The sequence below is a fragment of the Rana temporaria genome, chromosome 2, assembly GCF_905171775.1.
Source record: "Rana temporaria chromosome 2, aRanTem1.1, whole genome shotgun sequence".
In the NCBI taxonomy this organism is placed as follows: Eukaryota; Metazoa; Chordata; class Amphibia; order Anura; family Ranidae; genus Rana; species Rana temporaria.
In genome coordinates, this window is record NC_053490.1 from 112,782,338 (window position 1) to 112,926,516 (window position 144,179).

Here is a 144,179-nt window from a genome sequence, read left to right on the forward strand (position 1 = left end):
AGCCCAACTTGTTTCCAAACACCCGTCCACAGATTATCCAGACCGCTCTCAATAAAAGCAAAATGCAAACTCCATGGTGTAGTATATACGGATACGGTTTAATAAACAAAAAGTATCACTCACAGTTAAAATCTCTGTAAACAGCAGATGGTTACAGGAAACGAAGCAACAAACAGCAGATCTCCGCTCTCGGCCGCGAGCGGAGATGACGTCACCGACGGCACTTCTCTATCCCCTGACGCGTTGTGTGGCTGATCGACGCCACTTAATCATAGGTATGGAGTGCCGTGGGTGAAAGGTGACTTTTATAAGGGCTGTGATTGGCTCTATACTCGGCAAATACAAGTATTAGAGTTCAAAGCGCCAAACAAATTGAAAAAAACACAAAGCAGGGTCCTATGGCATCTATTTGGAATATAGACCCAGTGTTAAATAATGGTGTATAACTAATAATAATAATCACAGTGGATTTCAGGGGACCCAATTACCAAAAAGAAAGTGGGAGAGGTTTTTTTGGTCCTTTCCTTTCATTTTTGCAGATTTTAGCTTGGGTCGACCCTTTTATTATTATGTGGTTACTTTAGGATTTTGTATTTTCACAAAATAGTGGTTTGAGAATTTTTTATAGCTTAAAACCAAACCAGCTTAATATAAGCTAGAATTTCCCATTCATTTTTTTACCCAGTGAATCACATAATTGCCTAAAGGAGTTTTTTTTTTTTTTTTTTACTTCTATCAGTTCACTCTATTTTATAAGTGGAAAACCTAAAGTCTGACTCTACATAAAACATATATTTTAGGTTTTGCATGGTTGTTGGCAAGACAAATCATATGCTTCTGTATATTCTTACTTCCCGTGGCAACATAACTTGTTACCAGTTTTCACACAACTGCTAAAGCCAATACATAGCCAGATGAGGTCATATTTCCCAGATGCATTTTTCGTCATTTCAAATAATTGAGAAATGCAGTTATAAGTGTCAGATTAATTAGAACCTTATTGTAGGGAAAGGTACAAACTACAGTGAAATCTTACCACTGGAGTGGTAAAAAATGCAGATCCCATTCTTATCTATGTGCTTTCAACATAGGCAGATGCATTAGCCATTGTTTTTGGTGTTAGTTCACATCTATGCAATACTTTGTTTTTTAATGTGTCAATATGTGTTATAGGGCATATTGGTGACAATAGCAACACATATAAATGGTTTGATTGTTGATAGCTCCCATAAAAATGCATGATTTTTTTTTTTAAAAAGGTGTGAATCCAGCCATAAACTACCATGTCCCTATGTTAAATTGTTACTCCGGGCAAAATATGAACCCCCTCCCACCCCTTTCTACCCATTCTGCTAGGGGCTTTTGTTCTCCTTACCTGGTGAAGCCTGTTGTACTCACCTAAGTCCTTGTCAAGGTTCCTCACTGCTTTTTTAGGTAACCCAGTGCCTGGGGATGGACCTTCAAGGTCTCGTACAGTCCACTCAACCAACTGTCACTTATTTTCTGGATTCTGAGACCACCCCCCCCCCCCCCAGGCTGAACAGCCAACAGGAAGTGTCACACAAGCAGCCGGCGTGGGCACGCAAAGTAGGAGGAGTTTATATTATCCTGAAGCTAGGCTTTAATTAAACAGAAAAGTAACCTACCCTATAAAAAAAGACGAACATGTATCTGGTGAGGGGTGTTTAAGGTTTGCTCTTTTGAAGAATACTGCTATCTACTACACGGGGGTTCCTACTATGGCATTTACATCACTACTGTTTTTTGTAGTGATATAGTGGTCAGCGGATGGAATCAAAGTGACTACAGACACCACAGAACAGAGATATTAAAGCAGTAGTAAACTCCGACCCCCCCCCCCCCCCCCCCGCCAAAGCTCCTTTGTAACCCCTTAAAAATCCTAATGCCTAAGCCAAATTTTGCAACTTTGACATATGTTAGTAAACCTGTACATATCATCACAATTACTTTGTGCATCCAGGTGAACCCAATTTTTTTCAGGACAAATTGGGCTTTAATTTGGTGGTATATGGTAATGAATATCTTTTTATTTTTTTATTTTTTATTATTAAAGGATAACTGGCCCAAAATAGTAAAAACTATTTTTTATTTATTTAAAGGGTTGTAAAGGTACAATTTTTTTCCTAAATAGCTTCCTTTACCTTAGTGCAGTCTTCCTTCACTTACCTCATCCTTCGATTTTTGCTTTTAAATGTCCTTTTTCTTCTGAGAAATCCTCACTTCCTGTTCTTCTGTCTGTAACTCCACACAGTAATGCAAGGCTTGATCCTGATGTGGAGTGTCCGTGCTCGCCCCTCACTTGGACTACAGGAGAGTCAGGACGCTCTCTACGTTGAAGATAGAGAAAGGAACTGTGTGTTAGTGAGCGTCCTGACTCTCCTGTATTCCAAGGGAGGGGGCCGAGCACGACACTCCACACCAGGGAGAAAGCCTAAATAGCTTCCTTTACCTTAGTGCAGTCCTTCTTCACAAACCCTAAGGCCTCGTACACACAACCGAACATGTCTGGTCCGCGGACCAGGTTTCCGCGGACATGTTCGGTCGTCTGTACGGCCGACCGGACAATTTTCCGGCGGATTCGGACAGGTTTCCAGCGGACACATGTTTCTTAGCATGCTAAGAAACATGTCCGCTGGAAGCCTGTCCGTTGGACATGTTCGGTCGTACGACTCACCGGACATGTCCGCTCGCCGAAAGCCCTCGCATGCGTCGAAGTGATTCGACGCATGTGGGAAGCATTGACCTTCCAGGGTCGCACACGTCGCCGCGTCATCGTCGCGGCGACGGCGCAGCCACGTCACCACGTTCTCTGTCCGCAGGAAATTTGGTCTGATGGTGTGTACAGCCATCAGACCAAAATCCGCCAGCGACCATGTCCGATGAAAACGGTCCGCGGACCGTTTTCATCGGACATGTCCCGTCGTGTGTACGAGGCCTTATTGTTAATGCAAGGTATGCCTGCCAGCCACAGCTCCCAATAATTAAACAAAAGTCCAAGAGTCTCATCCATTCAGCAGCAGAGGCCGGGATAGAGAGGGGACAATTTGCTAATTTTCAGGATCAGGCAAAGCAATCCTCCATGGCTTCAGCTCTTGACTGCCCCAGGGATTGGCATGGAAGACAGGGCCGGACATTGAGGCATATATTTATAAACATTCATTGGACAAACGTCATACACATTCATACAGGCTTCATTCATTTTTGCCACAATTTCTGTAATATGTTTGTCATCGCCATCCTAGAGGCCAAAGTACAGTATAGCTTTCTGAATAGCTTGGTGAGAAAATACACCACATTTAGGCCCACTCACAATGGGTTCTACATGTATCTGCATGGAAATCAGATTTATTGCAAGCAAAGTTAGCAGACGGTTTCTGTGTTAAATATGCACCTAAGCTACCTGCGTACAGTTTTTACATGTGAATGAGTATTCGCATTTACTCACCTTTACATGCATAAAATCTGCAGATATGCACGGCACCGACGCTGTATAATACGTACGCTGCTAAACACGGCGTGCATTTTTATTTGTAGACAAGGCTGTATGTATGGCCCCATTGATTCCTATAGTGCTGTGTTTAGATACGTACAAAATTATACGCTGTAAGCATCTAAGCATTGTGTTGCACTTTTTCTTCTTCTTTGCGCTGCAGGTGGATGCATTGCGGACTACTGTAGTTTTGTAGTGAATGCCACTACAGTGTTGTGCGTTAAAGTATAACTAAGGCAAAACGTCGCCCGACCGCGCAATTGTCAGTTAAAGCTACGCAGTGCCGAATCACAAAAAGTGCTCTGGTCAGGAAGGGGGGTAAATTCTTCCGGGGCTGAAGTGGTTAATAAATGCCATGTAAAAGAGGAAAATCACAATTACGAACAATTAAAATCAAACTATTTGTACCCAGTATTATTAAGTCCCCTAACCTGCTATCTAAGAAAATTGGTCAGTCTGTTGTCATCTAGTGTTGCTGTTCAATTTAACCATCCCATCAAAAATGCATATAGAATCTAATGCCATCTAGTGGCAAATTATGATATATCCCCATCCTGTTCCTACTGGGATAAAAGTTTCTTAGAACCTGATTTATGAAACAAATGTTAAAATATAACAAGTCAAATGAGAAATATCCCTAAGTTGCACTCACTAATTTTATTTGCATATTATTAAAGGCTCATGTGTATTTAACTTTAATTGCTCTTTATTTTTAAGTTCTGATTCATATACATGGTTTGCTCTTTATTCTAGAAAACTGTATTCTAAAGATGAGCAATATTTTGCGCATTCACACACTTATAGGTAGAGCTGCTTTTTTTCCCTAAGAATATTCTTGTCTTGTTGCAGGGGTTACATTTAGAAGCAGCTGCTGGCTTCTGCATCTGCCCCAAGCTGCATGCAAGCAGCCAATAGAAGTGGATGTAGACGCAGGGGCTGCACAGACACAGCCGAAAAATCTGTCAAAATCTGACAGCCATGCAGGAGCATCTGCACAGCCCTGTATGCACACCATCAGCATTCGGGGCTGTGTAGCCGGTCCTTCAAAGTTGCCGCTGCATCCACAGTCGGAAAGTCAGAATGAAATATGCAGGAGCTGTATACATATTTACACATCCCAGCGATAACTGCATACATGGACAAGGGCCTACAGCAATACATTCCCTGAATGTAAACTGTGTTCAGAACATGTCCCTATATACACATAAGTCACCAAAAACAAGTACCACCGTGGAGGTGCAATACTATATTGATACTGCTGACGTGTATTTCAGCTTGCTATTGATTTCTACTAGCTGCATGCAAGACCTATGATTTGCTATCATAGAAACACACTCAGTTTTTATGCTGTACAGCTTTAAGCGCCCCTGTGAATGTTATCGCACATCCACAACTTGAAGGTGGAAAGCCACTGTTCTCACTCATTTACAGTGTTGGGTCATCCAAGCCCCCCCCCCCCCGGTGGGTCGGTTACCAGTGCTTTGCGCCCCCCCCCTGTTTTTGAAGCCTTTTAGAGCACCTGGCTCTAATCACGTGCTTTAAAAAAAAAAAAACACTGGAATCCATGTGTCCGCATGTAGAATAGGGGGTCAGGCGCATGGATAGGGGGGCAGTGCCCCTGCGTCCTGCATTACGAGCCGCCACTGCTTATCTTGTTCTTTTTGTAATGTAAAATATTCTGATACTGGAGATATTGTATTTATGTATTGGCCCTAAATAAGGACAGAATATATTGGGGACCACTGTACATTCAGTTTAACCCCGGAAGGATTTACCCACTTCCTGACCAGGCCATTTTTTGCGATATTGCACTGCGTCGCTTTACCGGCAATTGCGCTGTCATGCAACACTGTACCCAAACAAAATGGACATCCTTTTTTCCCCACAAATAGAGCTGTCTTTTGGTGGTATTTGCGCTATAAACAAAAAAAAGTGACAATTTTGCGACAATTTTGAAAGAAAAAATATGTTACTATTTTTTCTATAATAAATAAAAAACAAAATAATAATTCAGTTTAGGCCAATATGTATTCTTCTACATATTTTTTGGTAAAAAAAATTGCAATAAGTGTTTATTGTTTGGTTTGTGCAAAAGTTATAGCGTCTACAAAATAGGGGATATATTTATGGCATTTGTATTATTCATTTTTTCTTTACTAGTAATGGTGGTAATCCTGATTTTTAGTGGGACTGTGACATTGCGGCTAACAGATCAGACACTTTTTTGGGACCATTGACATTTATACAGCATCAGAGCTAAAAAATAGCCACTGATTACTGTAATAAAATGTCACTGGCAGGGAAGGTGTTAACACTAGGGGGCGATCAAGGGGTTTGGTGTTTCCTAGGAGGTGTTTCCAACTGTGGGGGGGAGTGGACTGCCTGGGAGTAGAGAGAGATCGCTGTTCCTAATCTCTAGGGGGATCTGTCAATGTAAACAGACAGATCCCTGTTCTGGCTCCTCAAAAGTGATCACGGGTCACAGGTAGACATCACGGCCGCCGGCCACACGCATCAGCTCAAGCGAAATGCGTGACCCCCTATAGCCGTTAAAATGGCCGCCATACAGCTACGGCGATTTGCGCAGGGGAGCCAACCTGCCACTGTATAATGACTTTACATTGTATAGATTACTATAGGCTCAATTATCACATAAGGATCTTTGTTTTCAGCCATGTGACTGCAACTTTCAAATGTCTCAGCTAAAAACAGGTTGTCTTTTTTTTTTTTTTTTTCAAAATAAGGAACCTTATCCTGGTGAGTTTCTTATTTTTGTATTTTTATTTTATTTTTATTTTTTAAGTGGTTTAAAACTTCTGACATGAAAAATTAGCAAACCATATTCTGCTGTAGTGTGCACTTGTCTGTCTCCAAACCACCTAATGTGATTTCTGTCTCCTCTCTCATTCCTTTGCTATCTGCATGAGTCCCTTCTGACAGTCTATGCCAACACCAGACAATCCCAAGGGACAAGCTTCCAGTCTCAGTTGTGCATGTTTCCCTATGAGACTGTGGAGAGGTGGTGTGTTCCATTGTCCCACCGCTAAGGTCTAGAGCTGAGAAATACTGTGTAAAACGTGTGTTTTCGGAGGCTGTAAAGGAGAGAGGGCTGAAGATAAACAGATACTGTAACGGAATGACCCGTTGACACCCAGAGACTTTTGAAGGATGGTGGGTATTTCCTGTGCCAGCGTCACTAATGACTCTTGGGTCTAGGGGTCATCCTGTGCCCCTTTTGGGCATAGGGTGACTGAGAAATATTAATATAAATTACATGAGATGGGATATTACTGATAATTCATGTTTTGCAGGATATCTTGGAATATTACAAGTTGTAAAAGTCTGACTCCTAATGGAGTGTTTTCATTCAATGGGGGGACACATGCTTTTGAGGTGTTAATCGTGTCTGCTCCTAGACATTCATTGTGCGATGCTAATGACACTGGTTGTGAGAAGCCTATTGATGATCAGGTGTGAATAGCTTATTATGGCGGAGACGGACGTCTGGGGGATGACTAAATAATCAACTCAACTGAATGTCATTGTCTAAGAGAGTGTGTATTGAAGTGCCGTGTGGGTGGAGTGATTCATTGTTCATTTTGTTTCTTAAACTGTATATAAGAAAGCTAAGTTACCATTAAAAGTGTTCATTCAAACATTTTGAAACCAGTAACAGAGCTTGTCGGTCTCGTTATTCTGGGGGATGGAATGGATCGGGTCGTGTCTGATGTCTGTCGAACTGTCGGATAAGCTGTCATGGGGTGATGGAATGGGAAATCGTAAACGGTGGTGACCGTTAAAGATACAATTTATTTAGAAGGATTTTTTTTTAAAATCTCTGTGTATCTCCTCAGCTCATCACTTCAGTGGTTATATTTGTAAGAGTTTACAACCACTTCAAACTGTATTGTGTCCCTTATTTTGTAAAGTGCCTGTCAAACTATGACACTATATAAAACGTTTAATAATAAACGTATGGAGCTCTTCTTCATACTGAAACATTTAACTTTATTAATTTTATCCACACCATCTTCCAGGAAGCAATTATTAAGCTGATCAGAATTTGTACATAGCTTAACCACTGGCTTACTGGGCACATTTACACCCTTCCTGGCCAGGCGAAATCTCAGCTTTTTAGCACTGTCAGGCTTTGAATGACAATTGCGCGGTCGTGCGACGTGGCTCCCAAACAAAATTGACGTCCTTTTTTCCCACAAATAGAGCTTTCTTTTGGTGGTATTTGATCATCTCTGCGTTGTTTTTATTTTTTGCGCTATAAACAAAAAAAAACAAACAATTTTGAAAAAAAAACACATATCTTTTACTTTTTGGCTATATAATATCCCTATTTAAAGAATTTTTTTTTTTCTCAGTTTAGGCCGATACGTATTCTTCTCCATATTTTTGGTAAAAAAAATCGCAATAAGCATATAGTGCAGGGGTCTCAAGTACCGGCCCGCGGGCCATTGGCGGCCCGCGGACCAGTTTTAAATGGCCTTCAGGCAGTGCGGGGGGTGCCGCGGAAGTGTAAGATGCAGAGTAGCGCAGGAAGCGTCTGTCATAAGTGCGGGGGTGCCGCGGAAGTGTAGATGCAGAGTAGCGCAGGAAGCGTCTGTCATAAGTTCACTTGTCTCTCATGTCACGCTTGCGCTGCTACTCCCCGGCGGACCCCCCCTCTCTTCTTGTCCATCCCCAGTTGCTTGTGACATCATCTGAGATGGACGAGAAGAGAGGGGGGAGGGGCCTGCCGGGGAGTAGCAGCGTGACATGAGAGACAAGTGAACTTATGACAGACGCTTCCTGCGCTATTCTGCCTTTGAAGAAAACAACAGGTAAATGCTGAACTGTGCCCTGATGTGCTCTCATGTGCCCTGATGTGCTACCATGTGCCCTCATGTGCCCTGATTGTGTCCTGATGTGCTCCCATGTGCCCTGATGTGCTCTCATGTGCCCTGATTGTGCCCTCATGTGCCCTGATTGTGCCCTCATGTGCCCTGATTGTGTCCTGATGTGCTCCTATGTGCCCTGATGTGCTCTCATGTGCCCTGATTGTGCCCTGATGTGCTCTCATGTGCCCTGGTGTGCCCTGATTGTGCCCTCATGTGCCCTGATTGTGCCCTCATGTGCTCCCATGTGCCCTGATGTGCTCTCATGTGCCCCGGTGTGCCCTGATGTGCCCTGATTGTGCCCTGATGGGCTCTGATTGTGCCCCATGTACCCTGATGTGCCCCATGTACCCTCATGTGCCCCAATGTGCCATGTGCCCTATGTACCCTGATGTGCCCCATGTACCCTCATGTGCCCCATGTACCCTCATGTGCCTCATGTACCCTGATGTGCTGGGCTCTGTACATCAGGGTACCCTGATGTGCCATGTGCCCTGTCCTGATGTGCTGTGCCCTGATGTGCTCTCATGTGCCCCATGTTCCCTGATTGTGCCCTGATGTGCTCTCATGTGCCCTGATGTGCCCCATGTGCCCTGATTGCGCCCTGATGTGCTCTCATGTGCCCTAATTGTGCCCTGGTGTGCTCGTATGTGCCCTGATATGCCCCATGTGCCCCATGTGCCCTGATGTGCTCGGATTGTGCCCCATGTGCCCTGATGTGGCCCATGTACCCTGATGTGCCATGGGGCACATGAGAGCACATCAGGGCACAATCAGGGAACATGGGGCACATGAGAGCACATCAGGGCACATGGGGCACAGCACATCAGGACAGAGCACATGGCACATCAGGGTACAGGACATGGCACATCAGGGCACAGCACATCTGGACAGAGCACATGGCACATCAGGGTACAGGGCACATGAAACAGCACATCAGGGTACAAAGCCCAGCACATCAGGGTACATGGCACATGAAACAGCACATCTGGGTACAAAGCCCAGCACATTAGGGTACATGGGGGTACCCTGATGTGCTGGGCTTTGTACCCTGATGTGCTGTTTTATGTGCCCTGTCCTGTACCCTGATGTGCCATGTGCCCTGTCCTGATGTGCTGTGCCCTGATGTGCTCTCATGTGCCCCATGTGCCCTGGTGTGCTCGTATGTGCCCTGATATGCCCCATGTGCCCTGGTGTGCTCGTGTGTGCCCTGATGTGCTCTGATTGTGCCCCATGTACCCTGATGTGGCCCATGTACCCTGATGTGCCATGTGCCCCATGTACCCTGATGTGCCATGTGCCCTGTCCTGATGTGCTGTGCCCTGATGTGCGATGTACTGTACCCTGATGTGCCATGTGCTGTACCCTGATGGTGAGTTGTCAGTGTGTAGTGTAGGGGTCAGTGTGCAGTGTAGTGGTCAGTGTGTAGTGTAGTGGTCAGTGTGCAGTGTAGTGGTCAGGGTTAATAATGCGTCCGCTCACACCAGTGCTGGGGGGTCAATAATGTGTTCGCTGACACCAGTACTGTTTTTAAAGTTGGAAAGTTGTGCATGAGGCCCCCATGGGATATGGAAAACTTGTCTTTTGGCCCTCAGGTAATTTGAGTTTGAGACCCCTGATATAGTGATTGCTTTGCGCAAACGTTATAGCGCCTACAAAATACAAATTTTTTTTTTTACTAGTAATGACGGCAATCTGCGTTTTTTGTCAGGACTGCGATATTACGGCGGACACATTGGACACTTTTGACACATATTTGGGACCAGTCACATTTATACAGCGAACAGTGTTATAAATATGCACTAATTACTGTATAAATGTGACTGGCAGGGAAGGGGTTAACACTAGGGGGGGATCAAGGTGTTAAATGTGTTCCCTGCTAGGTGATTTTAACTGTGGGGGGAGGTGACCGATGGTTGTCCCTATGTACAAGGGACACACCATCGTTCTCCTTTCCCTGACAGGACGTGGATCTCTGTGTTTAAACACAGAGATCCACGTCCCTGGCTCTGTGACTGCCAATCGCGGGTGCTTGGAGTGCATCGCGGCCGCCAGGCACGCACATCGGCACCTGAGTGATGCGGGGGACACGTGCGCGCCCCCCAGCGGCGGGAGGCCAGAGGCCGTATATTGACGGCCTCCCGGCATTGTAAAGCCACCTTGTGGCTGTCAATAATCGATGGCCGGATAGCAAGTGGTTAAAGGGTAACTCCACTTTTGTGGGGGAAAAAAATAGTAAATAAAGAAAAAAATATTATAGCGTATACATCTGCGACACTAATCATATTGTTATTGAATGCTATTAAAAATTACTTTTCCTTTTCAATCTGCAGCTGTTGTAATTTTTTGTTAGTGCAGACCAATATGGCTACCTGGAGTTGTTCTGTACACAGAGTGTGTACTGACTACTCCCCAGAAACATAATTTCCTGCTTGTGTGATTGGCTCACCAATTTTTCCAGAAGTCTGCCTAAGATACAAGTCAGATTTCAGGCATCCCCTGCAAAAAAAAATCATTTTTGGTGAGATACTCCCTGTAGGAACATGTCTAAAGGGATGCAGGCCCAGCAGGTTTCCTCATTCATTAGAGCCCTGCAGGTGCACAGCTGAGAGATAATCATGAAACCACTGTCATTAGGCTGGGTTCACACTACTACACTACTTTCATCCTACTTTGCTCTGCTACATTGGTCCTACATTTATCCTACATTGGTCCTACATCCATCCTACTTTCATGAACAGGATACTACTTTGGTCCGACTTCAATGATATTCAATGGACCTGAAGTAGGATCAATGTAGGACCAAAAGTAGTACAGGAGCATTTTCAAAGTCGGACCGACTTGTGTAGGACGCTACAAGACGCTCTCATAGGGAAACATTGAACACAGAGCAAAGTAGGATGAAAGTAGTGTAGTAGTGTGAACCCAGCCTAAGACTCACTTAGCCCAGATAAACAGAGGAACATACAAGGATTTCTTCAGAATAACAAAAGGTAGGAATCTGCAACAAAGGTTGTTATAATCCTTGCGTGTATATAGATCACCCAGAGGGCAATGTTTTTTTTCTCAACAAAAGTTGAGTTATGCTTTAACAAGTGTCAGAAACAGCCTAATAATTGTATGTGATGCATGAAAATAGAAGCATCACTAGTAAAAAGTCATCACGACACTATCTGCCTGGAGTTTGCATGTTCTCCCTGTGCCTGTGGGGGTTTCCTCCGGATACTCCGGTTTCCTCCCACACTCCAAAAACATACTGGTAGGTTAATTGGCTTCTGTCTAAATGGGCCCTAGTATATGAATGTGAGTTAGGGACCTTAGATTGTACCTCCTTGAGAGTAGGGACTGATGTGAATGTACAATGTATATGTAAAGCGCTGCGTAAATTGACGGTGCTATATAAGTACCTTAAATAATAATAATAATCTATGTCCACCTGTAGACTGATCACACACTACATGATTGACACCAGCTGTAGCACTGTACGTAAAAATGTTCTGTCTTGCTGGAAAATCTGTGCCAACTGTCAGGAAGAACGGTCTGTGTAAGGATTATCATTGATGTTGGGGAGCAACCATAGCAATTGCAAGAATGTCTAATTCTTAGATCTTTCATCATTCTTCAAACTCATATACAGCCAGCTTTACTGCCTAGTGGGGGTGGAAACTAACTGCGGCAATACCCTAGAAGTATAAACAGCGCTACACTAAAATCCATCTTGAAACTTTTAAGGAAGGAAGCACTGATTACAGAGCAGCTAATTAGGAAATGAATGAACACGGGGAAGCTGTTCTATGTTTACTTCTATTACCATTAGACGGTGTTAACTCCTGCACTGCTGCTGAATGTGTGTGTGTGTGTATATATATATTTATATATAGTGTATTTCTGCCTAAAGATGCCTATGGACATTAGGAAAAAATCGGCCTAAGCTAACTATTTAATGCACTTCTTTTAAAAAGTTTTAAGAAAAGGGTCCTTTCACAATTAGTCATTTTATTTTGATATCAATTGGACTATTGATCTACTTAATAGATTTTTTTTTTTAAAGCGGGGTTCCGGGCATAATTTTTTATTTTATTTTTTGCAAGCTAAAATTAATCACATTAACCACTTAAGGACCCCTTCACGCCGATATACGTCGGCAGAATGGGCACGGCTGGCAGAATCATGTACCTGTACCTGTCTCTTTAAGGCCCAGCCGTGGGGTCGTGAGCGCGCCTCCACCGGCACACCTAGCGACCCGGTCCGAAGCTCTGTGACTGCGCCCGCGGGACCCGATCGCCGCCGGTGTCCTGCGATCGGTCACCGGAGCTGAAGAACAGGGAGAGGTGTGTGTAAACACACCTTCCCTGTTCTTCATTGTGGCAATGTCAATGTGATGGTCTGTTCCAGGATATTGGGAAAGATGATCACTGACGTCACAGGTCCAGCCCCACCCCGCCCCCCTATAGTTAGAAACACAGATGAGGTCACACTTAACCCCTTCAGCGCCCCCTAGTGGCTAACTCCTGTCAAAATTGTCCGATGTGTCCGCCATAATGTCGCAGTCACAAAAAAAATCGCTGATCGCCGCCATTAGTAGTAAAAAAAAAAAATGCCATAAAACTATCACCTATTTTGTAAACGCTATACATTTTGCGCAAACCAATCGATAAACGCTTATTGCGATTTTTGTCTACCAAAAATAGGTAGAAGAATACGTATCGGCCTAAACTGATGAAAAATAAAAAATTATATCTTTTTTGGGGATATTTATTATAGCAAAATTTAAAAAATATAGATTTTTTTTCAAAATTGTCGCTCTATTTTTGTTTATAGCGCAAAAAATAAAAACCGCACAGGTGATCAAATACCACCAAAAGAAAGCTCTATTTGTGGGAAAAAAGGACGCCAATTTTGTTTGGGAGCCACGTCGCACGACCGTGCAATTGTCAGTTAAAGCGACGCAGTGCCGAATCGCAAAAAAGGGGCAAGGTCCTTAACCTGCATAATGGTCTGGGTCTTAAGTGGTTAAATAGTCCCTAAAACATATTAATAGCTCCCCAATCATTCCAGAAATCATTGCAAACACTTGCCTTATATCCTCCAGCTCATGTTGTGGCCGTACCCATCATATGTGTGGGCATGTGAAGCCCAGTTCCTTTTTCTTCCTGGTTTTCGTGGAGAGGTGCATGCTGGGTGATTTTTAGGCACAGTAATGCCCAGAGACTCCTGGGAAATGAGTGTCATCATTTTCCAGGAGTCAATGGGGTCTTAGGACAGGAAGTTGAACCACCTAGGATCAGGAACTAGACAGATTACGAAATCTGCCCAGTAACAGCCATTAGAGGCAAGCTGTTAATAGAAAGTTCATTTTCAGGGTGCAACTCCGCTTTAAGTTCCTTTCTATATAAAGTGGAATTTTGCAGAATTTGCATTGAGTTTTCGGGGAGGCTGGCCTTACATGAGTCAGTTGATTTTGTTCGACTAGCAGGTTGAATGAAAAAACTAACCTGATTCTTCCATCCCCACATTCCTCCTGAACCAGCCAAATTTCGATCTATTGTATGGCCAACTTAGCCTGTTTGCAACACTGCACATCACTGCACATCACCGTGAACACACCATCCCCCACTGTGAAACATGGTGGTGGCAGCATCATATTGTGTGGAGCTTTTCTTTAGCAGGGACAGGGAGGCTGGTCAGAGTTGATGGGAAGATAGATGAAGCCAAATCCAGGGCAATAGTAGAAGAAAACCTGTTAGAATCTGTAAAAGATTTGAGACTGAGGCAGAGGTTCATCTTCCAGCAGGACAACGACCCTAAACATGCAACCAGAGCTACAATGGAATGATTTAGGTCAAAGAATATTTATGTGTTAGAATGGCCCAGTCAAAGTCCAGACCTAAATCCAATTGAGAATCTGTGGCAAGACTTGAAAATTGCTGTTCACAGACATTCTGCATCCAATCTGTTAGAGCTTGAGCTATTTTGCAAAGAAGAATGGGCAAAAATGTCACTCTCTAGATGTGCAAAGCTGGTAGAGAAATTCCCAAAAAAGACTTAAGCCCCATACACACCATCAGATTATCTGCAGATTTTTGTCTTCAGATTTACCAAAACCATATAATATGAGGTCAAACCTTCAGAGTTTCAATTTGTATGCAATCAGGCAGGCCCTTGTACTACATGGTTTTGGTAAATCTGAGACAAAAATCTGCAGATAATCTGATGGTGTGTATGGGCTTTACAGTTGTAATTGCAGAGAAAGGTGGTTCTACAAAAGTTTTAACTGAATATAAATGCACGCCACACTTTTCACATATTTATTTGTAAAAAATAAAAATTTAAAATCATTTATCATTTTCCTTCCACCTCACAATTATGTGCCACTTTGTGTTGGTCTATCACATAAAATACCAATAAAACACAATTAAAGCGGAGTTCACCCATTTCTAAAATTTTTTTTTTTCTTCCCCTAGATTCCTGCTCGTTCGGTCTAGGGGAATCGGCTATTTGTATTAAAATAGGTGCAGTACTTACCCGTTTTCGAGCTGCATCTTCTTCCGTCGCTTCCGGGTATGGTCTTCGGGAGCGGGCGTTCCTTCTTGATTGACATTCTTCCGAGAGGCTTCCGACGGTCGCATCCATCGCGTCACTCGTAGCCGAAAGAAGCCGAACGTCGGTGCGGCTCTATACTGCGCCTGCGCACCGACGTTCGGCTTCTTTCGGAAAATCGTGACGCGATGGATGCGACCGTCGGAAGCCTCTCGGAAACCTGTCAATCAAGAAGGAACGCCCATTCCCGAAGCCCATACCCGGAAGCGACGGAGAGGATGCGTCTCGTAAACGGGTAAGTACTGCACATATTTTAAAATAAATTGCCGATTCCCCTAGTAAAAACGAGCAGGAATCTAAGGGGGAAAAGTGCCCTCTAAGGGTGAACCCCCGCTTTAAGTTTTTGGTTGTAACATGACAAAATGTGGAAAAATTCAAGGGGTATGAATACTTTTTCAAGGCACTGTGTGTGTGTGTGTGTGTATATATATATATATATATATATATATATATATATACACAATATATATTTTATATATAGTATATATCTTATGTATACCGTATATACTTGAGTATAAGCCACGTTTTTCAGCCCTTTTTTAGGGCTGAAAATACCCCCCTCAGATTATACTCGAGTCAGTACCTCAATTCTTGACAGGCGTCCATTTTTTAAAAGTCACGGCTTCCTTCTGGTGTTCCGTTCCGTGATAGGCATTTGACACTGTGTTCCGCCTATCACGGAGGTCCTCTCATCCTCGGATAGTTTCCCAGCAGACACTGGGCTGGATTCAGATACAATGGTGTATCTATCCGCCCGGCGTAACGTATCTCAGATACGTTACGCAGCCGTAATTTAGGGCGCAAGTTCTGTATTCAGAAACAACTTGCGCCCTTAGTTACGGCGGTGTAACGTATGTGTGTCAGCGTAAGCCCGCCTAATTCAAATGTGGATGATGTGGGGCGTGTTTTATGTATATTAACTGTGACCCCGCGTATTTGATGTTTTTTACGAACGGCGCATGGTCGAAATTCCGCCGCAAATCGTCATTGCTTTCGACGTGAACGTAAATTACGTCCAGCCCCATTCGCGAACGACTTACGCAAACGACGTAAAATTTTCAAAACTCGACACGGGAACGACGGCCATACTTAACATAGGATACGCCTCATATAGCAGGGGTAACTATACGCCGAAAAAAGCCTAACGTAAACGACGTAAAAAAAATGCGCTGGCCGGACGTATGTTTCTGAATCGGCGTATCTAGCTCATTTGCATATTCCTTGTGTAAATATACGGAAGCGCCACCTAGCGGCCAGCGTAAATATGCAGCCTAAGATACGACGGTGTAACACACTTACATCGGTCGGATCTTAGGGAAATCTATGCGTAACTGATTCTATGAATTAGGCGCATAGATACGACCCCGCACACTCAGAGATACGACGGCGTATCTCCTTACTGAATCTGGCCCACTGTGTTCAGTGTTCCGCCAATCGCGAACATCCTCTTGTTCGAGGATGAAAGAATGTCCGTGATTGGCGGAACACTGAACACAGTGTCTGCTGGGAACTGAGTCTGAGGATGAGCGGACTTCCGTAATAGGCGGAACACAGTGTCAAATACCTATCACGGAACGCCAGGAGGAAGCAGTGAATTTTAAAAATTGTATGCCTGTCAAGAATGCAGGTACTCCGTGATAGATGGAACACAGTGTCAAATGCCTATCACAGAATGGAACGCCAGGAGGAAGCCGCGACTTTTAAAAAATGGACGCCAAGAATGCATAGTGAGACTGTAATCGGCACAGTGAGGTATGGCACAGTGGGACTGCAATGGGCACAGTGAGGTACGGAACAGTGAGACTGCAAAGGGCACAGTGAGGTATGGCACAGTGAGGTTGCAATGGGCACATGGGCGTCCGCTCCATAGGGCAAAGGGGGGCAATTGACCCCCCCCCCCCTGGAAAATCGAGAAGGTGTTGAAGAGTCTCATGGCTGTGGGCTGTCTGAGCAGTCCCGAATGTCACACAGACACAGCGAGCAGAGTGAAGCCGCCTCCCCCACCAGTGTTTATGTGTACACAGGGGGAGGGAACCTGCTGTGCCCATGCCGTGCTGATCTGAATGGGATGGGGGAGGGGGGTCCGTCTGTGCTGAAGGGGGGGGTTGTGCTGAATGGGGGTCCATCTGTGCTGAAGGGGGAGTCTGTGCTGAATGGGGGGATGTGCTGAAGGGGGGCCATCTGTGCTGAATGGAGGGCTTTGTGCAGAATGGGGGGGGGGGTCTGTGCTGAAGGGGGGTCCATCTGTGCTGAAGGGGGGTCTGTACATTCTCTAGGCTATATTTATATGGGCATGGTGTGAAGCTGAATTATCTCAAGAGCAATTTCACACTGCCAGCTGGCCGCGTTATCGGTAAAGCGCCGCTTTACCATTGTTTTAGCTGCGCTATTTGGCCGTTAGCAGGGTGCTTTTAACCCCTGCAAGCGTGTATCGCCACTGCGGAAGCGCCCCCCCTGAAAAAATTTCAGCGGACGCCCATGAATGGGCACAGTGAGGTATGGCACAGTGAGGTTGCAATGGGCACAATGAGGTATGGCACAGTGAGACTGCAATGGGCACAGTAAAGGTATGGCACAGTGAGGTTGCAATGCATTGTTGAACCTCTTTTCCGCTTACAGTAAGTGAGTCAATACATTTTCCCAGTTTTTTTGTGGTACAATTAGGTCCTCAGCTTATACTCGAGTGTATACGGTACCTCTTCTTATTTGTAAAGAGCTTGTATGTGGAGGGTGCAGTGATCATGGTGGTGGTGCACAACTGAAAAGTTTGGTTGAGATCCTTGGTTAGCTGCATGCACGCAGTTATTTCACATTGCCAGTTGTTATGAGGCATTTAGGAGCAATTTTACATCTTTATGTGGGCCATGTAAGCTTTGACCTTTGGTGAGAATGGGGTAGATTCACGTACCTTTGAAATCCGTGCCCGCGTATCGTTACGCCGATTCTCAAAGCCATATACGCTAAAAAAATAGGCTTCCTCCGCCGACGTAACTTGAATGTGGCACCGTAGAATTGTGTGCAATATTATGTTGGCCGCTAGGTGCGCTTCCGTTGTTTTCGCCGTAGAATATGCAAATTACCTAGATACGCCGATTCACAAACGTACGTGCGCCCGGAGGTAGTTTTTTACGTTGTTTGCGTAAAGGCTTTTTCTGCGTAAGGTTGCTCCTGCTATTAGGAGGCGCAGCCAATGTTAAGTATGGACGTCTTTCCACCCTTCGAAATTTGAATTATTTACGTTGTTTGCGTGAGTCGTTCGCGAATAGGGCTGGATGTAATTTACGTTCACGTCAAAACCAATACGTCAATCACGTCAGGTCATCATACATTTACATAAAACACGCCCCCCTTCCACATTTGAATTACGCGTGCTTACGACGGCCCCATTTACGCTACTCCGCCGCAACTTACGGAGCAAGTGCTTTGTGAATACTGCACTTGCTCCTGTAAGTTACGGCGGCGTAGCGTAAATAATATACGCTGCGCTGCCGTAAGAAGAAGCGCACGTACCTGAATCTACCCCAACGTTTGTGGGGTGGCTATCTGTTGTCTGTGGTTTCGTTATTTGATCATTTATTTCCCTACTTATGACTGCAGGGATGATTTAATTACATCTTATGTTATTCTTGTTCCATATCACGTAAATGAAACTTATTGATGACAAAGTAATGCGCTGAATTTGTAGAACAATGGTCTTAGCGTTGTGTATGAGAAGAATGGAGGGAATCTGTTGAACTGTCACTTACAGATACTTTGCAGGCTTTGCATGTTCTTCTTCATTTGCCAAATGAGGTTTCTGTACAGGTTACTCTTCTCTGATGTTGGATATTATGCAAAGATGTGTGGGTTAACAGCCTGGCATGTTAAGGCCCAAATGCCGGTCTGTCTTCCCTTTCACAAGTCATTCTGTACAGGAGAGGCCTGCAAATTGTGCAACTAAAGTAACTGCAAACCGCCGGCAATTGCTTCCTTCCTGAGATGAAACACAGAGCAGCCCCTATTATTAACGTTTTCTCCATCCAGACCTGGTTGTGTTTATTTAAAGTGGTTTGAAAAGCCTCCAGCAAATCAGAAGAGGGCGGGGGACAAGTATGAATACGTACCAGTGGGGTTATTCATAAAGCTGCCACGGTCATGGCACAAATGTGTCCCAATTTATTCTTTTCCAGTGTTGTGAGTAACCCCTTATGTCCTTCACCTCACACAAAATGTCCTTCACCTCACACACATCCAAATCATACAGGCTATGGAATACTTTCATGGTTATGCTCAAGGGATGGATTTAACTTAGATGTGAACTTTCACAGAAAGCTTACACTAGTGATGTGTGAGAATGTTTATCTAAACTCATGTTTTATGTAATTGGCAGATTTTTTTAAAGGGCACTTCTGCCAACTGTAAATCTTTATAGTGCATAGGGTGTGTTGGGAAAGATGCAATTAATGATCATTAAAGAGGAACTCCAGTAAATTCAAAGGAAAAAATGATTAACCAGAATATATATATATATATATATATATATATATATATATATATATATATGGCTTTTTTTCAGCAGGAACGCGGGGGAACTGAATGCATGTAATGGAAAGAAGTTCTGGGTTGTGCTTGAGAGTCTATTGATGCTGGCTGCTGGGAGGGGGGATCTATTTTGCGAAGGAAGGGAGTCTATTGTTGCTGAGAGTTCTTCTGTTGCTCATGCAGGATCTATTGTTGCTGGGGGGGTCAGTCATTGCTAGGAGGGATGTACTGTTGAGGGGTCTATTGATGCTGGCTACTGGGGAATCTATTGTTGCTGGAGGGGATCTATTTTTGAAGGGGGGTCTATTGTTGCTGGTGGGGAATCTATTGTTGCTGGGGGGGGGTCAGTCTTATGTTGCAGGAGGTCAATCGTTGCTGGGAGGGATCTGCTGGCTGCTGGAGGGTCTATTGATGCTGGCTGTTGGGAGTCCATTGTTGCTGGGGTTGATCTTTTGTCATTGGGGTGTCCAATGTTGCTAGATCTATTTTACTGCTTTTCTTGTCATCATTAACAAATTCCATACAAATCACTTAGCACCACAAAATCATACTTGTTTCTGTATTCTCTAAAAGGGGTGGTACTGGGAGGTGGGTAAGGGGTAGAACCAAGGAATGGTGCTCGGAGGTGGGTAGGGGTGGAGCCAAGGGTGACTTGAAAGAGAAGAGTTCCTGCACCTATTCTCTGAGACACACATGAACTTTAATGGCATCCCAGTCTTATTCCGTAGGGTTCAATATTGAGTTGGCCCACCCTTTGCAGCTATAACAGCTTCAACTCTTTTGGGAAGGCTGTCCACAAGGTTTAGGAGTGTGTCTATGGGAATGTTTGACCATTCTTCCAGAAGCATATTTGTGAGGTCAGGCATTGATGTTGGATGAGAAGGCCTGGCTCGTAGACTCCGCTCAAATTCATCCCAAAGGTGTTCTGTCAGGTTGAGGTCAAATTCCTCCACCCCAAACTCGCTTATCCATGTCTTTATGGACCTGTTTGTGCACTGGTGCGCAGTCATGTTGGAACATCTCCAAACTGTTCCCACAAAGTTGAGTGCATGAAATTGTCCAACGTGCCTTGGTATGCTGACGCCTTAAGAGTTCCTTTCACTGGAACTAAGGGACCAAGCCCAATCCCCAATCCCCAAAAGACAACCCCACACCATAATCCCCCCTCCACCAAATGATTTGGACCAGTGCACAAAGCAAGGTCCATAAAGACATGGGTGAGTGAGTTTGGGGTGGTGGAACTTGACTGGCCTGCACAGAGTCCTGACCTCAACCCATTAGAATACCTTTGGGATGAATTAAAGTGGAGACTGCAAAAGGCTGCAAAGGGAGGGCCAACTCAATATTGAACCCTGCGGACTAAGACTGGGATGCCATTAAAGTTCATGTGCATGTAAAGGCAGGCGTTCCAATACTTTTGGTAATATAGTGTGTGTGTGTGTGTGTATATATATATATATATACACACAAAAAAGTTTTTATACATTGAAAATTATGTAACCAAAATGCAATTTGCTTATTCAACTTATCCAAGTTACTGCTTTCCAAGAGGACGCCTGCACTCCAAAGCATTCTATGAGGAAACTCTGGGCATTACTTTTCCTTTTCACTGGTTTTAAGACATTTTTTATATTTTGTATATGATGATCACCACGTTACTTATTTACACATGCTGCATATTCTTTCGATGTATTTTTTTGATGGGGAGGGGGATTATGATTTAATAAAACTCCATAAAATTTGAGTATTTATTTGTATTTCCCTGCTGCATATGTCTGATCAAAGATTAATTGACTTAATTGCTGTTTTTAATTATTCCACCTTCTCTATACGTTTTAGTTGTATTTCCACTCTGCTTTCTATCTGATAATTTATTAACATGTTGACATTATGGAAGATGAAGAAACATCTAGAGCTACACATACTGGTAATTAATTGGAGTTGTACATAAATGCACCAATATACTTCCCTCTGATTATTAAATTGTATACATTTTATTAGACGTGTTCATTACATTTTAGAAAACCGTAGTGAGGTTTTGGTAGGACAGGGACTTTTATACTGAGACCGTTTATCAAACTGGTATTGTTGTGGACAATGACCAGAAAATCATCTTCCAGTAAGTGTAGTTGTAGGTTTTCCAACCCTTTATGTTATTATTTACCCATTCAATGTCTTTATTTTTCTTTGTATTACTGTCTTTTTGCAATCTAATTAATTTTCTGTATGTTCTTTCTTTTACCTAGGTGTTTTTCTCTAGTAAACTCAGAGGCCCCGTACACACGACCAGTTTCCTCGGCAGAATTCAGCTTCCGACCGAGTTTCTGGCTGAATTCTGCCGAGAAACCCGGCCGTGTGTACACTTTCGGCCGAGGAAGCCGACGAGGAGCTCGGCGAGGAAATAGAGAACATGTTCTCTATTTCCTCGTTGTTCTATGGGAGCTCTCGCCCCGCCGAGCTCCTCGGCGGCTTCAGTGCTGAACTGGCCGAGGAACTCGATGTGTTTGGCACGTCGAGTTCCTCGGCCGTGTGTACGAGGCCTAAGGCCTCGTACACACGACCGAGGAACTCCTCGGAAAAGACACATCGTTTTCCTGGACGAGTTCCTTGTTAGGCTTGTCGAGGAACGTTAGAAGCTTGCTTTGCGTACACACGATCAAGACAAAATCTCCTCGTTCTCAAACGCGGTGATGTACAACACATACAACGGCAGGGGAAGTTCGTTTCCACTGGCACAACCCTTGGTGCTGCTTTTGCTAATCTCATGTTACTGCGTGTTTAGTAAAAGTTTGATAAGAGACGATTTGCACTTTTCAGTCTGTTACAGCGTGAAAAATGTGTTATCTCCATTACAAATGCTACTTTTACTCCCGTCTCATACTTTATTCTGAGCAAGCACGGGTTTCTTAGCATACACACGCTCGAGTTTCTCGTCGAAAACCAGCCCGACAAGGAACACGGCGAGGAAATTGAGACTCCCGTCGAGGAAAAAGAAAACTTTTTTTCTCGCCGAGTTCCTCGACAGTTTCCTCGATGAAAAACGTACACACGACCGTTTTCCTCGGCAAAAAAGCTCTGCCACCAAGTTTCTTGATGGATTGTGTCGAGTTTCTCGGTCGTGTGTACGAGGCCTAAAAGCAGCTTCCTCATTCTAACAAAAAACAAGAGCCACGTAAAGACACTTTATATGTAAAATTGGTCGTTTAACCAAGCTTAGCTGTATAACTGTCTGTTGCAGTGGCGGTGCGTTCATAAAGGGCGCAGGGCTCCGCCCACTCTCTCCTGTCACCTCTCTCTCACCATAGATAGGTTCATACATTGCCATGCTCTATTCAGGTGTCTGGCCCCTTGTCGGGTGCCAGACACCTGAATTACAGCGGCAATTTTTTTTTTGGAAGCACCTGGCTTCCAAAATGGTAAACAGCAGGCGCCATGCTGGGCGCTCGCTGTTCACTCAGCATTGTGTTAGGAAATCAGGTCTGTTACCTGTCACCTGATTGGCTGAAACTACAGGCGATGTGATTGGACGCCTGATAGTGAGGATGAGAGAAGACATTGAGGGGCGTGGACGTGGAGGACGCCACCGTGACCCGGTGCGAGACAGGTAAGTCCTGGGCGATGCACACTGGCAGCATTTGATGGCACAGTGGCTGCGTTTGATGGGCACAGTGGCTGCGGTTTATGGGCACAGTGGCTGCATTTGATGGGCACAGTGGCGGCAATTGATGGGCACAGTAGTTGCATTTGATGGGCACAGTGTCTGCAAATGTTTTGTTTTTTTTTCATTTTTTTTTGCACCCCCCAAAACATTTTGAGCACCAGCCACCACTGGTCTGTTGTATTCATTTATCTTCTATTTAGACTTTGCAAGCAAGAAAGGTATTCTCTTGTATTATACAAAACAAATGCCACTATAGCTCCACCAGCATTAGGTTGAGCTGTGCCTTTCCTGTGGTTCTACTGACCCCTATAAGTAGCAGTCCTATTGAGAACATATCCTAGTGGGATGTTTTTTACTACACGTAGCAAACGCACATTATGACTGATGCTCGAAAAGTTCAGATGTGGCTCTGGTGGCATCTCAAATGCTGGTCTGCACAAAACGGTAGAATATGTGCAGAATATATCTGTTTGGTATACGCCGTCTTCATTTTGCTAGAGAATAGAAGATGTTTAAATCTAGGAAATACAGAAACTACCCGGCATTTTTATAATAAATACCTGAAAATGTTGAAATGCAATATTTTTATATGTATATACTGTGTATATGTATTTCTAGCACAGTCTTTGTTGAAATGCCCCCTTCTAGAGAGCTTGTCAGCAGTACATCCAAGCAAAACAAACAAGAGAGATACAAGTATTAAACTTTGGAAGGGTGTTTTTCTTTATAGACAATGGGGGTTATTTACTAAAGGCAAATCCACTTTGCACTACAAGTGCAAATTGCACTGAAAGTACACTTGGAAGTGCAGTCGCTGTAGATCTGAGGGGTAGATCTGAAATGAGGGGAAGCTCTGCTGATTTTATCATCCAATCATGTGCAAGCCAAAATGCTGTTTTTTATTTTCCTTGCATGTCCCCCTCAGATCTACAGCGACTGCACTTCCAAGTGCACTTTTAGTGCAATTTCAAGTGCACTTTGCACTTGTAGTTTGCACTTGTAGTGCAAAGTGGACTTGCCTTTCGTAAATAACCCCCAATGTGCTATCACTCTATCAGGTGTCCTGTCACTGCAACACCATGAGCTTTCTAATCACTTATAATGCGAAAGCAGGCAAGTCTTCTAAGTCAGTGGTCATTAACCCTGTCCTCAGGTCCCACTAACAGGTTTGCAAGATAACTGAAATACGTCACAGGTGATATCATTTGCTGCTCAGTGATTGCAGTATTCTAGTCTGCATTTCTCTAAGGTAATACATAAAATCTGGCCTGTTAGTGGGCCCAGAGGACAGGGTTGATGACCACTGCTCTAAGTGATAAGAAAAGCTGTCGGTTGCTTAGAAAAGTTTAGAATTCTTGAATTCAGTCAATAAAATCGTTTTTATTTAGTTATACTGCATTCAATTGTATGTAATGTAACAATTTTGGTTCTCGCATATACACAAGATGCTTTATGTAGGTGCATGGCTCACAACTGTCCCCGATTTTGAGGGACTGTCCCTGATTCAAAGTCCCTTGTTTTGGTCTGATCTATAGAGTTATATATAAAATGCACTACTTACCTTTTAAAAAGTGTTTCCCAGTGCTAAACCTTTCATCCAATTTCGAAATTGCTGCATTTGTACATTTCAAAAGAAAATATAAAGGAATGAAGCACTTGTGGGTTTAGCCAAACCTTTTTCTCCATATAATTATCATTTAAGGGGCTGGCAGGGGGTGTGTCTTATGCCTACTTACTTTTGAAATAGGTGTCCCTCGTTCCCATCTCAAAAAGGAAGTATGTAGGTGCAACCAATTACATGCCGAATTTCCTTATTTTCTTGAAATAAAAAACTGAAGCTGATTTTGGGTTATTTTGACCATTGATCACTGTACTATGTTACTTAATGATTTAAAATGTATAAAGCATGCCCAGTTTTTAATATTACACACTGCACTGCAGTAAAGAATGAATTATTTGAGTTAGGCCATTTACCCTTATGTGGATACAGTGTGTGTATGCAGGGCCGCTGATAAGGCAGTACAACCAGCCCTCCTGTACCAGGCCCGGGCCACATCAGTTCATAAAGGGGGCCCCCGACACCTGACGAGCAGAAGCGATGGCTGTACTGCCTCATTTCCGAAACAAATCCTCCTGTGGCTCCCTCTGAAGCCCAGTGGCTTCTCCTCCTCTCCGTTCCACCGTCTTTCCCCTGCTGCAGCAAAAGAAGTAGGGTGATTGCTTCCAGTATCTGTGCTTCTCCCCCTCATCGCACCAATCACCCCCTTCTGGGTCCTTCATCACCAATCCTCCCTCCTCCCACAGCACTGCCGGCTCTCCTTCTCTCCCTATCGTCAACTGCAACTGCTGCTGGACCACACGAGGATCAGGAGGTCAGTGCACCGACACACACCATTTCAGCAGGTAGGTAGCTGGTGTCTGGCTTTATATGTGACTGGTACAAAGCTGAGAATTGATCCAACTACTACAAGGAGAAGGTTCTGGAACTGATCTTTTTAATTAATTTAAAAGGCCCTGTTCACATCTGGCGATTTGGAATCATGGGCAGAATGGCTGCGTTTTCAAATGGCACTGTAATCGTGGCAAAACACAACATGCATGTTTTGGTACATTTTTATTGGCACCTCAAATGCAATACGGTTTTGCCACGATTGTTGAACAACAGAATCACGCGGCAGTTGTGGTAAACAGCATCATACAAAGCTTCTACTCATTTTTGGATGACAAGCTTCGCACAATGCAGTTTGCTACAATTGCCGCATGATTTAGTGCAGTTCTATCTTTTAGATTTAACAGAACTTTTTTAAGTTATGGTGTGCTTTTGTTCGCTATCTAATATTGATTTTTGTGTACTTTTAGCAAAAATATTGTTTCAAAACTGTTCTCGGGGCGGGGGGGCTGTTGGGTAGGCTGTAGGGAGCCCCATGATTTCTATACACACACACACACACACACACACACACACACACACACACACACACATCTACCATTATCTTTGTACTGCATAACATTTATCCAGATTCAGGATTTTTCACTGACCCAAAATGATGTGCCTGAATATGTCTGAATATGTCTGATCTCCCATTAAGGAAACAGGTCAATGCTATTGCTGATCGGCTGATTGTCTTGCTAACCCACTGGCTGCTGTTGATGTCAGGACTCCCAGTCTGTATACTTTTTCTGAGCCAATGCATCAATAAGTATTGAAGCCAGAAAGTTAAACATTATGAAACCCAAGCAACCCGATTTTGCAGGAGAAAAGTCATAAATACAGTGCCTTGAAAAAGTATTCATACCCCTTGAAATTTTCCACATTTTGTCATGTTACAACCTCTCCTTACCTGACCTCTCAGTTTAGGTGGACGGCCATGTCTTGGTAGGTTTGCAGTTGTGCCATACTCTTTCCATTTTGGATGATGGATTGAACAGTGCTCTATGAGATGTTCAAAGCTTGGGATATTTTTTTAGAACCTAACCCTACTTTAAACTTCTCCACAGCTTTATCCCTGACCCGTCTGGTGTGTTCCTTGGCCTTCATAATGCTGTTTGTTCACTAAGGTTCTCTAAAAAAAACTCTGAGGGCTTCACAAAACAGCTGTATGTATACTGAGATTAAATTACACACATGTGGACTATATTTACTAATTAGGTAACTTCCGAAGGCAATTGGTTCTACAAGATTTTAGTTAGGGGTATCAGAATAAAGGGGGCTGAATACAAATGCATGCCACACTTTCCATCATTTATTTGTAAAGAATTTTGAAAACCATTTATCATTTTTCTTCCACTGTATAATTATGTGCCACTTTGGGCCAGATCCGCGTAGATCGGCGTAATTTTAAGCAGGCGTAGCGTATCGTAGTTACGCTACGCCGCCGCTACTTTGAGAGGCAAGTGCTGTATTCTCAAAGCACTTGCGTCTAATGTTACGGCGGCATAGCGTAAATGTGTCGGCGTAAGGGCGCGCAATTCAAATGGATAAGATGTGGGCGTGTTTTATGTTAATTCTACTTGACCCCACGTAAATGAGGTTTTTTTTTAACGGCACATGCGCCGTCCGTGGGGAAATCCCAGTGCGCATGCTCGAAATCACGTCGCAAATAGTCAATGCTTTCGACGTGAATGTAATTTACGCAAAGCCCTATTCGCGAACGTTTTACGCAAACGACGTAAACAACGGAAAATTTGACGCTGGCCCGACGTCCATACTTAACATTGCATACGCCTCATAGACCCAGGGGTAACGTTACGCCGAAAAAAGCCTTACGGAAACGACGTAAGAAAAATGCGCCGGGCAGACGTACGTTTGAGGATTGGCGTATCTAGCTAATTTGCATACTCTATGCGGAAATCAACGGAAGCGCCACCTAGCGGCCAGCGTAAATATGCACCTTAGATCCGACGGCGTACTAAGACGTACGTCAGTCGGATCGAGCCCACATTCAGTCGTATCTTGTTTTGGGGATACAAAAAAAAATACGACGGGGCATCTTAGAACTTACGCGGCGTATCAATAGATATGCCGGCTTAAGTTCTTTGTGGATCTGGGCCATTGTGTTTATCTATCATATAAAATCCCAATAAAATACATTTACGTTTTTGGTTGTAACATGACAAAATGTGGAAAATTTCAAGGGGTGTGAATACTTTTTCAAGGCACTGTACATCCATATATCTTTCATGATTACGGTAGTTCTCTTTAAGTGGATATTACATTTGTATGATTCCAAGAATAAGCATAATAAGACTCACATAGTTTACTCAATAAATGCACTGCTTTAATTTTGGCACCATGATGAAAATTAGCAAGGCACATAAAAGAAAATTACAAATAAAATGTATTTCCCATTCTACTCTCAGTATTCAGTTTTCTTATAGCTTTTTTTTAGAACTCTGAGTCCTCACACTTAACTCTTTCGTATATGAGTAGTAACCATTTGTGAGAATTTATTTCTGCCTTCTTTTCTGTTACCAGAAAGGCTATTTCTATGGTGTAAAGTAACATCTGCCCCTTTGCTGCCAGATGGGTTATGAAATGAGAAAACAAAGCGCGCCTTGGGAAGGTAGACATTGTACTTTTTTTCAGTAAAACGTATTTATTTTAAAAGTGTCATGTTCAAATCCTCGTCTACCAGTTCTACACCTGTGCACCTCCATTCTCTTTGTATGTCACCAAGATTTCTTTAGGAGGTTGGGTGTGAAAAGGTAAGTAGTTACCTGATGACATTTCTAGATGCTATAGAAAACAATATATAAATATAACCAGGGACGATCCGCCCTATAGGCTCACTATGCAAGCCGCTTAGGGCCCCACAAAGCTGCGGAGGGCCCCCCAAATTACTAGAGGCCCTGCCTGGTGAGAAGTCATTTTCGGCCCCTCACCCCGCTTCTCAACTAGCTGGCTGCATGGGAGAAGAGGTAAGAAGTCAGCACCTCCCGCTTCTCACTTTAATTTAAGATGTAATTTCAGATAGCAGAACATCCCCGCTTCTCAACTTTAATCTTTAATGTGACATGTCACTGTCGGCAGCGTCCCCCCCCCCCTGCTTCTCAACTTTAATGTGACATGTCATTTTGCTTAGGGCCCCAGGGAGGACATGATCGGCACTGGATAGAACCATTGTACCTTTATAATGAAAAACTCAAAGACCTAAGAACTAACATGTAGCATAGATATACTCTTCACAGCCCAGCACTTCTCTGCTCCATGTAGTGTTTATATCTGATTTTCTCAGTGCCAGTTCTATTGGGGTTAATTGAAGACCCCACATGGGCACTGCAGCACAGATGGTAGAAGAAGTCCAGATGTAAAAACTGTTTGGTTCAAAGGAGAGCTGTGCAGTGTATAACGGTGTGTGCTACAGCCGAGGACTGTTATTGGGTACAATAGAAAGGAGTAGGGTGGGAGAACCTGTGCAGAATTTGTACTTCAACATAGGACATATTTTTTCAAGTGTCCTTTTCCTGAAATTCCAGAATTTGTTTTTGGGAAGTATGGGTGTGTTTCATATGGATGCAACTGCATATATGTGCAGAGACACATCAAACTAGAAAAAAAAAAAAAGAACACAAAGTCTTTTTTTAAGCAAATTGTGACAATTTAGATCGCAAAGTGAACAATGACAAAGGAATGTGTGGACTTGTGCTGCAATAGTAAGGCAATAGATCATGCATGAGTAGCTATTTACATCGCTGTGGGCAATTCTGTATCTTGGCCTAGGCCAACAATGCCCAGGCCTAGGGCAGCACTTTGCAGGGGGGACAGCATGAAAAGAGTCCCCGACAGCTTGTGCTACACTTTTAGTGTAGCGCCAGTCCTATGAGGTGGACTGAGCAACACGACAAATCGGTCTGGCGCCCCCATAAAGCAGCCGCACTGCGAAGACACAAGGGACACTGACATGGTCACCTATACCTGGCAAGTAGGTAGTAGGACTCTCCTGCAATCATTTGCTTGTGTCAGTTGTACATATTAAGGAATCTTAATATTATTTCTGTTGATTGCTGATGAGAAAAATAAACAGGTGGATTTATTTGTTCCTGCCCCCAATCCTTCCTTTGCTTTCTGCCTGGACCACATACCTTCATCACTGTGCTATATGTTTTCTGCTGCATCACTGGCATGGTTACAACCTCTTATGCCTCGTACACACGTACAGGATTTCCGACGGGAAAAACTCCCTTCGGAAATCCTGAGGGGGAAGCCGAAAACCTGCTCGGTTCAGTTTTTCGCCTACAGATGGCCGGTTTTCCCGGCAGGAAAACTGCAATGGAGCTTTGGCCGGGAATCCCGGGACGTGTGTATGCTCCATCGCAGTTTTTCCCATAGCATAGGAAAACCGCCAGACAAAAGTCTACCATATTTCCCGGCGGGGAAAAAGAGAACTGGTTCTCTTTTTGTCCGGCAGTTTTTGGGCAGTTTTCCCGTCGGAAAAACTGCGAGGAGCATACACACGGCCAATATTCCTGGGCAAAAGCTCTTAAGTCCGCCATAAATTTTACAGAAATTTGTGTTTAATGTAGAACAATAGGCAACACTTTTTCCATTTTGGATAGAGTAAGGCATGGTTATAGTACCTGGTAATTTTTTTTTGCCATCCGTTCATTTCCCTTCATTTCCTGCCCCATAGCCAAACAGGAAGTGAGAGGAAATCTCTGCAGATTCAGGGAATCCCCCCCCCCCCCCAGGCCCTCAGAACTAGTGTCCCCACTGGAAAATGTCAAGTCAGGTCTTAAACAGGAAGGGGTGTGACCTTGACAGGAAGGGGTGGGTCATATTTAAATTAGGGGTTTGCACGAGTTTAGTAAGGCCTAGGGCCTAGGGCAGCACAAAACCTAAATACACCACTGGCTGTATGGGTTCATATGGGGAAATATTTTCCCTATGTATTTGTCATTTTGCATCTGCTATGCTATAATTGCACATCTTCCCATAAGTCTTCGGTCACTAATACTATACTTTAGTCTCTTTCCACTTATAGTATGCATGTGTGGGAATAGTATTCTTTACATATTTATTGGCTGTGAAGTTGAGAAAAGGCTTTTATTACATTTGGCTGATGCAGGTACCAACAGATATTATCCACACAGAGTTTTTCTACTTTTCTGTGCTACTTGATTTTTGTAATGCATCATAAATCACAGTTTACCGTCAGTCAATTTTACAACTATAAAAGCTTAGGAGGCAGAGTGGGCAATATGCTAATACCATTGCTCTGTTGCTATGTTATATTCTGCTATGGTAATTTCATTTCCATGCCTTCCCTTTTGTTTAACATAAATTTTGCTCATCATATGATTATTTTAAGTACATTGTACTGATTATTCTCTGTATTTCTGGTGTAAACTGGAATGACAAAGGGTTCCTTATTTCAAACAGAAGTGGTCAGGGTTTCAGAGTATACTGATGCTTGTCCTAAAATATACAAACGTTCCTCTTTTCATGAATGATACATGCAGATAAGCTGGAGATACGTGCTAAGCAAACACCATCATGTCCATAAAGCTTGGAGGAGAGTATATAGACAGGTAGCCGGTTTTACGTGGCGTAGCTTCACAGAAACGTTGCTTGAACTTTTACTTTCCAGATTATCTTTGAAGAACAGACCAACGTTTGTTTGGCTTTCTAATTTTCCTGAATAAATAATTTCCACAGGATTTCTTTACAAGTGGTTGAGTGTCCACAGTTGATTTTTACATTCGCAGAGTGAAAAGCTCAGCTGTGATGTTCTTGCATCCAAGATAACATGTTACACTTCACAGATCCTATTTTTATAAAGGTCTTCCAGAAGCATTATCCAGATTCAATGGCAGTATTGTCCTGTCAATGAACTTATGTAGAGTCCTCTAGCTGTAGGAGAAGTTGACAAGTTGGAGCCATCAAAGGGAGCAGATGACCACTTCTTAGTCCTTTTGATGACCACTCCTGGCACACCTGTTGGGAAAAAAAAAATTCAGTTTATCTATGTATTTGTTTATTATATATATCAGGTTAGGCTGTAGATGATGAACCCATGGTGGTTTTATTTCTTTGTATTATTTAAAATATTCCTGTACCTACCTGTTGAATAAATTTAAAGATGGCCTACTATTATAATTCATAGATCACCTGTGCGGCTTTATTTTTTGTGCTATAAACAAAAAAAGAGCAACAATGTTGAAAAAAGACAACAATATTTTAAATTTTTTGCTATAACAAATACCCCCAAATTTAAAAAAAAAAAAAACTAATATGTACCGTATTCTTATATATATTTTTGGTAAAAAACAAAATCACAATAAGCGTATATTGATTGGTTTGCACAAAAGCTATAGCGTCTGCAAAATAGGGGGAAGATTTAGGGACTTTTTTTATTTTTTACTAGTGATTTTTAGGGGGACTGCGACATTGCGACAGACAGATCGGACACTTTTTTGGGACCAGTGACATTTATACAGCGATCAGTGCTATAAAAATGCACTGATTACTATATAAATGACGCTCACAGGGAAGGGGTTAAAACTAGGGGGGAATTAAGGGGTTAAGTGTGTCCTAGGGAGTTGTCTCTAACTGTGGGGGGAGTGGACTGAATAGGAGTACAGAGAGATCGCTGTTCCTGATGACTAGGAGGAACAGATGATCTCTCTCTACTCCCCTGACAGAACAGGGATCTGTTTGTTTACATTGACAGATCCTGTTCTGCCTTTCTGTGGAGCGATCGCGGGTGGACGGCGGACATTGCGGCCACCAGCCACGCGCATCCTCTCCGGGTGCCCGCTCTATCTATTACACGAAGCGCCATACCGTTCCGGCGATTCACACAATAGACCCGACCTGCCACCATATATTGGCGGTGGCTGGTCGACAATTGGTTAAAGTAAATGCTATCTGTCTACATTCTACTTAAGTTTGGGATTATTTGTAGTAATATATTTCTCTTAACCGCAATGCAATAAATGTGCCCAGCTTTAAAGGAACCTAGATGTCAAGTTCCCTACCTCTGAATATTGCATTAGCCCCCGTTCACGCCAGCACGACTTGTCATGCAATTTGACAGGTCAAATTGCATGACAAGTCGCACCCTATTGTCGGCAATGGAACTGTTCAAACCGGTGCGATCCTGACTTTGCGGTGCCACATTCTTCAATAGGGACATATCTCCAGTTATTTCCACGTATGTGGTGCTTGGAGGATAGAAATTTCCACAATGACATGCTACTGTATCTGAAATGCTTTAAGTAGTTTTGTTTGGTATTTCAGTTTTTTACTTTTATTTTTGTAATATATATTTTTTGACATCATTATTTACTTTATTGATAGTTCTAAACATACTTTACGTACTATGAGATCTATAAAGGGGATATGCGATTATGTGATTGATAACATCTGTGTTCAACTTGTAATTGCACATATATATACTGGGTTGGTAACCGCATTCCCTTGTGGTTTTGATAAAGCACGGATCCCGTGTGAAACGCGTAAACATTGTACCCCCCTGTTTGTCTGTGCTTGGTTGTTTTTAACCACTTGCCGACTAGCCGCTGTCATTATACTGGTCGGCTCGTTCCCGCCGTAGGAGTACGTCAGCTCCTTTTAAAAGCTAAAGCAGGAGCGTGAGTTTGGTGAGTGTGGTGAAGCTCTGCTACTTTCCATAATCCAATCATGTGCAAGCAATAATGCTGTTTTCTTTTTTCTTTCCTCCTGATTGGGTATTCTTTAAAAAGTGACGCATCACAGCATTAATTAAACCTGAGTGCAACTGCGCTTGCAAAGTGCACAGTCTTTTTGCCCTAAGTAAATCCACCCCCTCTTCTCTTATAAATGTTTCTTACTTGCCTGCTAGCATTTTTTTCTATTTTTACACTAGGCACTTCATAAGTTCAGGACCACAGTATTTAATAGCAGAATTACCTGAAAAATTCCAACCGCTTAGATCAGCTCTTTACCCAAAATTTGTTACACAAGTTACATGTTAAAAATCATTTGTTGCTCATACTTTTTGTTAAAGTGATTGTAAAGGTTTGTTTTATGTTTCTTTTTAAATAACAAACATGTTATACTTACCTGTTCCCCGATCCTCCTTTTCTGGGATCCCACCCAAGACATTTCTGGCTCCTCCTCTTCTCGAGTGCCTCCTGGGAGAGACGCTTTCCAAGGGGGCACTCATGCGGGCGCGCTCCCGAGTCCTGCTGCTGCATCTATTGACACAGACAGCAGGACTCGGCCCCGCCGCCCGACTCGCGTGCCACTGGATTTGATTGACAGCATCGCGAGCCAATGGCTCCTGCTGCTATCAATCTATCCAATGCTGGAGCTGCTGTGCTTGCCCCGTCGCTGGAACGATTGGCTCAGGATAAAAAAGAGGGGGGGGGGGGTGGGGGGGTGCTGCAGCACAAAAGGTTTTTCACCTTAATGCATAGAATGCATTAAAGTGAAAAACCCTGAGGGTTTACAACCTCCTTATTACAGTACAAAGGAATACAAATTATGTGTTGCACAAGCAGTTTGGTTTTGTGTTTGGGTACAATTGAAATTTTGAGATTAAACAAAGGTCTTTTTTTCAACCCTGCTAACCGAACAACTTAGCGTTAACAATCATCTCTGAACACATGTGGGTGGAAGGCAAGGCTTATAAACACAGAAGATTCATCAAAAAGAAATGTCTGTTTATTACAAAGTTCCCAAAGCAATACCAATGACCCTTTTCAACATTTTGGCAAGCTTTTAGTCTATTGTATTAGTGCTTGGAAACATGTGCTCTGCAAATACTCACTTGCCAGTAATAAGAATTTAACAAGAGGAGTCAGATAAATTGTGCCCCATCAAAAGGGAGGGGAAAATTGGACACTGAGAAAGCCGTGTCCTTCACCAACACCAATGGGATCCTCACACACATGTACATTCCTAATGCATGTCTGTAGATGCTCGGTCTGGCAAATTTACTAGTATGACATCATATGACATGTAAAACCATAGAAATAAACGAACAAGATTTATTATGGCACTAGGTTGGAAGTATTAAAAAAAATAAAAAATTTCACCAAAAAAAATAACATTTACTAAATGCCACCAAAGTAAATACATATGATTGCTTAAATATAGCAGATATTCACTTTTGGGGGTGTGTACAGTAGTTATATATACATAGATTATTCAGTCGGCTTTTTTGCTAGGTCCTGTAAGAAGTCAGCATCTACTTTCTTCAGATTTTACTGTAACTTTGGTGAAAGAATTGGTGCTTGTGCCTCCTCTGTATAAAACAAGAGGAGGTATTAAAAGGTTGTGACCTGGTGGGAAGGCACTGTATACAGTATGGAAAAATGTGATGACAGCAGTTATGACGAAACTAGTAGGGTGGAGTCTATGCTCAGTCTCAACACGCTAGTTCTTATATGATCTGCAGACTGTTTTTTTATCCTGCAACTTTATATCCTTGTCTAATTGCACTTGTGTTATCCCAATAAACCATCACGGTTTTATGCTATGTTTACATTCTTCTCCTCTTTTTTACACTTTACCTGGGAGCGAGAGACAGAGAGAGCAGCAATTTGAACTGATATCTTCATCATCCTGCCTACATCCAGAGGACGTATCCTATGCATTGTTTGAACCCACGCTTTACTAGGCTCCTATAATGTGGAGTCTAGTCATCTGGTAAGGACACTTTTCTCTTTATCATGGTGGAAGGCCTCGTACATACAACCGTTTTCCTCGACAGAATCCATCAAGAAACTTGGTGGCAGAGCTTTTTTGCCAAGGAAAACGGTTGTGTATATGTTTTTCATAGAGAAAACTGTCGTGAGAAAAAAAGAGAAGTTCTCTTTTCCCTCGTCGGGAGTCTCAATTTCCTCGTCTGCCCTTTTTTCGACGAGAAACACGTTCGTGTGTATGCTTAGAAACCCGCGCATGCTCAGAAGGGTGGCGCCAGTGGAATCAAACTTCCCCTTTATAGTGCCGTCGTACGTGTTGTACGTCACCGTGTTTGAGAGCGATGAGATTTGGTCTTGACAGTGTGTACGCAAAGAAAGCTTGTCAAGATTCTCGACAAGCCTGACAAGGAACTCGTCGAGGAAAACGATGTTTCATTTACGACGAGCTCCTCGGTCGTGTGTACGAGGCCGAAGGTGCACTTCTGCTCTTTAGCCTTTCATTACCATTAAAGCGGAGGTCCACCCAAATTTTTTTTTTTAAAGCCAGCAGCTACAAATACTGCAGCTGCAGACTTTTAATAAATGGACACTTACCTGTCCAGCGCACCCACGATGTCAGCAGCCGAGGCCAAGCAATCGCTCGTCTCTCGGCTGCCCCCGCCAGGAAGTGAAGCGTTGCGGCTTCACTGCCCGGTTCCCTACTGCGCATACACGAGCTGTGTGGCACGCCCTCACTGGTCCCCGCTGTCTCCTGGGACCAGTGTGTTTCCCAGAAGATAGCAGGGATGACGCGAAGGGGCGTGACTCCCGTGGGAGTCTATTCTCGGAAGTGGATGCAAATGCCTGTAATACAAAGGTATCTGCACCCCCCCTCCCCCCTGAAAGGTGCCAAATGTGACAAAGGGGGGAAGGTTCGGAAAAGCGGAGGTTCACTTATTGTGTGGATCTCCGCTTTAAGACACAAATATTCAAGAACATTTCACTCATTTTGGATTCCTTTATGGACTGATCACTGTTACTTTTGATATCTTCTTAGACTGATCATTGTACATACATTTATATTTTGTGTGTTTTGTCATATCAGGCCTCGTACACACGACAGAGATTCTCGGCAGAATTCGCCGAGAAACTCGGTCAAAACCCGGATTCTGCCGAGAATCTCTGTCGTCTGTACAGTTTTGGCTCGATGGAGCCGCCGAGGAGCTCGACGAGAAAATAGAGAACATGTTCTCTATTTTCTCGTTGGCCGCGTTGTTCTATAGGAGAAGGCGGCCCGCCGAGCTCTTCGGCGGCTTCATCCCAAAACGAGACGAGGAACTCGACGTGCCAAGCACGTCGAGTTTCTCTGTCGTGTGTACGAGGCCTCACTCTTTTTCTGCGGCAATCCTGAGTTTTTACTGCATACAGTATGTACTTTCTACTTTGAATGTAATGCACACTGGCTCCTTTTTAGGACAATAACTTGCATATTAGCCTTTAAAATTAACACTTTAGATTTCAAATGTTCGAGTCCCATAGACTTTAACGGGGTTCTAAAGTTCACACGAACATTTGGTGTGTTCGCAAGTTCTGATGCGAACCGAACAGGGGGGGTGTTCGGCTCATCCTTAGTGTTTAGTAATAGAACATGTTTTATTTTTTTTCTATGGTAATTCCTATAGTCTGCGTGCAACTTCGATGGAGAAAAAGCCCACACATGCTCAGAATCAAGTCGACGCATTCTCGGAAGCATTGAATTTCATTTTTCCCGGCTCGTCGTAGTGTTTTATGTCACCGCGTTTTGGACGCTCTGAATTTGGTCTGACAGTGTGTATGCAAGACAGCTTGAACGGAATTCCGATGAAAATTCCATCGGATTTTAGGCCATAGGAAATTCAGATCGTGTGTTCGGGGCATTAGGCAGTTGTCCCCAGAACAGGTGTCTCCAATGGAAGGTTTCATCTTACCTCTTGCTTAGGAGACAACTGTAAACATTTTGGATTTCCCCCCCACTTTATCAGTGACAATGGTCACCAATACAAATATAGGGGTGAATCTCCCCAATGGGGACACAGACAATAATTAAAACTTGACAGAGAGCGTGACCCTTCCCCACTCTATAATATAAAAAAACACTTTAAAAACCTTAGAGCTTCAATACATTTTAGATTACATATTTCTGTTGCATCATTTAATTTTTATCACCCTTGACACAAAAAAATATCCTTTGAACCTGATTTACTAAAGGAATATAGCATAATTACTGTATTACCCCCCTTCATGACCAGGCCATTTTCTGTGATACAGCACTATGTTACTTTAACTGTCAATTGCGCAATCGTGCAAAGCAGTACACAAATAAAATTGATGTATTTTTTACATTTCATAAGTTAGATTCTGGTTTCAAGGCCTAGGCAAATGATTTCATACATCCCAGGAGTCTTCAGGAGCGCAGGATGGTTTCTCTAAGCTAGGCACACCCTCCTGCATACATACCTGAGCCAATGGCAGATGGATTATGAGAATTAAATGCTACATAAATTCAGTTACCTCACTCATATCCATGGCCAGAAATGCTAGGAGGATGTTTTTCAAAGTGACTTCTCAGCAAAATAAAGCATGGAGACATGGATGGATGTCTGAGTTTGCTTTCAAAATTAAAAATGAATTGAATAGAATTTTTGATGTGTGGTGCTCAGATGCAGTGTAGTTACGCTTTAAGAAGACTGACATAAGGATCTAAAAATACTACTGCCCATAGACACTAGTCAGATTCTAGCTTTTTATTTCGTAACATTGGTTCAAAATTGAAAATAAAAGAAAAAGGATCTGACCATCTGAAACCAAAAACATACTTTTTCCTTCTTCATGCTTTTATAAAGCATTTAAATCACCTAATTTAAATAAAAGAGATACTGGAATGCACCAGTCAGACACTTTGTTTCTTGGATGGGAAGACTGTATTTTTACAATAGAAAAGGAGGCAATGGAGCTAAACTATGATGCTTACTGTATTTTGCCAAGTATTGCCACAGTACACGATCAGTTGCAAAATATAGCACAGTAAGCTATGACAAAGCTAAAAAGTATTTCCATAATCATGAGAAACCAATAATGATCAAGCACATTTGTATCATTGCAAAAGTTCTAAAGTTACTCTTGTGTTTCAAGCTGAACATTTATTCATCTCGCACAAATCTTAGCAAAACATTACTAATATTATTAAGTCAGCGCTGAAATACTACTGCATGTGTATTTTATGAGCAAACCTACCGTACTTTTGATAGAGATAATTTAGTCTGCATGGATTGATTTTTCAAACTTGAGATCATTTAAGTGTTACTAAACCCAGTAATATAAAAATAGTCCATCCGCTCCCCCCCCCCCCACAGTGTCCGCAGCTTATAAATATTATTTTTACATTAAAATACTGCCACTATATACCTTTTTGGATGATCTGTATACCACGGTTACATGATAAACTGTACGGTTTCTCCATTGCTAAGAGTTCAGGTTGGAGGAGATTTCCACTACAGTCTGTATACACGCCCACATGTGTGATGTCAATATCATGTGACCTGACTAGCTCTGAGAACAAGTAAATGTTCTCTCCAGCATAAAAGACACAACTGAGTATGCCCTGCCTGTGTTAGCTGGCTTTCCCCAGATAGACAGTGCAGGAGGGAAGAATTTGTGCATACAGCTTTTTTACACAATGCAGAGGATTAACTCCTTAAGTCCCACAGTGAGTATAACAAGCACGCTATGCTGCATATAATAACTGATTTTATTGTTGTGGGTTTAGTAACATTTTAATATAAAACATGTAAACCTGTCACAAACCAAGGCAATTTAAAACGGAGCTCCAGCCACCCCTCCCCCTCCAAAAATGAAAAGTCAGCAGCTACAAATACTGTAGCTGCTGACTTTTTTATATTAGGACACTAACCTGTCCAGGGATCCTGCAATGCCAGCAACCCAGCCAATTTTTCAATCAGCCCTTGGGTGCTGCCACCGTCATTTCTTAATGAAGAAAAAGAGACCGCCGCTCCAGGCAAATGCAATAAGCAATCAATGTCCTCCTCAAAGACCGTGGGTGCTGGCAATGTACAAGGCAAAAAATCTATGAAAAGAATTCATGGACAGCCGCACACCAAAATAAACCTAAAAGGGTAGCCTTTATTGGTGTAAAAAGGATAAAAAGCACTACAAAACACAGTACAGCAAGCAGTGGGGTAAAAAAGCTTTGTCATTTCTTGTAAGGGAAACCGGCAGAGAAGTCTTGCGGCTTTCACGACCGGTTCCCTATTGCGCATGTGCACAGCGCGCTTTCTGAATGGCCCGGTGGCAGTGGAAGGAGTAGAGGGGGACTGCCAGGGGTACCTGCTTCCCCTGAAAGTTGCCGAATATGGCAGCGGAGGGGGGGGGGGGAGAAAGCAATAACAGCATGTCAAAACATATAGCAGATCCAGAAACACAGGCAGCTGAAGTAATGTGCAAACTTTGAATTTACATGTAAAATTTGAGTTTGGCCCAAGTCTAAATATTTAACCTTATGATGGTCAGCCTAGCTGGTGCATGCTGGGTGCTTAGCCCCTGTGCATCCAATCCCTGTGTTTTTTCTACTCCTGGAAAACACAAGTGCAGCATCCTGCCATGATGTCTGCAGACTGTCAGGCCTCGTACACACGACCGAGTATCTCGGCAAAAACCAGCAAGAAACTTGCTGGGAGATATTTTTTTGCCGAGGAAACCGGTCGTGTGTACATTTTCGTCGAGGAAACTGTCGAGAAGCTCGACGAGCCAAAAAGAGAGCATGTTCTCTATTTCCTTGACGGGAATGGAGAAAATTGGCTTGTCGAGTTCCTCGACAGCCTAACAAGGAACTCGACGAGGAAAACTATGTGTTTCGCCCGTCGAGTTCCTCGGTCGTGTGTACGAGGCTTCAAAGTCAATGAGAGACTGAAATATGCTCTGGCTGAACACTGTACCGAGTGCTATTTGTGTTTCTGTCCATACATGTTAAGGGACATATGAAACACGGGTATTCTGCAGTGGGACTGGGTGCTTCCCCTGTGTCTCTTGGGTACATGAAAACACCAGAATTGGATGTACAGGCCCAGTGTGCATGTGCATGTTAAAGCTAAGTATTTACAGGAAAAGTCAGGATTTGAATATAGTATTAGCACCCTATGTCTCTGGATCTGTTGTCATTCAGACAATTTTGAATGCAGGTTACCTCTGCTCATACCTTTTACCACATACTACATTTAAACTGCCCAGCTTTGACTGCAGCAGGTATAATTTATGCTGGTTATAGACATTTGTAGGCAGTAGTATGTGTCCCTTTGGGCATGTATCTTGTTTAGCCTTCCTTAAAGGACCTTGTCAGAAATACTATTCAGCCAATAAATACCTTAAAAAAGAACTGAGTAAATACATACCTTTCCTCCTGCCCATGCCATTGAATCACCCCAGTGAAGAGGAATCCTCCACTGAAGTCTGTTGAGAAACTAACAATTCTGGGAGTGTCAATCTGCAGTGCCACCTGTCATGCTCAGTGGTTCCTCCTGCTGACCTTCACGCCATTAATGATGTGGAGGTTGCCTGCCGGAAGTGTTTGGTTTCTTAACAGACTTCAGCAGATGATTCCTATATAATGTAGTAGCATTCAGCAACATGGGTAGCAGAAAATTATTTACTCTCTTCTTTTGCAGGATGTATTTTTGAAGACCATTGACTCCTGACAGGGTCACGTAAACACAATCAGGGTGGAAGAGCAGCAATCAACCCAGGCTTTCTAACATGTCCGGTTGGCTGCTTCTCTAAGAATGGTTGGTTGACCCATCTGTCTGCCCCACAGACATGATGTTGTGTACTGATTCCAATAACATGGCAATGACTTTCTATTGGTACCATAAGTTCACCCACTTCATGGAAGATCTAAGCATATGTGATCAGATACACAGAACATGATACTGCACTACATTTGTCTGTGTTTAGCACCTATGATATGTTTATATTTACTATTAATCATATTAGGTTGTAGACATTTTTTGATGTTTGGTAAACTAAGTCAGATAGTTAGCGCTCTAATCCAGTATGCATTTCATAATAGTACACTTGTATTAGGAAAATATACTATAGAACTAAGCTTTGTGCTGACTAGTAGACAATCCAGGATGCCACTGCATACCTCTGTTTTAGAATATGTCCCTTAAAGTAAATCTGTTTTGTGATGCTATTTAAGACAGGCATGGTTTGTGTCTGCTGCTTCCTTGACCCACCTTCCCAAGCTTCTGAAACCCAAAAATACAAATACTGATTTACTGCAAACTGGTATTTAGAGAGGGTCATACAAAACCCTACGCACCTCTTAAAAATGCAGATGATGTCTGTTAGGCACCAACTACTAGAGCAGAATGGGGACGTGGTACAAAAGGCTTTCAAGGTAACAGCAGGCACCTTATAGTGTTGCCTGTTTAACCACTTGCTTACTGGGCACATATACCCCCTTCCTGCCCAGGCAAAATTTCAGATTTTGGCACTGTGTCGCTTTAACTGACAATTGCGCGGCCGTGCGACGTGGCTCCCAAACAAAGTTGATATCCTTTTTTACCCACAAATAGGGCTTTCTTTTGGTGGTATTTGATCACCTCTGCATTTTTTATTTTTTGCGCTATAAACAAAAAAAATACAACAATTTTGAAAAAAACATGATATTTTTAACTTTTTGTTATAATAGCTATCCCAATTTTTAAAAAAAATATATATTTTTTCTCAGTTTAGGCCGTGTATTCTTCTACGTATGTTTGTTAAAAAAAACTAAAAAAAACGCAATAAGCGTATAGTGATTGGTTTGCGCAAAAGTTATAGCGCCTACAAAGTAGGGGACAGAATTATGACTTTTGACACATCGGACACTTTTGACACATTTTTGGGATCATTCACATTTATACAGTGAACAGTGCTATAAATATGCACTGACTATTGTATAAATGTGACTGGCAGGGAAGGGGTTAACACTAGGGGGCGAGAAAGGGGTTAAATGTGTTCCCTAAGGGAGTGATTCTAACTGTGGGTGGAGGGGACTGACTGGGGAAGGTGACCGATCTGTGTCCCTATGTACAAGGGACACAGCATCGGTCTCCTCTCCCTGACAGGACGTGGATCTGTGTGTTTACACACACAGATCCACGTCCTTGTCTGTGTAATGGCCGATCGCGGGTACCTGGCGGACATCGCGGCCGACAGGCACGCGCATCGGCACAGCAGGGGCGCGCGCCCCCCAGTAGCCGGAGGAGCCGAGGACGTCAATAGATGTCCTCCCGGCATTGTAGAGCCACCTTGTGGTCGTCATTTTACAATGCTGGGGGTTCCAAGTGGTTAAGGCTGGCCATTAACTGGCAGATGCCTCTCTGAGAATGATGAGCAGGGAGATATCGGCCCAACTTTAATCACACAAGGGCCAATGTTTTTACATGGCTTCCCTGACAGACTGAAGTTCTACCTTTCTTTTTTTTTTTATTATTCTTTTTATTTGTTTTTGAAAGAAAGTTAGTATTACAAAACAGAGCCTCTGGGCATACCCCGGCTCGAAAAGGTACAAAGCATAGAAATAGACGTACAACAGTTCAACAACCATACTAAGATAACTAAATAAAAAAAAACGTAGCTTGCTGCTAGTATGTGCCAGGATAGATGCGCTCTCCTGTAACCTACAAAACCATGAGAGCTGATGTTCTACCTTCTTAAAGAGAACAATGAGGGATAGGATGGGGTGGGTTGTTCACAGATTTCCCAACAAGTCAAAAAATTCTATGTTTGCTAAAATGATCACTTTCAAAATTGGGTGCAATTCTTTTAGCACCTTTTTAGTACCTCCTAATAACCTGACCATTTATCGTTGACCATTGGATTAAGCTGGGATCATACCTCCAGAGGTCTAGTGAAGTCCATGCCTCAATGGGTTATAGTTTGTGGTCATAATGTTATGGCTGATCCGTATATATGGCTATGTTCTGTACATTATACCAGGTAGACACTTTTTAAATGAATATATGTTTGTTTTGCAGTGTTTTTCTGACTTGGGATTTGGTTATACTTCTCAAGCTTTGGCATTTATAGGATACAGTGTTCATGTTGTGTAGAAAGGAAGCAGAACAGTTTTGGCAGAATATCAGGTATAGGTATAGGAGGTATTTCATGAACACAACAAGGTACAGAATGTTGCAATTTCTGAGCAGAATAACTAACCAAAGTCCAAAACTAAACTAACTAACTAACAAAGGCCAAAACTAAACTAACTAACAAGAAAACTAACAAAGGCCAAAAAATTACCTTAGGCCCCATGCACACGGGAGGATTTATCCGCGGATACGGTCCAGCGGACCGTTTCCGCGGATAAATCCTCTCGAGGATTTCAGCAGATTTTAATGCGATGGAGTGTACTCACCATCGCATTGAAATCCGCGCCGAAATCCTCTGGCGATGACGTGTCGCGCCATCGCCGCGATTATGACGCGGCGACGTGCGCGACGCTGTCATATAAGGAATTCCACGCATGCGTCAAATCATTACGACGCATGCGGGGGATCCCTTCGGACGGATGGATCCGGTGAGTCTATACAGACCAGCGGATCCATCCGTTGGGATGGATTCCAGCAGATGGATTTGTTTGGCATGTCAGCAAATATTCGATCTGCTGGAATCCATCCCAGGGGAGAAATATCAGCGGAAACAGATCCGCTGGAGTGTACACACCATAGGATCTATCCGCTGAAACCCATTTGCTGGGATTTTTCAGCGGATGGATTATATCGTGTGTACGGGGCCTAACAGATGGAAATTAAGAAACTTTTCAACTTCTAGCTTTCTCCCTAGTGTCTCTCTCAACTGTCTAGTCTCTGAAAATTTTCAACAAGTTTAACAAATTTTCCATCAGTCTAACAACCTTTTTAAAACAATTGTGGTGGCACAATATTGCTCTTGTGCCCTGCAGTGCCCTGTTAATGCCCAACTGTGCAAAAAAATCCTGACGTCTAGGGAAACTGCTGGGTGGTAATGTTTGCTTTAATGATTACCGTACTTCCCCAAATGTGATCCTAAATTGATGTGTTTTGTGCCCAGATTTCAATAATTCTTATTACGATTTAAATGTTTGAAAAAAAAATGACATACTATACATAGATTGAAAAAGTATATATTTTTGTATATTATTCATGCTACACCAGTGTCGTGATTTGCATGTAGCACTGACATGGTGGAAATAAGAGCGAATACTGTGCCTGAAGCAAATGGGAAAATCAAAAAAAGTTGAGTGGGTCACAGAAGGCAAGACCCTTATTCTCTGGTTTCAAAGGAAACACAGCCCATTCTGCCACAATGGATTATTAGGACATTGCCAACGATGTCTGCTGAGCGAGCGGTTCATCCAGGTATTTAAGTTACGCCGAACCTATAAATTGCCATGAGAGATCCGAGCTCTATTTACTGTAATTGCGAGCTTGCTCTCACCTCCACTTTGTAGGATTCTGCCCAGCTGAATTTGCTTAAAATGTTATAGTTTGATCACATTATATTTTAGTTCAAAACAGATGGCATGAAAAGGAATCTATCCAAGAGGAGGGAGAAACATAAACCCCCCACCTCCCCTTTCCTAAAAGGGATTCTGCTCATAAAGAGAGAAAAGTATGGAAGTAATTGAGAGCCAAGATTAGCTCTCCTTTCATCTTCCAAAACATCCTGTCCCTAGAGATGAAATAGTGAGTGAGGATGATGGGAGCTTCACACGCTGGAAATAGTGGGATTGCGCCATTTTAAAGCAGTGATTCCTTGGACTAGCAGTGGGATTCCATTTGTACTGCCAGAACATAACATGATGGAAACCCTGGTAACTTATCGCATAAACCCATTATTCTTTTCTTTTTTTTCGAGGGGGGGGCTCAAAAGTTGATTTTTTTTTGCCGATAAAGCATTTTTTGTAAAATAACTTTTATTTAGAAAGTACGTTTTTTTTTTTGGCTCTCCTACTAACCGCAGTTTCCATCTAAACTAAGGTGGGAGGCATCCCTCGTTCTTGGATTAGACAGTTTTGTGGTTGATAGAACACCTAGTTTTGCCTCAGCATTCCTAATCTGCTGGGGTGGCTATACACAAGCTTTGGCTTTTTTTTTTTAAATAGATTTTATTGAAAGATGCATCATACATAGTATAACATCGATAATAATGCCGCGTACACACAACGAAAAAAATACGTTTTTTTCAACCCGATCGTTAAAACGGCCTTGCCTACACACGATCGTGAAAAGCGTGGTGACGCACAACACGTACAACGGCACTATAAAGGGGAAGTTCCATTCGCCTTTGGCCTGCTTTTGCTGATTTTGTGTTAGTAAAAGACGATTCGCGCTTTTCAGTCTGTTACAGCGTGATGAATGTGCTTACTCCATTACGAACGCTAGTTTTACCAGAACGAGCGCTCCCGTCTCATAACTTGCTTCTGAGAATGCGCGTTTTTTTCACGTCGTTAAAGCCCACACACGACCATTTTTACGACGTTAAAAACGTAGTGAAAAATTAGAGCATGTTCGAAATTTTTAATGCCCATTTTTTACATCGTGAAAAATGCTCTGGAGCCCACCCAAGAATGTTTTTAATGACATAAAAAAAAAACGTAATTTTTTACAACCCAAAAAACGGTCGTGTTTACGCGGCATAATAGTAATTTTTGCACAAAACGCCATTTATGACGAAGTGTAATAGAATACATAACAATAACAAGGAGTCTTGTAGCCTAGGGGGTGGCGTAGTAATAAGGCCCCACATGGGGGGGGGGTGTCTTTGGCTTTTGCTTTTCAGCTAAACTATTCAAGGAGCCGTATTGAAATTATGGTAAGTGCATGATTCAGGCTTAACATCTTTCAGTCTTTTTTTCACACAACTCACGCTATTACGGGCAAAACAGTTCTGGATCATAGCTTCTACCAACATCTGGCCATCAGGGCTCGAACACACGAACGAGGAACTCGTCGTAAATTAAACATCGTTTTCCTCGACGAGTTCCTTGTTAGGCTTGTCGAGAATCTTGACAAGCTTTCTTTGCGTACACACTGTCAAGACAAAATCTCGTTATTCTCAAACGCGGTGACGTACAACACGTACGACAGCACTATAAAGGGGAAGTTTGATTCCACTGGCGCCACCCTTGGGGCTACTTTTGCTAATCTCATGTTACTGCGTGTTAAGAGACGATTTGTCTCTTAACACGCATGTTACTGCGTGTGAGAGACGATTTGCGCTTTTCAGTCTGTTACAGCGTGACGAATGTGCTATCTCCATTACAAACCCTATTTTTACCGAAGGTGCGCTCCCGTCTCATACTTTATTCTGAGCATGCGCGGGTTTCTAAGCATACACACGAACGTGTTTCTTGTCGTAAACCAGCCCGACGAGAAACCCGACGAGGAAATTGAAACTCCCGACGAGGAAAAAGAGAACTTTTTTTCTCGTCGAGTTCCACCACAGTTTCCTCGATGAAAAACATGACCGTTTTCCTCTGCAAAAAAAGCTCTCCCACCAAGTTTCTTGATGGATTCTGTCGAGGAAAACGGTCGTGTGTACGCAAAGCAAGCTTGTCGAGTTCCTCGACAAGCCTAACAAGGAACTCGTCGAGGAAAACGATGTGTCTTTTCCGACGAGTTCCTCCGTCGTGTGTACGAGGCCTGAGTGTACGAGGCCTCACAGCTATTCAATGGAACTGGTAAAATTTATTGAAAACAATTGTCAGCAAAGGAAAAAAATTTATGTTGAAAGATTGTATTCTTCTGAAATATTTTTATGTTCTTCTGAATGTTCTAGTTCAGTTGGTTGGATGTGGTTATTTTTTTTAGCAGCTGAATCATATGAAAAAAAAAAAAATATATATGCATGAGTGTTTGTTACTGACATGTCTGTAATAAATGTATTTAAATAATTAGAATGCAATACTTGAATTTATATTGTATGTGATACAAATGCAATACTGTATTGAAAACACAACTTGAGTTCATTGTTGCCATGGTTAATGTTACATTCTTATAAAAGATGCATGTCCCATTTTGCTGCATTGAAAGCAGACCAGTCATGAAAATCCAAGGGCCACTTATCTCATAGCTTCCACCTCCCCATGTAAAATTTTGCCGTGTTTTTTATTTTTTACAAGCAAAAAATGTTGACTTAAATTAAAGAGATTAAACATTAGGAGAAACATTACAAAATGGCTTCCTGCTGCTGTGAAGGTGATGTCACTCAGCCTTGTGGTGGGATCCTCAGCTTTCCCAGCATCCCACTATGAGGCTGAGCGAAGTCACCCTTTAAATTTTAACTCTATATTTATACATGATCGTGTGGGGGTCTATTAGATAAGCAGCCCTTCATACATTTTTAGATGTTTGTAAATACAATATTGAATTCATTTTTATATTAAATTCATAAACTCATTAATGTAACTGACATATTACGGAGATTGTTTTCTTTCTAATATATTCCACTTTCCTACCTTATTTTGTTTTTGTGCATGATCATTTTTTTTTTTTTCAGTATTAAAAAAACTGCAGCAAATATAGTTGTGCTATCTATGCCTGCACTAAGCAAAGTAACACGTTTTCTTGATAGCAGGTTATAAATTTTATACATTTATTCCTAGCAAACTTTAAATTTGTTAGGCTGTCAAGTAAGAAAATGCTTTTACAAACATTCACAAATATGAGCCTGAGATTCTAAAGCTTTCTTTGGTGGTATTTATTAACCACTGTTTGTTTCTAAAGTTACTATATAAAGTAGAAAAGACCAAACATTTTGAAAAAGAAAACTCACGTTCTGTTCTAAAACATGTAAAAGAAAAATGCCAGGACAGTACATAAACCTCATTATTCAGAGGTGTCAAACTCAATTTCTTCATGGGCCACATCAGCAGTAAGGGTTGCTCTCAAAGGGGTGGGTGTACCTGAGGTGCGCCTTGTACATACAGAAAAAAACACGCATGCTCAGAATCAAGTCGACGCATGCTTGGAAGCATTGAACTTCATTTTTCTCGGCTCGTCGTAGTGTTTTACGTCACTGCGTTTTGGACGGTCGGAATTTGTTCTGACTGTGTATGCAAGACAGCTTGAACGGAATTCCGACAGAAATTTCCATTGGATTTTAGGCCATCGGAAATTCCGATCGTGTGTACAGTGCATTAGGAGTAACACCTGGACATATTCTGTAGGGTCCGCGGTTTTCCTCGTAGTTCCTTTTGTATTGTTATAAAACACTTCAGCAGAAGCAATGTACACAAACCACCCTACAAATTGCCTTTTGCTGTGCCATTTTTAATTCTGATCCAATATGTACTGCATAATTCGTACAGTAAAATATTTGCTTCTATTGTGGTTTCTATAAATTCTGCTTTATGACTCACAATGATTACCAAAAAGCAGCAATGATTGATGCATTCCTTCCTTTATTTAAAGCCCATAACTAGCCCCAAACCAAAGCTGCGTTCTTTAAATCCTGTGTAACACGCACATCCGCCTAAGTGTGCGTGGGCCATTTAGCCATACACCATGAAGAATGATGAAACAATGGTTAGGAAGTAAAAAGACCTTTAAAGACCAATGCATTCCAGAAAAACCGACACAAACAGTTTGAAGCTTGGATTCCAAATACAAGTAAATTCCAAATTAGATTCCAAATACAAGTAGATTCCAAATTAGATTCCAAATACAAGTAGATTCCAAATTAGATTCTATTGAGAGTAACTTGGTTTGAAAGCATTTTGCAAGACAAGCAAAATTGTTTAATACATTTTGACTTGATATACAAGCGATGTCTTGATATACAAGTAGCGTCATGTCATAACTGAGTATAAAAGAGAAGAAAGGCGCCTCTAAGTGTAGCAATATGGTTACATTTAATTAGAGTACAACATTTAGCAACTCACATGGTTAATGAATAAAATAGGAACATCTAAGTATACAGGCATCTGGGGTAGAGCTATCCATATGAACTGTCCCCCGCACCCCTATCGACTTCATCTCTTCCACGCTGTGCTTCAAGCCTCGCTTTCAGATCGCTCTACTGCAGGGTAGTCTTCCTGGTCACGATTGCATACTAACAGCAGTGAGAGTCGGCGGTGCGTTGGATGGTCTATCTGCCTGCATACCTAGATGTGCCTCTTTTAATCATCAACCATGTGAGTTGCTAAATGTTGTACCTTCATTAAATGTAACCATATTGCTACACTTCGAGGCGGCTCTCTTCTCTTTTATACTCTGTAGCTCCTGCTGGATCTTGCTTATAATCTCCTTGTGGAGCCTGCCATTTGTGGAAGGACATTTTATGGTTACACAACCTATCACAATGCTATAATCTTTTTATATGGACTATAGACTGAAGGACCTATGAATAAATGGTTTTGGAACGAATCATCTGAATTTGCATTATATCTCATGGGGAAATTCGCTTTGATATACAAGTGCTTTGGATTATAAGCACATTTCTGAAATGATTTATGCTCGCAATCCAAGGTTTTACTGTATTACATTTCATTATTGTGTGCTCCACAGTTACAAAGTTGAAATGCCTCGTTTGTGGTAAATTCAAGAAAATCATCCCAAATTTGCTTTTAAACTAGTGGGCATCCTTCAATGTAATGTACGGTTTCAAGGTTTTCAGTGTTCAAGGCACTCTGGTTCACCTCAGACTTTGTTCCCCATCTCTTTACATTTTAGATGTATCTTTTATCAACAGAAAGGCTTTGGCTCCCAACATATCAAGAGGAATAGGAACTGTCTATATTCCCTTCCCGTAACCACTCAAACTAATCTTTGAATATTTCAGTCAGCTTTGGGTAACTGAGGCAACAAAGATCATTCTTAATAGTGATATGTTAAAGCTAAACTCTAGTCAGCCATAAATTATCAGTATTTTATCAATCCCCCTTCCCCGTTTCCCAGATGGGGAGGTTTACTTACCTTTTTTCTCGCTGTCACAACAATTGGCACTTTCTAGGAATGTGGGAGAACCCTTGACATCCTAGCCTATTTATATATATATATATATATATTATATTTTTACATTCAGGGCCATAATATTTGGAGGGACACAAACAAATGGGAACATCCTGGAAATCCCAATTTAGCATCTAATCTATTGAGTAGTCTGTAATTTCTATAAGTAAACCTAAAATAAGAGATAGAGATTGATATTAAAATTTGCACATACCTATGTAAAATTACCTTTACCTGCCTTACATCTTCAAGATCTGGGGGTGTCAAACTCAATTTCATTATGGGCCGCATCAGTAGTATGGTTGCCTGGTTGCCCTCAAAGGGCCGGGTTGTATCTGGGGGGGGTTCATACAGAGTGCAGGGTTCAGGAGTGCGCTACCTACAGAGTGCAGGGTTCAGGAGTGCGCTGCCTACAGAGTGCAGGGTTTAGGAGTGCGCTACCTACAGAGTGCAGGGTTTAGGAGTGCGCTACCTACAGAGTGCAGGGTTTAGGAGTGCGCTACCTACAGAGTGCAGGGTTCAGGAGTGCGCTACCTACAGAGTGCAGGGTTTAGGAGTGCGCTACCTACAGAGTGCAGGGTTCAGGAGTGCGCTACCTACAGAGTACAGGGTATAGGAGTGCGCTAACTACAGAGTGCAACCCCAAAGCTTCCTTGCATCTCTCTCTTTCCTAGGAGGAGCGGGAACGGAGGTTGAGAGCCGGAGGTGAGGAAATTAAGTTCCACCATGTTCCATCTGCAAAATTAGGTGTAAGGGTCAGGCCTCGTACACACGGCCGAGAAACTCGACGGGCAAAACACATCGTTTTGCTCGTCGAGTCCCTTGTGAAGCCGCCGAGGATCTCGGCGAGCCAAATTTTCCCATTCCTGTCGGGGAAAAAGAAGACATGCTTTCTTTTTGGCCCGATGAGATCCTCGGCGGTTTCCTCGTTGAAAAGTGTACACACGACCGGTTTCCTCGGCAAAAAAAAAACCCAGCAAGCTTCTTGCTGGTTTTTGCCGAGAAACTCGGCCGTGTGTACAAGGCCTCACATGACGATGTCTGGTGAGCCGGATTTGGCCCGCGGGCCTTGTGTTTGACATATGTGTTGTAGATTGTCTGAGATGGTTTGTTACAGCTGATGATATTGTTTTTTTACAAAAAAAAATTCCCCCTGTAAGCACAATAATGCAAGTTTACCCAATATGGAATTACATTTTTGAAGAATTATCTTTTATTGGAATGCTTGTTTGGTGGTCACATCACACACGGTCCACTATTGAATGTCTACAGGCATATTCATATCAATTTATTTTCTAAAAATTTGTTTTGCAACCCATTTTTGCATGCTAGCTGTATCTTTTGGCTAAGGAAGGGTTAAAACACCTGAAAATGTTAGGTAAAAATCTTAAAATGTAATATCTTTTATCGTGTAGTTACAACCTTCAGCAGGCTATAAGTACGGGGATCCAATCCACCAACAGGTTGATTAAAAAAACGGAATGGATTCCATCCACACAAGCGAGGTAGATGAAGGAATCCTCCCCCTGTGTTGTTGTAGTGTGAAGCCTCGTACACACGACCGAGGAACTCGACGGGCGAAACACATCGTTTTTCTCGTCGAGTTCCTTGTTAGGCTGTCGAGGAACTCGACAAGGCAAGTTTCTCCATTCCCGTCAAGGAAATAGAGAACTTGCTCTCTTTTTGGCTCGTCGAGTTTCTCGACAGTTTCCTCGACGAAAATGTACACACGACCGGTTTCCTCGGCAAAAATATATGGATTCTGTCGAGGAAACTGGTCGTGTGTACGAGGCCTGAGGCTTCCTTGCATCTCTCTCTTGGCCTGAGGCCTGAGGCCTCGTACACGCAACCAGTTTCCTCGACAGTTTCCTCGACAGAATCCATCAAGAAACTTGGTGGGAGAGTTTTTTTGCCGAGGAAACTGGTCGTGTGTACATTTTTCATCGAGGAAACTATTCGAGCCAAAAAGAGAGCATGTTCTCTTTTTCCTCGACGGGTATGGAGAACCTCGTCAAGCCTAACAAGAACTTGACGAGGAAAACGATGTGTTTCGCCCGCCGAGTTCCTCGGTCGTGTGTACGAGGCCTCACAGTGGTCAGAATACACTGATCAGTGCTGCAACCAAATGACTGCAGCACTGATCGAACAAACGTTTTCGAATAAGCCTGTTTACACAAAAAAAATTATTAGATCCACTTTTCATGTACGGGAATGGCAATAGATGGAAGGAAATTCAGCCGATCCCAGCTGACCTGGCTGAATTTATTTAATATAACAAAGTAATGGTTTTAATTTTAAAAAAAAGCAATCAATAAAACTACAAATAAATGAACAAATAGTGTAGTTCGTACTGAGCTCTGGGCAAACAAGCTTTAGGCCACACTGTTTTATATTATAAAACTCACTGACCATTTAATAAAGTCTTTTAATGCAGTTAGATGAAAAATAAAAATGTCTGCAGCTTTGCAACGCCTTTAAACACCCAACCAGTGTGAAATAAATGCCAAGTGGAATGGTACGGATTTATTGCTAACCTCAGCATTTCTAAGTCGGCATTTACTGGCTTTCAGAACTTCCTGCAAATAAAAGACCTCATACTGATAGCTATAGATACGGCACTAGCGTCGTTTTCCAATAATCCCAAAATCATGAACAGTTGGCAGTTCATTGTTAACAACTCTTTTGATGCCTAGCCAGCTACAGATATGTGTTTTTTTTTTTTTTTTTGTTTTTTCAAAGGCTGATTTTAAATAGGAAACAATAAAAACTCGAACAATAGGGGAGCAGTTGCTAACAGCAACCAGATTGCTTACATCTTTTGGAAGATGAAATCAGATTGGTTGGCATGGGCTTCCATTTATTCATTACTATGCTTTTTATAGGGAATTGGTGGAAACTGGTGGAATTTTCATGCATGTTGCTGCATGTTCCTCCAAGATGTATTGTGCATTATTGGAGTGTGCTGGCCAACATTGACCAGCTGTATTCTAGATAGTTTGACCTGTACCTTCTTATTTAAAGGGTTACTAAAATCTTTAAAATAACAAACATGTTATACTTACCTCCACTGTGCAGTTCGTTTTGCACAGAGTGGCCCCAATCCTCGTCTTCTGGGGTCCCTCGGCGGCTGTCTCTGGTCCTTATGCAAGAGCTCACATGGTGATGAGTCCTTGCGGGTGCGCTCTCGTGATACAGCGAGCAGCCATAGCCGCTCACTGTATCACTCGGCCCCGCCCCTCGGCGCACCGCGTCACTGGATGTGATTGACAGCAGCGCCAGCCAATGGCTGCGCTGCTCTCAATCCATCCGCTCTAGCCAATCAGCGGCCAGGCTGAGCGGCGAAGAGGATCTCATGACCGAGCGCGGGACTTTCAAGAGGGGTCAGGTAAGTAAAACGGGGGCTCGGGGGGGGGGGGGGGGCTGGCATCATCAGATGTTTTTTTACCTTAATGCATAGATTGCATTAAGGTGAAAAAATGTTTCCTTTACAACTCCTTTAAATTCCTTTACAAACATGAAGTATATATTTGCACAAAAAAAAAAAATCATTACATCTCTGCAATGAATTTATCAACTCACTTTAACCACTAAAGCCCCATACACACTATCAGTTTTTCTGCAGGTTTTTCTCTTCAGGTTTACCAAAACCATCTAATATGAGATCAAACCTTAAGAGTTTCAATTCGGATGCAATCAGGCAGGCCCTTGCACTACATGGTTTTGGTAAACCTAAAGACAAAAACCTGCAGGAAGAGCGACAATTTTTGAAAAAAAAAAAACAGTATTTAAAACTTTTTTTTTAAATAAATATCCCAAAAAAGTAAAAAAACATATTTCTTCATCAGTTTAGACCAATATGTATTCTTTTACATATTTTTGGTAAAAAAAATTGCAATAAGCATATACAAATGCACTGATTACTGTGTAAATATCACTGGCAAAAAAGGGGTTAACACTTGGGGGCGATCAAGGGGTTAAATGTGTTCCCATGGAGGTGTTTCTAACTCTGGGGGGATGGCGCCTGACTGGAGGAGGAGAGAGATCGCTGTATCTGATCACTATGAACAGCAGATCTCTCTCTTCTCCCCTGTCAGAACAGGGATCTGACTGTTAACATTGACAGATCCCCGTTCTGGCTCTCTTTCCTGCCAGCCGCGCGCATCAGCTCCCCCGCCATGCAGCGCTTGTACACGCCTGCTATGGTTTTTAAAGGAGACGACGTATATGCTATGGTAATTTGCTGGAAAGAGCCGACCTGCCACAGTATAATAACGGCGGCTGGTCGGCAAGTGGGTAAAGTGTATTTTTTTCCTGTATTTTATTGTCTTGGATCTCTGCTAAAAATATATATATATATATATATATATATATATATATATATATATATATATATATATATATATATATATATATATATATATATATATATATATATATATATATGTGTGTATGTGTGTGTGTGTTGGGGGGGGGGGGTGTCTAAGTAATTTTCTAGCAAAAAATATAGATGTTTACTTGTAAGCAACAAGTGTCAGAAAAAGGCTTGGTCAGCAAGTGGTTATAATGTTCAGCTTGTTAGTCCAATCCATTTAAATCTGCTAGTTTACCACTACCCTCCCTCCAGACTGACAATGCTGCTGTCCAAGGGTATCTCCTTTGCACTTCATCCAGAATGTAGACACCCTAAGACAGGACTTATGTTACTGGCGAAGTCACCAGGTGAAATAAAGGGAAAAACGGTGAGCTGCAATATATTACATTTTAGTTTTTGGGTTTAATAATACTTAAAGGAACACTAAAGGCAATTTATTTTATTTTTTTAAATAACAAACATGTTATACTTACCTCCACTGTGCAGTTCGTTTTGCACAGGGTGTCCCCTAACCCTGTCTTCTGGGGTCCCTCAGCGGCTGTCTCGGCTCCTCCTCGCAAAAGTTTTCCACCTTCATGCGAGCAAGCTCGCATGGTGGAAAGCTTTTTCGAGCGCGCTCTCGTGATACAGCGGCGGGCATAGCCACCGACTGTATCACTCGGCCCGGCGCGCTGCGTCATCCACTGTGATTGACAGCAGCGCCAGCCAATGGCTGTGCTGCTATGAATCCGTCCACCCTAGCCAATCAACGGCCAGGCTGGGAACCGAAGAAGATCACATGGACACGCGCGGGACTTTCGAGGGGTCAGATAAGTAAAACGGGGGTTGGGGGGGGGGGGGGCGGTACTGTCGGATGTTTTTTCACCTTAATACATAGGATGAGTTAAAGGAACATTAAAGGTTCGTTTTTTATTAGATCAATTGATTGCTGTAAGCTAGAGCATTTAAATATCACTTACCTCGTTTTTCCTTTTGACCTCCAAAATACAGTAATCCAGGTTTGAAAGTGCCATTTCCGGTCTCTCCTCTTCTTGCTTTCCACCAGCATCTGAGCTGTTTTGCATGGTGGAAAGCAGAATGTGCTCACCCCCTCCCTATGACTACAGCCCTGCGTGAAGATGCTCTCTTATCCCTCACAGGCATGGGGGCTAAGCCTAATGGGAACTGTAGTTCCCATTAGGCCGTGATGTAGCAAGAATGAATGCGCACCGCAAACCAGGAAGTCAGTGAGAATAATGATTCAGGAGTGCTGGAGGTGAATAAAACAGCTCGATTTCAACAGGTATCAAACTAGTTATAATGCAAAACATTACTTTTTACTTTATCAGCTACTGTCAGACTTTAATTTAAGAGGAAAATATTTGTGTCGTTACAACCCCTTTAATAGTAACACCAAATCCTGGTTTTAAAAAAAATATATTCAAGTATGTATTCTTAACTCTAAAAGAGTTCCTTCTATTGCTCTCCGTCTCCTCCAAATTCCCTTTTTCTTGCTGCTGTGATCCGATTTCCTGTTAGAGGGTGGCTCCCTGCATTCTCCACGGTCCCACTGCATGTAGGTATGTAGCCACCCTCTCTTGTTTGCTCCCGAGTTGGACTAAGGACTATGGACTTGTATTGTGCATGGGGTAGTGCACATGACTGCAACTAACAAGCACTGCTTGTTCCAAACAAACAGAAGTGAGGAGGAAAATTAGAGGTTCAGGAGCTCAAATGTTGCAAGTGGTAAGAAAAATATAGTAAGAAAAATAGATTACAGGGTCATTAGGTAATGGATGTATGTAGATTATTTTTGGAGAATAAGGATATCACTTTAATTTTCCAGAACCCTCCTGGTCCTGGCATCTTATAACAGAAAATGCTGGATTTAATTGACAAGCCTTTAAAAAAGTAAAAAAAAAAATTGGCTCAACATTTTAAGTGGAAATAACTATGGTTAACGTCAGAAGAAGGTGCCCTGGGATTACACATGAATAAAAGAGAATAAAATGTAGAAGAAAGATGATAAGTAGAAAATGTAGAAGAACGATCTAGAACTAAGCCATAAATATTACTACGGGGAGTTCTTTTTATTGTGTTTAAGTAAGTCATAAAAAGAGAAGGGCAGCGAGTTCTTATGGACCTGTTTTATAAGGTCAGTGGCCACCTATGGATAATCATTTTTATAGTATTTTTCCACAAATATCCTTTAAAGTACTTTTAAAGCAGTCAGTGATTTTAATATAGCACTGTCCCTGGAGTTCAACTAAAATATATATTTCTAGGCTGCAGCTCTTTATTTTGAGAATTTATTAAAGCGGAGGTTCACCCTAAAACAATTACATACCATCCCATCCAGCATACTTGCGTCAGCTACAGTATGCTGTTTTATTTTTATTTTTTTCTCGCTGTACTTACCGTTTAATCGTTCATTTCATCCTCCCGCGGGGAATAGGCGTTCCTATGAAGAGGCGTAGATGATTGACATGCGGCTAAGGCATGTGACGCGTTCCGAAAATACCCGAACTAGGACTCGGCTATATACGGCGCCTGCGCAGTCAGCTCCTAGTCTGTGCGCAGGCACCGTATAGCGCCGTTTAACGCCGTGAAGAGCCGAGTCCTAGTCCAGCTATTTTCGTAACGCGTAACGTGCCTTAGCCAATCATCTACGCCTCTTCATAGGAACGCCTATTCCCCACGGGAGGATGAAAAGAAAATGAACGATTAAACGGTAAGAACAGCGCGGAAAAAAAAAAAAAAAACAGCATACTGTAGCTGACGCAAGTATGCTGGATGGGATGGTATATAATTGTTTTAGGGTGAACCTCCGCTTTAATTCAGTGATGAAAAATAATATCACTATTCATTTTGAAATATGCACTTTAAAAATTCTCAATACACTAAGCTTTGGTTCACACCAGTGTGACTTTAAAATCGCGCTACTTTCGAAATCGCAGGTTCAGTGCAGTTTGCACCTCCTGATTTCATTGCGGTTTGCCACTCCATTGTACAAAAGTAAGTCGCAATGAAATCTAAAAAAAGGAGTGCAGGAACCTTTTTCAAAGTCGCTGTGATGTGAGTCGCAACGATTTGAACAGTTTTATTGCCAACAATGGAGTATGACTTGATTTTTTTTACCATCAAATCGCATGACACCAGTGTGAACCAGGGCTAAGGGATATATGCGACTGTCAACAAAAAGTCACTGCAGATGGGTTTTCCAGGCTGATGTGTTTTGATGACAGCAATTAATTAAAATGCCATAAATCAATAACCTATTTTGTAGACACTATAAGTTTTGCGCAATCCAATCAATACACGCTTATTGCTATTTTTCCCCCAAAATATGTAGAAGAATACATATCGGTCTAAACTGAGGAAATAAAAACTGAGGAAATAAAAAATAAAAAACCCAGCAGTGTTTAAATAGCACCAAAAGAAAGCTCTATGTGTGTTAAGAAAATTATTAAAAATGTATACGGGTACAGTGTTGCATGACCGCGCAATTGTCATTCAGAGTGATACAGCGCTGAAACCTGAAAAATGGCCTGGGCAGGAAGGGGGTGTAAGTGCCCAGTATTGAAGTGGTTAAAATGTAACCATCAATAAAAATCACACTTCACATCAGTAGAACACATGCTTACATACCAAATCACATTATTATTTTTGAACAAAAAGTAATTATTTTTTTGACAAAATTAAAGAAACAATCTGGGTCACATAGGGATTGATTTACTAAAGGCAAATAGACTGTGCACTTTACAAATTGAAGTTGTCCTCTGCAAGTGCTGTTGCTCCAGAGCTTTGTAAATGATGTAAAGCTTCACTTTGCAAAGAATACCAAATCACATGCAAGAAAAAAAACAAAACAGCATTTTTGCTTGCACGTGATTGGATGATGGAAGTCAGCAGAGCTTCTGCTCATTTAGTAATCTCTGGAGCGACTGCTCTTGCAGAGTGTAACTGCACTTTGCAAAGTGCACAGTCTATTTCCCTTTAGTAAATCAACCTCACAGTCTCTAGCTCTGGCTCCCGGTCATTAATATTGTGATGAGATAATAAAAAATGCTGCCCTCACATACAGTATGTAGAAAATAATTACCTTTACCAGTGGACGGGGATTTGAATTCATAAACACTCATTGATCAGATTGGTTACATAAAAAACGATCCTCAACGTTAATATTTAAACGCATTTAAATGACTACAGTTCCTCTAAAAAGAGAAATCTTGGCACATCTTTGGCTCAGCTACGGAAATAACTTTAATTTGTATGCGCGCTGGCTGTAATCAGAGGAAAATAATCCAAGCGGCATTAAGTTTGATGTTTTGTGTGCTTATTTTAAAAAGGATTTTGGCAAAATGACACAGGTTCATTAAAAAGGAGGCTGAAATGTTTACTATCCAGGAACTCATGCTATAAAAGTAGAACCTTTTAACCTTGTGAAATAAAGGATCAGTTAACTGATGGTTTCAACGTGTTGAAATATTTCATTTTGAATTGTTTTAGATTTTAATATTATCTTGTACATTTATCATTTTATATTCCTGACATTACAAAAGTTCTTAGACTACCCTGGATGTACTACATCTGGGACTGCTGCAAGTTACAGGACACGTGACTAGGGGTGCAACGGATCGTGCCCGATCCGCGATCCGAACGGGTCGACCTGTTTGGATCGGCACAGTATGCGATCCGCGGAACGCACCGCCGCGGCGGCCTTAGGAAAGACCGCGGCTTCGGCCTAGCTCCGGAGCGGTCGGCCATCTTGGTACACTCGGCGGCGGTGCGCGCTGACGTCATCACCCCTCCCTCTGCTTGTGTATCTTCTCTATTCTGAAAGAGCGCGCTGACTCTGCATTTAACATTGCAACCTGAGTACAGTACAGTGAGACGGACGAATACAGTACATCAGTACAGTGAGTTGGCTATGGGAAAAATGGCTATACAAGTGTGTTACTGTTTAGTGTGGGGGCAATGTTGGCTATGAATATTATATTACAGTGGGAAAATGGCAATTACAGTGTTACTGTTTTATTAGTGTTGGGGCAATGTTGGACTGGAACAGTGATGGTGATGATGGTGACTCGGCGAGTGGGGGGCAATGGTGAACATTTAAGAGTAATTTAACAAAACTTTTGTTTGTCTTGTGTTTTTTTTTTTTTTACTGATCGAAAATGATCCAATCCGTGACTCCTGATCCGAGGATCGATCCGATCCGTGAGTTTTTTGATCCGTTGCACCCCTACACGTGACTAGCTGGTAATGTCTGTTCTGAAACTATTTATGTGTCCAGACGGGGTAAAGGTGTCCTGGCGAGAAAGGTCCCCTGGCAGGTAATGCCCGCCCTGTACTGCGCAGGCGCAGCACTTGCGCAGTATGGACCACAACGGAGCCGCCAAAAATTGCAGAAGCTGCATAGGCGTGCGCACAGGGTGTGCCGGCTGTGCCTGGGCACACCCTAATCACCTTATGTCGTGCCGCTTTTGCCTGTTCCCTGTCTCCCACATGCAGTGCTGCCAAATTCCCTCCTCTCCTCTTAGGAGATAATATTTCATTAACCGACCCCTTTGTTTTCCAAATGAACACAGTGAGTGATCTGTCTTCATTCTCAACTGAACCATAGTAAACTATGGGCTAGATTCAGGTAGCCCTGCGTAACATTGTGCGGGCGTAACGTATCTCTGATACGTTACGCCGCCGTAAATTAGGGCGCAAGTTCCGTGTTCATAAAGAACTTGCACCCTAAGTTACGGCGGCGTAACGTATGTGCTCCGGCGTAAGCCCGCCTAATTCAAATTTGGATGATGTGGGCGTGTTTTATTTAAATTTAGTGTGACCCCCAGGTATTTGACGTTTTTTACTAACGGCACATGCGCCGTTTGTAAAAGAATCCCAGTGCGCATGCTCGAAATTCCGCCGCAAATCGTCAATGTTTTAGACGTGAACGTAACTTACGTACAGCCCTATTCGCGAACGACTTACGCAAACGACGTAAAAATTTCAAAATTGGACTCTGTCCATTCAGAAAAATAAGTAGCTGGTAAATTACATTTTTACTAGACCCTTCCCTGCTCTCCATTCTGACACATCCTGGGAGGGGAGAGTAAAGGGGGGGTGTCGGCAGACCTGTGTGGGGACAAAGGGGGCCAGGAGAGCATACAGGTTTCCTGGATAGGAGGGGCCGTGGGGGTGGCATATAGAGAAGTCAATCCCCTCCATTGTTCTCCTGCAGCCACTGAATGTCTGCCTCAGGGAGAGGAGGAGAAGCAGGCTTTCAGCGTACCTCCTGTCCAGGTGTACAGGGGAGCCATACAAGCCCTCTGGAGCATGGTGCCGGGTCGTGACTGTGACCTTTGTAGTTATGCCCCTGCCACACTTATGTGTGCATCTACACATAAGGGTTGGTTTACTAAAGGCAAATAGACTTTGCACTTTGTAAAGTGAAGTTGCACTCCGCAAGTGCAGTTGCTCCAGAGCTTAGTTAGTAAATGAGGTAAATCTTCAGTTTGGAAAGAATACCCAATCATGTGCAAGGAAAACGAAAAAAAAAAAATTATTTTGCTTGCACATGATTGGATGATGGAAGTCAGGATTGCTTCTGCTCATTTACTAAGCTCTGGAGCAGAGGCACTTGCAGGGTGCAACTGCAATTTGCCAAGAGCACAGTCTATATGTCTTTAGTAAATCAACCCCATAGGCTAACATGGAGGAGCAGAAATGAAGACGATAGCGGCACTTCCAGAGGATAAAAAAAGCTCCTTTTATTGTGCAAAAATGGGAATGAAAGACATGCCATACACACTCAACCCATGGAGGGTCAGCAGACACATTTCACACTCCTGTGCTTAATTCTTGTCAAGAAAAAAAAAAACAAGCTAGAAAAAGTAAAGAAAGTGGAAACAATACAAAAAAAAATGGGGTTATACTCTCCCTTGCTCTATTAAAAATGAAAAACAAAATGGTGCCTTTGGCACCACTATAATGACATGAAATTGAATGTAATAAGAGAAAATATCCGTAATCTAACGTTTAGACCATGTACAATTTCTGTTTGCCAGTGTGATAAATAGATCATTTACAGGCTAGCTTCAGTTTAAAAGAAAGATTATTTTTTTAAAGATTCAAAAGTGATCTGTATCTTTCAATGAAATCTAGGTAGGTGGTTATTTAAAAGGAAAGAAAAGAACATCACAGTATAATAGCATGACATGAGACGGTGGTATCCTCTCTATTCTTTGCTCCAATGTCTCTCTAGCTTACCATTTATGAGTGAATGGATAGCTTTAAAGTATAGCAGAGGAAATATATAAAGGCGGTTTCTGCAAGCCTTATTTGCACCCAACTGACCACATAGTGTAACCTAAATACATTTCAGAAGAAAAAAAAACTTTATGTAGAAAATAAAACACTGTTTAATGGGTCCCTTGTCTCTAACAATCCTAATATGTGTGTGTGTGTGTGGTTACTTCTACTGCTTTTCCTTATTATATTGTAGCTGCCATTGGTCAGGGAAAGGACAAAGACAACATGTCTACCACTGACTTCAGTAACCTTTCAGCAGGGCAGGTGTCTGGTTTAGGATATCATGTATTCCAGTGGTTTCCAAACTGCAGGCCACAGACCAGATGCAGCCCTTTGCTTGCCTTTATTCGGGTACTATTCCTTCCATTGATACAAGGGGCTAGTCATTCCACTGACACCAAAAATGAGACACCATTCCTGTCGCCAACAGTGGGGCACCTTTCTTCCCACTGAAAACACTGATGGGGCACCAGTCATCCCACTGATACCAACAAAGGGGCACCTGACCGATACCAACAAAGGGGCACTATTCCCCCAGTAGTACCAATGATGGGGCACTGTTCCTCATCCTACCTGACCACCAATGGCGGCCCATCTGTACAGAGGCACAGGGGCACCACCCCCCTAATCCATGCGCCCAGCCCCTAATCTACATGCAGGGGCGTGTCAGCACAAGTCTAATCATTGGAAGATAGCAGGCTGAGTTCCCAGCACAGCCAGAAAACTGACCACACTGTGCTCTGATGCCTAGTGTGAAGATAAAAAAGCAGAGGGACTGTCAGGAACACCCCAGGATACACAAAGAAAGCAATACAAAGACAAATCAATACATTTCTCATACAAGTACATGGTACAGCAGGCACTTATCAGGAATATGAAATGTTGGGGTAACATATTCTTTAAGAAATTACACAATTGCAATAGTTGTGCTTGATCAAACCACCCAAAGACATGTCTACATGCCCTTCATTCTCTAAATCTGTATAATTAGCTTCTCAGGCCTCGTACACACGACCGAGTTTCTCGGCAAAAACCAGCAAGAAACTTGCTGGGAGATATTTTTTTTGCTGAGGAAACCGGTCGTGTGTACATTTTCGACGAGGAAACTGTCGAGAAACTCGACGAGCCAAAAAGAGAGCAAGTTCTCTATTTCCTCGACGGGAATGGAGAAAACTGGCTTGTCGAGTTCCTCGACAGCCTAACAAGAAACTAGACGAGGAAAATGATGTGTTTCGCCCGTCAAGTTCCTTGGTCGTGTGTACGAGGCTTAAGGTGTACACATATTAAATGAGTGGAAAGGAAGGATGGGGGGCGAGGGTTGCTGCAAATCCATTAAGCTGCTTAGATTTATAGAAAAAATTAAGCTTCTATGTGGCTTACCTTCTAAGCAGCTATTCAGCAAGGATGCTGGTCAGAATCTACAGATCTGTGTAGGATTAAATAATGCAAATAATAATGCTGATATGGACCAGAAGGGGCAGTAAAGTGCGGAGCCACAATTACTTTCAGATAATATTAATATAACGCATTTCTCTGCTGGAGCTTTTTCCATTTTTCTAACACATGCTAAATAGCTCATTTTTACATGAAATACACCTTCAACACATAACATCTTTTCTAAAAAAGAGAACCCATAGAATAAAAATAAAAAAATATGTCACACTATGTTAGTTAAAATTAATCTTAGTGCATACAAACACAAAGAGTTGAGTAGGCAGATACCAAATATGTCAAGACTCAAAGCTGTGTGTACCTGCAAAACAGATAGATAGTATTTGTCCCAAGGCAAATGTGCATGGCGATACCCAACATGTGTCATGCAATTGTTGTTTATGTACTCCTAGGTTTCCCTACACGTGCGTTTGTGCGCAAATGTGCTTGTGCAAGGAGATGGGCGACTTTTACTTTATTTATATTGTAATACTTTTTTATACATTTGTAATATTTAACTTTACTGCTATCATAAAGATGCTGATAAGTTTCTATGTAATTGCACATTTAAATGACAGGTACCCCTAATGGACCTTGGTCTTCTGATGCCTCTCATGCACTCAGTCAACTCTTATTAAGGTTAAGTTTCCACTAGTGCAACCTCAAAGTCGCGCAATTTAGAGTGTGACTTTGGAGTGCGACTTTGATACAACTTTACACTCTCTGAATTAAAGTTGCATCAAAGTAGTGCAGGCACCTTTTCAAAATTGCTGCAAAATAGATTGTAACGAGTGCCATTAAAATCAATGGGCTGTGACTTGTCATGCGACTTTATGCGTCCAAAGTCTCATTAAAAGTCGCACTAATGGAAACGGAGCCTTACTAAAACTGGAGAGTGCTAAATCTGGTGCAGCTGTGCATGGTAGCCAATCAGCTTCTAAATTCAGCTTGTTCAATTAAGCTTTGACAAAAAAAAACTTGCAAGCTGATTGGTTTCTATGCAGAGCTGCATCAGACTTTGCACTCTCTAGTTTTAGTAAATCAACCCCATAGAGTCCTTGATTAGCTGCTTCACCTGTCTCTCCTGACTGGGAACCAAAGACTCTGAACCCAGAAGTACTCTGAGGCCTCATACACACGACCGAGTTTCTCGGCAAAAACCAGCAAGAAACTTGCATGGGAGATATTTTTTTGCCGAGGAAACCGGTCGTGTGTACATTTTCGTCGAGGAAACTGTCGAGAAACTCGACGAGCCAAAAAGAGAGCATGTTCTCTATTTCCTTGACGGGAATGGAGAAAATTGGCTTGTCGAGTTCCTCAACAAGCCTAACAAGAACTCGACGAGGAAAACGATGTGTTTCGCCCGCCGAGTTCCTGGGTCGTGTGTACGATGCCTTATGCCGTGTACACACGGTCAGAATTTCCTACAACAAATGTTCGATGTGAGCTTTTTGCTGGAAATTTCCGACCGTGTGTAGGCTCCATCTGACATTTTCTGTCGGAATTTCCGACAACAAAAATTTGAGAGCTGGTTCTCACATTTTCCGACAACAAAATCCGTTCTTGTAAATTCCAATCGTGCGTGGACAATTCCCATGCACAAAATTCCATGTATGCTCTGAATCAAGTACGAGACGCAAGCGCTTAGTCTGGTAAAACTAGAGTTCATAATGGAGATAGCACATTCGTCACGCTGTAACGGACTGAAAAGCACAAGGCTGAAAAGCGCGAATCGTCTCTCACCAAACTTCTACTAACACCACTGGTATTGAACTTCCCTTTAATAGTGCCATCGTACGTCTTGTACGTCACCGCGTTCTTGACATTCGGAATTTTTGACAACATTTGTGTGACCGTGTATATGCAAGACAAGTTTGAGCCAACATCCGTCGGAAAAAAATCCACGGTTTTGTTGTGGGAATTTCCGATCGTCTGCATTAGACCTGAATGCTTCCTGGTTCATATTTTACAAGAGAGATGAAGGAATGAGGAGTGCCTTGACAGGATGGGGGGGGGGGATCACATTAAAAACGGTAAAAGAGTAAACACTGTAGACATGTGCACACTGAAATATTTCGTTTTGGATTTTCGTTCGAAAAATAAATGTATTTAGTTACTCCCGAAATTCGTTTTTATTTATTTCGTTTTTCATTGGAAATTGCATTCGTCTGAAAATCCGAACGAATTAAGGTTGAATCTGTCATTGAAGGCTTATGGTGTCTGACTGTCTGTCGATTGTTCAAAGAAGATTCGACGGAGCAGCGAAACTGTACGACACTTCAATCATACTTTTCCGGTTGAATGTTCCGCCTACAAGCTATAGTAGAATTCTAATGTTGTATGACTAGTAATAATTATATTTATTAATTATTATTACTAGTCAACCAACAATAGAATTTTTCTATAGCCTATGGGCCAAGCATTTGACCGGAAATGTATGATTGCGGCGTCGTACAGTTTAGCTGCTCCGTTGAATCTTCTTAGAACTATCAACAGACACCATAAGCCTTCAATGACAGATTCAACGTTTTTTGATGCTTTGTCGAATCTTCGTCGTTCATGTTGAATTGTCAAGTTAGTTCTAGCTATTTTATTGCTTCTCCTCTTTCGTTACAATCAGCCAATAACATTCATCATCATCATTATTTTTATTTTACTTCCCCCACCCAATTCCAGCAGCGATCCTTGCTCTCTATAATGTCGAATCTTTTCTCTCTATAATGTCGAATCTTTTCTCTCTATAATGTCGAATATTTTCTCTCTATAATGTCGAATCTTTTCTCTCTATGCAGAATAATCTTGGACTAATAGAGTTGAGGTTAGGCACATTCGACCAACGAAAACGAAAATAAAGCATTTATTTATGTCGTATCTTTCGGTTTTCGTATTCTGTGCGTTCGTTTTCGTTTGTTAAAACTATAACGAAAATACCTGAAATTCGGAAGAAAATGCGTTCGGACGAAAAAAAATGCACATGTCTAATACACTGTAGAAGCCACTGGACAGCCTTTGTATCACTACTACAGTATAGCCAGCAGTCTGCTCTTGCAAAGTTAACCAAGTAGTGGCTGCTATATCGCCCATGAGTTTCTTTACACTGATGTAGTAGTTAGTTACGTTGGGTGCAGTAAAAGCAGACATTTGTTTTCAGGGAAAAGCAACAGCTTTACATTACGATTCCCTGCAGCATATGCTTGCAGTTTCTTCTCTCCCTTGCTACTCCAGTCAGCAGCAATTTGCATATAAAATAAAGAATATTACATTTAGGGCATACATACCACTAACAGTGGCATTGCCCATATATTACAAAGTAAGTTGAACATTTCTATTGATGAGCAGAACATCAATCAAAGTCTTGTTGCACAGCAGCCCTCTACCGATCATCTGTCTGATTGAGCTAAGCTCTGATACAGCTTAATCTGTAAAATACAGTATAAGGGAACACAGACTTGTTTTTGCGGTCAAGCAAAATGCAGCAAGCGATTATATATCAGTTCTGATCCAAATAAGTGGAGAGAACAATACATTAATTGATACAGTAATTGACTGTGGAAATGTCTGAGTCACTCCAGTGATAATCACAGTTATCAAACCAAAATGAAAACATCTGTTTTTTGTAGGCCGCTAGCTGAAGCTAGCGCTGACCACACGTTATAATGTGATTGTTCATAAATTATCCAACTCATTATCATACATCCTAACACTACATAGTTGTTGGTAAATCTGAAGCTGGTACCACACAAGTTCAATTTTTCTTAAACTTGATCTGTTAGGAATTGATAAATGTGGCTGATCTATGTATTAGGTTAATAGGATGGTCCATCATCATAACCAAATAGGTAGGCACTTGCAAGACATGGTTATTGGTAAATTTAATCTGGCAAAAAAAGTTTTAGGAATGAATGTGTGGTTGGAGTTTGTTTATAGGTTGCACAGTTAGGCCTCGTACACACGACCGAGTTTCTCGGCAAAAACTAGCAAGAAACTTGCTGGGAGATTTTTTTTTGCCGAGGAAACCGTTCGTGTGTACATTTTCGGCGAGGAAACTGTCGAGAAACTCGACGAGCCAAAAAGAGAGCATGTTCTCTATTTCCTTGAAGGGAATGGAGAAAATTGGCATGTTGAGTTCCTCGACGGCTTCACAAGGAACTCGACGAGCAAAACGATGTGTTTCGCCCGTCGAGTTTCTCGGTCGTGTTTACGAGGCCTTATAGTGTAAACTGTGGGGCCAGCTTTAAGATTTCTTACTGCAAGGTCTGACGAATACATCAGAGGAGACTAATGCCCTGTACACACAATTGGAATTTCCGATGGGATAAAATCAGATGTAATTTTCCATCAAAATTCCGTTCAAGCTGTCTTGCATACACACCGTCAGACCAAATTCTGACCGCCCAAAACGCGGTAACGTAAAATACTACGATGAGCCAAGAAAAATGAAGTTCAATGCTTCCGAACAAGCGTTGACTTGATTCTGAGCATGCGTGTTTGTTTCTCCGTCAGAGTTCCACACAGACGGTCGGAATTGTTCTAGTTCTAAACTCCGACGGAAAAAATGTCCGATGGGCCCACACAAGGTCGGAATATCCGATGAAAAAATTCCGTCTGACTTTTTTCATCGGAAATTCCGATCGAGTATACAAGGCATAAAGGAACGTTATATGTACAGCCTCAAGGAAAGAAGGGAAATGGGGGACATGATTAAAGCATTCAAATACACAAATGGTGTAAACAAGGTTTGGGTAGTATTTTCAAAATGAAGCAGAAAACAAGAACAGGGTGACATGGCCTCAAACGAGTGAGAAAAGATTATTGTTAGAAATTTTACTGAAAGAGTAGTGGATGCTTGGAACAGGTTTCCAGCAGGGGTAAAAAGTCAGTCAGCAACAAGTTATTAAAACATAATTGGGACAAACATAGTTCTAATCCCAGATAAAAATCTGAGATTGGGAAATTATGGATTTATTTGATTTTATAATTTCAGACAAAAGTATTGGAAAAAACAACAGACTTCATGGACCAATTTCTCTTTTTCTACCTTCAGTCTTCTATAAACTGTAGGCATTTTCCCAAAGACTTAAATAACAGCTACATATTTATTTGTCAAATGTCTTTAGGTGTAGGTTTGAGTCTAATTGTCTAATTGGTGGCTCTACATGGACAGTATATATCAAAAACATATTGATAAATAAGAAAAAAAATGATATATATACAGTATATACGGTATGTATATACATACACACAAAAAAGCAAGTTTGATCTACTAAAAGCATCAGCATAAATTCTAGTTTTAAAGAAGGTAATTTATGTTCACTTTAAACACCCAATCATCATGTTTTTTTGTTTTGTTTTTTAACCCAACAGATTCACATCACCAAGAGTGAAAATTATGACTTTAGTAAACCACCACCACTTTTTGTGCATGTTATGTGCAGGGTTGCCAACCTCCTGCAGCATTATTTACTGACAAAACATTGAAAATGTACTGGCGTAGCACATTTTTTACTGGCAACCAGAGAAATTAGAGAACCCTCAATGAAAACTAACGCACTGAATATTTGAACAGTATAAACGTGATATGGAAACACTGACAATACCTATAACAAAGTAATTTGCTTGATTTACACTTAAAAAGTCAACACAGCATGAAATTATCAGCCCCTGATATTTACTGGCAATTGTAAAAAAAATCCCTGATTTTTACAAACTGTCAGTAAATTTACTGTGGGTTGACAACCCTGGTTATGTGTTGCTTGCTAAGTCAGGTAAAACGTGATTTAAATGAACTGACCTGACTGCAATTTTAACATTTTATCTGTCCCTTTAATTATTTTTTTTTTACATTTTTACCTTAATCTGCTCTTTATCTGCTATTAATGAAGTTACAAGAAAAACACTGTTTGACAAAGCTAAAGGGAACTTTTTATAATGGCTGTTACCATAGACGTGCGCACAGGGTGTGCCAGGTGTGCCTGGGCACACCCTAATCACCCTGTGCTGGACAGATTCCCCCTTCTTGGCTGCAGAGACAGGGACTGGGGAATCTTTTTGGACCACTGATATTTCACCAAAGCCCCCCAGTGGGGCTCCTAAAAAATATTTGTATAAAACAATAATAAAAAAATGATAGTAAAAAAAAAATATTGTAAAAAAATACTAAAATGGTAAAAAAGTAATAATAAAAAAAATGAACTACTGCCCTACGTCCACTGCTCTACCAACACTGTCCATTGCCCTACTATATATATATACAGTATATACACATACACACACACACAAGCACATGCATGTGTGTTTGAGCTTTGGTGTGCACACCCTAATGCAATAGGCTGCGCACACCTATGGCTGTTACCTTTTACAGCCAAGCATCCCATTGCCTGGCTCCTAGGAAAGGGGGGTGAGCTAGTTTTGTGACAAAGCACCCCTACATACAGTGACATTTTCTCCCCACAAAACTCCCACTTCTGTAAGTCGGGGAATGGCAACCTTCAGATCCTTGGTTATGATAGGTTAAAAACCATTGTGCAACTTTCCCTTAAATCGTCCAACCCGATTGTATCTATTAGACAAATTGTGTTTTGACTACATTTTCATTCGTAACATTCACGGCTTCTAAAATAACACGGCATCATTTTTTACATTTGCATTATGTCTGGGGCTTCCTAGAGGCTTTTAATCATTTTAGTCACACATACAGACAATTTCTGAGGTGAGTCATTTCTGACCTATCCCTACCCACAATTCAGGAAACCGCTTAGGTCTTTTGGATGGATTCAGATCTGCGTTCTTAACATATTACTGGAGTCCCATGTGTGCACTTGGCATATCTGCTTGCACGCTAAATTATTTTGGGCAAAACTTCAGATATTTCTGGCAAAACCGCTTCTTAAAAGTAATTTAAAAAACAATAACGATCTGAGAAAATACTGTGCGTATTTTTGTTGTCCTTTGAAAAGCCGGATCCCATGGGACACGATGAATTTATGAGCAAGTGTGTATAAATCAAAGCTAAGCTTTGCTAGCTTCAGTATAATTTAGCAGTGCAGTTAACCCTTGCTTTGTACAAGTGACTGTGTAGTGTGTTTCTGTTCTTTGCAGTATTTGTTACAGATGTCTTATTGTACTGGATTTGCCCATAGGCTAGTATTTGTTTCAAAGCCCCCTTCACCTTTGAGGGCACCAGCCAAGAAATGCTCGAGCTGTCATTACTGACTTGCTTTTGAAAGTACAAACTTTAGAGCTGTCACTGTTTTCCTTTCTTCTTGATAAGATACCGATGTTTACTTACCAAGGGCCATTTCACACTGGCGGTAATGCTTACTGCTCTATGAAAAGGGATCAGCAGTGGTTTCAGAGGATGGTATAGCACTGGCTGGCTGGCACTCAGGAGGCACTACTTCTGCCTACTCACACCCTTCCTCTTTTTTGTACTTTTTTATAATTGCCACATGGCAATTTTACATTACAAAATGGTTCATTGATAACTGCAGCACAAGTAAAAATTTCCATTTGCACAAAGCTAAGCATTGCTGCCACGGCATGTGTACAGTCCTATCAAGCAGTAATGTCAGAATCCCAGTAGGGCGTCCACCAGTATGAAAGACACCTTAAAGAGGAAGTAAACCCTCTTAAAATACAAAAAAAAAAAAAAAACCTGCAAGACAAAGGCATAATGAGCTAGTAAGCATAGCATACTAGATCATTATGTATTATTTACCTCAGATTGAAGCCCCCGCAGAGGTCCTCGTCTCCCTCTCTGGCCACCGACATGACGTCCCGGAGTTACTTCCGGGTATCGCGGCTCCGGCGCTGTGATCGGCCGGAGCCGCGATGACGTCACTCCCACACATGCGCGCAGGAGCCGCCGAAAACGGCACAGAGACTGCAGCAATGGCACATAGGTGCCATTGCTTCAGTTTTACCAAGTGCGCATGTGCCAATGACATCGGCACATGCAGGGGACAGGGGATATCTCCAAAACCTTGCAGGTTTAGGAGATATCCTCGTTAGCTACAGGTAAGCCTTAATATCGGCCTACCTGTAGCATAAGGTTGTAAAAATTCCAGCTCCATTATGTACCAATATAGCATTAATGTACTTCTTTTGCAAAAATTAAACAGCTTTTTATTTATTCTACACACACTTACCTCTGAGGCCCCGTACACACGGCCGCGAAACTCGACGAGCAAAACACATCGTTTTGCTCGTCGAGTTTCTTGTGAAGCCGCCGAGGATCTCGGCGGGCCAACTTTTCCCATTGAGGAACGAGGAAATAGAGAACATGTTTTCTATTTGGCCCGACGAGATCCTCGTCGGTTTCCTCGGCCTAAAGTGTACACACAGCCGGGTTTCTCGGCAGAATACAGCTCCGATCGAGTTTCTGGCTGAATTCTGCCGAGAAACTCGGTTGTTTGTACCGGGCCATAGAGTTGTCACATCATCCCATTAAACCGGAACACATACAAATTACACAGGTCCTGTGGCTGATTAAGGTGGTAATTAAACTCACTTGGTGCCTTATCTGCATTAAATTAGCCTCAGAACCTCTGTAATTCATATGTGTTCAGGTTTAAATGAATGAGGTGGCAACCCTATTACCTCACTTTCTTCATGGCTGTTTAAAAACACGTATCTATTACTTCTGCCTTACTTCCTGGTCAGACTTTAGGTCATGGCACAGATAGAGTTAACCAGCTGAGGGTAGATGATGCAGGGTGTGTGCTAATGAGATCAGCTGGTCAACTCCTTCCTGTGTCATGACCTAAAGTCTGTCCAGGAAATAAGGCAGAAGTAATGGATAACAGCCATGAAGAGAGTGAGGTAAGTGTGTGTAGAATAAATAGAAAGCTGTTTTATTTTTGCTAAATAAGTACATTAATGCTATATTGGTACATAAGGGAGCTGGAATTTAGAAGAAAAAAAAAGCCTTTAAGGAATAGAACATGCAAAATAAATGTTCACTAATCTTAGTAAATAAGTTAAAGCTGTGTTCACTTCAGTGAACCAATCATATGCTAGAAAACATAATATACAATTTTTTTTACTTTCTTCACACAGGATTGGGGTTTCCCCTATTTACTATTTTTCAGTATGCAAAGATAATTTACCCTTTTCAAAGTGATCAGCTTCTAATCCTTTAGTATATCAACCTAAGTGACTCAAAACAAGTATGCGATCAGTCATGTACTGTAACACTTGAACTTAAGACAAGGTTCAGGTCACAGGGATTTACTAAAGGTGTAGAGACTGTTCACTTAGCAAAGCAATTGTTCACTGAGTAATCAGTGCTAACAAATATCCTGTTTTATAATTTCCCTCATACAAGATTGGGTATTTAAAGTAAGCTTTACCTGATTTTCTAGCATTTGTTTTGCTAAGTGAACAGTCACTGTTACTTTAGTACATCAACCCAATGAACTCACTAAGGCTACTTTCACACTGAGGCGCTTTGCAGGTGCTATAGCGCTATAAATAGCGCCTGCAAAGCACCCTGAAAAGGCAGCTGCATTCACTCCAGTGTGAAAGCCCAAGGGTGAATACACTGCTCCTAAAGCGCCCCTGCCCATTTAAATCAATGGGCAGCGCCTCCAAATCGGTTTTAACCCCTTAATCTGCCGCTAGCGGGGGTTAAAAGCTAAAAATAGTGGTGCTTTACCGCCAACGCCCACGACGCCCCAGTGTGAAAGTAGCCTTAAGCTCTTGTGCAGCCCAGAGGTGGAACAAGAGAAAATCAATAAATTCCCTCCTCCAAGCTAATACAGCATAAGTGAAGGAATGTGAACTTACAACTATTTTATTCAAGTAGCCGCAGCACAGTGGCTGCTTGAATACCCAGATAGTGACTGCATCTCATTAAATGCAGTCACTGTTTGTCTGACACCCCCCCCCCCCCCCGTGCCAACAGGGCCACTTACAGCTCAAATTCAGCTGAAATCAGTTGAAATTTGAGTCAACTTAGGTTGTACAGCACTGTGATATATATTTTATGTAATTTTTTATTTATTTTTATTTATTTTCATAGCTGCATTTATGATATATACTGTGGAATCATTCTAGTAGTTTACATAGGCACATGGCACTTTGGATCATTTAGCACTTTGTGTATATTTTGCACACTGCACCTTACACTAGGAGTCTCTTTTATGGAGCATTTGGCTCCGTAGGACCAGTGCCACCTTTACTTTCTTTTTTCTTCTCAACACTTTCTTGCTCCACTTAGGTGGAAGCAATTAGTAGAGGCAGCTGTCCACTGATCACCTTCAACCATATCTAGTCCAATACCAAATACTTTTGCTGTCACTGGTGTTTTTTCAAATATACTTGTGCGGATTTATTTCAACACAGATCGGCCACTTTTGACACTTTTTTGGGACCATTGATATTTATACTGCGATCAGTGCTATAAAAATTCACTGATTACTGTATAAATGTCACTAGCAGAGAAGGGAGTAACACTAGGTGGCGATCAAGGGGTTAAATGTGTTCCATGGGAGAGGTGTCTGGAGGAGGAGAGAGATTGCTGTTCCTGATCTCTAGGAACAGACGATCACTTTCTACTCCCCTGACAGAACGGGGATGTTTGTTTACATTGACAGATCCCCATTCTGCCTCTCTGTGGAGCGATCGCAGGTGGCTGGCGGACATCCCGGCCACCAGCCATGTGCCTCAGCTCCCCTGCCGTGCAGCAGGTGCCTGTTATAGCTGTTTGAAAGCCCAACGTACAGCAATGGCGATTCGCGGGAAGGAGCCAACCTGCCGCAGTATAATGACTCCGGTTGGTCGGCAAATGGTTAAGTCAAATATTATTTATCTGCTTTTTTCAATAAAATGTAATGACTTATTGTTAAGCCTAAAAGTCAACAATTAGAAAATAGTTATCATTCCTTAACATTTTATTTGGGCTTTGCAAAATACACTCGCTATTAGATTTCCTCCAATTCATAAAACAGGCCGTTGCACTCAGTGGGATGTATGCTTGGTTGCTACATGCGGCTTGTACCCATATGTGCATATAACACTTGGCTTTAGTAAAAATCTAAATAAGTTACCCTACAGCATAGGTTACCCTACAGCATCGCCTGAGAATGACAGCTTGGCAAGCGATCATACACTTTTAGTAAATTAGGCCCTTAATGTGAAGCACCATGAAACTGCCTTGGCATTTGTCCAGCGGAAAGAAATATTTAAGTGGTATTTTTCACAAACAGATCAGTGTGCTGCGCAGACCTAATAAAGTCCTACAGTGCCCCCAGTTTTTACAAGCAGGCATGGTGCCGTGTTTAAAGAGGAATATATTTAGCTTGTTCTTACATATCTGACTTTGTTCAGATTTAGAATCAACATGCACTTTACCCATCCAAGACAAAGCAACAGGTTTACTGTACTACTGCCACCCTTACTCATCTCCCCTTTAATCCCTTTGGCCACCAGTAGTGTTGGTACTTGCTGATTGACTGCTTGGGCGCCCAGTGCTTTCACCTTTCAGGCAAGAATTTTAAGCCCTGTCTAAGCTCTAAGGCTAGGATCACACCTAGGGTTTTATGAATGCAAGTTTATTTGCACACATTTTTTGTGTGTTTTTTATGTGTTTTACATGCTACAAGCAAAGGGCATCCCATTCATTTCAATGGGCAGCCCCATGCATAACAAAGAAGCTCATGTACCTTTTTGGGTGTTGAGCTTTGCCCGTTTTTTAATCATGCATTTTGAGGTATGCCAAAATATTCATCTGCTTATATTGTTTGGGATGCCATTAACAATGGATGGTGCTGCATTTTTCAAACGTTTCATGAATGAACGCAAAAATGTGCCTCGTACACACGACCGTTTTCCTCCACAAAATTCATCAAGAAACTTGGTGGCAGAGCTTTTTTTGCGTCGTGTGTGTGTTTTTCGTCGAGAAAACTCTTGTGGATCTCGACGAGAAAAAAAACAAGTCTCTTTTTCTCGGGAGTCTCAATTTCCTCGTCGTGTTTCTCGTCGGGCTGGTTTACGACGAGAAACACGTTCGTGTGTATGCTTAGAAACCCATGCATGCTCAGAATAAAGTATGAGACGGGAGCGCACCTTCGGTAAAAGTAGCGTTCGTAATGGAGATAGCACATTTGTCACGCTGTAACAGACTAAAAAGCGTGAATCGTCTCTCACCAAACTTTTACTTAACACGCAGTAACATGAGATTAGTAAAAGCAGCCCCAAGGGTGTCGCCAGTGGAATAGAACTTCCCCTTTATAGTGCCGTCGTACGTGTTGTACGTCACCGCGTTTGAAAACAACAAGATTTTGTCTTGACAGTGTGTATGCAAAGAAAGCTAGACAAGATTCTCGACAAGCCTGACAAGAACCTCGTCGAGGAAAACGATGTTTCTTTTACGACAAGTTTCTCGGTCGTGTGTACGAGGCCTGAACCTAGCCTAAGTTTTGACTTGCAGCTTACACAGGACCTTTTTGGTATTGATTTACTAAAACTGGAGAGTGTAAACTCTGGTGCATCTCTCCATGGTAGCCAACCAACTTCTAACTTCAGCTTGTTCAATTAAACTTTGATAATAATAAAAAAAATGGAAGCTGATTGTTTTCTATGCAGAGCTGCACCAGAGATTGCACTGTACAGTTTTAGTAAATCAACCCCTTTCTCTTGTCTTCTAAAGACCAGAGCAGCAGGTGGTTAAAAGGAAGGTGATTATGTGAAACTATGGGCAGCAGTTTAAGAAGCCATCTTGTTACTATAAAAAAACTGAAATAGTGCCACTCTGTAGAGGAAAAACAGTAATACTTACCTTTCCAGTGGGCAGTGACTCCAATATTCACTTACTTGCACCACAGTGTGTAGCAGAGTACAATATAGTTGACGCACCCAAAAGTATCAGATACCAGTGGTGCCCATTGGTCTGCTAGACAGCAAAGACTGGAGGGGCTACTCACTGGACAGGTAGGTATGACTTTTTTTTCTCACAGGGTACTATTGAAGTTTCATGCCAGCATCAGGGTCACTTTGAAGCAACCTGTTGCATTGCCCTTTCTTTGTAAAAGATCTCCATACTAGTGGAAAAGCAGTTTTCTTTAGAAAATGTCTAAATATAACTATTTATTAGATTAATCTGCTTTCCCTGCAGAGGCAGAAAATGTGATATGCAGTCCGGGATCTCACATCAAGAGAAAAACGATTCTGTTTTTATGTCCGCAGCACATTATAACATCAAACTGACTAATGACATAGGGAAATCGCATACTATGTCATGGGAGAGTTTTCCTGGTTGAGGCTCAACTGCTTAGTGCTGAGAAGAAGGAACCACAATTGGACCCTATTTTTTTTTTATTCTTCCACAGTAATAGTCTGGGTCTCTAGTGTATGATTCTCTCCCAGCTGCATTATCCAGTGGAAATACAGTATATCTCAATACTTAATACTTACTTAATACAACATACTTAATCGTCCTGTAAAGCCCCATACACACTATCAGTTTTCCTGCAGGTTTTTGTCTTCAGGTTACCAAAACCATGTACTGCAAGGGCCTGCCTGATTGCATATGAATTGAAACTCTTAAGCCCTGTACACACGATCGGTTTGTCTGATGAAAACGGACCGATGGTTTGTTTTCCATCTGTGAAAAAAATAGAACTTTCCTATGGATAAAAAACTGATAGAAAAAAACGATCGTCTGTGTGGAACTCCATTGGAGAAAAATCCATGCATGCTCAGAATCAAGTCGACGCATGCTCGGAAGCATTTTTCTCAGCACGTCGTAATGTTTTACGTCACCGCGTTGGACACGGTCGGATTTTTGACTGATGGTGTGTAGGCAAGACTGATGAAAGTCAGCTACATCGGATATCCAATGAAAAAATCCATCGGATTAGACTCCATCAGATATCCGATCGTGTGTACAGGGCATTAAAGTTTGATCTCATATTAGATGGTTTTGGTAAACCTGAAGACAGAAACTTGCAGGAAAACTGATAGTGTGTATGGGGCTTTAGAGATAATTGTATCTGCTATCTCCAAATACATTCAAGCCTTATTTTAAAATGGCAACCATGTGCCATGTGATTAGGGCTTCTGTTATCACCAGAGGCATTCGTGCCTTGGTTTAAAATGGCAACCATATGTGCCCTGTGATTTACCAAACATGCTTGGTCCACCAGTGTCCTTGATGCCCTCCAAATTGCCCCAACCCAACTAGGGACTCGGCATTAAGCAATCATCCACTCTGTGAATTTTTCTGCTTGTTCTGACAACTGACCCTACACAGTCCTACCGCACATGTGCTGTCAACCACTTAGAGCTAACGGGAGGAAGGGGGGTTAAACTTTGGGACAGAGTGGTGGATTTACTGCCCATGGCTCCAGACATTTCTAAATAAGACAGTAAATATGTAGTCCAAAGTACCAAAATATATTAACAATGTGTTTCTTTTTTTTACAAGAACAAAACATTTTGTAAATTACAAATGCCTCTTCTTCTTGTAATACGTTTTTACATCCGCTTTATTGAACTTTCAAATACTCAAGCCAAAATGTAAAAAAAATTGTCCAAAAACACAATTATTTTTTGCTTTAATCTGCTGTTATTTCAAGACAGTGGCAGTTTATTCTTACCATTCACCTAGCCTTCCATGTATTTCTATGTCTAGCTGTCAGTCAACCATTTCCTGTACTTAGATGCACATTTGTGACCATTTCAGTAAAGATTTCTCCTTATCTCCTACAGAAACCTTTACATAATGAGTGACCTGTGAATCCAAGCAATTATTCCTAAATGACCACAATCTTTTTATTGATCCAAGTTTTATTTTATATTGAAAAATACATGTTATATTGAAGCCTCAATCATCTTCTATCATATATAAAAGTGTATAAGTTCAAATCTGAATGTTTTACGTGCTGTGCATCATATGCACCTTATGTGTTTTCTATTTACCACAATTGAACTCCATGTTATGCACATTATGCAATTTCTTTCTGGAAACCACATCAAAGATGCAGCAAGCAGCCCTTTATCTATCTATCTATCTATCTATCTATCTATCTATCTGTCTGTCTGTCTGTCTGTCTGTCTGTCTATCTATCTATCTAGATATATCTAGATATATCTATATATAGATATATAGATATTTATTTATATCGAGAGAGAGAGAGAGAGAGAGAGAGAGAGAGAGAGAGAGAGAGATTATATATAGCTACTCAGAAGCAGTTAAAGCATACTGCATTTGATTTGCTTCTATGTTTGATGCCCTCCACAATTATCCGTATGGTTTGTCCAATATACTTATTGTGAAAGAGCGATGCAACTCTGTTGCTTCCTAGTGCATGCAAAAGTTATTCTGTATACTTTGGTTTACTTTTCTCCATAAACATTTGGAAGTTCCCATCCTTTCTGCCTTAGGGCTCTCTCTACATCCTCTTTTTGCCTGTATCAAACAGCTTCAAAGACATGGGAAGGCATGCAAGACTTCTACTTTCAGAAGGCTATTAAAATCCAGAAAGAGTAAGTAAAATGTGCGAGTTAAAAGGAAAGCTGGGTTTATATCACATAAAAGGATTGAAACTGTAAACATATGTCGTGAAGTGGCACCTGGGTATGTCTTTAGACATTTCACAGTGTAGGTCAAATTGGAGATGGTTGGCTTTGAAGACATGTTTTCCAGATGCTGAAGACTTTATCAAGGTACACTTGTTAATATAGAGGGACAATGTGTATTCCTGTATATTAGAACCATATATTTATACCATATTATTTCTACTGTTCCCACATATTCAATAAAAGTAATGCCCAAAGCTGAAGTATACTGTACTATAAACATGTCAGTATAAAGATGTAGTAAAGACTTATGATGGTAATAAAATGATACCCTTCTCATTATAGCATAAAAAAAGCAGTAGTGTATAGGGCGCACCAATCTATGGCAACCTAAAAGAAAGCCTATTTTTGTGACTATATTAACCACCTCAGCTCCGAAAGGTTCTCCCCCCTCCCTGACCAGGCCATTTTTTGCGATACTGCACTGCGTTGCTTTAACTAACAATTGGGTGGTCGTGTGACATTGTACCCAAATAAAATTGAGGTGAGTTTTTTACCCACAAATAGACCTTTCTTTTGGTGGTATTTGATCACCTCTGTGGGTTTCTTTGTTTTGCGCTATAAACAAAAAAAATTCCGACAATTTAGAAAAAATATATATATTTTTTACTTTCTGCTATAAAACATATCCAATAAAAAAACATGTAAAAAATGTCTTCATCAATTTAGGCCAATATGTAAAATTTTATGTTTTTGGTTAAAAAATCCCAATAATCGTATATAGATTGGTTTGCGCAAATGTTATAGTGTCTATAAACTATGGGATTGATTTTTTTTTTCTTTTTTTTACTAGTAATGGTGGAGATCATCGATTTTTAGCAAGACTGCGACATTGTGGCGGACAAATCGCACACATAACTGACACTTTTGACACTTTTTGGGGACCAGTGCTAAAATAAATACACTGTTACTGTACTAATGACACTGGCAGGGAAGGGGTGCTCAAAGGGTTAAATGTGTTCCCTATGAGTGCTTTCTTACTGTGTGGGGGATGGTTTAACTAGGAAGACAGAGATCCGTGTTCCTGCTTAGCAGAAACAAAAGATCTCTGTCTTCCTTACTAGCAGAACGGCGATCTGCCTCATTTACATAGGCAGACAGCCGTTCTGCCTCTCTCGGAACGATCGCCGGGTTTCCAGCAAACATTGGGTCCACCGGACCCACTGATTGGCTCCCAGAGGAGAAGAAAAAAATCATGTACAGGTATGTGATTTTGCGCTTAAGGGCCGCCCTGCCGCAGTATATGTACGTGGGGCGGACCTTAAGCGTTTTTTTATTACTGTCCTTGTCTCCATTGCAAACATTTACCCCTCTATTTTTACTGGTGACAATTGTCACCAAGAAAGAAAGTGAGATGAAATTAAACATTTTAGGATTCAAAGTCCCCAGAATAAGAGGTTAGGGGAAATATTCTAATAAGGACACTCTTTTCCGGGACAGCGGTCTAAGATGGGAATTTACCTCACTTTGTGAGATTTCCTCTGACTACCTTGTTGAACCCTCGGACAGGATATGAAGAGAAAGTTCCCAATGGTACACAAATAAAAAAATAAAAACCTAGCTGGGGCTTTAACCATTCTCTTCTCTATTCAAAAGTAAAAAAAAATACAGTACACTTTAAGTAAGTGCCTGTGTTTAATTTATTGGGTACTTTGAGGAAATCATTTCCAAAGTGCTATGTAGAAAATGGCCAGCAAACCCATCCGTCTTCCTATTCCTTATTTATTAATCAAAGCCTAATATCAGACCAACATTTTGGGACCACTGTGGATCATAGTGTGTAGGATAACATGCAGTGTTACCAACCCCTATAAACAACATTCACCCAATTAAAAAAAATTCAGGTGTTGGTGAAAACCTCTCAGGAATGTAATTTTCATGTCAAGATGCATCCGATGGAACCCTTTCAAGCAAAGCTTGCATTGCTTTGACCTTGTGAAACGTTAATTTGTTAGCCTTATCCTGTCTTCAGATTTTTGCACTTGAAATTCATCAGTGCCATATGGAATGCCATGGGGATATGTATTTATTTTCAAGAAATTGGCTGACTGGCAGGCCAGCTGGAAAAATCTTAATTTTCATATGTCTTACCAGGGGAGTCTTAAAAGGGTTGTAAAGGTAAAAAATGTTTTCCCTAAATAGCTTCCTTTACCTTAGTGCAGTCCTCCTTCACTTACCTCATCCTTCCATTTTGCTTTTAATTGTCCTTATTTCTTCTGAGAAATCCTCACTTCCTGTTCTTCTGTCTGTCAGGCCCCGTACACACGACCGATCTTCTCGGGAGAATTCAGCCAGAAACTTGGTCGGAGCTGAATTCTGCCGAGAAACCCGGGCGTGTGTACACTTTTGGCCGAGGAAGCCGACGAGGATCTCGGCAAGGAAATAGAGAACATGTTCTCTATTTCCTCGTTGTTCAATGGGAAATTTCGGCTCGCCGAGATCCTCGGCGGCTTCACAAGGAACTCGAAGAGCAAAACGATGTGTTTTGCCCGTCGAGTTCCTCGGACGTGTGTACAAGGCCTAACTACACACAATAAGGCAAGGCTTTCTCCATGGTGTGGAGAAAGCCTCTTGAGGGGGGAGGGCACGAGCAGGAGTGTCAGGATGCCCACTAACACACAACTCCTTTCTCTATCTGCAAAGTAGAGAGCGTCCTGACCCTCCTGCTCGCTCCCTCCCCCCTCAAGAGGCTTTCTCCACACCAGGAAGAAAGCCTTGCATTACTGTGTGGAGTTACAGACAGAAGAACAGGAAGTGAGGATTTCTCAGAAGAAATAAGGATATTTAAAAGCAAAATCAAAGGATGAGGTAAGTGAAGGAGGACTGTACTAAGGTAAAGGAAGCTATTTAGGGATTTTTTTTTTTACCTTTACAACCCCTTTAAATAATAAAAGGGACATGATGGATTTGATTTACTACATGAGTAGGGACTCATTGCCAACAAAGTGAATGTTAGTAAATAAGTTCACTCTTTGTTTACATTAAATACCCAATATGTAGGCCCTACATATTGGGTATTTAATGTAAACAAAGAGTGAACTTATTTACTAACATTCACTTTGTTGGCAATGAGTCCCTACTCATGTAGTAAATCAAATCCATCATGTCCCTTTTATTTATTATTACATTGTAGGGGGAAGTTGAGCGTTAATGTATAAAATCATCAGTAAGAATATGTGCTTCCCTCCCCGTATTCATAATGGAATCAGCTCTCCTGGAAATACATATAAACAATATCATAGTGTAGCCCGTGTGATTTCCCTGCATTTTTATATTTCTTTTATGATTGCTAATCTTGAAAGTTCCTTAATTTTATGTGCCTTTTGTTTTTTTTAATTGACTGGGCTTGCTTCATATTTATGGGTGATTTGCAGCCACAATTGTGCATTTTTTTGTTATAAATTCTGTTACATTACAAGTTCTGTAATGTAAGTTAGTTACTGCAGGTGGTTATAATTTGCAATGTGCATACATTTGTAGGTTGTGCATATTGTACAATCAATACCTCTTACTAAATGTTCCTCTAGGTATTGTGCTGCATGCAATAATCTTTTCTAAGAAATACCTAGAATCCTATCAATGCATGTTATAACCTAGCATTAAAAATAAAAAAAATACCAAGCCCCACATTTCTAAAAAAATATTTTGCTCATACTTGCAAGGGCGTGGGAGAACACTCAGGAATATTCAGATTACTCCATAGACCCACAATATTTCTCCTTTCTGATTGCTACTGTGAAGACCGAGTCACCAAAGCCACTCTTTATGCAAGTGTCTGGCTAGTCTCATTGCCATCCTATCACGCCAACGTCATAACTCCGGCACTGTAATCAATGCAGAAAAAGAGACCGCGTAATCAGGATGGGACATGGCCACTGGTAGAAAGGCCACATTTTAGTGCTGGCTGTCACAGCACCTTAAAGTAAGGAGTGAGCTCATCCCCTTGCAAAACTAAGCAACCAATTCTTCATGAGCTGGTCAAGGCAATTTTTTTTTTCATGTACACGGAGTCGAGCTGTACTGCTTTAAATACCTAGCTTTCATGTATCATTAGTGATACCATATGTACAGAAGGGCTGCCATCACCCTCAATGCAACACAGTTTGAGACCATGGGGTTAATTTGCTAAAGGAGTAGAGGCTGTACCTAGAAAAGTAAATGTTCAAAGAGACTGCTAGTAAATAAGATCAAGCTGTGTTCACTCTGAAAACCCAATCATGTGCTAGCAAAAATTCATTTTTTTTTTTATTTCCCTTGCATTGGTTATTTGCAGTCAATACAGCTTGTCCTTATTTGTTAGCAGTTACTTTCTAAAGCGAACATACACTTTGCTTGATGAACAGTCTATACTTATTTAGTAAAACCACCGTCTTATAACTTACACCTAGGCTAAAAATGACATGATCGTCGTCAGAGCAATAGTCTGGAAAAGGTCATTTTGTTTGGTTATTCTGCAAAATGGTCTGTTGATTCAGGTTGCATTTAATTTATTTGTATTAATAATAGGTGAACTTTAAGCACATTTTGCATTCAGTGTTTAGCACATTGGATTAGTGGTTAGTACTCATGCATTGCAGCACTGGGGTCCCTGGTTCAAATCCCAAACAGGACATTACCTGCATAGTCTACAAGTTTTCCCTTTGCTGGCATGGGTTTCCCTCCACACTCCAAATGCATGCATGTAGCCTAATTGGTTCCTGTCTAAATTGGCTCTAGAATGTGGATGTATACAGTACAAGTATGCAAGTGACATATCGACCTTGCAAGCTCCTCGAAAGGTAATGCCTGTCCAATATGCAAAGTGCTGGGTAAATTGCTGTGTTCTATACATACCTGTAGTAAATAATAACACATATTTTATCAATAGACTGATTGCATTCTAGAAATACCTGATCATTGTACAACCCCCCCCATTTCCTACACACCAAATGTTATCAATAGATTCACAAGAAGACAGATATTATGTATGGTGCTGTACAGAATAATGTGTTGCTTCTAAATAACATGCCTAATGTTTAATAAAGGAAAGCCACGGAAAGTCAGGAAAACAATGCAGCTTGCTCATGTCTCATCTATTGCTACAGTGCCAACATTTTACAGAAAAGTATTAGATCTTTATAAATGGTCCATCCAAAAGCATTTAAATGGACATGGGAAAGTAATTTTTTTCTAAGTACATTTTTGGCAATTTTTTTCTAAGTACATTTTTGTCAATTACCATTATTCATGGTCTGTAGCTCTTGTTTAAAATGAACCTGTAATGAAAGAAACATTATGGGACTGATTTACTAAAATTGAAGTGTGCAAGATCAGGTGCAGCTCTGCATGGTAGCCAATCAGCTTCTAAATTCAGCTTGTTCAATTAAGCTTTGATGGAGTAACCTGGAAGCCGATTGGTTTCTATGCTAGATTTTGCTCCAGTTTTAGTAAATTAACCCCTATGTTACCGACCTCTGGTTCTGAAGATGCTAGTTGCCTGGCTGACATTTTGGCTTTACTGTGAATCCCTGACCCAGGACCTATGTCTCTTCTCTGATTTGCATTATTGTTTCAGGTCATTGACTTTGAAAAGTGTCAGGCCTCGTACACACGACCGAGTTTCTCGGCAAAAACCAGCAAGAAACTTGCTGGGAGATATTTTTTTGCAGAGGAAACCGGTCGTGTGTACATTTTCGTTGAGGAAACTGTCAAGAAACTCGACGAGCCAAAAAGAGAGCATATTCTCTATTTCCTTGACAGGAATGGAGAAAATTGGCTTGTCGAGTTTCTCGACAGCCTAACAAGGAACTCGACGAGGAAAACAATGTGTTTCGCCCGTCGAGTTCCTCGGTCGTGTGTACGAGGCTTTAGCATAACAGCCAGGAAACTGTCATTCTCAGAAGTAGAGAAGGAATCGCAGCCCTTATATATCAATACAGGTTTATTTTAGATCATATTGTAAAATTGATGCTGCACAGACCTTCATAGATTTTTTGTGCTCCACGCAGTGACAGAACAGGCTCACTTCTGTGCTTATTGTATTTTTACTGGAAGGTTTCTGCATTTTTCCTGTTTCTGTATTTCGGAATGTTCTGCTCAAACATGTTTCATAGTAGCAGCAGATTTTATACCTGCAGTACTTTTTCACAGTTTCTCATTTTTGTTTTTATTTAAACTTAAAATAACGGTTTATAGTGTATTTAAAAAATGACGCATGCTCAGACCTCCAAATAGTGAGTGTAATAAAAGCACAGGGTCATTGTAAATATTGCTGGCAATAAATATGCAGGCTTTTGGTGTTTTTTAGATGAACTAACATGGAACAAGAGGTATTTAGCAAAAACGAGATGTTATCAAGGAGTACAAAACAAAATTAAAGCTGGGAAACATTGCTATAGTTTGCTTGAAGGTACAGTTTTTTTGGGTATTACATTTCGGGATTCAGCTATTTCACCAAATGTCTGTCTCTTTATAGTAGTATTTCAACACAAATGCCCTTATCAGCTTTACACAATAATTTGTTTAGTAACCAAAATCAACTTTTCAGAATCCATTTCTACTATTTCTACTTCATGATGATTGGTTGTCAGACAGTAGAAGATGGATTGTGGTTGGTTGTTATACATTATTGCACTAAAGAGCTACCTAAGAATTAGAACTCGATAGAGATGCTTGTCTCCTGCATTCCAGCCCTTCTGGTGTGAATTCAAAGAAAATGCTGGGTATCCAATGTGCCCCTGTGCCTTTAAGGAGGATTGGGCTACCTCCAGGCCCACCTGCCCCCTATCTATCCATTAGAATGCATGTGCATCCACTGTGGAGACTCATTCATTTACAGGAGTTAGGACTGCAGGTAAAACAGGGTGTTGTGAAGCGGCCATGCAGCTTACGCATGCGTTTGCAAATGTGTGCTAACTAAACCCCTGTTTTTAACGCATACTGTTAGACAGCTTAATTCAGTTGGTAAGCAGACTGGCTGGTGAGTTGAGCTGGGAACTTCTCTGGTTTTGTCTTTTATGGATTCAAAGAATAACCTGCCTCCTAGTCTTTGCGGTTGAAGGTAGAAAATGTTAACTTAGCAAATACAGTGAAGCTATGTTCACTTTAAATAGCCAATCATTTACAAAAACAATAAAAAATGATTTTAGCTTGTACTTAATTGATGTTTAAGATAAATACAATTCCATCGTATTCACTAAGGCTAAGCTAATTGGACATTTGCAAAGTGAAAGTTCTCTATTGCTTTAGTAAATTAAGCCTTTTGTGCTCACAGTTATAAAGTGTTTTTTTCCAGGGTGGACACCACTGTGTTACTACAAAAAGGATCCCAGGCAAATAGAACGTTTCCATATTGTCTTAGAAATTCCATGATACATTTCTAAAGAAATTTAGTAGCTTTACACAGAATAGGATGTCGTATTTTCAGAACTTTCTCCAAGGCTTTTCTGATCTACTAATGTAATATTTTAATTAGTTAATCAAAGAAGCAAACAATGCCTTTAGTGTTTCCTTGTTGGTGCTATAGATTTCCGTTTTTTTAGGTCTGGGCACTGCAGCACACACACCACATAAGTATGATATATATAATTGAATTTCCATAATCTAGTTAAGATGTTGACTTTTGTGAAAGTGACACCGCTAAATGTGAAGCCTGGAGTACAAAATGGAAGGGTTATGTACTCGTCAGTTAATTACTGTGCACTGCCACATTCAGATGTGATGTAAAGGGTTGACATAACGTGTGTCTGCAGTTAGATAAACCAATAAAATACAGAAACTGTAAACCATTACCCTGAAAATGATCTTTCGCCCTAGCCTTCTTTGCCTTTTTTTTTTTTACTTTTCTGTGAGTGAATTTCATCTCTTCTAATGTGCAAAGTTTATCGGGAAATTGTGGCCACATCTGCAGCTAATGCTCCTATGTTGATCCACATACTGTGCAGACTTGCACGGCACGACAGGAGACAAATTCCGCTTTCTTTTGAAGTTGGCCCGGTAGTGGCCTCTCTGCACGTTCTGTTAGTGAGAACGGGTAATGCTTGTTTGTTTTGTAAATCTTCATGTTGTTAGTTTGTATAAAGCACAAGATGATAATTACAGTGACGAAGGATCCGCTGTGCCATATAGAGAGCTCCTATGTTATTGTTATTTTTCTTTAAATGAGTTCAAATTTGAGATTTGGAAAAAAAAAACACAAAGGGCCTCATTGTGAATTAGAAAGAATCAAATCTGTCATGTGTTGACTGTAGAAATCTTATTTTCTTAAGTTCATGCTGCCATTGCCATTGTAGAATAATGACATATACAGCTTTAATTTTTCCATGTAATCTGGCTATAGATAGACAGATATTTTGTTGCTACAATATTAGTTTTATGCCCATTATCCTATTCTGCCTATTAATATTTTTCAGAATTCATTACTGTACTAATTTTTAAAATATATTCATGAAAAAAGTGTGGGTTTTGCCAGTTACATAATTTCTGGGCAAATTTTTTGCTCCCAACGAGATGCATTTTCCATCATGTTGAAAGATTTACTAAGGATGTAACTTTTATACTTGAGCGCAGTAATACTATTTTCCCTTCCAATACTCGAGCCCAATAATACTATGTTCCTTTCAAAGACTGGTGAAATTTAAAAACAGTAGAAGAACAATTGAATTTCTGAAGCTGGCAAAGATTTACGAACACTACTATTGACTGATTTACTAGACCTTCACATCACATTAATTTACTAACCATTCACATCAGCCCAGTAATCTATAGTAACTAGCATTTAAAATTTGAATGTCTTATTACATTTGATTATGTGAACATAGTTTTAAATTACACTATTCACGATAAGGTGCTTTTTTAATTAATGGGTGGGACATTGACAGATCTTTTAGGTAGAGGGAAGCAATGGGTTGCCTACATTGAATTTCATTATTGTGGGCCCCTTTGGGGCTCATTCACGCCAGTGGGCTGTAGGTGTGGTAAACAAACACCTGCTTGCAATATCTTACTCTCAAAGTACATGTTACATAGGGGTTGATTTACTAATGGCAAATATGTTGTTCACTTACTCCCTCAAGAAAAAAAAGTGGACTTTGCAAAGGAATTTGCCCCTGAGCTTAGTGAATGAGATGACGTTTTGCTGACTTCCTTATGTGCAAGTAAAAATATTTTTTTTTGTGTATATTCCTTACATGTGTTGAGGTATTCTTTATTAAGTGAACTACTGGAACAAACCTCCTTCCATTGTGCAATTTGCCTTGCTAAGTGACTAGTCTTTTTGCCCTTTAGTAAATAAACTCCATAAAGTTAATTGGAAACCCATGTAACGCAGGCCATAGATTATGCAAATTTATTTCCTTCCACCAAGGGTGGAAAATTGCTTGATTTCCCCATCAACACAGTCAATATTGATGGGGGAATCTCTCCCACAGCGTTATTATGTTCTGCTGGCGGGGAGACTTCCTTGCTGGCAGAACACAATGATTAGTGTTGCTGGCTATAACCGATGGCACTAATCATTTGGGAAAAACCTGACAGGCTGCTTGTGCAAAAGTCGATCGATTTATTGAGTTGTGTACAACCAGGGTGCCCATAAAATAAATTGAAATTCAGCCGCTCCCTGTTAATACTGTTGAATTTATATTGCATGTAAAATACAATGCACCACATCTAAATCAGAAAGATGAGTATTAGTCCTTAATGTGTCAATAAAATATTGCAGACTTTTTTCCCCTACATCACAATGCAGCCTTCATAGACAGAAATTCAGAATGAAATCTCCCTGGAGTGTCCTTCGGTAAAAAGACATGAGTCTCACCACAGGCAAATGCACAGACACAGTATGAGCTGACACTTCAACAATATTTTTATCATGGACTAAGCACAGTTACCATGAGTGACACTCAAATCTTTATCACACAGGCCAAAGGATCAGCCAGCATATTGAAAATGTAGGGGGGAAGAGCTAATGAAGATTTTCTCTATTTTATGTACTCTTTTATCACATGTACACTGTGTCTTTATAAAAGGAACAATATTCCAAAGTAAACAAGCCAGTGGTATGGGCTGTACTATGAAAGCATTTTGACATTTCCATATCTCCAAAGAGTTGTCTTTGACTTCAGGGAGCATTCACACTGGACCCGAATCTGTGGTTGCATTACGTTTGCCTCATATTTGTATTTTGGTGCATTCGCCATGAGTCACTTAGAAATAATAGGACTGATGATTAACAAGGAGTAGACAAGTGGTGGCTTAGCTTGGTAAATAAGGTGAATCTGCAAGCACAACTTCACCATATTCAATAGGCTATGGATACATTCTCTGTGCTAGTCTTGTAAATCAAACTCATTGAATCTCTGTTGTAGACATTAGTGCAGTGTACACAACTTTGGTTTAATACCACCTAAATATTGCATGTTCTATTTCAGAGTTTATGTTAAATGTGGTAGTTTGTATTGAACCTTAATAAACCCCTAAAGTAGTCCCTCTGAAACTGGTCCTTTTTATTAAGTAAAAACAACTGTTAGATGTATATATCACTGAAAAAAATGTAATCTATCTATGATGACCATAGTTCATTTAAGGTGTCAGCCCTAATCTCTGAGTTCTAGTTTGATACTTGCAGATTAATGTAACCTAATTGCTTCTTAAGTGCCTTAAGCTCCATCAGTGAGATCTTTGCTCTTAAGACCCATTTGTCTGTCCACTACATGGTGGCCTCATTCTCCTTGTTGAATACTTCATACTTTACATTAAAAGGAATGAAGCAAAAATAAATGTTTATGACATGGAGGGTACAAGAAGGAAACGTGGCAGATGTGTTGCTGGAATCTCTAAAAAATATAAAAAGGTTATTCAGTTCTAGGTAGACTCAGGCCTCGTACACACGACCAAGTTTCTCGGCAAAAAACAGCAAGAAACTTGCTGGGAGATATTTTTTTTGCCGAGGAAACCGGTCGTGTGTACATTTTCGTCGAGGAAACTGTCGAGAAACTCGACGAGCCAAAAAAAGAGCAAGTTCTCTATTTCCTCAACGGGAATGGAGAAACTTGCCTTGTCGAGTTCCTCGACAGCCTGACAAGGAACTCGACGAGGAAAACTATGTGTTTCGCCCGTCGAGTTCCTCGGTCGTGTGTACGAGGCTTTTAATTATTGCTTAATCAACTGTTAATGCAAAATATATCCCTTACACTTGCTATGGTAAAACACAATTGATAAATGCAATAATACAACACCACATTTATACACTATATAAATAGGTGCAATGGATATGGTAAACTATAGAAAAAAAAATAGCAAATGTCTGGGCTATTACTATCTTCACCATCAGTTCCTTTACCTCCATAAGTCTATTTTGCTTTAACACTTTCAAACCTGCAGGTAACTGCATCAGCTACTGAGTGGTCCTTATATTTACTGTACTAAGAGAAATAACAGAGCTACCATTGTTGATCTTCGAGTAATACCAGTCACCTGACTGTCAAACTTTGATATTTTCAGAATCATTGACCCAGAAAAAGTATACAGATTAGAAAGTCCAGGTGAAGTAAGGCTGACTTGTTCCAGGTCCATGCCTCAGAAACGAAAGAAGATACTGGATTAGCATGGAAGCCAAATTACAAATCTTCCCAGGAGAGGTCAGCAATGGCAGTTCCTATATTCTCCTAGTACTGCTTTCAAGCTTGAGGAAGGCTACCTGGATTCCTCTAGATTCAGTATGGGATACATTCACCAGTATCATGCACACACACAAGAATTACTCTGTAATAAATGACTTTTACGGGAAAACTAAGCACTTTTGTTTCAGATAAAACCATTTTGCACAGCATGTTGGAAACTGCAGCTGTGTCCCAGGAGAAGAAGCAATACTTTACTATGTTTTCAGACTAACTCAGTTAAAGTTGATGGAAATCCAGGCCAGGCGATAGATTATAGGAGAAGTCATCCTAAATTCTATTCCTCTGTGTTTATCAGCAAAAACAGGAACGCTAATCCTAATAGCAGGCTGTATTTCATGGCTGGCTTTCCACCGTTCATTGCCAGAACCTGTAAACCTGCGGTAAAGTATGTCATTTTGGAATCTTCTGCAAGTGTTATAGAACTTTCACCGGTCTGCTGTATTTTTATAGTAATGAAATCTGATATACTAAAGAGGTCATTTATACACTACCAAAGCAGACCTTTGCTTGCTTTAAATATCCAGTTGAACTCATTAATATTTCCCCTAAACTCATTGAGACCTTTACAGTTGTCAATGTGCAAGGTGCAGTTACCTGCAGCTGTTTGATGTCACTGATCTGACCCCTACTATGTGTTACTTTACAATTGCTCATGTTCTTTTTATAATAGCTTTATTGTTTTTTTCCCCTTTTTTTTAAACACTAGATCACGTGCCTCAAAGACTGAAAGGCAAAGACAGTTCTTAGCGATTCAGGGCTGCCCCTATGAACAGTCTAATGTCCATGGCAGCTTTCTATGTGCCAGCCAAATATATGTTACTTAAAAACATTAGTAGAGTGTGTAGATCAGATACTGCATTTTAGCCCAATGTAGGACTGTTATTGTTATAATTCTGTATCTGCATATATAAACCAATTTTTATTCTGTACATCTTTGCTTGGTATAATATAGCAAGGAAGTTGTACAGTATTTTTTTGGCATTGGTAATTTTGGCAAAACATCACTAAGCTAATTTGTATGTTTGATTTTGAAATGTATTACTACATACATCAGTTATAGATAGATCTCCATAACACCATTTTAAAACGTATTAATAAAAAATTATTGATAGATAATAGTAATGGTAACAGTGATTTAAAGAACTTTATCACAAAATGAGTTTCTAGTTAATGATTTTGTGGTGTTTCATAAACAAAATAATGCGAAAGAGCTGATAACTGAGTAGGGGTTCTAGGGAATTGTGGTTGCCAATATCCCCTTATTCCTAGGGACATGCTGATTTTTTTGTTATTAGAATTTTCCCCCCTCTAAATTTCAACATGGTTCATCACCATACTAAGATCTTTTTATTGATTTTTTAGCTGTTTCTACTCTTATTATTGCTGTTATTATATCATGTGATTGTAGTATACCACATTCTCCCAAGAAAATATTAGGAGTAAAATACTTATGTACACTTCCTAGGTGCTCTTTATATTACTCCTTTGTATTACTCTAGACCAGATCCATTGCTTCAAGGGAAATATACAGGCATACCCCACATTTAAGTACACAATGGGGTTTATTTACTAAAGCTGTAAATTGCAAAATCAGGCTCACTTCTGCATAGAAACCAATGAGCTTCTAACCCCAACTTGTTCAATTAAGCTTTGGTAATAAAACCAGGAAGCTCATTGGTTTCTATACAGAAGTGAACCTGATTTTGCACTCTTCAGCTTTAGTAAATAAACCCCATTGTCTACTTAAAAGTGGGGTATGCCTGTAAAACACAATTTAAAAAAAAAGGATTTTTCCTTTTGTGAAGAAATACTTCCGCTGTGGCACCAGACATAGCCAGGTTTTGTAGATGACTCCCATAGTGATTTACTAAAGGTTTCATTTTCATGCTACGCTATATTAAATTTAAATATCCAATCAGACCCAGGTAAAATTTTAGTTAAGGTATATACAAAGAAAATGAAGTAGATTGGCCAATTTTTACTTCACTTACCACAATTTGTTTTGTAAATATTCCTAATTTACCAAATCCTTGATCTAATTCGCCTAACAGTTTTGAACATTTGCTTTTCACATTTTTTTTTTTTTTTCAGGCAAGGTTTTATGTCTGTATTCCACAGCGCTATGCCCTTCGTTTCCTGAAAAGAAAAGGCAGCTTGTAGCTATTGCTTCTCGATTTGCTAAAGGTCCCAACAGGAGCAGAAAGGTCAAGTGTTAATTAAACAAGCATGATTTTGACATTTGTGTCTGTAAAAGGATGTGTCTAATAAAACTCCTTCCCCGCAGTGAACTCAAACTAATATATCACCTTAATTATGTCTTACAGCACTAACACGATAAGCTTTGACATTGACATATATTAAAATATAGCAAGGAAAATGTTTTCTGTGCTTTGCTTTCCTTTCTCATTAAGGTAAGGGAAACCTAGAAACTATAAAAATGCAGAACTTATATAAGATCATGCATACCACAATTTTATACCAATATGTTGGAACTAAGGAATACCATTCTTTAACTTATATGCATTTGTTAACATGTTGGCTTAAAGTTTTGTTTTATTTACATGCCTAAGTTATTAGAATTATTGCATGTAAAATGTTAACATATTGCACAAGACCTTGCTAAAACTGTTGCATGTTTTTTAGAGTTACATTTAACAGAGATTTTCTTTCTTACCCTTTGCATGACAAACAAATAGGTATAAAAAGAAAATGAACAAAGGGGAATGATAAGCACATTTAAAGCCAGTAACATAATACAATTATTAGGCAGGCAGTAAAAATGAGCAGAAAATGCCTGTGATGACAGAACATATCACTCGGTACGCTGTGACGAACAGCAGTAGTCATTACTAAATCTACAGCAAGTAACAGATTTCCGCAGAAGTGAATGTATGAGATGTAATGTTTATGTCGTTTTACATCAAAACTTTATTTGGTTAGTTACCGACTAGTATATTTCTTAGCCATAACCACAACAGTTCATTAATCAGAGGTAACGACAATCCTTGTCTAGTTTGTCTTGAAATACACTTGGTGAATGTAATAAAGCAGTGCAGTGAGCAGTCAGGATGTACAAGGTGCACCAATCCGAAACAGCCAATCAGGTTTTAGTTTACTGCAGTTGGATAAATCAAGTGTTGGCTTTATTCTGTACTCACCTTATTGAATAAACCAAGCTGATTTGTTAAATCTACATTTGCTTCTAGGCTCTATGTGATTTCCAGGATTATAAACACTTTATTATGGGCTGAGTGTTTATAATAGGCAGCTAACTGTATTACAGTAACACATGTAAAGGTGCAAGTTCAGTTCTCTTCTAGGAAGATTCCTGGTACATACACACACAGCAAAATACATCTTTGTCATGCACACAGCCCCCTGCGTGTTCGACAATGAAGGAATGCTTAAAAGTTTGTTTATGTTACAACGTCCAAAGGCAAAATTTAAGAAAACAAGTCTATACCACAAAATAGACAAGGCAAACTACTTTGATTATTGGAGAAAGATGTTAGCAAGGCAGCTGAAACGTTTGAAATGAAACATTTGGACAGTTCTTGAATGCTAGATAAATAAGCGGTGGGACACAGACAATGTATAGAAATAAACATCACACATAGCTGCACGGATTTTCTCGGGTGGTCTGCATACCCTAGGCATGGGCATAAATCAACGGAACCTATGAATATTGATTTTCAACTAAATGAACTACCACATGGTATAATTTAGCTGTCAACTCAGATTTAACCACAACTTCATTTGTTACTTAAAACCCAAAGATACTAATAGCAAAGGTGAACTTTACTATTTAAAAAAGTTGTATGCAGTCCCTGACATGTCAATGTTTATTTCCACTATCTTGGAATGAATACTAGCAGATATACAAAGACATATGGGATGACTGTTCATCATTTTCAGATACAGGCTACTTATAACACCTAACAATATTTTTTAAGGCTTTTACTGTTGGGATGAGCTATGTAAACACAAGAAATATTCTTATACTGCGTTGTATTATTTTATTTTTATTTTCAAATCGTGAGAGCAAAGAAATATGCGTTTCCATTTTTTAGCTGTACGATAATTTCGTAGGTAGCAAACATATAAAAAAAGGCTTTAGTGGAAAAGAGATCCCTAAATAGTAAGGGTGCAATTGTTAAGAAACAACAAACCATTTTACCTGAGAACATAATGCATCACTCTTTTTCCTAAACTAAACATAGAATGCATATGTTTGCAACTAATTTATTATTGCCATGAAACACTATTTTATCGATAACGTGCAGACATAATGGGCACATTTTAGATGTCAAGTGTACTTTGTATCATACATCTGTTTGGACTCCTATACTATATAATTATGTCTAACTGTATATCTTGATGTTCTTTATAAAGCTTTGCTGTAGTACAGACCGGGTTACAAACAAGATAGGTTTTGTAGGTTTGTTCTTAAGATGAATTTGTATGTAAGCTGGAACAGGTACATTTTTTACATGTCTCAAGGCCAACATTTTTCTTTACGTTTTTTTGGATAGAATAGGGAAGGGTTAACACCCCAATAATGTTTGTTTTGCTGTCTGTGCCCCTGTTCAGAAGATTTCACTTCCCTTTCTGTCCCTGTGACAAGTGGATTTAGAAAATGTTGGGTTGTCATGAAAACAAGGGTTGGTGATAAAGCCACTTTTTCCCCTTGATATCTCCTACAGGAGTGATTTTCCCTTCCTAGGGGTAGATTTCTTCTCACTTCCTGTTGTCTCCCTCTGTTTGTAAGTATGAGTCGTATCTAAGTCGGATGTATGTAACTCTGGGACTGCCTGTAGTTTCTTTAGATGTTCTTAACAAGTAATGTATTTTTAAGGATTTGCATTAATCTGTAGACCTCTACAAGTGACTTATCGGTGTTTAGCATTAGATATAGAATTGTACACAAACTTGAAAAGAACATATATACAAATGTGGGTAGCAGGAAAAAAAATTTGCTCTGTTACAGCCTTTAATTTGATTATTGTTTTCATATTATAAGGTGCAATATCACATTTGTAAAATTGGATTCACTTCTAAGAGCAGTAATATAAAAAAATATATCATTACTCTTAGAACTTGGAATCAATTTTTTTTTTTAGGTATCCTCAGTGTTTTGTTTCTGTTGTAAAGTTTAATGAAACTACAGATTGCCTTGCAATTTCCATTTTAAACACTGCTAATTGAGCTCTAAGTGTTGTGCTATGTTCAGCACTGGGCACCTTGTTGTAAGTAATGAAGTGTGGCTAAGACTTTTCCGGCTGTACAGTTTAATCAGTCTGGATAGTGTAATGAAGGAAATGCTTGCACCTCATTCCCACCCAGGAGACATGATTAGCCGTGAAAAGTGATAATGTGGCCTAGGTCAGCCAAGCCCTATCCTTGTCTAATTTATAACAGGAGTGTATAACATCCTTTTTTGCTTAGCAGTCTGAACGACAGGGATATAAATGACATGTGCACTGACTGTTGCAAGCTTAAAGTGCACACTAGTGAAACAATGTAACCCTGTGTGAAGATATATTGGCCACAAGCCTCCAGAAAGTGTGGACAAGGTTATAGATGCCTGCAGCTAGATAGAAAATATTAGTTTATGAATCAACCTCTCATGGTTTGCCGAGAGGGAAACAGAATATAATAGGAAGAAGTGAGATTTTGACCACTCTTCTGAAAATTATTGTGACACTAACGCATATTCCACCTCCTACATTATTACATAACACAGAGTTCCTTGATAACAAGGACATATATTAACTGTAATAGTAGATCCTTGATGGTATCTAAACAAGCATATTAAACGCTCAGATTACCCTCAGTTTTTCAATCTTTGCATTTCAGATGAGCAGGCGATACACAGCCATTGCAGACTCCATATAATAGATATAAAACTGTTTGCCAAGCCTTGTTGCTTTCCCACATACCTTCTTGAACAGCAGGCACAAAGGACATCGGCTGGTGGCTCAGTGGGATGTTGACATGGACCAGGCACCTTCCATTCTCCAAACAGAGAAAGCGTAGCTGAGTCTTTCATGAGCAAGATAGTTACAGCTTGCAATCTTGTGGTCCAGCTCATCGCTCTGCAAGACTTGATACAGGAAATCAATATAACGTGAAGCCAGCTTCAGGGTCTGTATCTTGCTGAGTTTATCAGATGGTAGAGTAGGGATGATCTTGCGCAGCTCTGCAAAAGCGTCATTTAAGGACTGTGTGCGTTGCCGCTCTCTGACATTGGCGATTATTCTCTGTGTGTGTACATCCTCAAATGTTTCTAACTGGGGGCTCCTTTTGTTGCGTTTGCATGTTGGTGATAGGGGCACCCTCCCATCATCAGGTTTGCCCACCAGCACTGTGCGCTTACGTATGGCCTTTCTCTGTTGGCACTCAGCCTCTTCCTCACTGGTTACCAGGCTGTCTTCAGGGGAGTCGGGGCATGCTCCTTCTTCTTTCATCTTGTATGAAGTGGTCCCTGCTGCCTGAACTCTACTTGTGATCCTCCCCCAGATGCCCGCTATGGAATGCACTCTTATTTGTGCCAGAACCTTTTTAAAGTATTGGAGGCAAAAGGCTGTACCAAGTAAGGTGAAAGAAATTCTGGAAAGCAGCGTGTGTGTGCCAGCAGATTCAGGCAGAGTGTGTGCTCCTAAGCTTAACAGGCTTCCCGAATAATGCTCCAATCCGTCCTTCTTTTCTTTCACTCCTCATTTTTGGATGTTAAGGAGGGATTTCACAAGAAATTGGCCTTGTGCGTCTTCTGATTGGATCATCCAAGCCAATGAATTGGGGGGAGGGATCCATAACTTCTCTCTAACTTTGTGATTCCAAATAACTCTTCACCCCCCCTCCCTCTCTCCTTTCCTTCAGTCAAAACCAATCCATCATGGAAAGGTAGTATAAACGTTGCTGGACATTATGGGTTCCAGATTTAAGCCCTGCAGGCACAGATGCACAGTGAACGGAAGGCTGGAGCAGACTGCCCATCAAGCAAGAAGTAACATAAAGGCGGCATCAGTCCCCTTAGGCGCCACTGAGGGGGTACAGGGGCCTTTCCCAGTGAATCACTGTTACCCCTTAAATCTTTCAGACACTTCATCATTTACATATAAAGGCTGCACCGTGCAGTCTCTGCATTCAGAAAGCATAATTTCTCTATCAACAAACGCTGCTAGGCAGAAGAAAATCTTTATATAGGATGAGGTTACCTCACTGGGGAGAGTGTATAGTGTAGAAGAGCAGCACAATAAACAGACACTGTTGTGACAGATTGTACCAGTGCAAATCCTAACCAGATGATGGGAAAACCCTTTCCTTTCCGAGTTGGTTTTATAGACACGCTTTATGTTTGTGTCCCGAAATCCCCTGATCGGAACAGACTGCCAGTAGTGTTTTGATGTTGCATTGGACCAGTCTTCAACGTTATGGGAAACGGACACGCTGTGATGCTGCTGCCAACTGTAAACTCCACCAATATATATACACATGCACAGGCTGCAAAGATACACAACCATTTTAAAAAATCAAGATGAATCATCTTGTCTAAACAGGATAGCAAACATATAGTTGTTGTAGTTCCAACAAAAACAGGCAATGGGAAAAACTAACAATAACACTTTGTATCTATGCTTGGCAGTTGAACATGCACATGTAGCAAGAGCTGGGAGTTAGTCTGCAGATAATATACTCCTAGGTACATATCTGAGAAACAGTGGGCCGCCTACTGTAAAGATATTAGAAGTTATAGCAAAGTTCCATCACAGGCCTCCTCCTATCACTAGTTTGTTCTGATTATACATTAAATGTACTTTTTTTTATGATACACAAGTCTTAGTTTAATATAAAGTCAGCTTCTTCTGTGATGTCATACTTGTATATAGGAACCTTCTTTGATAATATATTGCTATGGTGTGACTTAAATCACACCAACCAAATATCAGACTTTATGGTGTAACCATCCAGTTCTAAGCTTTTGTTTTTTTTGTTTTTTGTGTGTTAAATTTCATTTATTTAATGATAGCAACCTGTTTTCTCATTCAAATGCAGCTACAATCTCTAAAAATATCAAATAGAATATTAATTGTAGGTACGTTTATCTTATTATTCAGTCTAGTTGTGTGTGGTGTGCTCATGAGATCATTTCATTTTTGTAAAACTCCAGATAAACAGGTAATTATGCTGCTTAATTACATATATGATTACAGTTTTGCCTTCTTCATTTTTATATCTTCATATGACACCGCTCTGCCTTGACTTGCTTATTGCCTGATCCTAAAGTGATTGTAAAGTCTTGTTTTTATTCAATAAAAATAACAAACATGTAATACTTACCTCCTCTGTTGCAGTGAAATTGCACAGAGCAGCCCAGATCCTCCTCTTCTCGGGTCCCTCTTCTGCACTCCATCCCCCCAACGAGTGCTCCCACAGCAAGCAGCTTGCTATGAAGGCACCCAAGCCATTCAGACATGGAGCTGTGGCCTGGCCCCGCCCTTTCTCTCTCTTGATTAGCTGACTGACTTGGATTGACAGCAGTGGGAGCCAATGGTGCCGCTGCTGTGTCTCGGCCAATCAGGGGGGAGAGTCTCGGATGGCCGAGACACTCTTGGACATCGCTGGAGAGAGATGGGGCTTAGGTAAGTATTATGGGGTGCTGAGGTGGCTGCTGCACACAGAAGGCTTTTTATCTTATTGCATAGAATGCATTAAGAAAAACTTCTGACTTTACAACTCCCTTAAAGTGATACTAAAGTCTCAGTTTTATTTGTTGTGAAAAATAACAAACACGTTATACTTACCTGCTCTGTGAAATGGTTTTGCACAGAGCAGCCCAGATTCTCCTCTTCTTGGGTCCCTCTTCAGTGCTCCTGACCCCTCATTCCTGTTGAGTGCCCCCACAGCAAGCTTCTTGCTGTGGGGGCACCCAAGTCGAGCCACAGCTCCCTGTGTCCATTCAGACATGGAGCCTGGCCTGACCCCTGTCCCCTTTCTGCCCTTATTGGCTGACTGTCATTTATTGACAGCAGCGGGAGCCAATGGAGCCTCGCTGCTGCCTCAGCCAATGAGGAGAGGAGTCTGGGGCAGTCGAAACACTCCTGCAACATTACTGGATTGAGATGTGGCTCAGGTAAGTATTAGGGTGGCTGAGGGGGACTGCTGCACATAGAGGGTTTTTATCTTAATGCATAGAAAAAAACCTTCTGCCATCACAACCACTTTACATATCCTTTGACAGCTAAAAAAACAAACATTTATGTGTTCCAATATGTTTTTGCTGTTTGCCTAGAGTTCAGGTTTAAAAAAGCAAGCGTTGAATGATAGTCCTTTAATGTGTAAGGAGTGATTTGTGACTTTAACCTCTTCAATACCGGGCACTTTTACCCCTTCCTGCCCAAGCCAATTTCCAGCTTTCAACACTATCACACTTTGGATGATAATTGTGTGGTCATGCAACACTGTACACATAAGAAATATTAATATTTTTTTTTTCACATAAATAGAGCTTTCTTTTGATGGTATTTGATTACTACTAGATTTTTTTTTTTTTTTAACCACTTGAGATCCACGCTATAGACGAATAACGTCCACAGTGCGGCTCTCAAGTGCCGAGTGGACGTCCTCTTGTTTACATTCCCCGTGCACGCCGCTGGGGGTGCGCAGCGGGTAAACACTGTGCCCGGCGCATCGCTGGTAAGCCGATGCGTGTGCCTGGCGGCCGCGATGTCCGCCGGGTGCCCGCGATCGGCGGTGACAGCAGGGACGAGGAGCTCTGTGTGTAAATACAGAGCTCCACGTCCTGTCAGGGAGAGAGGAGACCGATCTGTGTCTCTTGTACATAGGGACACAGCATCGGTCACCTCCCCCAGTCAGTCCCCTCCCCCCACACAGTTAGAACACACCCAGGATACACATTTAACCCCTTCTTCACCCCCTAGTGTTAACCCCTTCACTGTCAGTCACATTTATACAGTAATTAGTGCATTTTTATAGCACTGATCGCTGTATAAATGTGAATGGTCCCAAAATTGTGTCAAAAGTGTTGGATACGTCCGCCGCAATTTCGCATTTTCACAAAAAAAAACACAGATCGCCGCCATTACTAGTAAAAAAAAAAAACAATCATAAATCTATCCCCTATTTTGTAGGCGCTATAACTTTTGAGCAAACCAATCAATATACGCTTATTGCGATTTTTTTTTAACAAAAATATGTAGAAGAATACGTATCGGCCTAAACCGAGGGAAATGTTTATTTTTAAAAAAAAAAAATTGGGATATTATTATAACAAAAAGTAAAACATATTGTGTTTGTTTTTGTCTTTTTATGTTTATAGCGCAAAAAAATAAAAATCGCAGAGATAATCAAATACCACCAAAAGAAAGCTCTTTTTGTGGGAAAAAAATTATAAAAATATAATTTGGGTACAGTGTTGTATGACCGCGCAATTGTCATTCAAAATGCGTCAGCGCTGAAAGCTGAAAATTGGTCTGGGCACGAAAGGGGTTTAAGTGCCCAGTAATGAAGTGGTTAAATAAACAAAAAGACAGTTTTTCTTTGTGTCTTTTATAAAATTCTGCAAATAAATAATCTTTCTTCATAAATGTAGGTCAAAATGTTTTCTGCTACAATTCCTTGGTAAAAATTAACCCAAATCAGTGTTTATTTTTTAGGCTGTAGGAAAGTTAGAGTGCCCATAAACTACTGTATGGTGTATTTCTGAAAATTGATCAATCCTGATGTACTTGAAGCCTGAAAACGCCTGGACAGTACAAATATCCCCTAAATTACCCATTTTTGGAAAGTAGACAGTCTAAGGTATTTAGTAAATGGCAGTTTTTGTAGTTGTAATCACTTTTTTTTACATACTGTCACCAGTTTAGTACAGTGTTATCATATAACTATAGTGGTAATGATCAGGGACACTGACTGGTGACCGTTTGTAAACACATTTTTTTTTATCTAAAATAAAAAATTCTTTACTTTTTTTTTTTTTTAGCAAACTGTGACCAGAACAGTGCAGTGTTACCATATTAACACTGTTATACTCTGGGGGAGTGAAAAGGATTTTTTTTTTTCACATTATGATTGCTTATACCAATGAATTTCTTTATTATAAGCAACCATTTTTACTGAATGAAACTTATTAATTCAGTGTCTGTCTTTTGTTATGAGCTGTGATTAGCCCAGCTAACCACATGGTACAGATGGGCTGTGATTGTTCCTGTCTGTACCATGTGATCACAATTGTATACAATGGACGGCATGAAAGAAAGCCATCCATTTTTTACAATTGTCATGTGATCTGCTGTGATTGGTCACAGAGATCACATGATACTGGCAGTGGGTCCTTATAGTGATCAGTTATCAGCTGATAGCCAGTGACAGATTGCGGGCTCTGCACAAACGGCACCTTCTAAAAGGACATCATATGACGTCTACTCAGAAGGACAAAAAAACAGGCCAGCCGTAATTCTGGGAAGGTGTTAAAAAATAGATCTAATGAAATCTGACAAAGCATAAAGTGCTAGAGAATTTAACCACTTAAGCCCCGGACCAAAATGCAGCTAAAAGCCCAGGCCAGGTTTTGCGATTGCGCACTGCGTCGCTTTAACAGATAATTGCGCGGTCGTGCGACGTGGCTCCCAAACAAAATTGACGTCCTTTTTTTCCCACAAATAGAGCTTTCTTTTGGTGGTATTTGATCACCTCTGCGTTTTTTTTGGCGCTATAAACAAAAATAGAGCGACAATTTTGAAAATATTTTTTACTTTTTGCTATAATAAATATCTCCCAAAAATATATAAAACATTTTTTTCCCCTCAGTTTAGGCCGATACGTATTCTTCTACATATTTTTGGTATAAAAAAATCGCAATAAGCGTTTATCGGTTGGTTTGCGCAAAATTTATAGCATTTACAAAATAGGGGATAGTTTTATTGCATTTTTATTATTTTTTATTTTTTTACTACTAATGGCGGCGATCAGCGATTTTTTTCATGACTGCGACATTATGGTGGACACTTCGCACAATTTTGACACATTTTTGGGACCATTGTCATTTTCACAGCAAAAAATGCATTTAAAATGCATTCTTTATTGTGGAAATAACAGTTGCAGTTTGGGAGTTAACCACAGGGGGCGCTGAAGGGGTTATGTTTCACCTAGTGTGTGTTTACAACTGTAGGGGGGGGTGGCTGTAGGTCTGACGTCATTGATTGTGTCTCCCTATAAAAGGGATGACACATTCGATGCAGCCGCCACAGTGAAGCACGGGGAAACCGTGTTTACATACGGCTCTCCCCATCCTTCAGTCCTGGGGAACGTTTGCGGGGGGGTGGCTAGAAACGAATAGCCGCCCCCTCATCCCGGATCGCTCCCAGAGCTACCGACCGCCGCATGTAACGGGGGGGGGGGTCCCGATCAGACCCCTGACCCGCGGAAAGGCGGGGACGTACGGGTACGCCCATCTGCCTGTACATGCCATTCTGTGGACGTATATATACATGCGGCGGTCGTTAAGTGGTTAAGGAATAAACAGTTGAAATAGGGTTTAAGCAGGGTAACTAACTTTACGGATTGTTTGAGCAGTTTAGTATTGTCCCGTTTTGAAGGTGATGATTTGTTGGTTACTGTAATTCGCTGACAATAATTTATATTCTGCACCTTCACGGACCATTCTGAATTCTTTAATTGAACACTCAAAATTAGCTGTCTGTGAAAGTAAAAAACTGAATGAAAGTAAGATAAAGTATAATGTGATTTTTACTGCAAAACAGAAGAAAATTAAACGTTTTAGGATCTAAAAACCATGCCAAGGAATACATATTTGTTGCCCCCAACAGCCAATCAGAAGCCTACATCTATTTTTCAGTCATGATATTTAAAAAATTATCATTGGTAGCTGGTTAGTTGCTAAAGACAAAAATACATTTTTTCTCTTAGAACAATTGTCAAACACAAGCCCCATTGGGACTATATGAAAAAACATCTGATTTCTTGTACAGACCATGAAATTTTAACTAAAATGAAGACAACTAAAACCAGCTTCTTAGATAGATAGAAAGCCCCTTGGTGACATAACAAACCCATAATTAATGTCTCCATCTCACAAAATATAAAAATACAGGGGGGCGTTTATGAAAGGTATGCTGGATGAAAATGAAGCCTTTTCTTTTGAAGTTCATATAATCAGTAAAACTAGTTCTAAAGCTCAGAAATTGCTTGGTTTCCCACACTGTATTAAATAACATGTAGGGTTAAAGGTCACACATATCTCTCAACAAAGCAACCTCAGCACCCTAGGGCCTTTGTGAGGAGTTGTTACCCCTAAAGTCATGACAACATAATAAGCGGTAGGTATTTCAGCCCACATGTATAAATACATATACAGAGCATCAGTTTATTTACATCCTCTTTTAAAGGATCAGCCCACCCCATACTTGTGTTTTAAGCTTTGTTGGATGCTCGAAAAATAAAGCACCTATAGGTTTCTTTTAGGAGCTACAGTGGTAAGAATTCTAAGCTGTCTTTCCAGATCTACACACCTGCCAAGGTCAGTAAGTGGAGCTTTGACTCTTCCAGTTGTATTAATCGATATCTTGATTTCTCTTCGATATCTCAATTTGAATTATGGGACCTCAACGTGAAGTGTGCAATCACCTCTGTTCATAGGTGTGCGCACAGGTTGTGCCAGGTGTGCCCAGGCACACCCTAATCACCCTGTGCTGCACAGATTCCCCCTGCTGCTTGGCTGCAGAGAAAGGGACTTTGGAATCTCTGTCCTCAGCCCCTTTCTCTGTCTAAAAAGTGAGATATCAGGGGTCTGTTTAGGCCCCTGATATCTCACCAAAGCCCGACAATGGTGCTCCTAAAAAAATTGTAAAAGAAAATAATAATAAATAATTGGAAATAAAATTGTAATAAATAATAAAAACATATTTGTTGTTGTTGTAAAAAGTAATAATAAAAAAATAATAAAAATAAACTACTGAAAACAGTCCCTGCCCACTGACACCATCAACTGTTCTACTGACACTGTCCATTGCCCTACTGCCAAATATATATGTGTTTGGGTTCACACCCTAATGTAATAGGCTGTGCACACCTATGCCTATGTTATAGCAGGAGGAGTGAGACTTCATAGTGTGAGAGAACACAGTGGGGAATGGAAGCTGTAGTCACTAAAAAATATTGGAAGGAAACTGTTGACTTATGCCACGTACACACAATCGGAATTTCCGAGTACAAATGTTCGATTGGGAGCTTGCTGTCGGAAATTCCAACCGTGTGTAGGCTCCATCAGACATTTGCTGTAGGAATTTCTCACAACAAAAATTTGAGAGCTAGTTCTCAAATTTTTTTTCCGATCGCGTGTACAAAATTCTGACGCACAAAATTCCACGCATGCTCGGAATCAAGCAGAAGAGCCGCACTGCCTATTGAACTTCATTTTTCTCGGCTCGTCCTACGTCTTGAACGTCACCGCGTTCTTGACGTTGGGAATTTCTGACAACATTTGTGTGACCGTGTGTATGCAACACAAGTTTGAGCCAACATCCGTCGGAAAAAAATACACGGTTTTGTTGTCGAAAATGTCCGATCGTCTGTACGCGGCATAGGACTAAAATATTCCACCAGGACTCGAAACTAAAATGTAAAAATAAAACTTTGTCTCTGTATCGGAAGAACATTTTTTTCCCTCCAGAAACTATAGATGACTGTCAAAGGGGAAAAAAAAATCTTCAACGGATTATTTTGCATGACAGCTAGATCATGGAGGATTTCACACAAATCCCAGAAAGGCATCTGCAAAATCATTAGGACAACAGCGATTTAAAAGGATGGAGGGACGTTAACTGAGTTAATTAATACAAGCGTTAGATTATACTCAATTATTTTACATGGTAAAAAAAGGTTCAGTTCCAAAAGCAATAAGTATAACATTTCTTATACATATGAGTCACAGTAATAATATCCTAAAACAAGATACACTTTAAGGTAAAAAAAAAGGTTGCTAATAAATATATGTATGGAATGGAATAGACATTTGCACTGCAAACTATTTAGGACAATTACTGTACTCAAGTGTTTAGGATGCAAATCTTTTTTTTTTTTTTTCAATTTTCTGCAGACAGGATATACTTCTAAATAGTTACAAGGGTTTCTTCTTATTCTGTTGTGTATTCTTTTTATGTCACCTTTTTTCAGGTGCAACTGTCTTAAATGGATACTTATATCATTCAGTTAGTTCGCTCTTGGTGTATTTGTACTCCTACACTGTATCATGGCACCACTTAAAGTGGAGGTTCACCCGAAAACTACATTTTTAACATTAGATTGATGCTCATTTTGTCTAGGGGAATCGGGTGTTTTTTTTTTAAATCGAAGCAGTACTTACCGTTTTAGAGATAGATCTTCTCCGCTGCTTCCGGGTATGGGCTGCGGGACTGGGCGTTCCTATTTGATTGACAGGCTTCCGACGGTCGCATACATCGCGTCACGATTTTACGAAAGTAGCCGAACGTCGGTGCGCAGGCGCCGTATAGAGCCGCACCGACGTTCGGCTTCTTTCAGCTACTCGTGACGTGATGTATGCGACCGTCGGAAGCCTGTCAATCAAATAGGAACGCCCAGTCCCGCAGCCCATACCCGGAAGCGGCGGAGAAGATCGCTCTCTAAAAGGGTAAGTACTGCTTCGATTTTAAAAAAAAATACCCGATTCCCATTGACAAAATGAGCATCAATCTAATGTTAAAAAAAAAAATTCGGATGAACTCCCGCTTTAACACAAAGTGTAAGTCTTACACCTGACCAGCAGATCTCCATCCACCTCAAAATCAGAATGAAAATAAAATCCCTTTAGGCTGGGTTCACACTTATGCAAATTGGATGTGGACTTCCCCGCATCCAATTCGAATGACAGAAGAGTGTGAATGAATGAATGAATGAAAACTTATATAGCGCAGCACATGCAAACTTAATCGCCAATTGAGATCGTGACCGGATCTCAATTGAACTGGTTCCCACATCTCTGGGGCGGCCACGGTCCGCACCTAAAAAGGGTCCTGTGTGTCTATGGTTCCGATTCAAGTGTGAATTCAGGCACAAATTTGGACCTGATTTGCGCCTGAATCGGTGAACAGGGATACACCGGACCCCATGCTGGGAGCAGCATATGTGAACCCAGCCCTAAGCTGAATGGGTTAATGTTAACTGGACTAGCACAGATGCTGTTTTTAGGGAATAAAGCTTTTCATGACCGGAATATACTGATGACATTTCCAAAATCACACGGGCAGAAAACAGCAGTTTTGTTTTCCTTACTAAAAAATATAATTGTTGCTTTATTACTTACATCACAAAATCATAAAATGTATGCATTTGTGTGTTATGCACCCCTAAATATACACTACAGTAAAACCTTGGTTTGCGAGCATAATTCGTTCCAGAAACATGCTTGTAATCCAAAGCACTTGTATATCAAAGCATTTTTTTACAGGGTATAAAAGAGAAGAGACGCACCTCTAAGGCCCCGTACACACGGCCGAGGAACTCGACGTGCCAAACACATCGAGTTCCTCGGCGTGTTCAGTCCTGGAGCCGCCGAGGAGCTCGGCGGGACGAGAGCTCCCATAGAACAACGAGGAAATAGAGAACATGTTCTCTATTTCCTCGCCGAGGTCCTCGTCGGGTTCCTCGGCCGAAAGTGTACACACGGCCGGGTTTCTCGGCAGAATTCAGCTCTGAACCGAGTTTCTGGCTGAATTCTGCCGAGAAACTCGGTCGTGTGTACGGGGCCTTAGTGTAGCAATACGTTTCTAAATGTTGTACCTTCATTAAATGTAACCATATTGCTACACTTAGAGGCTCCTCTCTTCTCTTTTATACTCTGTTGTGACATGACGCTACTCTTTTATCAAGACATCGCTTGTATATCAAGGCAAAATGTATTAAAACATTTTGCTTGTCTTGCAAAACGCTCTCAAACCAAGTTACTCTCAAACCAAGGTTTTACTGTATTTGTACATTAGAAAACAGTATGCAATGTCTGCCCAGTTTTCATTTTTTGTGGGTTTTAAAAAGTTATCTATTGAATATTTGTGAAATGTTGAAATGGTGGAAGTATTACACTAAGGCTGGCCATACATTATACAATTTTCTTGTCCCTTTAGATTTACCAAAACCATATAATATGAGGTCAAACCAAAACACTTTCAATTTGTATGCAATCAGGCAGGCCCTTGCACTACATAGTTGAAGGTAAATGTAAAGACGATTGAAGAACATTGTATAGTGTATGACTAGCTTTACTCTATACGTGGACTAGTCTGTGGACTAGTCTTCCCTACAAACAGCCAGACAGGAAGAGGGACCCATATAGTCAGATTTTGGGTGACACAGCTTATATATATTTTATATTATTTAGTTTAAAGAGTCATAATAACAAATACATGGATTATCAAATAATATCTGACCTTCTGTTATTTGTTGCTTGATACTGTGGAATATAACACATGACATATGAATAGCCATCCTTCTGAAAACATTTTCACCACATGTACTCAACCTTTTCATTTGCTGGAGCCCCAATAATCAGTTTGCCGTTCATGCATGCTAACAATATTGTATTCTTTATGGAACCCCCAAAAAAACATCAAATCTAATAATAAGAGGACTGATAAAAATGAATAATGTCGCGTACACGCGACCATTATTCATGTCATGGAAAAAAACTATGTTTTTCTCTGCGTGATTCCTCTCAAGCCTGCCTTGCATACACACAATCATGATAAAAAAATGCTTGAGCAAAGCGTGGTGACGTACAACATGTACGACGGCACTATATAGGGGAAGTTCCATTCGAATGGCGCCACCGTTTGGCTGATTATGCTAATTTCCCATCTCATAACTTGCTTCTGAGCATGCACGTTTTTTTCCCCCTTGTTAAAGCGTACACACGACCGTTTTTCACGATGAGAAAAACGACGACATGAAAAACGACGAGAAAAAATAGAGCAGGTTCTAAATTTTTAATGCCCTCTGCGAGAAAAATGCTCTGGAGCCTACACACGACCGTTTTTTCACGACCAATTAAAAAAATAATTTTTTTCTCGTCAAGGAAAATGGTCGTATGACGACATTACTGTACAAGACCCTGTGATGGTTATTTACTAAACCTGGAGAGTGCAAAATCTGGTGCAACTCTGCATAGAAACCAAACAGCTTCCAGGCTTTATTGCCAAAGCTTAATTGAACCAACTGAAGTTAGAAGCTGATTGGCTACCATGCACAGCTGCACCAGATTCTGAGTGCACCAGTTTTAGTAAATCTCCCCCCAGTATAAGATCTTGACCCACTGTTTACTCAACTCCGTACTTGAGGAGCCGTGCTCAAACTACATTTTTTATTGTAAGTGACGCCATTTAAACTGATTACTCATCATCGGAAAAGTAATGTTACTCCTTTCCCAAAATTGATAACTATACGTTCTTCCAAAGAAGGTAGATCTTTTTGACCTGCTTCCTTCTCTTAGAGAACTACCTGCATAGATCTGTTTTCATGGCTGGTTTAGATTTTATATTAGTTGGGGTGGAGGGGGGCTGTCATGAAAAAAAAACGTAACTTTTACAACAACAAGTCAAGTTTGAGTGTTATTTTAATAACCTAAGCTAACTCCAGTACTCAGGGACCATTAAAAGTACTCCGGTGGCAGTTTTTAGGCTGCGTAGTTCATTTCAATAACAATTGGAATAACAAAAGTAAAACATTTTTAATACCCCTTTTTTTGCCACAAAAAGCCATCATGTAATACAAAAAATATTTTTATGATTTTAATAAGAATAAAGTGAATACCATTTTAGGAAGTGGATGTGTCATCTTATATGTACCAGTAAAGTACGCAAACCTTTTATTACATTTTGAGCTAAAAAATAAAAAAAAATTAACAAAAGACCAGACCATATATTAAAATTATGCACCAGCCATCACTGTTTTCATGATTTCGGGAAACTCTTTGACATTGAAATGTAATTGCACTGTCGAGTGCGTGTAACATTTCAGAGAATAGGTCGATTTTGCATTAAAAACATCTGTCCTAAAATTATTTTAATTAAAACACCTGTGCTCATTGGAAATGAGTAAAACCTGCAACGTTTATTGATTCCTGTAGATCGGTTGGGGAAACTGTATTGCGACAAGGAAGCTGCCTAGCACAGAAAGGGTAAACAAGAGTATACGACTTCACAGCCTCAGCAGCCTCAGGCTGTGAAAGGGTTAATGCAACAAACTGCTCTGAACAAGGTTCAGCTCTCTCATATGTGAACAATTAGCACCATATTCCTACCAAATAAGATGCAGATGTGTCATGACCAGCGCATTATCTTTGATGTCCTGTGGTCTGCCATGTGATTTAACCCTATCACTGCCAGGTGCATACCAATTTTTGGTGTTCCAGAATGGCAGTGCATAGACAAGCGCTCCAAACAGTAAGCAGCATTTTTTTCCAGAGGGATCTTAATTTAAATGGCTAATATGAAATACATATACGGTTATGACATTTATGCAATCAGTGTTTGCATCTGCATGACTTAAGATTCCCATTCCAAAATGTTTTTCAAAGTTACATCAGAACACTTGTGCCTGCAGGCAACCAGTTTGGGACACAAATTTTCCTGATGAAAAATAACAATGTCTGTTCTTAAGATGACATGTGCAACACCAAACCAACATGGGTTACAGTGGATTCGACCCTTTAGGCTGGATTCACACCTATGCATTTTTAGCGCTGTTTGCATTTTTCAGATTTGCACTACAGTCCATTCAACATGGTTTCCTATGGAGCACGTTCTGTTGTGCAATTCTGCAAAATGCAAAAAGCACTAAAAATGCATAGGTGTGAATGCAGCCTTATGCCTCACCTAGCTCAAGAGTAAACAATGCATAAAAAAAGAAGTCTATGGAGAGCTAATTCAGTGGAACCTCGGATTACGAATATAATTCGTTCCAGGAGAATGCTCGTAATCTAAAGTACTTGAAGTCAATGGAAACGAAAATAATTTTCTCCGCATTGACTTCAATGGCATGCAATACCACATGCGGCCAGATGTGGGGGGGGCGCTGGAGAGCCTCAGAAACGGCCAGAAAGGCCAGAGGACACCTCGGCTGACCTCGGCAAACCTCGTTAAGGATCGGAAACTGAGTATTTTTGGGTCTTTCCAAGAAATTCCGAACAGCGCCATTCCGCGCCGCTCCAATCCAGGCGCCAATTGGCGCCTCTCTGCTCCAGGCGCCCCCCCACCTCAGGCCAAACGCGGTACTGCACACCGCTTCGGCCTAAATCCTGCTTGTTTTGCGAGACAGCACTTGCAAACCGATTTAGGATTTTTTCAAATACAGTGCTCGTATTGCGAAACGCTTGTTAACCACGTTACTCGCAATCCGATGTTCCACTGTAGTGTGGTTATCAGCTTAGCATGAGGGATGGGTGCTGCAGTTAAAAGAATCATAATCTCTATCACATATATTTCTAAATAGCACGATAATGCAAAAACAAACAAAAGAGAAAAACAATATTCTGTACATGCAGAAAAGAAAGCAGAATATTGGGATGTGGACTGAAAGGGGAAACAGCATTATGGGTATGATATTAATTTGGATAACGTTGCATCTTCTCATCCGTGCAAAATAACCTCATACCTATTGAAGTACAGTTGGACACAACAACCCTTAAACATAGTTGTGAATCATTCCATGAATATAATGTTAATAACAACATATTGAATGTATCCTCGTGGCTGACAGAGACCAGTGTTAAAAAAGACTAGAAAAACTGAATAAATCACCAGAACCAGATGGCTTACACCCAAGCGTCCACAAAGAACTTATCCATGTCATATTCAGACCATTATTCCTAATTAGACCAGTCAGCCTAACATCAATAGCATGTAAACTATTGGAAGGAATGATAAGGGCCAATTTCCAAGAATTTGCTGATGAAAATAGTAGTATTAGTAGAAAACGACATGAATTTATCAAACGAGCATTATCGCCAGACCATCCTTTTTAAAATTCTATGAGGAAGTGAATTGTAAATGGGATAGAGGAAGGCCTGTGGATGAAGTGTATCTAGATTTTTCTAAGGCATTTTATACAGTACCCCACAAATTATTTATCTACAAATTAAGGCCTTTTGGCATTGATGACATGGTATGTACATGGGTAATAAAATGGTTGTAGGAGCATGCCCAGAGGATGGTGATTAATGGAATATTTTCTGAATGGCCTGGAGTTGTGAGTGGGGTGCCCCAGGGCTCTGTCCTGGGACCAATTCTGTTTAGTTTGTTTATAAATTATATAGATATTGGAATAAATAGTTCAATCAGTGTTTGCTGAATATACAAAGCTTAGCAGAGCGATAACAACTTTACAAGAAGACCTAGTTATAATAGAGGCGTGGGCAGCTATATGGCAGATGATGTTCATAGTAGGAAAATGTAAAGTAATGCATTTTGGTGCTAAAATTATGCATTTAAGTTACACGTTAGGGTGAGAACCTCTGGGGGAATCAAGGATGGAAAAGGATCTGGAGTCCTAGTAAAAAACATACTCAGCAATAGCATACAATGCCAAGTTGCAGCATGCAAGGCCAGTAAACTATTAGCATACATTAAAAGGGTTATTTACTCAAGAGATAAAACTATAACTCTACCACTTTTACAAAACTCTGGTTTGGCAATTTCTTGAGTGTGCCATCCAGTTCTGATTACCATTCCTTGGAAAGGATAGGCTTGAACTGGAGTGAGTCCAGAGAAGGGCAACAAGGCTAATAAGGGGACTACAAAAAGTTAACTTAAAGTGGTTCTTCTGTCATCTTTTGAAAAAATAAAATTCAGCAGCTTCAAAAACTGTAGCTGCTGACTTTAATAAAAAGGCAATCACCTGTCCCAGGATACAGCTCTGTCCTCAACTGGCCAGCTTTGGTTATAGGGTAGGTTATATTTTCAGTTCATCCTAAGAATGTATGCGTGTCACTACTATGTGGACAGCCGGCTGTGACTGTTTGCAGCCTCATAGCCAGCTGCTTAGGTCGCATGCGAATGGTCCCACAGCTTTCTGGGACCTTTAGGATAAAGTTCCGCTTTAAGTCTCTCTGAAAAAGAGACGCTTAAGGAGGGATATGATAACAATATACAAATTCTTGAATGGTGACTCTGGCATTGGAAGGAAACATTTTACTCTTCGGTCTCTAAAGAAAACACGTGGCCACACAATGAAGTTGGATGAGAAACAGTTCAATCTTAAACTGCATAAGGGGTTCTTTACTGTTAGAGACCTGAGGATGTGAAACTCCTTTCCACAGTTGGTGGTCTCAGTGCAGCGTGTAGATAAGTTCAAAAGCTTTTAGATGTGTTTCTTAGTGAACACAATGTACAGGGATATGGGAAATAGTAGTGAGACGCATACAGTCTCAGGATGAACTGAGAATATAACCTTATAAACCATGTAATTGGAGGAGCTCTCTGAGCATTATTTAGGTATCTAGGTGATTACATTTTTATTACAGTCTTGGGCATAATAAAAGAGAAAAGCGTGTCACGTATTGGACATGAATGTTTGATATATTTTTTGGGCTTTGGAGTTTGACTATCTTCCATGTTTTTTTACCAAACGAGGTGGTTTGGCTATATGAGAGAAATTTCATGACAAGGGGATCATTAGCGAAGGTCACTACCTAGTGGTGTGCATCTGCTATTTAAATTCTGGCATGCTAGGTTTAGCAAAAACATTACATTAAAAGAGTCTGAAAGACATAAAGATAATAAGTGGAGAAAGTAGACAGCTCAGTCTCATCTGTATGTTGGAGTCCAAAGGAGACAGAAGAATAAGAGAAAAGTGCCACGCACATGGAATTTCCTAATCCAACATGTTTGAGAGTGTCTTCAATAAAAGCCCAGTCAACCCATTTGAAGGCTTTTTTCTCCTTAGTTGATAATAACATCAAAAGGATGCCTTTTGTTCAGACTGAGTGAATTAAGTTGAGATCTCTTTTCTTCTTTACAGATAGTGCTGTGATATGAGCTATGATACGCAGATTGTTCACTGCAGCCCATAAATGTCACCAATTTAAATTGATGCAACATTATTTACTTTTTTCCATCCTCTTTTTTTACTACTTCCCTTTTCCCGCTTAACCCTCCTGTTTATCCTCTCTAATTTACTTTACACTGCATGCTTGTATGTAATGGAAACATTGCAAAGAGTTTGAGTATAGCCTCAGATAGGTTTAATGGGACAAATTAAAATGTACCATCATCCGAAATTAATTAGGAAATAAAGGGACACGGGTAGCGGCTGCTAGTACCACAGACTCACACAGACTATTACCTAGTAAGGATGTGTATCAATGGACTTTCTCAGTACTGATAACATGAGTCAATATAATAAAAAATACATAAAAACATACAATGTTCCGTAAATAAAACAAGGCTAGGACTAACAACCCCACATAAAGATACAAAGGTGTTATTTCAAACGGAAGGAGCCGTGAGGTATCAGCAGTTGTGAGGAGGAGTCCTAGAAGAACCTCTACCGGTTTTGCGGCGAATCACTTCTTCAGGAGGAATGGTCTGTGCAATAAACAATACATTTGTCAAAGCTAGCAATACATAAAACATAAGAACAACAATTAAAACATTAGGGAAATCAAAAAGTGACACATTACACCACACGGCCGCTTACCCGGAGTCAGGGACCGCAGTGCAAATTCGTTGACCAAGGTCCACCGTAGCGAACAAGGGGAACAAAGAATAGGTAAAAGTCTGATGGGGTAATAATGATAATGTTAATTTATTGAGAGTCCATTAGGATGTGTAGGGGGGACACAGAGTGCACTTAAGGGGTAGAGTGTGCAGAACCATAAACCAAAACATAAAGCAGTAATGGAAACATTGAGTGTCAATCGTATGTGATGCCACCCACTAATACCCACCTCTGTGAGAAATAGGTCCTGGACTAATACCACATATACATATACTACTCACTTTTATTGATAATTAGTCTGCTGACTCCAGCACACTTGTATTCATTTTTATTTCTATATACTGTACAATTTAGAATGGTTCACTGTAACCTTTGTTTAAAAATGCATGTTTCTCTGCATCCTTTAAAACAGTAAAAGCTATTGAAGCTGAAATTGACTTAACATTGTTTGTTTAATTGGAACATAGCTTTTAGAAAAGGTAGAGAACCTTGGTAGTACTTCTTATCAGTGGACCAAGGGCTGAGCTTTGAAAAGACAAAGAAATGGGGGAGAGCTGAACTTTGGAGAGACAAAAATATGGGTGGGGGAAATGGGCTGGACTATGGAGAGACAAGAAATGAAGGAGGGAGAGGGCTGGACTTTTACCACATGATGCCTGCACTATAGCAGATGGGAGAGCGTCCATGTACGTCTTCCGTCTTCCCATGCTCGCGCTGCCCGCGCACCGTGCTCTGTGATCACCGAGTCCTTGGGAGATAAGGGGATGATCCCACGTGATCAGCTGTCAGCCAATGACAACTGATCACATGATGTAAACAGAAGCCGGTCATCGGCTTTGTTTTTTTCCTCACGCTGATAGCGTTGGGAGAAATAAATAACGCCCCCAGCGGCCATTTTTAAATTGCAGTTAAGATCCGACGGTGTAACACAGTTACACCTGTTGGATCTTAGGCATATCTATGCGTAACTGATTCTATGAATCAGTCGCATAGATACGACCGGCCTAACTCTGAGATACGACGGTGTATCAGGAGATACACCGTCGTATCTCTTTGAGAATCTGGCCCTATGTCCATAAGGTTGTCCCCCCCCAGATTGAAATCCAGCAGATCAGAGCAATTTTATTAGGGATGACAAAATGAGAAAGAGATTTTACTTTATTTTCCTAATTGATCAATGGGGAGACTGGGTAATGGACTTTATTTGTTCAGGCACTATAACATCAGTCACAGTAATTGTTTTTCGACTTATTGCCCAGACTCCCCACAATAGAGACATAAGTTCTTTGAATCTCTTCTTTCTTTCTCCTGAGATCCCCTAAAGCGGTAGTAAACCGCATTTAATGAAAAAAAAAATTCCCTGCAAGGTAATGCAATCATTTGCTAGTATGCATTGCATACTAGCATATTATGAGAGACTTACCTTAAACCAAAGCCTTCCAGCGGCGAGCTGTCACCACTGAGAGGGCTTTCATCTTCACCTGGTCTTCCTTCTGGGTTAATGGCCTCCAGCTACATGAGTGACTGGAGGCAAAAAGATGTCACGCCCATGTATGTGCTCTGTTTATGGCACAGACTCTGAAGGTCTGGCATGCCGACCCTTCATAGCGCATGGGCCGATGACGTCGCCGGCTACATGCACTATGAATATCTCCTAAAGGTGCAAGTTTAGGAGATATTTACAGTATCTACAGGTAAGCCTTAATATAGGCTTACCTGTAGGTATAAGTGGTAAAACTGAGTTTACTACCACTTTAATAGCATCAACCTGCATAGGTTCAGGAGTGTTAGAATACTAATACTCTGTAGGTCCCTGATCAATTCAGATACATAATTGGATGAAAGCCTCAAGATCATTAGGAGTCTCTACTCTGGGGAGTCTTTTATCTCTTTTTTACTGCTGGGTTCCCCATGACTAAGCTCCAAAGGGCGAAGCGAAACATGTTGGGGCGTAGCCTGGCTGGAGTCCAGGCTGAAGTTTCCACTTACACACTCATTTTAGGGGTAGCATCATTGTGCGGCTACAGGGAGTCCTTTCTTAACTTTCAAATCAGATACATATTTGGATGAAAGCCTCAAGATCATTAGGAGTCTCTACTCTGGCGAGCTCATTTTTTACCTCTCTTTTTTGCTGCTGGGTTTCAACTGGGATCTGACATACAACATCAGAATTCAGCTGTGTACTCATCAGAATGTCTACCCTACTGCAAACTATGCAACTTTGCTTTGACAGTATCGCAGCAGTTAGGATTATCAAAAATCTGATTCATCATGTTCAAACATTGTTAAAGTGGGGTTGTTGAGTGGAGATGTCTTGTTCTTCATAAGAGGAGGTCCCTGCTAGGGCTTCCTTAGTTAGGAGGTTGATAACAAACAATACCCTCTTTATTTCAAAAGTAAATACAGCAGTTTGCATGAAATATATGCAAAACTGATTAAGGAAACCTCTATAATGGTGGCGGTCTTCATTGAACGTGAGTGGTAGAGGCATACATGTGTTGCTTGTGTGCATCATCTCGGGAACGTAAGTCCACCAATTGTGTCTGGGGGCATTGATTTTTTCCTGTTGCCCTTTCACCACACTTTCCAGTTCCACACATTTTTCTTGATAGGTAACACCAAACTCCTGCAGCTCTGCGATTTGCTGCCTGAAAGGAACCGCAGCATTTGCTATAGCACCTCCATGTTTGGGCCAGATTATTCTGTCATAGTCAGGGGATAAGAGACGCTTACACCAAACAGCAGGTTAAGTATACAAGCAGGTCACCCTGATAGATGATGCAGGCTCACCGAAGGTGCAATGTCTAAACAGACCCCTGATGTCTTACTTTAGAGACAGAGAATGGGGAAATTGATTTTCAGTTTCTTTCTTCTCAGCACCAGCTGCACAGATGATTCATCAGGAAACACTGAGGCCCCGTACACACGGTCGGACAAAACCGATGAGAATGGACCGAGGTTCAGTTTCATCGGTCCAAACCGACTGTGTGTATAGCCCATCGGTCTGTTTTCCTTCGGTCCAAAATTTTAAAACATGCTTCAAAACTGAACCGATGGACCGCTGACCGATCGGTCCAAACCAATGGTTAGTACAGAAAAGCATCGGTTCAAAACCCACGCATGCTCAGAATAAAGTCGACACATGCTTGGAAGCATTGAACTTCGTTTTATTCAGCACGTCGTGTGTTTGACGTCACCGCGTTCTGACCCGATCGGTTTTTGGAACGATGGTGTGTATGCATATCAGGCCGTCAGGCCACTTCAGCGGTGAACCGATGAAAACGGTCCGTCGGACCATTCTCATCGGTTTGGAACGACCGTGTGTACAAGGCCTCAGAGTCTCCTGTTCATTCACAAACTGAAGCATAGTGTACACAGTTTACTAGGCTTTAGTGATAAGCGAACACAATGACATTATTATTATTATACAGGATTTATATAGCGCCAACAGTTTGCACAGCGCTTTACAACATCAGGGAAGACAGTACAGTCACAATACAATTTCATACAGGAGAGAGCAGAGGGCCCTGCTCGTTAGAGCTTACAGTCTAGAAGGGAGGGTCAAGTGGAACAAAGGGTAGTAGGGGGATGATCAGATGGACAAAATTAAAATACAATTGTTAGGTGTGGGTAGGATAGGCTTCTCTGAAGAGGAGGGTTTTCAGGGATCCTCCCAACGGGGATCCTCCTTACACCCCCTCCCTCTATTCTCTATCCTGAAATTACCCCTGTTTGCCCTCAGCAGCTGCCGGTAGGAGGGAAAGGAGGGAAGCCAGCAGCACTGCAGGGGAAAAGGCACACATACTGGCCCAGACAGCAGGTGAAAGAGGGGCACACAGGCGGGCCCAGACAGCAGGGGGGTGGAATCGATTTCAGTAATAAGGCATAAGTATAGCTGTCCCTCCTGCAGGTGCCCAGACCCCCCCTTTTGAACTGATGGGGCCCTAGGCCTGGCACAGGAGGTGCCAGCTGTACTGCCTGTCTACAGGTGTGGGGGGAGGAGGAGAAGTTGGCTTTGGGGGTTCAACTGAAATCTAGGGTGGCACCGCCCACCCCAGCACTCGACTAGATCCAACCATGGTAGCAAGATGCATAGAAAGGAAAAAAATTGGCATAAATAAGGGGCCCCCACTTGATCTCCTATATCTATTCCACATCAAAGAACTCCCCCAATGCTGATGAATATCCATTTAAACAACAATAGGAAAGGGAGCTGATATCTACAAAATGCAAATCCACTTTGCACTGCAAGTGCACTGAAAGTAAACTTGGAAGTGCAGTCACTGTATATCTGAGGGGGACATGCAAGGAAAATAAAAAACAGCATTTTAGCTTGCACATGATTGGATGATAAAATCAGCAGAGCTTCCCCTCAGATCTACAGCTATCTACAGCGATTGCACTTTCAAGTGCATTTTCAAAGTGGAGTTGACTTTTGTAAATAACCCCCTCTGTGTCATACATTCTTTCACTGCAAGCCTCTACAAAAGTTCTGGGAAAAGTTCCGGGAAAAAGTACACAACACCCGTATTATACTCCTCTGAACTGTACCTTCTACAGGCTGATAAAGAAAAACAACCTTTACCAACTAAACACCTACTCAAGCACCTCATTAACGCAGCATGCAACTTGATCCCCCCAATTATGGTGGACACCTACAGTTCCTTCAATGAAAAACTTGAAGAATCAAGTGGATTACTTTTTTGAGATGAAGTCCACAGGATAACTTTTTTGAGATGGAGTCCACTGTGCGTTACATACTTGACAGACTGCAACAATGTAACCGCACATGAAGGAATTTCATAGATCAGCATCATACAAGGCAATCAAAAACTAATATGCAAAGATTTTTTTCTCATGATCTGTATACTACCCTAAGAGCCAACATTTCCCCCCCAAAAAAACCTTGTGACTTATCTACCCCTTTTTTTTTTTTTTTACTAATGCACCCTATAAAAAAAAATATATATATATTTTTTTCCTCTAGGATAAAATTAGGCATAGTAGCGCGAGCTACATTATGCCTGTATTTATTTTTTTAGCCCCGTACTCACTGTGCAATCGTATATTGAAGATTCCGGGCGTTCCTATCCAGAGGGAAGGTGATTGACGGCCGGCTCTGGCACGTCACGCTTCTCCGGAAATAGCCAAAATAGGACTTGGCTCTTCACGGCGCCTGCGCATAGTCTGTGCGCAGGCGCCGTATAGCGCCGTGAAGAGCCGAGACCTACTCCGGCTGTCTTCGGGGAGCGTGACGTGCCAGAGCCGGCCGTCAATCACCTTCCCTCTGGATAGGAACGCCCATTCCCCGCGGGGAGTCGGAATCTTCAATATACGATTACACAGTGAGTACGGGGCTAAAAAAATAAATACAGGCATACTGTAGCTCGCGCTACTATGCCTAATTTTATGCTAAAATGTTGTTATGGAGGGTGAACCACCGCTTTAAGTACCCTTTTGCAATTCTATCCTTCCCTCCACCCTCTACCCTGTCTTTCCTAGCTCAGCGGACTTAACATCAATATAGTGAGGGATACTGGACCCCGGAAAACAATGGACCAGGAAGTTCAGCGTTACTTAGATATATCCTTTCCTTCTCTTTCCCTTTTCCTACTTCGCTTCCATAACATGATTATACTCTACCAAAATTCTCTCCCCTCCCCCCCCCCTCCTTCCTCTACTCACTTGTTTCTCTTTCACCCACAGGCACTCTACGCTATTACTGCACAGACTGTTAGGACATGAACATCCTCCGTTTCTCACCCCTCACCCTTTTTTTTTTTCAGTGGGGGGCTTCAGTACCACCAGCAAAATGTTACTTGAGTATATTATTGCTCATGTCTAATTGAATGATAATTCATAGGTGTAAGTTTATTTTCCCACCTTCCAAACATTAAAGTTTGATCTGTATTATATTCCGTTTTTGCATACTCTGATGTACGACTTGCTTACATATAGTCTCCATATTATATTATTTTGTGATGTCTGGAGATGTGTTTTATATTATTGTTAAAAAACAAAAAAGGAGAAGAAGCGAAAAAGAAGAAAAGAAAAAGACGATATAGGAGAAAGAAGAAAGATGAAACGGAGAAAAACATATTAAGTACTTCACAGGAGAAACGTTCCTAGAATTCTACATAAAGTGGAACATCCTGTTGGGCTGAGAGAATTTTGAAAATGCTTGAAAATGAAAGACAGTTTAGTGTAGATTTTATGAAGCATAAAGTTCCAAGAGAAGGTATGAAGTTTGTAATATGTGCCAGCAAATTTTTAATGAAAGAAGACCTAATGTCTGATAAATGGTGTCTAGGAAAAGCGTTCACCCCCTAATGCCTTATACTTACACACGATCGGAATTTCCATTGGGATAAACTCCGACGGATTTTTCTGACGGAATTCCATTCAAGCTGTCTTGCATACACACAGTCACACCAAATTCTGACATTTCCAAAATGCGGTGACGTACAACACTACGACACGACGAGCCGAGAAAAATGAAGTTCGATGCTTCCAAGAATGCGTCGACTTGATTCTGAGCATGCATGTTTTTTTTCTCTGTCGGAGTTCCATACAGATGAACGGAATTTCCAATAGAATTTTTTTTCCTCTAAAAAAAAGAGAACATGCTCTCTTTCTAAGTCCGTGGGAATTTCCATTGGAAAAACTACGATGAGGCACACACAAATTCCGTCTGACTTTTTCCATCAGAAATTCTGATCGTGTGTACAAGACAAGTGTATAAGATGATCACACTCCCTCAAGAGTGTCAGCAAATTAAAACAGCGCTAACCATATATATGTGCATATTCTACTAAACATAAACAATAACACAAACCATATATAATAGTGTCAAAACCATATATAATACAGTGAAAGATAATCACTGAACTGTGACTGTATTCATAAAAACACCCGTGATAATAAAGAGACGTGAATTAGAAGCACTGAGAGTGCAAAAGGAAGTCTATAAAAATTCAAAAGTGGGTCAAAAAAAAAGGAAAAAAAGTTCATGTGATTAAGGATCCTGCGATCTTCAAAGGTTTCAAAAACTTTCACCACACCCGACAGTGATCTGTGATTCCTTCCCCATCAAAAGGACACTCACCAGACCAATATGCCTCACACTCTCGTGTTTTGGCAAATAGGCTATCAAATAAAGATGTTTCCAGATGTAACCTCCAAAAAGCTCCACATAGATTGTAGGAAGAAACAGAGAAGTGCAAATAGTGTGATACCGCAAAACAGGTTTAATAGCACACCAAAATAAAACTTCAAAAGTTGCACTCACAAACAAAACTTGTAAACCAGCAATGTGTCACATCAAATAACTCCTTCAAAAGCTCAACTGGTGAGAAGCGGTCACGGCGGAACCCCGATCAGCAAGAAAAAAGGAATCCTCCTACTCACGGTGCCGTATAAAGCTGTCAGATAGAGCCGCAAATCCAAATTTTGTTTAAACTTCAAAAACACTCAGCATCCAAACATGTCACGTTCACTTGCAGAGATAGACTGTGTGGCAACGCCCCGACATGTTTCGTTATTACAACTTATTCATGGGATTGTGTACAAGACAGTAGATGTTTTATTGTCGTAGAGCAGTGGTTGTCAGCCTTAGGCCTTGTACACACGAGCAGACATGTCCGACGAAAACGGTCCGCGGACCGTTTTCATCGGACATGTCTACTGGGAGCTTTTGGTCTGATGTGTGTACACACCATCAGACCAAAATCTCCGCGGACAGAGAACGCGGTGACGTATAAGACACCGACGTCAATGCTTCCACGCATGCGTCGAATCAATTCTTTTTTCAGTTTTTTTTTTAGCCTAATGCATTCTATGCATTAAGGTAAAATACCTTCTGGGTGTAGCTCTCCCCACAGCTGCCCCCTTATACTTACCATAGCCGCATCTTGATCCAGCAATGTGGATGAGAGCAGCCGCTCTCTCGAGTCTCTCTCTCCTTATTGGCTCACACAGCAGGATGCGCCATTGGCTCCTGCTGCCAATCACAGCCAGTGAGCCAATGAGGAGAGAGCAGGGGGGAATGCTCGAGCCATGCTCTGTGTGTGAATAGACTCGGCTCGGGAAGGAGCTTGCTTAAGTGCCCCCATAGTAAAAGGCTTACTATTGGGGGCACTCGGTGGGGGGAAGGGCCAGAACCATCAGCAGGGGCCCCGAAAAGAAGAGGATTAGGGCTGCTCTGTGCAAAACCATTGCATAGAGCCGGTACGTTTGTTATTTTAATAATTTTTTTCCGTTATTTCCTTTAGTATCACTTTAACCACTTGGCCACTGGGCACTTAAACCCCCTTCCTAACCTGACCAATTTTCAGCTTTCGGTGCTCTCACATTTTGAATGAAAATTACTCAGTCATGCAACACTGTACCCATATTAAATTTTTGTTCTTTTTTTCACACAAATAGGGCTTTCTTTTGGTGGCATTTAATCTCCGCTGGGTTTTTAATTTTTTGCGCTATCAATCAAAAAATACAGAAAATTCTGTAAAAAAAAAAAAAAAAAAATTCTTTGTTTCTTTTAAAATTTAGCAAATTTGTATTTTTTTTGGCCATGTTGGCCAAAATTTATATTGCTACATATCTTTGGTAAAAATAATCCAAATTGGTGTATACTATTTGGTCAGTGAGAAAGTTATGGTGCCAATCTCTCAAAATTGATCACACCTGAAGTACTGATGGCCCATCTCATTTCTTGAGACCCTAACATGCCAGGAAAGTACAAATACCCCCCCCCCCAAATGACCCATTTTTGGCATTCCAGTAAGAGGCATTGTGATGTTTTTGAAGTTGTCATTTTTTTCCCACAATTCTTTGCAAAATCACGTTTTTGTTTTTTTTCCACAAAATTGTCATATTATCAGGTTATTTCTCACACACATCATATGCATACCATAAATTACACCCCAAAATATATTCTGCTACTCCTCCCGAGTATGGCGATACCACATGTGTGAGACTTTTACACAGCGTGGCCACATACAGAGGCCCAGCATGCAGAGAGCACTAGCAGGCGTTCTAGGGGCATACATTTAAAGTCTAATTACACTTTGAGGCACGGATGCAAACTGATGTGGCATGGATGAGATGTGGATGGCTGGTTATGGATGGGATGGCTGAGTATGGCTGGGTGTGTATGGCTGAGTGTTTGTTGTTGTGATCGTTCCATCATTTGTCAGAGCTATTACGTGGTAAACGGCCGGTATCAGCAGCCATTTACCAAGATTCGCCAGCTCTTATGCAGGCATCTCAATTCCACCTTGTATATTTTCACTGCACACTGAAATATTTTGTTTCGGAATTTCGTTTTCGCCCGAAAAATGTATTTATTTAGTTACTCCCGAAATGTGTTTTTATTTATTTTTGTATCGTTAAAAAATGCATTCGTCCAAAAATCCGATTTAACCACTTCAATACAGGGCTTTAATACCCACCTCCATACCGGGCCTATTCTGGCACTTCTCTCCTACATGTAGAAATCATCATTCTTTCGCTAGAAAATTACTCAGAACCCCCAAGCATTATATATGTTTTTTCTGCAGAAACCCTAGGGAATAAAATGGCGGTCATTGCAACTTTTTATCTTGCACGGTATTTTTCATGTTTCATGAATTTAAAAATAACAAAACAGTAAAGTTAGCCGAATTTTTTTGTAAAATATGAAAGATGATGTTACGCCGAGTAAATTGATACCTAACATGTCATGCTTTAAAATTGTGCACACTCATGAAATGGCGCCAAACTTTGTTACTTAAAAATCTCCATAGGCAACGCTTTAAAAATTTTACAGGTTACCAGTTTAGAGTTACAGAGGAGGTCTAGTGCTAGAATAAGTACACACGCTCTAATGCACGCGGGACTTCTGAGCTTTTAACATTTTTTTTTTTCGATCACTTTTATTACTATTACAAGGAATGTAAACATCCCTTGTAATAGGAATAGTGTGCGACAGGTCCTCTTTAAGGAGAGATGCGGGGTCAATAAGACCCCACATCTCTCCTCCAGGCTGGAAAGAATGAGATCGTGAAAAAAAAAATCACAGATCTCATTCTTACTAGCCGCAATTGCGGTTTGTTTACTTACGGGTACCCGGGCGTGACGTCATCACATCGTCATCAGGATTGCCGCCAGAACAAAATGATATCTGAATGATGCCTCTAGGTCACTGCGCAAAATACAGGACGTCATATGACGTCCACCCGGGATAAGAGATCGCCTTTTTGGACGTCATATGACGGTGTGCGGTGTTGAAGTGGTTAATTAAGGTTGAATCTGTCATTGAAGGCTTACGGTGTCTGTCGAATGTTCTAAGTAGATTCGATGGAGCAAAAAAACTGTACGACGCCGCAATTGTACATTTCCGGTCAAATGTTCCGCCTACAAGCTATAGAAGAATTCTAATGTTGTATGACACTAGTAATAATTATATTTATAAATTATTATTACTAGTCAACCAACATTCAAATTCTTCTATAGCCTATGGGCCGAGCATTTGACCGGAAATGTACGATTGCGGCGTTGTACAGTTTAGCTGCTTGTCGAATCTTCTTAGGCCCCGTACACACAGTCTGACAAAACCAATGAGAATGGTCCGACGGACCGTTTTCATCGGTTCACCTCTGAAGTGGCCGTACGGCCTGATGTGTGTACACACCATCAGTTCAAAATCCGATCGGGTCAGAACGCGGTGACGTAAAACACACAATGTGCTGAATAAAACGAAGTTCAATGCTTCCAAGCATGCGTCGACTTGATTCTGAGCGTGCGCGGGTTTTGAACCAATGCTTTTCTGTACAAACCATCGGTTTGGTTAGATGGGGCAGCGGTCAATCGGTTCGGTTTTGAAGCATGTTTAGAAATTTTGGACCGAAGGAAACCAGACCGATAGCCTATACAGTGCGGTCGGTTTGGTCCGATGAAAATGAACTTCGGTTCATTCTCATCAGACCAAACGGACCGTGTGTATGGGACCTTAGAAGTTTCGACAGACACCATAAGCCTTCAATGACAGATTTGACGTTTGTATGTTTTTCGCTGCTTTGTCGAATCTTCATCGTTCATGTCCAATGGTCTACCCCAACACTGTCTCTATAGTGTCGAATCTTTTCTCTCTATGTCGAATCTTTCCTCTCTATGTAGAATAATCTTGAACTAATACAGGTAGATTCACAAAGAGTTAGGCCGGCTTATCAGTAGATAAGCCGACCTAACTCTGAATCTATGCCGGCGTTTGTTTAAACGTATGCTCAAACAGAGATACGCTTAAACAAAGCTAAGATAGGCCAGCTTGCGCCGTTCTATCTTAGCTTGCAATGTTTCTGATGGCCGCTAGATGGCGCTTCCATTGCGGCCGGCGTAGATTATGTAAATGAGGGGATATGCCGATTCACGAACGTACGCCAGGCCTACGCCGTCGAATTACGTTGTTTCCGTAAGGGATAGGCCGCCTAAAGTTAGAGTTAGTGGCCTAGCCAATGTTAAGTATGGCTGCCGTTCCCGCAAAATTTGAAATGTTAACGTCGTTTGCGTAAGTCGTCCGCGAATTGAGATTTACGTCGTTTACGTCCACGTCGAAATCAATAGGCCCGTACGGCGTACTTAGCCGCAATGCGCACTGGGAAATGTAGTCGCCCGGCGCATGCGCAGTGTCAAAAAACGTCAAAAAACGTGAGGTCAAGCCTCATTTCCATACAACACGCCCCCCTCCAAGTCATTTGAATTAGGCGCCCTTACGCCCGCTCGTTTGAGGCTACGCCACCGTAGATTAGCAGGTACGTGGTTTGAAAATCACTACTAGCCTAACTAATTTACGGCGGTGTAGCCTAAACAGGCTAGGCTAGGCCGTCCTAAAGATAAGCCTTTCTACGTGAATCTACCTAATAGTGTTAAAGCAGAGTTCCACCCAAAAGTGGAACTTCCGCTTAATCCACTCCTTGCCCCCTTACATGCCACATTTGGCATGTCATTTTTTGGGGGGGAGAGTGGGGGCTTCAGGAGGAGTGGGACTTCCTGTCCCACTTCCTCCTTCCGCTGAGGGGCTGCAAAGGCGAATAGTCATATCGCCCTTTGGCAGCCCCTCCCTGTAGGCGATCGCCTGGGACACGCGACAGGTCCCAGGCGATCGCCTGTCCAATCGGATGGCGCAGCGCCACTCGCACATGCGCAGTGGGTGCCCGGCCGTGAAGCCGAAAGCTGTCACGGCCGGGTGCCCACACTTAGAATGAAGACGCCGGCCGGAGAGGGGGGGAGAGGAGCGTAGCCCGGCCGGCGCATCGCGGGAATGTGGAGCAGGTGAGTGTATGTTTATTAAACGCCAGCAGCTACACTTTTTGTAGCTGCTGACTTTTAATAAACATTAAAAATGACTGGAACACCCCTTTAAGGTGAGGCACATTCGACCGCAGATTCAAAAGACACAGATTGTTATTGTCAGCGTCATGTCGAATCTCCTATCAATATCGAACTGATGTAGCAATGAAAACAAAAAAAAAAATTTTTTATGTCGGATCCTTTGGATTTCAGATTCTGCACGTTCCTTTTCGATTTTTAAAACCATAACGAAAATACCCAAAGTTCGGACGAAAATACATTTGGACGAAAACTAATATACATGTCTACTGACAAGTCTGCATACCCCACTAACCTCTACCTTGGATAAATGCTTTCCTTTTATGAACACCGTGCCTACTGAACTTCTTTTTCCTCACAGCAAATCAGCAGTCTCTTAGGAAGCTATGTTAAATGGGCTGTACTGCAAATCTACAAAATTCAAAAAGCACTAAAAATGCATAGGTGTGAATCCAGCCTTAAACAGCCTACACATACTACCTGCAACCCATCCCACCATGGACACAAGCACCATGCTGAAAAGCAATTCTGTTTGAAAGGAAGAGGTGGCACAGAAGAAGGGGGTTAGTAGTCCGGCACCAGGCCGCGTTCCTATGGTTGAGAACCACTGTAGCAGAACATTGAGTGACAGCAAATTTATTGTTAGAAGGAGTACTGTAATCTTTTCAAGAGGTTATAAATACCTGCAAGTGTTCTAATTTTCATGGTACAATGAATCAGAGTTGATGTTTTTTACACTGATCAAGTGAAAGCTGATCCCTGCAAAAGTGATTTAATTTAAAAAAAAAAAAAAGCATTACGGAAAAAACAGAAAAGAAAGAAAAAACACAAAAAAGGAACAAAACAACAAACGACATAAGTATAAACTCCCTTTAAAATGACCCACCCAAATCATCAGTGGTGCAGCAAATTCTTTTCCAAATTCACATAGTTAAGTAGAGATAAACTGTGTGCAGTCATTAGCCAAGGGATTTCAAATAATTGTAGTATAAATACACTATATCTGGAAGGTCCAACATTTGGGGGGTCAGCATTTTACATCCTACACCACAAAGACAAAATAACACTTTAAGCAACTACATGAAAAGATGACTGAAAAAGTCAGGAGGTGAATAGAATAAAAAATATAAGAAAGTCATGGAATACCGCTTAACATTCACTCTTTAGACCAACATAAGACCCCAGAGCCTCTGACTTTCTCCAGAATAGGCTTCATTATGCACCACACCTGAACTGCATATCTTCATAGATTTCGTGACATTTTTATGGTAGCTTTATCAAAGTCAAGGATACCTTTCCTCTAATCTGTTAAATGATATAAATGGATCCAAAAGATCATCTTGCTCGGTCACGTTGTGTAGGAGTTATGGAGAATGTCAATTTTAGTCATTGGATAATCTCCCTAGAAGCATGGACCCCAAGAACAGTATGGCCCCGTACACACGACCGAGTTTCTCGGCAGAATTCAGCCAGAAACTCGATCGGAGTCGTATTCTGCCGAGAAACCCGGTGTGTACACTTTTGGCCGAGGAAACCGACGAGTATCTCGTCGGGCCAAATAGAGAACATGTTCTCTATTTCCTCGTTAGTCAATGAGGAAACTTGGCTCGCCGAGATCCTCGGCGGCTTCACAAGGAACTCGACGAGCAAAACGATGTGTTTTGCTCGTCGAGTTTCTCAGACGTGTGTACGGGGCCTAAGTGTGGTTACAAAGGGAGGGTTGTTGTGTGTGATATTTTCATAAGAGGACAATTATCTATAAATATTGCTTCCTGGAGATAGTTTTTAAGTCCTTCGTGGGTAAAGAGAACCATGTGACCTTCACGTTATTTTACCTGTTAATGTTTGCCTAAATGTTGAACTGAAACTGCATGATCTGGCTGGTGAACATCGCTCTTAGCAATAATTATTATATAAACATGCACTTTTCAACCTTGCATATTTGTGCCCATGGAAAAGGAAATGAGGTGCTTTACAAGCACGAGCTGCCTCGGGGGACGACAGTAGCTATTGGCTGAGAAAATCCATTCTGGCTGATTGATTCACCAAGTATACTAAAGGTCCCCATAGACAGATCGAATTTCGAGCAATTCCACTATTTGCTTGATAACATTTAGACTTTTTGTATTCTCTTTTAGGGTCCAAATTAGGATTTGGAGGAATGAAATGATACCAAGTTACTTAAACACAGGGGGCCAGATTCTTGTAGTTTCTGCGGCGGCGTCACGTAAGCTATTTACACTACGCCGCCCCAACTTACAGGAGCAAGTGCTGTATTCCCCAAACACTTGCTCCGTAGTTTGGGGCGGCGTAGTGTAATTGGCCCGGCGTATCCCCGCGTAATTCCAAGGGGGCGGCTTGTATTTAAATTATGCGCGCCCCCGTGCCGTTCGGACTGCGCATGCGCTGGGTTTAAAATAGCCCAGTGCGCATGCTCCAGTTCTCGACGGAAAACGTCAATGACGCCGACGTGTGCGTCATTGACGTAAAGTCGTATTCAAGAACGACTTAGTAAAACGACGTACCCGACGGGAAAAGACGACGCGGACCCGACGCCATACTTAACATGGCATACGTGGGACTGGCGTAAGGTTACCCCTCATATAGCAGGGATAACCTTACGCTTACGCAAACGACGTAAGCGACGGTTACGCAACGCGATTTCATTCGGGAATCGGCGTATCAGGCTCATTTGCATAAGCAAATGAGACCTGAACGTAAACGCCATCTACATTTAGGATCCGACAGTGTAAGTGACTTACACTAGTCGGATCCTAGCCTAAATCTGGCGTATCTTGTTTTGTGAATAAAAAACAATGATACGCCGGCGGGAAATTCGATTTACGCCGGTGTATCAGTAGATACACCGGCGTAACTTGTTTGAGAATATGGCCCAGGAACAATATACATGGTCAGCACCAGCATTGGGCTGCTTAGGCAGCCACCTTAGGGTGCCAGGATGGGGGGTTGAAAAAAACCAAATTTTTTGGAAAACTTGTCTTCCTTTTCATAATGCTGTGCCCTCTCTCCTAACCAGTCACTGCATGGGAGTTTTAGATGCCTCATCTGCCAGCTGCCTGTAGCCAGTGAGGGGAAGTGGGGAATGCATAAACCCTCCCCCTCATTACAGACTGCTGTTTAGTGCAGCTAAGTTCACTTTTGCCTGTGTAGACAAAAATCCTTGAACCGACCCTGAAATTATACAAAATGGATAATAGCTGGAAACCTAAACCTAGTAAAATGCATTGTAAGCCAAGGCCGTAAATCAAAGTTTGCTGTACGGGCTAATTAAATGGTACGTAAGCCCTAACAATAAACTTCTCTTATTTGCTTCCTTTTATTTTGTTAAATATACATTTGAAAGCATTTTGTTATATATGTTTTATGTGTGAGTGAGTGAGTGTGTAACTTGTATAGCGCTAACAAATGCAAACTAAATCACATTTGTTAGTATGCAAATTTTGCATACTAGTGCAGTGGTCTCCAAACTGCGGCCCTTGGGCCGGATGGGGCCCTTTGCTTGCCTTTATCCGGCCCTTGGGGCACTATCCCTCCACTGATACGAGACACTATTCTGCTACAGTATCTGACACTAATAATGGAGCACCATTTCTCCCACTGACACAACTAATAGAGTACTATTCCTCCCTATGATACCAGCAATGGGGCACTATTCCTTCCCCCATTCCAGATGTTTACTAACAATGATGCCAGGAAAATGTATACTCCTGCTTGCCAAAGTCCGGCCCTCCAAGAGTCTGATGGACAATAAACCGGCCCTTTGTTTAGAATGTTTGGAGACCCCTGTACTAGTGTTTTGCAATTTGTTAGTACCCAATTCTTTTTTTATCTTGTCAGAAATGTAGGGCTGTCCGGTGTCCTTCTCACATATCCTGTGTTATTTCTATTTAGCAACCCTTTTTTCTATTTTAGGACTACAAGACTAAGTTAATTAGCGCCTAGGCTTTGGAAAGGGATCAATGGGAGTAGCTGAGTTGAACTAGGCAAGGCTGACGCCATTCATCTTTAAAAAAAAAAGGAAAAAATTGAAATAGGATATTAACCCCTTCCCGCCCAACCTATAACAAAACGACGGCTGGGCGGGCCTCTCATCAATTTGGGTGGATATCAAATGACATTCTCCTTGATCACACCCACGCACGGCAGGTCACATGACAGTATTAACCATTTGCCTCCCAAGCCAATTCTGACACTTCTCTCCTACATGTAAAAATCATAATTTGTTTTCTAGAAAATTACTCAGAACCCCCAAACATTATAATTATATATATATATATATATATATATATATTAACTGAAATCCTAGGGAATAAAATGGCGGTTGCATTTTTTATGTCACATGGTATTAGCACAGCAATTCTTCAGATGCACTAGAATTAGTGCTCTTGCTCTGACGATCATGGCGATACCATACATGTGTGGTTTAAATGCTGTTTACATATGGGGGCGCGACCTATGTATCAGTTCGCTTCTGCGTGCGAGCACAAGGGAATGGGGCGCGTTAAAGATTTTTATTTTATATTTTATTTATTTATTTAAATTTTTACACTTTCCCTTAATTTTTTTTTTTTTTTTATTATTATCACTTTTATTCCTATTACAATTTAAACATTCCTTGTAATAGGATTAGGGCATGACAGGTCCTCTTTATGGAGAGATCTGGGGTAGATAAGTCCCCAAACTCTCCTCTATGCTGGAAAGCCTGAGATAAAAAAAAAAATCGATCTTTGGCTTTCATCTGCTGGCGCCAGAAGAGATATTGTGGCGACACTTCCAGCCTCCAAAGGTCATAGAGCTGGCCGGGGACCAGATCTATAGTACACCGGCGCTACCCGCGGATTCATGCTCTTGCTCCCCATTTGCACAGGCGAGCCGGGAGAAGCACCGAAAGGGCTGGCGGGGCTGACGACATCCCCTCACACCGCCTGTAAAAGCAGCTTAACAGCCGCTATAATTGCTTTTACATTGCATGCAGGGAATCACCTGCTGAAAAAATGATATCTGGATGGTATCATTCAGATATCACCACTTCAAGTCTCTGATGTCATATGATGTCAACTTGAGGGAAGTGGTTAAACAATGGGTGGCTTCCTTTCATGATAACTTGTGTGCAATTGTGTTGTTAGCTGTGATTGGTGATAGTAATCACATGTTACAGACAGGGTCAACCACAGCCTGTCTGTACCATGTGATTAGCTCTGGCCAATCACAGCCAATTAAAACAAAACAAACTGAATGAATCAGTTTCATTCAATAAAATGCTTGCTTATAGCAATGTAATGCACTGCTATAAGCAATCATAAAAAAAAACAAAAAAACATGATCACTTCCCCAGAGTAGTACAATGTTACTATGGTAACATTATATTGCTCTGGTCACAGTGTGTTAAAAAAAAAGCATTAAAAAAATTTAAAAAATAAATAAATAAATTCGTTATTTGCCAAATTTTATATCAGAAACAAAGAAACACAGTATTTTTCATTTATTTAGCAAGTAAAACCCCAGTGGTGATTAAATACCACCAAAATAAAGCTATAATTTTGTGCACAAAATGATACAAATTAAATTTGGGTACAGTGTTGCATGACCCCACAATTGTCATTCAAAGTGTTTTGCATTCATAATTATATCAAAATCCTGTTTAATGATGCCATGGCAGGCAGTGGCTTCCACCAAGCTGTCAGCTCCATCCTTTTGTTTCTCTATATTTGAATTTTTTAACATATTAACCACTTCCATACAGGGCACGTATACACCTTCCCGCCCAAGCCAATTTTCAGCTTTCAGCACTGTCGCACTTTGAATGGCAATTGCGCGGTCATGATACACTGTACCCAAACAAAGCGTACCCAAGCGATTTTTCTTTTTTTGTGCAACAACTAAAAAAAGACTGAAAATTTTGAAAAAAAATACGTTTTTATTTTTTTCTGTTAATTTTTTTGTAAATAAGTAAGGTTTCTCTTTCAATTACGGGCACTGATATGGCGGCACTGATGGGCACCGATGAGATGGCACTGATGGACATCGATGAGGTAGTACTGACGGGCACAGATGAGGTGGCACTGATTGGCGGCGCTTGTATGCGGCACTGATGGGCACACATAGGCGGCACTGATGGGCACACATAGGCGGCACTGATGGGCACACATAGGCGGCACTGATGGGCACACATAGGCGGCACTGATGGGCACACATAGGCGGCACAGATGGGCACTCATGGGCGGCACTGATGGCTACTTATGGGTGGCACAGATGGGCACTGATAGGTGGGCACTGGGCATGGATGGGCACTGTGGGGTGGCACTGATGGACACTGTAGGGTGGCACTGATGGACACTGTAAGGTGGCACTGATGGACAATGTGGGGTGGCACTGATGGACACTGGGGCGGCACTGATTAACCTATGTTGCCAGTCAGTGCCCATTTGTGGGCACTGATTGGCATCTTTTTTTTTTTTAATGCTTTTTTTTTTTTTTTTTACAGCCTTTTTTTTTTTTTTTTGCCTTTTTTTTTTTTTATCTGCCCTTCCCTGGTGGTCCATGTGGCGATCCGAGGGGGGGCTGCGCTGATAAACAATCAGCGCGAACCCCCCCTGTCAGGAGAGCCGCCGATCGGCTCTCCTCTACTCGCGTCTGTCAGATGCAAGTGAGGAAGAGCCGTCAACGGCTCTTCCTGTTTACATCGTGATCAGCCGTGATTCGACACGGCTGATCACGTGGTAAAGAGTCTCCGTGAGAGACTCTTTACCGAGATCGGTGTTGCGGGGTGTCAGACTGACACCCCGCAACAACGATCGCCGCGATGCGCGCCCCCGGGGGTGCGCAGCGGCTCAGAATCCTGAGGACGTCATATGACGTTGGGTCAGGATTCTACAACCACTTTGCCGCCGTCAATCTGTCATTGGCGGGCGGCAAGTGGTTAATAAATGTTTTGGAATACAGGAAAAAAAAAAAGCTGAAAATTGGCCCGGGCAGGAAGTGTGTAAAAGTGCCCAGTATTGGAGTGATTATACGCTGAGTGAATTTCTAACACAATAGATATTTTTCTGTATTTGCAGAAAGGGATAAAACATACCGTAGGGAAATGTGGATGTACAGCTTGTGTTTTATTTTATTTTGCTCTGAAACAGGCTTTTGACATTGGATTTGGCAAGCCCTTTGCTTGTCTTTATCTGACCCTTGGGGCACTATTCTTTCCACTGATATGAAACACTATTGCTCTCACAGACAACAACAGTGGGGCATAATTCCACTGAAACCAACAATGGGGCACTATTCCTCCTACTGACACCAAAAATGGGCCACTATTTCACCCACTCATATTATTGACGGGGTACTATTCCTTCCACTGATACCATTAATGGGGCACTATTCCTCCCACTGATACCATTAACGGGGCACTATTCCTCTCACTGATACCATTAATGGGGCACTATTCCTCCCACTGATACCATTAATGGGGCACTATTCCTCTCACTGATACCATTAATGGGGCACTATTCCTCCCACTGATACCATTAATGGGGCACTATTCCTCTCACTGATACCATTAATGGGGCACTATTCCTCCCACTGATACCATTAATGGGGCACTATTCCTCCCACTGATACCATTAATGGGGCACTATTCCTCCCACTGAAACCAATGATGGCACACTATTCCTCCTCCTACTAACAACATGCACTATATAATATTTTACTCCCACTGACCATCAAGCCTTATGCCCTGTACACACGATCAGACCTTTGTCCGACCAAATTCACATCGGAATTCCATCGGAGTAAAATAGAACATGTTCTCTATGTAAACTCAGATGGAATTCATCGGAATTTCCGATGGAATTACTTCAATGGGGCATACACACGGTCGGAATTTCCGATGGAAAAAGTCAGTCAGACCTTTCCCCAATTGGAAATTCCGATTGTTTGTACAGGGCTTTAGGCCTTATTTACTCCCACTGATGATGGAATGTTTTCTACCCAATTGGCCACAATCCAGCTCCTCTAAATTCTGAAGGACAGTAAACCACCTTTTGTTTAACCACTTCAGTACCGGACCATATTGCTGGTCAATGACCGGGCCACTTTTTGCGATTCGGCACTGCGTCGCTTTAACTGACAATTGCGCGGTCCTGCGACGTGGCTTCCAAACCAAATTGGCGTCCACTTTTTTCAAAGCATTTTTATTCAACAAAAATAGAGCGTCAATTTTGAAAAAAAAAAAGAATATTTTTTACTTTTTGCTATAATAAATATCCCCAAAAATATATAAAAAAAAAATTTTTTTCCTCAGTTTAGGCCGATATGTATTCTTCTACATATTTTTCGTAAAAAAAACCCGCAATAGAGGTTTATTGATTGGTTTGCGCAAAAGTTATAGCGTCTACAAAATAGGCCATAGTTTTATGGTATTTTTATAAAAAAAAATGTTTACTAGTAATGGCGGCTATCAGCGATATCAGTACTGCGACCTTAGGGCGGACACTTCAGACACTTTTGACACATTTTTGGGACCATTGGCATTTTTATAGCAATCAGTGCTAAAAAATGCATTGATTACTATAAAAATGCCACTGGCAGGGAAGGGGTTAACACTAGGGGGCGAGGAAGGGGTTAATTATGTTCCCTGTGTGTGTTCTAACTGTGTGTGGGACTGACTGGGGGAAATGACTGATCTTTGTTCAAACATTGTATGAACAGACGATCCGTCATTTCTCCCCCTGACAGGACCGGGTTCTCGCTCTGTAACGAGCGATTGCGAGTGCCCGGCAGTGATCGCGCCCGCCGGGCACGCGCGTCGGGACCAGGGACGAGCCCCTATTGGCTGAATCGCGAGATGACGTAATATTACGTGATCTCGCAGCCGCAAAGCGGTTAAAAAGTTTGAAGACCCCTACCTACCTCAGAAACTTGCTTTTTCAGGCAGGAGGCCTATAATAATTATTCATAATTAGCTGGAAAAGATGTCCTCGGCTAAAATAAAGGGGGCAATACAAGATTCTTTAGAGAAATGTTGCAGGGATGCAAACTAAAGCTTCAAATTCCCTGGCACATTATGGTGTAACTAGAACAAAAAAATAAACAAAAGTCCACCTTGAATAATTGCTGTCTGTTTTACCGCTAGATACCACATTCCCAGCTGAACCTTGTTATTACACCCGCTGGCTGTTACATCACTAAATGACCTGCTTTGGTCATTTTAAGAGAACACAGGTCTAGCTATTAAAGCCCCTACTTTTTTGGTATATTAACAGGGCCGCCATCAGGAATGATGGGGCCCCTTACACAGCTTCAGGCATGGGTCCCCTGGAGCAGAGAACCGGGGGGGGGGGGGGGACTGCCGCCTGAAATTAAGAAGCGGGGGGGCTGCCGCAAATTGAGAAGCGGGGGGGCCTTTACAAAAAAAAGAAGAAATAAAGAAAAATATATATAAAAAAGGGGGGTAGCCATCCGGGGACTTGGGGACCTCTGGGCCCTTTAATAAAAAGAAAAAAAGAAAAAGAAAAAATATATATATTTTCTTTTTTTAAAAAGGGGGGTTGCCATCTGGGGCCCTGGAGACCTCTGGGCCATATATATATATATATATATATATATATATATATATATATATATATATATATATATATATATATATATATATATATATATATATATTATTATTATTTTTTATAAAAAGGAATTACAAAAAAAGTGGGGTTGCCATCCGGGACCTCTGGGCCCTTTAATAATAAAAAAAACCGCTGGGCCCTTTAATAAAAATAAATAAAAACAAATATATATATAAAAAAAATTAACATTTATAAAGAAAAAAAAAGGGGGAGTTTCCATCCAGGGCCCTGGGGACCTCTGGGCCCTTTAAATATATATATATATATATATATATATATATATATAAACAAAAATAAAAAAAAAATAAACATTTATAAAAAAATAAAAAAGGGGGGGTTTGCCACATGGGGCCCTGGGGACCTCTGAGCCCTTTAATAAAAAAAAATATATATATATATAAAAGAACTAAAAAAAAATAAATAATAATAATAATATAAAAAAAAGGGGGTTGTCATCCGGGGCCCTGGGGATCTCCGGACCCCTAAAAAAAAAATTTAAAAAAAATTGGCCCTTTAATAAAAAATAAAATAAAAATATATTAAAAAACATTTTTTTTAATAAAAAAAAATAAAAAAAGGGGGGGGGGGGGTTGCCACCCGGGGCCCTGGGGGAATCCGGACCTCTAAAAAAAAAAAAAAAATTGGCCCTTTAATAAAAAATAAAATAAGAATATATAAAAAAAAATGGGGGTTGTCATCTGGGGCCCTGTGGGCCTCCGGGCCCCTTACAGGTGTAATGCCTGTACCCCCCTGATGGCGGCCCTGTGTATTAACATTTATTTTTTTAAACCACCCTTTACAGTTTTTAGAATAATTTGTGCTGTATGATTTTGGGCCACAAATTACAGTAAACATATCTGTATTTGCATGATGTTTTGAGAAGCCAAGGATTATACCAATAGGTACAGTCATTTTGTCTAGTGTTGGGTTCAAATGCAATTTGTGCATCTTCCAGTAATGTCCACAAAGCAAACAACATTTTTCAGGCCCAGCCTTATCATTTATGACAAATATTACACACAATACCAAACAGGTGCATTGATTTGCATATACCATACTTACCATTAATCATTTTGTTCAGAAAGAATTTCTTTATGACTAGAAATGCTGTTTTATCATCATTATTATTAATAATAATATTATTATTATTATTATTATTAAGTCATACTTTACTATAGACCACAGTTCTTTCTTTAGAACAGTTTAACAGACGATGAAAAAAATATGTATAGCTTTGAAGTAGCTTTAACCCCTCCTACAGACAGTATATAGAAGTTGTGGCATCACCCTGAGAGGCTTACCCAGCTTTCTCATAAGGTTTCTATCACATGCACATTTTTTATTTCCTCAGGGGTAAGAGCTGTCAACAACCAATCACTCACAGCCCTACCTGAAGCTTTAATGCAAGCCCCTTCTCACACAAAACCGAAAAATTATTCCTTCAAAAGAGAGCATAACCACAAGAGGTGGTCATGACACAAAAATGCACAATAGCAAGTTAAAAGTAACATATTTATAAGGTCAGTACTAAATATTGCATAACAACGCCATTAGTAATGACCTACTTAGTATTTTAGTGCAAGAGTGAACCTACAAGGTAAAGTTAACATAAATGTGAACCATTCATTTAAAAACAGAAATTAAATGCAAAACATTTGTGTGTGTGTATTTATATATATATATATATATATATATATATATATATATATATATATATATATATATATATATACGGTATATATATATATATATATATATATATATATATATATATATATAATTAATTCAGTAAAAGCTTGGTTTGAGAGTAACTTGGTTTGATAGGGCCAGATTCACATATAACTGCGGCGGCGTAACGTATCGTCTATACGTTACACCAAGCACTTGCGTGTAAACTTGCGGCGGTGTAACGTAAAGGCGTCCGGCGCAAGCCCGCCTAATTCAAATGGGGCGTGTACCATTTAAATTAGGCGCGCTCCCGCGCCGGACGTGCTGCACATGCTTCGTTTTGAAATTCCCGCCGTGCTTTGCGCGAAGTGACGTAATTTTTTTGAACGGCGACGTGCGTAACGTACTTTCGTATTCCCGGACGTCTTACGCAAAAAAAAAAATTGAAATTCGACCCGGGAACGACGGCCATACTTTAACATGGCTCGTCTAAAGTTAAGCCATGTTAAAGCAGGCCTAACTTTGCGATGGGAAAAAGCGATGACGTAACGAGCGCGAAAACCTTTGTGGATCACCGTAAAAGCTCATTTGCATACCCAACGCTGGAAAACGACGCAAACTCCACCCAGCGGCGGCCGAAGTATTGCATCCTAAGATACGACGGTGTATGTCAATTACACCTGTCGGATCTTAGGGCTATCTATACATAACTGATTCTATGAATCAGCCGCATAGATACTCTCAGAGATATGACGGCGTATCAGGAGATACGCCGTCGTATCTCTTTTGTGAATCTGGCCCATAGTGTTTTGCAAGACAAGCAACATTTTTAAATACATTAGGACTTGATATACAAGTGATGTCTTGATATACAAGTAGCGTCATGTCACAGAGGTGTCTCTAAGTCTAGCAATATGGTTACATTTAATGAAGGTACAACATTTAACATTTAAGTCACATGGTTGATGATTAAAACAGGATCATCTAAGTATGCAGGCATTGGGGTAAAGCTGTCCACATAGACCATCCTCCTCACCGCTATCAACATCATCCTTTCCATGCTGCGCTCCACGAGCTCTTCAAGCTTCGCTTTCAAAATGCTCTACTGCAGGGTAGTCTTCCCGGTCACGATTGCAGATTGACAGCGGTGAGAGCCTGTGGTGCGGAGGATGGTCTATGTGGACAACTTAACCCCCGGATGCCTCACATTACTATAATCTTTTTATATGGACTATAAACTGAAGGACTTATGAATAAATGGCTGTGGAACGAATCATCTGAGTTTCCATTATTTCTTATGGGGAAACTCGCTTTGATACACAAGTGCTTTGGATTACAAGCATGTTTCCAGAACGAATTATGCTTGTAATCCAAGGTTTTACTGTATCTTTTTTTTTCCTTTTTTATAATTCATCACACTCATTCTCAGCAGCCTAAGAGGCTTGGATAGCTGGGGTGGAGAACCAACAACACACTGATCTACCCAGTGAAAAGCTGGGCAGAGGTGACAAGTCACGGCCATTGGAGGAATATGGTGTGGGCTTGTGATATCTGGCACTGTCATCTTGGAATTGGGAGTAGCTGTGATTTTCTGATGTCAAGAATCTTCCGACAGGATGAGGGAGGGGGATTGGGCCTAGCAGGCATCATTCTTGCTTAGACGAAGAGTTGGAGCGAGTACCACTTGAAATAGGTACTCGTTCCCTAAAAAAAACTAAAATGCATACTATTATGCAACAGGCTAGTAGGGAGGGAGTTTCATTGAGCTGTATGTGCTCTTTTAAAATGGTGCAACTTGTCTCAGTAGTCCCAGGCAGTGTTACCAATGGAACCACTAGTGTAGTGCTTAGCCCAGAAGGGGCAGCTGAGAATGACCAGGTCTCTCATGCTAGTACAGAGGCTGCCCGTCACAGACACATTCCCAAGCACATTGAAAACACAGGCTCAGTCTAGGGGGATGTCTTTTTGTGGGTTTTATTTGCAGAAACTTTAACAGGAGAGGATTTAAGGGTTCAGGATACTCCAAAACGATAGCAAAATTAACAAGACAAAGCTTGAGACAGCCTTGACTGCAGGTAATGGAGAATTGGCCAGTAATTATAGCTCTCTGTACGAGCAAACCCAGTTCATCCTGTGTCCTCTGGCCCTCAATTCCTTCTGGTACATGCATGTCCAAAACCAGGTCTCAGGCCCCGTACACACGTCCGAGGCACTCGACGGGCAAAACTCATCGTTTTGCTCGTCGAGTTCCTTGTGAAGCCGCCGAGGATCTCGGCGAGCCAACTTTCCTCATTGAACAACGAGGAAATAGAGAACATGTTCTCTATTTGGCTCGACGAGATCCTCGTCGGCTTCCTCGGCCGAAAGTGTACACACGACCGGGTTTCTCTGCAGAATACAGCTCCGATCGAGTTTCTGGCTGAATTCTGCCGAGAAACTCGGTCGTGTGTATTGGGCCTTACTCATAATGTCCTAGGACAGTTGTCTGCCACCCAGCTTCCACGCAACACTCTTAAGTGAGGGAGACAAAGACCCTTCTCCAGACCAGGATTCCAGGACAGTACCCTTCAGCAAACGTCCCTTTATTAACGGTATCCAACCCCTCTGCCCAGCATCTGCTTAGGCCCAACTGCAATTCTTCAGCACACTCTAGCTTCCTCCCAGGGGCAGAAGCCCCAGAAGAACTGGAACCCTTCCAGATGAGGAAGAACTGGAGAGGCTTCCCAAACATTTATCACTTCCCACCTTCTGGACTCCCCCTTCCATGGATTGGCTAAGGCATGATACATATTCATAGCTGAATATATAATCCTCCCTGCCCTATTTTTTGGAAGCAGGTAGAAGAAATCGAACAACCAACTTGGAAAGCCCTGACCAGACAGAAACAATGGATCAATGCTCCACTGACTACAGTAAGGCCAAAACACAATTTAGCCTAACAACCTAATTAGAGGAAGGCACTACATTAGCTTTCATTGACAGCTGTAGTCTGCTCCTGAGCCTGTAATCCTGCTATAGAGCAACATACAAAGCCTATTCCAGTACAGTTCCGAACAGTGCCTTCACATTATGTTTAAAGAGGAAAGGTGGATATGGCATCTCTGACATCATCTGCATATTTTATTTGCTAGATTAAATAAAATTAAAAGCATATCCTACATAATAAAGAAATAAATTAATATTTGTCCCGCTGCCAGCACTTTTCTTCACTCTGTTGAAGAGCTTAAAGGGCACACAGGCCGAATATCGGGAGACATTGGAATAGAAAGTGGCCAACATTCAGCCTGTGTGTACGGCCGGCTTCTCTTCAAGGGACATGACTAAAAAAGGTCTTCCGATCAGCACCCGATCAGCACTCTCAGAGTGTTCTGGCAGGGGGGATGCTGTCCCTCTGTCAGAACAGAGCTCAGCGGGGGAGATTGATGTACTAATATCACATAGTTAGAACAGCGGCTCCTTTCGAGCTCTTCAGCCTTTTTTTGTTCAGCCCACTGAGTTGAACGAAAAAAAAAACGAATAGTGTGTACCAGGCTTTAGCTTGCTAAAAGATCTTCAGCATTCAACATTTTTGAGTGTGTCTGATGCCTGGTCTCCTTCTATGTTTTCACAGAAAGGATGGGTGGGAAACGTAGGGTGGAACCACAGTGGGCAGCGGGGTACCAGGCATCTGGGTAAGATTGAGGGTTCGTCCATAAGGACAGGTATGTGTTACTGTAATTCTTTTCTTTAAAGGCTGGACTTTTTTACAATGTTTTATCTAGCGACAGAATCTCTTTAAATATGGCAGATCAATGCAATATTGATTTGTTTCCTTCATAAAAGTTGCTGTGGAAAAAATTATTGCAAGTATCTAAATGTGTTACCAAATTAATAACAAGCTGTTCTGAACTAAATCTGTTTAATATGTTAGGATAGATGACAAAAGTTAAAAAGTTTTAAGGAACAGAACCAACACATCTTCTAAATTAAAAATAAATAAAAAAAGTTTAAATGTCAAAGTAATCAGACAAATACTCTCAAGACATAAAAGCACTGGGCCAGATTCACGTAGAATTCCAGCGGCGTAACGTATTACATTTACGTTACACCGCCGCAAGTTTTATGGGCAAGTGCTTGATTCACAAAGCACTTGCCTGTAAACTTGCGGCGGCGTAGCGTAAATTTGTCCGGCGCAAGCCCGCCTAATTTAAATGGGGCGTGTATCATTTAAATTAGGCGCGTTCCCGCGCCGAACGTACTGCGCATGCTCCGTTTTGAAATTTCCCGCCGTGCTTTGCGCGAAATTACATCGCACCGACGTCATTTTTTGAACGTCGACGTGAGTTACGTCCTTTCCTATTCACGGACGACTTACGCAAAAAAAATAATAATTTGAAATTCGACGCGGGAACGATGGCCATACTTTAACATGGCAAGTCTAAAGATAGGCCACGAAATACCAGCTTTAACTATACGCCGGGAAAAGCCGACTAGCGACGACGTAAGAGAATGCGACGGCCGCGCGTACCTTCGTGAATCGCCGTAAACAGCTAATTAGCATACCCAATGCGAAAAACGACGCAAACTCCACCCAGCGGGCGCCGAAGTATTACACCTACGATCCGAAGGCGTACGAAGCCGTACGTCTGTCGGATCGAAGCCAAAAGCCGTCGTATCTTGGTTTGAGGATTCAAACTAAAGATACGACGCGGCAAATTTGAAAGTACGCCGGAGTATCAGTAGATACTCCGGCGTATTTCTTCTGTGAATCTGGCCCACTGTTTGCAGTAATATCGATTTTTTTTGTGCTTTTAAATACATTTTTGTTGAATAAGGCAAAATGCAAAGTACAATGGGCCAAATCTTCAAAGGAGATACGCAGGCGGAACTGCTGTTCAGCCTGCGTATCCCTGTGGCTATCTTTGGAAACGATCCTCAGAAGGATTTTTCCAAAGATAGTCAGAAGATCCGACATCTGTAAGACACTTACACTGTCGGATCTTAGGATGCAGTACCGCATCCGCCGCTGGGGGCATTTCGAGTCGAAATGCCGCTTTGCGTATGCAAATGAGGACTTAGGCAGATCCACAAAGCTTTTTAGCTTTGTGTTTTCTGCGTAAGTTACGTTTTGCATACGTAAAATTAGGGATGCTTTTACAAGGCCTAAACTGTTTAGACCTTGTAAAAACAAACCTTTTTTTCGATCGCCGCGTTTTTTTTAAAATTTCGAATTTTTTTTCCCGGCGCGTATTTTTTTTTTTACCCGACGCAACTTTATTGTCCCGTCGCGATCCACAAAGCCCGGCGTAAAGTACGTTCGCGCGATGCACATCGGGAAAAATGACGTCACACGCATGCGCCGAACGTCCGGCGCGGGAGCGCGCCTCATTTCAATAGGAATCGCCCCCTCGAGCAGACGACCGCCTTGCGACGGAGGCACTTAGGTTACACGGCGTGTAATTTCTAGGTAAGTGCTTTGTGGATCGGGCACTTAGGTAGAAATTTAACGCCTGTGTAACTTAACTGCTGAAAGTTAAGTTAGGCAGCTTTTTTGAACATTTGGCCCAATAATCCCCTGTAACCAATCACAACTCTTCTTTCACTGATCTTATTAAAATTAACTGAAATCAGCCTACAAAAAATATTGTAACTTACTGCACATAGGATGTCATTATTGCAATTAGCACATCATTGTTGAATAAGCCTAAATATGTCAACCATTGGAAGAGCCACAAAATGAGTGCAATATATTGTATATTGACTATGCATTTGTGTCCAGTAGAGAAAGCTCTATATCCTTCTCTGCTTGATTTATGGGTTTATACCAGGGTGCAGTTGTCTTTTTGTTCTCCCAACTTAAGTTCTCTTCTGTTAAATGCCATTCATTTTTAACAGTGCCCTCAGCCTTTACAGAACACGGTGGGGATCCCTCTCTATTCTTTGGCTCCCACCTTTCAGTATGCATCTTCGAGGTTCGTTTACATCAGATACAGTCAGTTGCATTTTAAATTGCAGCAAAAGCCCAGTATGAACGCATATGCAAGAAAAATGTATTCAGTGAGCCTAGTTTACAACATGTGCATTCAAAATAAAGTACAGAATGCTGCAATTTGATGCACCAAAACGCACAAT

The 144,179-nt window shown here is 41.3% G+C and overlaps 1 protein-coding gene across 1 annotated transcript; it reads right to left on the bottom strand.

The window, feature by feature from the left end:
- Positions 1–30,545: 30,545 nt before the first annotated feature.
- LOC120929387 (twist-related protein 2-like) lies at positions 30,546–97,600 on the bottom strand. Its single transcript, XM_040340776.1, has 2 exons — positions 96,582–97,600; positions 30,546–31,613 (listed from the first exon to the last, which is right to left on the bottom strand). Exon 1 carries the CDS (start codon positions 97,107–97,109, stop codon positions 96,621–96,623), a length of 489 nt encoding a protein of 162 aa, XP_040196710.1. The 5' UTR covers positions 97,110–97,600; the 3' UTR covers positions 30,546–31,613; positions 96,582–96,620.
- Between the last annotated feature and the right edge of the window lie 46,579 nt (positions 97,601–144,179).

Bases quoted from the DNA above. Each gene is read 5' to 3' on its own strand.
- LOC120929387 (XM_040340776.1), bottom strand. From the start codon at position 97,109: ATGAAAGAAGAAGGAGCATGCCCCGACTCCCCTGAAGACAGCCTGGTA.